This window comes from Lepidochelys olivacea, assembly GCF_965140295.1.
Source record: "Lepidochelys olivacea isolate rLepOli2 genome assembly, chromosome: 1".
Taxonomy (NCBI): Eukaryota; Metazoa; Chordata; order Testudines; family Cheloniidae; genus Lepidochelys; species Lepidochelys olivacea.
In genome coordinates, this window is record NC_140411.1 from 8,069,539 (window position 1) to 8,209,558 (window position 140,020).

The following is a 140,020-nucleotide window of genomic DNA, read 5'->3' on the forward strand; positions in this document are numbered from 1 at the left end:
CTGAGGGGTAGCTACAGTGTAGAAACAATGGAGCCCTCAGCCAGTCAGGAAATGGAAATATGCCCTAACATTTTGTGGGTGAGGAATGAAATTTGGGCATAGGAGGAAGGATTTCCAGCAATTTGCCCAAAAAAGAGGTGACCCACCTCGACAGAGTACTCCATTTTCTATTCTTTCTTATTCTATTTCTACTCTATCTCTCTCTATTTAGTCTATCGATCTGCAATGCCTGCTACTATTAGTAGGCTATACTTGTTCTTCTTAAACTTTAAGTTTCAAAGGAAATAGGCGAAGCTTGGTTTCCCTAAGTTTTTATTCTTTGTTTATTAGGTTTTGATTTTAAGTTTAAGTTAGTCAAGTAAACCTTAAGTTCACTTCAATAGCTCGTAGCATTTGTGTCTTCTACGCACTGCATCCCTCAAGAATTCAGAAACCTGAACCGCAAGGCTGTTCCTGTGTCTCTTACCACCAGGTTATCAAGGAAGGCTGTGAGTATATTAAGCAAAGCTTTGTTGCATATAATACCATATTATCAAATGTATCTTTTGAATAGCAGTAATGCAACTGTAACTTTGAAACTCTGAGTATTTTACCATTGACTTACTATTATTGATTTTAAGAAAAAGTCTTTAAGGCTATATCTGTCTCAGCGTGAGCTTCCCGTGATACCCCGAGGGTCCTTTGTAAATTCTGTGGAGCCTGATTTGGGACAAGAACTTTTATCTTCTGATCAAACAGATTGGCAAGCCTAAAATCCATACTATTAATATTTGTAATTAATTAGTATTAATATTATTAATCAAATTAAATTAAATTACATTAAATTAAAATTGAGCAGACGTAGGGGAGGGGTTCCCAAGCTACCTAGCACTGCCTGCCCTTCAGCCTCCTCACTGAGTCACCCCGACAGCCCAGTTGAATTCTCTGCCATTGCACAGAACATCTGCCAATGGAAACAGCTTCCAGCCTCTCCCCTTCACTTCACATTTTAAAGAAAAAATGAAACCTGCCAACGTACCCAGTTTCTGCTCGGCGTGGAGCTGCCGACACCAGAGGTCTTCACCCAAAAGGACACGGAGTCATCGGAGAGGTGGCACAGGCGGCAGGCAGTCTCAGGGATGCAGGTGTCTTTATGAAGATGCCGGCACAGTCCCCTGGGGGCCACTTGGCCATCAGGGAACCTCAGCTGCTTGGTTTCATGCGCATCAGCTTTAATCCCGTCATGGCCAATGGCAAACTGTAGGAGGCCAAATCACAGGGGATTTGTGGAGATGCTACCCAACTGGACTGCAGGCCAGCCCTGCTGCAGGCTCTGCTCCTGGACTCCGGGCTTGTCATCACTGTTTATGGTTCCAATTAGTCTCAAGGCTACCTCAAGGGCAGCTGAGCGGTAACGATGATCATAGAATCATAGAATCACAGAAGATTCAGGTGGAAGGGACCTCTGAACTTCATCTAGTCCTATCCCCTGCTCAAAGCAGGACCAACACCAACTAAATCATCCAAGCCAGGGCTTTGTTAAGACGGGCTTTAAAAACCTCCAAGGACGGAGATTCCACCACCTCCCTAGGTAACCCATTCCAGTGCTTCACCTCCCTCCTAGTAAACCAGTGTTTCCCAATATCCAACCTAGACCTCCCCCACTGCAATTTGAGACCATTGCTCCTTGTTCTGTCATCTGCCACCACTGAGAACAGCCGAGCTCCATCCTCTTTGGAACCCCCCTTCAGGTAGTTGAAAGGTGGTATAAAATCCCCCTTCTGCAGGTATCATAGAATCATAGAATATCAGGGTTGGAAGGGACCCCAGAAGGTCATCTAGTCCAACCCCCTGCTCGAAGCAGGACTAATTCCCAGTTAAATCATCCCAGCCAGGGCTTTGTCAAGCCTGACCTTAAAAACCTCTAAGGAAGGAGATTCTACCACCTCCCTAGGTAACGCATTCCAGTGTTTCACCACCCTCTTAGTGAAAAAGTTTTTCCTAATATCCAATCTAAACCTCCCCCACTGCAACTTGAGACCATTACTCCTCGTTCTGTCATCTGCTACCATTGAGAACAGTCTAGAGCCATCCTCTTTGGAACCCCCTTTCAGGTAGTTGAAAGCAGCTATCAAATCCCCCCTCATTCTTCTCTTCTGCAGGCTAAACAATCCCAGCTCCCTCAGCCTCTCCTCATAACTCATGTGTTCTAGACCCCTAATCATTCTTGTTGCCCTCCGCTGGACTCTCTCCAATTTATCCACATCCTTCTTGTAGTGTGGGGCCCAAAACTGGACACAGTAGTCCAGATGAGGCCTCACCAATGTCGAATAGAGGGGAACAATCACGTCCCTCGATCTGCTCACTATGCCCCTACTTATACATCACAAAATGCCATTGGCCTTCTTGGCAACAAGGGCACACTGCTGACTCATATCCAGCTTCTCGTCCACTGTCACCCCTAGGTCCTTTTCCACAGAACTGCTGCCTAGCCATTTGGTCCCTGGTCTGTAGCGGTGCATTGGATTCTTCCGTCCTAAGTGCAGGACTCTGCACTTATCCTTGAACCTCATCAGATTTCTTTTGTCCCAATCCTCCAATTTGTCTAGGTCCTTCTGTATCCTATCCCTCCCCTCCAGCGTATCTACCACTCCTCCCAGTTTAGTATCATCCGCAAATTTGCTGAGAGTGCAATCCACACCATCCTCCAGATCATTTATGAAGATATTGAACAAAACCGGCCCCAGGACCAACCCTTGGGGCACTCCACTTGATACTGGCTGCCAACTAGACATGGAGCCATTGATCACTACCCGTTGAGCCCGACACTCTAGCCAGCTTTCTACCCACCTTATAGTGCATTCATCCAGCCCATACTTCCTTAACTTGCTGACAAGAATACTGTGGGAGACCGTGTCAAAAGCTTTGCTAAAGTCAAGAAACAATACATCCACTGCTTTCCCTTCATCCACAGAACCAGTAATCTCATCATAAAAGGCAATTAGATTAGTCAGGCATGACCTTCCCTTGGTGAATCCATGCTGGCTGTTCCTGATCACTTTCCTCTCATGCAAGTGCTTCAGGATTGATTCTTTGAGGACCTGCTCCATGATTTTTCCAGGGACTGAGGTGAGGCTGACTGGCCTGTAGTTCCCAGGATCCTCCTTCTTCCCTTTTTTAAAGATTGGCACTACATTAGCCTTTTTCCAGTCATCCGGGACTTCCCCCGTTCGCCACGAGTTTTCAAAGATAATGGCCAATGGCTCTGCAATCACAGCTGCCAATTCCTTCAGCACTCTCGGATGCAACTCGTCCAGCCCCATGGACTTGTGCACGTCCAGCTTTTCTAAATAGTCCCTAACCACCTCTATCTCCACAGAGGGCTGGCCATCTCTTCCCCATTTTGTGATGCCCAGCGCAGCAGTCTGGGAGCTGACCTTGTTCGTGAAGACAGAGGCAAAAAAAGCATTGAGTACATTAGCTTTTTCCACATCCTCTGTCACTAGGTTGCCTCCCTCATTCAGTAAGGGGCCCACACTTTCCTTGGCTTTCTTCTTGTTGCCAACATACCTGAAGAAACCCTTCTTGTTAGTCTTGACATCTCTTGCTAGCTCCAGCTCCAGGTGCGATTTGGCCCTCCTGATATCATTCCTACATGCCTGAGCAATATTTTTATACTCTTCCCTGGTCATATGTCCAACCTTCCACTTCTTGTAAGCTTCTTTTTTATGTTTAAGATCCGCTAGGATTTCACCATTAAGCCAAGCTGGTCACCTGCCATATTTACTATTCTTTCGACTCATCGGGATGGTTTGTCCCTGTAACCTCAACAGGTATTCCTTGAAATACAGCCAACTCTCCTGGACTCCTTTCCCCTTCAAGTTCGTCCCCCAGGGGATCCTGGCCATCCGTTCCCTGAGGGAGTCAAAGTCTGCTTTCCTGAAGTCCAGGGTCCGTATCCTGCTGCTTACCTTTCTTCCCTGCGTCAGGATCCTGAACTCAACCAACTCATGGTCACTGCCTCCCAGATTCCCATCCACTTTTGCTTCCCCCACTAATTCTACCCGGTTTGTGAGCAGCAGGTCAAGAAAAGCGCCCCCCCCCCAGTTGGCTCCTCTAGCACTTGTGCCAGGAAATTGTCCCCTATGCTTTCCAAAAACTTCCTGGATTGTCTATGCACCGCTGTATTGCTCTCCCAGCAGATATCAGGAAAATTAAAGTCACCCATGAGAATCAGGGCATGCGATCTAGTAGCTTCCGTGAGCTACCGGAAGAAAGCCTCATCCACCTCATCCCCCTGGTCCGGTGGTCTATAGCAGACTCCCACCACTACATCACTCTTGTTGCACACACTTCTAAACTTAATCCAGAGACACTCAGGTTTTTCTACAGTTTTGTACCGGAGCTCTGAGCAGTCATACTGCTCCCTTACATACAGTGCTACTCCCTCACCTTTTCTGCCCTGCCTGTCATTCCTGAACAGTTTATAACCATCCATGACAGTACTCCAGTCATGTGAGTTATCCCACCACGTCTCTGTTATTCCAACCACGTCATAGTTCTTTGACATCACCAGGACCTCCAGTTCTCCCTGCTTGTTACCAAGGCTTTGTGCATTTGTATATAAGCACTTGAGATAATCTGTTGATCACCCCTCATTCCCAGTATGAGGCAGGAGCCCTCCCCTCACAGACATTCCTGCCTGTGCTTCCTCCCGGTATCCCGCTTTCCCACTTACCTCAGGGCTTTGGTCTCCTTCCCCCGGTGAACCTAGTTTAAAGCCCTCCTCACTAGGTTAGCCAGCCTGCTGGCAAAGATGCTCTTCCCTCTCTTTGTAAGATGGAGCCCGTCTCTGCCCAGCACTCCTCCTTCATGGAACACCATCCCATGGTCAAAGAATCCAAAGCCTTCTCTCCGACACCACCTGCGTAGCCATTCGTTGACTTCCACGATTCGACGGTCCCTACCCAGGCCTTTTCCTTCCACGGGGAGGATGGACGAGAACACCACTTGCGCCTCCAACTCCTTTATCCTTCTTCCCAGAGCCACGTAGTCCGCAGTGATCCGCTCAAGGTCATTCTTGGCAGTATCATTGGTGCCCACGTGGAGAAGCAGGAAGGGGTAGCGATCCGAGGGCTTGATGAGTCTCGGCAGTCTCTCCGTCACATCGCGAATCTTAGCCCCTGGCAAGCAGCAGACTTCTCGGTTTTCCCGGTCAGGGTGGCAGATAGATGACTCAGTCCCCCGGAGGAGAGAGTCCCCGACCAACACCACCCGCCTTCTCCTCTTGGGAGTGGTGGTCGTGGAACCCCCAACCTCAGGACTTCGCATCTCATGCCTTCCAACCAGCGGAGTCTCCTTCTGCTTTCTCGCCCCAGACATATCATCTGGTCCACTCTCCGCAACGGTACCTGTGGAGAGAACATGAAAGCGGTTAGTTACCTGTGTCTGTGTTACTGGAACCCGGACATTCCGCTTACCTCTTCTGTAGGTCACATGTTGCCAAGCTTCTTCACTGGCCTCTTGGCTCCTCTGTGCAACCTGCTCTATATCTTTAGAGCTTTGTGCCCCTAGAAGCCTATCCTGAGTTTTGTCCAGAAAATCCTCAGTTTCTCGTATGCAACGCAGGGTCATTATCTGTTGCTCCAGACCTTCAATCTTCTCTTCCAATATGGAGACCAGCTTGCACTTTGTACAGACAAAGTCGCTTCTGTCCTGTGGAAGAAAGACAAACATGGCACATCCAGTGCAGGTCACAACAGCTGAACCCCCCCCCTTCCATATCACCTTCCTACTATGAGCTTCCTCAGAGCAGTTTGCAAGACGTAAGCCTCACTGGGCTCACTCCAGGCGAACTCCCAGGCAAACTCCTGCTGTGTGCTGCTCTGCTGTCCCCCACTGCTCAGCTGGTTCGCCGCCGCTCAGCTGGTTTGCGAAGCTCTGGCTATTTTTAAACAGAGATAAGTCCAATAAGTCCAATAAGTCCAGTTCATTTGGCCTCTCCTCAGAAGTCATGTGCCCCAGACCACCTAATCATTTTCGTTGCTCTCCACTGGAGTATCTCTAATTTGTTCACTTCTGTAGTGGGGGGAACCAAAACTGGACACAATACTCCAGACGTGGCCTGACCAGTAATGAATAGAGAGGAATAATCACCTCCATCTGCTGGCAATGCTCCTACTAATACAGCCCAATATGCCGTTGGCCTTCTTGGCAACAAGGCACACTGCTGACTCATATCCAGCTTCTCGTCCGCTGTAACCCCTATGTCCTTTTCTGCAGAATTGCTGCTTAGCCAGTCGGTCCCCAGCCTGTAGCAGTGCATGGGATTCTCCCTTACTAAGTACAGGATTCTGCACTTGTCCTTGTTTAGCCTCATCAGATTTCTTTTGGCCTAATCCTCCAATTTGTCTAGGTCACTATGGGCCCTATCCCTATCCTCCAGCTTATCTACTGCTCCCGAAGCTTATTGTCATCTGCAAACTTGCTGAGGGTGCAATTTATCCCATCATCCAGATCTTTAATAAAGATGTTGAACAAAACCTGCCCCAGGACCAACTCTTGGAGCATTCCGCTTCCTACTGGCTGCCAACTAGACATCGAGCCGTTGATCACTATTCATTGAGCCGGACAATCTAGCCACCTTATAGTTCATTCATCCAATCCTTACTTCTTTAACTTGCTGACAAGAATACTGTGGGAGAACGCATCAAAAGTTTTGCTAAAGTCAAGGATAACACGTCCACTGCTTTCCCCATATCCACAGAGCCAGTTATCTCATCATGAAGGCAATCAAAATGGATTCCTGCAGGACCTGCTCCATGATTTTGCCAGGGACTGAAGTGATGCTGACCAGTCTGTAGTTCCCCGGATTCTCTTTCTACCCTTTTTTCAATACGGGCACTATATTTGCCTTTTTCCAATCATCCGGGACCTCCCCCAGTCGCCACGAATTTTCAGAGATAATGGCTAATGGCCATTTCATGGGGTCAACAAGCTGGTGAACAAGGGGCATTCAGTGGATATAGTGTCCTGAGTTTTATCAGGGTCCCTCAACAAAGGTTCTTAAGCAAATTAAGATGTCAGGGGATAAGAGAAAAAACAATGAGGAGTCCTTGTGGCACCTTAGAGACTAACAAATTTATTTGGGCATAAGCTTTTATGGGCTAAAACCCACTTCATCAGATGCCTGGAGTGAAAAATACAGTAAGCAGAATATATATCAAAGCACATGAAAAGATGGGAGCTGCCTTACCCAGTGGGGGTGGGTCAGTGCTAATGAACCAATTCCATTAAGGTGGAAGTGTTCTATTCTCAACAGTTGACAAGAAGGGGTGAATACCAAGGGAAGAAAAATGCTAATGAGGCCAGTGGAATCAGTTTGGCCCATTTCCAACAGTTGACAGGAAGGAAAATTACTTTGTGTAGGGAATTTCTTCTCATGGATTTGTAACTGGTTAAAAGATAGGAAACAAAGGGTAGGGATAAATAGTCAGTTTCAGAATGGAGAGAGGTAAATAGTGGTGTCCCCCGGGGTGTCTGTCCTGGGACCAGTCCTATTCAACATATTCATAAATGATCTGGAAAAAGGGGTAAAGGGTGAGGTGGTAAAATTTGCAGATGATAGAAAACAGCTCAACATAGTTAAGTCCCAAGCAGACTGCAAAGCACTTCTGAATGATTTCACAAAATTGCATAACTAGGCAACAAAATGGCAGATGAAATTCAATGGTGATAAATGCAAAGTAATGCACACTGGAAAACATAATCTCAACTACACATATAAGATGTTGGAGTCTAAATTAGCTGTTACCACTAAAGAAAGAGATCCTGGAGTAATTGTGAAGAGTTCCCTGAAAACATCCACTCAATGTGCAGCGGCAGTCAAAAAAAAAAATACCAAAATGTTGACAATCATGAAGAAAAGGAGAGATAATAAGACAGAAAATATAAATCCATGGTATGCCCACATCTTGAATACTTGTGCAGATGTGGTTACCCTATCTCAAAAAAGATATATTGGAATTGGAAAAGGTTCAGAAAAGGGCAAGAAAAAGGAATAGGTGAATGGAACGGCTGCCATGTGAGGAGAGATTAATAAGACTGGGACTTTTCAGCTGGAAAAGAGACGACTAAGGGGGGTATGACAGAGGTCTATGAAATCATGACTGGCATGGAAAAAGTAGATAAGGAAGTGTTATTTACTCCTCCTCATAACACAAGATCTAGGTGGCAGCAAATGAAATCAATAGGCAGAAGGTTTAAAACAAACAAAAGGAAGTATTTTTTTCACATAACACACAGTCAACCTGTGGAACTCCTTGCCAGAGGATGTCATGAAGGCCAGAACAATAACAGGGTTCAAAAAAGAACTAGATAAATTCATGGAGGATAGGTCTATCAATCTATATTGACCAGGATTGGTAGGGATGGTGTCCCTAGCCTCCTTTTGCCAGAGGCTGGGAATTGGGAGACAGGAGATGGGTCACTTGATGATTATCTGTTCCATGCACCGCTACAGGCTGAGGACCGACTGGCTAAGCATCAGTTCTGCAGAAAAGGATCTGGGGATTACAGTGCATGAGAAGCTGGACATGAGTCAACATTGTGCCCTTGTAGCCAAGAAGGCCAACTGACTATTGGACTTTATTAGTCGGAGCATTGCGAGGAGATCGAGGGAAGTGATTATTCTCCTCTACTCAGCACTGGTGAGGCCACACCTGGAGTACGGCCTCCAGTTTTGGTCCCCCCACTACAGAAGGGATGTGGACAAATTGGAGAGTGTCCAGAGGAGGGCAATGAAAATGATTAGGGGGCTGGGGCACATGACTTATGAGGAGAAGCTGAGGGAACTGGGATTATTTAGTCTGCAGAAGAGAAGAGTGACGGGGGGATATGATAGCAGCCTTCAACTACCTGAAGGGGGGTTCCAAAGAGGATGCAGCTAGGTTGTTCTCAGTGGTTGCAGCTGACAGAACAAGAAGCAATGGTCTCAAGTTGCAGTTGGGGAGGTCTAGGTTGGATATTAGTAAACACTATTTCACTCGGAGGGAGGTGAAGCACTGGCATGGGTTATCTAGGGAGGTGGTGGAATCTCCATCCTTGGAGGTTTTTAAGACTTGGCTTGACAAAGCCCTGGCTGGAATGATTTAGTTGGTGTTGATCCAGCTTTGAGCAGGGGATTGTCTAGACAATCTCCTGAGTCTCTTCCAACCCTAATATTCTAGGATTCTATGATCATTCTCGTAGATTGGTGAGGCATGATTTCCCTTTACAAAAAACATGTTTACTCTCCCCCCCGCCCCCCCCCAAATTATATTCAACTATATGTCTGACAATTTTGTTCTTTACTATAGTTTCAACCAGTTTGCCCACGACTGAAATTAGTCTTACCAGCCTGTAATTGCTGGGATCATCTCTGCAGCCCTTTTTAAAAATTGGCTTCAAAATTAGCTACCCTCCAGTCTTTTGGTACAGAAGCTAAGTGATAGGTTCCAAACCATAGTTAGTAGTTCTGCAATTTCACATCTGAGTGTGTGGTAGGGTGCCCATTGGTCCCGTTTTGGCTTGTACAGTCCCTTAGTTAAGTCCTCTCACAGCTGACCTGACATTTTTTTCCAAAAGAGGCTTTTGTCCCATATGCTCTTGCTGACTTCGAAAGTGCTAACAGGAGAAACGTCTGTTCCTGTCAAAACGGTGGGGAGCAGAGGAATGTTCGTTGGAGACGAATGGAGACGCCAGCTCCCTGTATGGGGTAGGCAGAGCTGGAGGCAGGGAGGCAGGTTCCAGCCACAGGAGACAGCCTTGCACAGGAGGGGACAGGGGTGGCCTCTGGCGAGCAGCTGGGTGTCTCCTGTTTTCTCTTTGGAAATATGGTCACCATAAAGGACTGCCCAGTGTGGGAGTGCTGCCACCCAGGGCTGTGGTCCTATAGCACAAGGGAGAGAGGCTGATGCTGGGCTGGAAAACACCGTAAATAACTGAGATTCAAACTGAAATGTTCCCCTTTCACCCATTTATTCAGGAGGAGTTTTCATAGGAAACGGATCATTTTTCTCTGAAAGCTCAGCTGTCATGGTGCTGCCGAGCTGCAGCTGCCTGGATCCCCAAGAGAAATTGAAGGCTTTTCATCTGCCTGGTCCTTATAACATCAATGAAGGTTGCACTGACGGAGTCTATGGCTGCACAGTGGGTATGGAAATGTCAGAACCTCCTGACCAGTCTGTGGCTGGGGTACTGTGCCCCTCAACTACTCTACCCAGCCCTCCCATCTCTGTGCAGTCCCCTCCACCCTGTACCATACCACTTCAGCAGATCCTGTGGGCAGTGGCTGCTGTGACAGGCCTGGTAGCAGATCTCTGATGAACCTGTGCTAGCAGGGAGCTGGAGAGGGTCCTAGAGCAGTTGTGGAGGCCCAGAGACTGGGGTGGTTGGGCCTTTCTACCAGTGGATCACTGAGATCTGTGCCGAACTCTGGTGATCCCTGGAGGCTGGGTCCTCCTTTTCATTCCTCAGGGAAAAGGTAAGGAAAGCTCTCCACAGAACAATCCCAGGGAAATTTCCCTGTACGGAGCCTTGTGGAAGCTCCCTTCCATGGCCTGCACCCTGGGTTTGTAATGCAGGAAAGGGGGCTGACGGGGAGAAATCAGGTCCCATATTATTATTCTATTTTAGTTTATTTCAGCACCATCACACCTCTGGCAGCATCCCCGAGGTAGCCATGTGACTAATCGGAACCATATGAAGAGTGATGACCAGGAGTGGATTAACCATGAAACAAACCGTGTGGTGACATGGGTCCCCCAACAACAGGAGGGGCTCACAACATGCAGGAGAAATCTCATCTGACAACCTGTCCCCGAGTCCTGGCTGGAGGCGTAGCAGGCCTCAGGCAGGCAGCCTGCTTGCATGCTGTGGCTGGTGGCCCCATGCCACGTCCAGTAGCAACCAACTGCTGGCACGTCTCTGTGCACCCCTGGAATGGGGTGGGAGGTGTGACGGTGCCCCCCATAAGGCTTTATGGAAATATGCTTATAAATATATATGATATAACTTGAATATGTTCTAGGCAACATATGCCATGTAATATATCTATGTAAAGGTTATGATCTACTGAATCTATTAATCCTATTTGTATGCATGTCTCCTTTCTGTATTCAAAGTTATCAATATTGGCCATATACTGGCTTGATTTCTAAATAACCTCAGTAGAGCATTTGGTCAGTCCCTGGAGAAAGGAATTCACAAAGTTAAGTGCCCAATCAAGAAGCACTTAAGGAACAATGCATCTTGAAAGGCTCCAGTCCACAAAAGAAATCTTCCTGGAGACATTCAAGATGCCACGTGGGCAATGGCTTCTGTCTGTCAAAACAGTGAGTCATGCTTGGACATGTGACTGGCCCAGGTGACTCCAGAACTCCATCTTGGAGCTGGACTGTATTCAGTTTGATTCAACATAGACTTTTGCCATTGGTCACGACAGGGGTTAAAGCTGGTGCGTGCAAAGCCAGGCAGCTGACATTCCCTGATGGCCAAGTGGCCCCCGAGGGACTGTGCCGGCAGGCTTCATAAAGACAGTTGCCTCCCTATGCGAACAGAGACTGCCTGCTGCTGATGCAAATGCTCCGATGACTCCTTGTCCTTTAGGGTGAAGACCTCTGGTGTCAGCGGCTCCCTTCTAGCAGAAATTGGGTATGTTGGCAGGTTTCACTGTCTTTAAAACGTGAAGTGGAGGGGAAAGGCTGGAAGCTGTTTCCATTTGCAGATGTTCTGTGCAGTGGCAGAGGACACAGCAGGGCTGTCGGGTGACTCAGTGAGGGGTTTCGAAGATAGGCAGCGCGAGGCAGCTTGGGAACCGTGCTCCACGGTGGGTTCTTCAAGCTACACAGAAATCTGACATTCAAAGTGAGCTCAGACTATGAAAATTCCCATTCCCTGCATCAGGATTTCTCCATGGGTCCTATGTCTAGATGCCATGTTCTCTGGTTTCAATCCTGCCAGTGGCTGAGCGAGAGGAGATCCCACGGATTATCAGTGACTAGTCCCCAAATCGCCTCAGGTTTATTTGCTTCTGGAATTGTATTCAGTAAATGCATTTTGAAAGGTTTTATTGTCTGGCTCGATTGTGAAGTCAGGAATTCAGAGTTGCGTTGCTCTGTGGTAACAGGTCCGATAGGGTGTATGTCTGTTTCCTGAATGGCTGAGGGCTATAGAATCTCTGCCCTGTAGAAACCCCTCAGAGTTACAGGGCTCGCAGCATCTCCGTCCTCTCTCTGATTTCCTAGTGCCATTTTCAAAGATTTTACTCTCTGGCTCAATTGTGAATGCAGGAATTCAGAGCTGCAGATTCTCCATGTACAGGCTGCAGACTGACAGAACAGAACCTGAAGAGACCCAGTCAGCTGTGAACCCAGGGACAGGGCAGCTACTAGACTTTTGTTTGCTGACAAGCGACTGAATGAGGGTTGAGACACTGCAATCTTTTCAGATTCTGAAGAAATCTAGATGACAGACGCTCCATTTTAAGTCCCACTGTATCCTGAGAAATCATAGAATATTAAGGTTGGAAGAGACCTCAGGAGGTCATCTAGTCCAATCCCCTGCTCAAAGCAAGACCAATCCCCAACTAAATCATCTCCACCAGGGCTTTGTCAAGCCGGGCCTTAAAAACCTCAAAGGATGGAGATTCCACCACCTCCCCAGGTAACCCATGCCAGTGCTTCACCACCCTCCTCATGAAATAATGTGTGTATTAAAGTACAGATGTGTAAATGTTATGTCAAAACTTCGCATTGTAATACAAATATTACAAATCAAACTTTCATGATATTCCTGTACATTGAAAGCCAGCAGTAGCATTGTTGGAATCTCTACAAGAAAGAGTAGTGGAATCTTTACTGCTTAATGGCTTTTGCTTTAGAAAGTATTTCGGAATTACTCCACATACTGGTTGCAATGGGTTTCTGCTACTGACTCTTTGTTCAGTGAGCAGTTGTATGATACTGTCTCCTGGTAACTGACCAGAAGTTGTTTCTAACACTTACATTCAGGGTCATGTACACACTCCCTCTGCAAATCTCTCTTTCAGTAGTATAGTGTATATATCACCTCTTACACGAGCATGGCAGAAGTAATTGGACACTGGACTGGATATTAGGGAAATCCTAGTGTTTACACACGTCACCCATGTCTGATGCCAACCCCTCCCACATCCAGCTGAAGTAACTGTCCATGTTAGCTTATAACTTGCCAGATAACTATAATCCCTTGCATGGGGAGAGGATGCAGGTCCTATGAGGATGAAGAGAAGGCTGTAGGATGATCCACATCTCCGGATTCAGACAACACTATTCAGGCAAAGCACTTCAACTTCTCTTGGAGGGATTCCTGGGGCTCAGATTGTATCACCGGGAGCATTTGGTAAGGGAAAGTTCATAGTTCCAAGTTCTGATCAAATTTACACATTTAAATAGAGAGTGATACAGTTGAAGTCACTATTATTGAATTAAGATCGTGGCCCTACAAATTTATCCCATGTACCTTAAGAGACAGTGGCATAATTTGTGCTCTAAGAAGGTGAAAAAATTATATATAATGTAACCCTGCTGCCAGTCAGAGTTGGCAGCAACAAGGGCCGGGTTCAGTATCTAGGGGTTCCATTCCAATAACACAATGCAAAACCAGCTCGAGCCCCCACCCAGTGACCTGGGACAAATATATACCACCCCCCTGGGCATGTCCAAGAGGCAATACTTCCCCTCTCGCAAGCACAGAGTCTGAGTGTAGCAAAGAGCCTTTTAATAACAAAGGGAAATAATGTGGCATTATTTTGGGGAAACACCACCAACCGGATTCATAACACAACCCATGAGCAAAAAACCCACCCCAAGCAAACTGGGACGTGTTCTTTCCCTTTTGTTCTTGAGTCCAGCAACCCAAAATCACTCAAAGTCCCAAAAGTCCAACAACCCAAAAGTCTCTGTCCCTGCTCAGGGCAGCCTCAGTGTTCAAAAGTTTATCTGCAGAGTTTTACCTCCAAACCTGGGTGGAGATGTGGTGGGCAGGGGGTTAAGGGGCACCTTACGTGGTCCAAAGCTGATTGCCCCACCTCTCCATGGGGCTCCGCTCTGCCAGCCACCCCCATGAGCTGCTCCAGGCATCCGACAAACTGCTCTGCTCTACCAGCCGCTCTCCTCTGCCAGCCATCCCACAAACTGCTTTGCAATATATCTTCAGGCTCCCCCACTGTTTAACACGACACTCAGTTATTTCAGCTCTCAGTAAGTTTAGCTCTTTTGTGATTTTACCTTGTAGTAGGGGAGCCTCAGTACTACTGCACCATTAACCCAAAGTGAATTCAGCTCAGCAGCCTATAACAAAACTCCAAAGAGAATCAAAATTAGCTCTGACCGTCCCCAGTGAACAGAGAAGGAAATGCAAATAGCATGTAATACCTTCACTAGAGGACCCATACCACCAAGTATTAATATCTGTCCCTATCCCCTCTCCAGTCACTGGGTTTTGGAACCCATGACCCTTGCCTAGCGAGTGCTGCTTAGTTGATGGTGAGTCCCTCCATTATAACAAAAGGCCAAGTACAGTTCCACTGTCCTTGATTCACATAATCAGGAAAATAACAGTTTATTCCTGCCCCAAAAACAGAGAAACTGGGGCTCTTAGAGCAGCCAAAGTGACCACTAGGCAGGGTGGGTGTGCCTATGCAAATGAGATCAGCCACTGAAGTTCTTTTCCACAACCCACCATGACTTGCCACCAGATGTCAGGGTAGAGCTCATCCTGACTCTGCTTACATATATATATAAAGAGGCAATGAAACACGTTTATAAATAGCTTCAATGCAGGGCAGATAAATACAATGACCATTTTCACCATGCACTTGCCATGTGTTTCCACACATGTCATGATACAATGGGCCATACTCAGAAGTTAAGAGCCAGAAAGAGTGTCTCTGCGAAGGTCACAATTGTAAAATAACAGCGTTCAAGTAGGCTGCAGAACTCAAAGCCACAAGATATCAATGGGGCCAAGAGCTTGGAACCTTTCAAAGAGTGACTGGGTGTGTATACGGGTAACCAGAAAATACAATTCCAGTACTGAGGATTGTTTTAAAAAGTCTAGGAAGGGCCCACAACCTTCCTGATTTATACCACAAAATATTTCTTACTAGTGGGCGTCGAGGGACCCTTTTCCTGGGAGCAGGTCATCTCATAGCTGCCTATTATAGGGCTTCTTCCACCTTCCACTGAAGCATTGAGAACTGGCTACTGGATACTGAGCTAGATGGACTGCAGGTCCAGTCTGGCAGAGCCTATCTTCTTAACCATGGTGTAAATCCAAGACTATGTTTTTGCTGATCTTCCTTGAGCTCCTGGGAGACTCTAGGTTTGCACAGAGAGCAGAATGATGTCCAATTAAATATCACCTTGTCACCTGTTCTTTTTCCTTTCAGGAAGGAAAGTCCAAAACTCTTGGGACCTGCTATGTACATTATGTCAGCTGTCAATGACACCAAACTCAACTCTGCAATGTTCCTTCTCACTGGCATAACTGGGCAGGAAGACATCCATCTCTGGATCTCTATCCCCTTCTGCTTCATTTATGTTTTTTCAATATTGGGAAATTCAACCATTCTGTTCATTATAAAAATAGATCCAAGCCTCCATGAGCCCATGTACATTTTCCTTTCTATGTTGGCCGTCACAGATCTTGGCTTATTGATATCCACCATACCAACAATACTGGGTATGTACTTGTTTAACTCTAGGGAGATCAGCCTCGATACCTGTTTTGCCCAGCTGTTCTTCATCCACTCATTTGCAATCATTGAATCCTCCATACTCTTGTTGATGGCATTTGACCGCTTTGTAGCAATCTCTAACCCACTGAGATATGCTTCCATCTTAACCCTGCCGAGAATATTCAAGATGGGACTGGTATGTGTGCTAAGAGGGGTGGCCGTATCATTCCCATTCCCCTTCCTCCTGAAACGGTTCCAATATTGTCGAGTCAATGTCCTCTCCCATTCCTACTGCCTGCACCAGGATGTCATGAAGCTGGCTTGTTCGGATATCACAGTCAACTACATCTATGGCTTGTTTCTTACAGCCTCCACAGTGGGGTTTGATTTACTGCCCATCTTCCTCTCTTATGTGATGATCCTCAAAACGGTGCTGAGTGTTGCATCCCACACGGAGTGCCTCAGGGCCCTGAACACCTGCGTCTCCCACCTCTGTGCCGTCCTGCTCTTCTACACACCGGATATCGGCTTGGCTTTGATACACAGATTGGGGAAGGGCTCTTCTCCCTTACTACAGATTGTCCTGGGCTACATCTACCTGCTCGTCCCGCCCCTGATGAACCCAATCGTGTACAGTGTGAATAGCAAACATCTTCGTGGGAGGATAATCAGAGTGTTCGTCAAGTGAAAGGTCAATGCTGGCTCCAGTGCTGCTGACCTGGGAGATGAAAAACATGGGCCACCTATTCCTTGTTGGACCCTTACATCTGAGAAGACATGAGCTACTGATCTCCAGTCTGTAGAGAGAGGTTCAGACAGTGTTTAAGGTCTGGAGCAATGGGAGAGGGGCAGTGAGGGAGGACAGCTCACTGCGGGATGGAGACCAAGGCAGTCAGCATTATTTACAAAGGGCTTATCTACACTACCAAGTTTTGTCAATGAAACTTATGTCGATACAAAAAAATTGACAAAAGCAAAGTCGCCAAAGCGAGTCTACATTTGCTCCCTCTGTCAACAGATTGTGTCCACATTCAGGGCACCATTCTCGGGGGCAATGCATTGTGAGTATGTATCCCACAGTGCCTGGTGACACCATTCTGATGTTGCACCCTATAATGCTTTCTGGAAATGTGCTCATGAATGTAAATATGACATAACTGGAATATGTTTGATTCTGCCTATGCCATGTAACATATCCCTGTGAAGGTTCTGATCTACTGAATATATTCATCCTATGTGTATGCATGTGTCATTATTGTGTTTGAAGTTATGAATAGTGGCTGTGTACTTGTTTGATTTTAAGTAGCCTTCGTAAGGCATTTGGTCAGCTTCTTAAGAAAGGAATTTGCAAGTTAAGTGTCCAATCAAGAAACATTTAAATTGACAATGGAACCTTGGAAGACTCCAATCCACATAAAAAGCCTACTTGTGATGTTCAAGGTAGCATGTGAAGAATGGCTGCCACCTGTAAAGTTCTGAGTCATGCAGGGACATGTGACATGCCCATGTGACTCGAAAACTGCAGCTTGTAACTGGATTCTGCATAGGAGAGAGAAGGGGTTTCCACCCACAAGAGAAAATCAATTTAAGCCTGAGGGAGACCCCTCCATTTTATCTTCAGCTAACTCAAGAGATAGCCTTTCCACCCCCAAAGGATACCTGAAAGAAACTGGAACAAAGAACAATAACCACAGGGGTGTGAGTGATTGCTGGACCCTGACTAGAAGGAGACTAGTCTGTCAAAGAAACTTACTGTAACATCTCTGAGGGTGAGATTTCATCTGTAATCATTTTCTTACTGTACTCGGTTTCAACTTGTGTGCTTTATTTTATTTTGCTTGGTAATTCACTTTGTTCTGTCTGTTATTACTTGGAACCACTTAAATCCTACTGTTTGTACTTCTGTTAACTTATTAATTAATGCAGAGTTTGTATTAATACCTGTGGTGGGTATTAATACAGCCGACTGTCAGGTCCCTACTGGTGCCACTTGCCACTCTGCTGTGACCTCTGCAGGTCAGTCACTTAGGGATTGCTGACTCATATTTTCAGCTTTTAAGAGGTTAGTCACAAATGCTGGACCCCCACAAGTGATTTCATCTCTCATTTGAGTATTTAAAAGAAAAGGAGGCTCTTAATGGAGCCTATTCAGCTCTATCGTTGAATAGTGGGAAGGAACAAGTTAAACCAGACTGGGGACCCTATGTTAAACCTGTCCCCATCCCTCTCACAGGACTCTGGCATTTGAGTCCCTGGCTTAGCGAGGTCCTTTCAGCTGAGCGTAACCCCCTCATTTGGGAGACATTAAGCACAGTTTCTCTCCCCTTTGTTCATACAATAAAGACAATAACATTGACAACATTTCATTACCCCTGCATTCAGTACTGCAGTGATTTGTAATCTAAGACCAACCAAAGTTGATCACTTTGAGCAGTAGTGCTCTATCTGCTGGATATCTAGGCAAACCAAGAGTGTTCATGTAAATACTGTTTGAAGACTCTCTCATTCCCAGCTAGCTGTCAGGGGAGAACTCATTCAGACCCTGCTTACAGAGGCTTATGCACCGAACACTATGTTGGGGTCACATGTCATAAAAGGGGACTGGGCTCATGGACCCAGGAGGTCCCTTAGAGGCCTATGTCCCTACGGGCCACATTCACCCATTTTGGGTCACACTGGGAGCTCATGTGGAGTTGCTTGCCCACTATAACCCCCCTGCTCCATGCCCTGGCCAATGGATTTGTCCCTCAGTAGATTCAGAAGAAAGCATAACTTAGCATTATCGTCTGGAAAAGGAATTGTTCTTGGGTTCCTGTTTAGTGATGTCACAGGAGTTTAATTCCCTGAGTCTCTGGTAATCTCAGCATGTTGAGCTGCCAGCTGCCCCCTCCCCAGCCTCTAGCCCCAGAGAGGAAGGATGGTTCAGGGTTGAAGTGCTGGCCTGGGAGTCAGAGGAACTAGCTTCAGTTCCAGGCTCTTCCACAGACTTCTTCTGCGACCTTGGGCAACTCACTTAATCCCTATGGGCTGCAGCCACAGGTGTTTTGGTATGGCTCAATGTGAAGGTGTACAGTAGAAACAAGAGATGCAGGCCATCCTTACTAGATGGAGGACCCAATGCTGGGAAGCAGTGACTCTGAAAAAGACTTGGGGTCTGAAGTGGGGTGGCTGCCCCACTCCAGTAAGCAGGGGATAAAAGCAGCCAAGCTAGGCTGATTGGGGAAGCAGCCACAGCGGTGGCCAGCTCAATTAGGGCCCAGCTGGCCCTGATAAGAGGGCTGTGGGCCAAAAGCTGGAGGAGTCTCACTCTAGCCCTGGAATGGGAAGGGCTAGCTGCCTGGGAGCAAGGTACCTGAAGAGGAGCAGTGCTAGGGAAGGGAAAGGGAGCTTAGGAGCTCCAGACTCGTAAACCCTCAGGCTGCAGGCCTTGTTGATGGCCTACAAAAGGTACTGGGGCTGCACAGGGGATAGGTAAAGGCAGCAGGTCCTAACCCCTTGCCAATGATGAGTGGCCATTACACACTTCAGTCTGCCCCAGTGAGCAGGAACTAGATGATGACTGGCAGTAGCCACTGAGGCAAGGTGGGCATAGAGGTATAACCATGCTGGTTCTGGTGGGACCCAACTGAGAGTGCCAATTCAGGATAAATTGCTTCAAGCAGGGCGGTTACAGCCCAACACTGGAGTTTTCCACCTCTAAGGCAAACCAAACAAGCCAGACAGAGAGGACTTTGGTTTGGTTTGGTTTGCTAGCGGAGGGCAACAAAAATGATTAGGGGACTGGAACACATGAGTTATGAGGAGAGGCTGAGGGAACTGGGGATGTTTAGTCTACAGAAGAGAAGAATGAGGGGGGATTTGATAGCTGCTTTCAACTACCTGAAAGGGGGTTCCAAAGAGGATGGCTTTCTAGACTGTTCTCAGTGGTAGCAGATGACAGAACAAGGAGTAATGGTCTCAAGTTGCAGTGGGGGAGATTTTGGTTGGATATTAGGAAAAACTTTTTCACTAAGAGGGTGGTGAAACACTGGAATGTGTTACCTAGGGAGGTGGTGGAATCTTCTTCCTTGGAAGTTTTTAAGGTCAGGCTTGACAAAGCCCTGGCTGGGATGATTTAATTGGGGATCGGTCCTGCTTTGAGCAGGGGGTTGGACTAGATGACCTCCTGAGGTCCTTTCTGACCCTGATATTCTATGATTCTATTCTATGATTTACCCCACTGCCTATGCACAAGTCTCACAAGCAATTCCCTTGGACACTCCAGTTTCCCAGTATCACCGCCAGTGCCACTCGTTAAGGGGATAAATGGTTATGGAAACCAATACCCCAATAAAAGAAAAAAAGTTCTCTCTATCCCAAAGGACCAAGCCCCAGACCCAGGTCAAATAATAACTTAGATCTTACCCCAAATACACATTTATAGTCAATTCTTTTATTAACTAAACTAAAATTTATTGAAAAAGAAAAGAGAGAGAGAGCGTTGGTTAAAAGATCAATATACATACAGACTTGAGTTCAATTCTTGAGGTTCAGCTATATAGCAGAACTGAGCTTGCAGTTGCCAAAAGTTCTTTTAGAAATAGTCGATAGGTTATAGTCTAGTGTCCATATTCACTGTGACTTCAGTCAGTGACGGGGGATCTCAATCCTTATGGCTTACGGTTTCCCCCTCTTGAAACCCAAAACAGATCTGAGGTGAAGAAAGATCGTGTCCCAAGGTTTTTGTACATTTTCCAGCCATTTGGCCTGAGAAAACAATAGGCTTAACTTTTCTTCTTCCAAACATCCTGGCAATTAGCACAGAATAAATTATCCATTAAACAGTTCAGACACAGGTTATCACAACCTCAAAGAGACATAGACAATAATACTATTTCACTCAAGTATCTTCCTAAATGTTAATATTCCTTTTTTGATCTTTGAATCAAAACTATAGCAATAGACAAGACTTGTTTGCTTACATCACAAGATCTGAGCAAACATCTACTCTTCTATCTCTAAAAATACAGGCTGCATTTCAAAGCTCTATTCATTTACAGATCTTTCTAACCAGTCGTTAAAGTTCGGCCATAGGTCAGGTCAGTCTGAGAGTTAATTAACACTTTCTGGCCCTGTCACCTTTCAATGAGATATATTACACTCATAACGTCACAAGAGGGCTGAGGGTTCCCCTGGAAGGGGAGACCCAGAACATGGGGGTACTGCTGGGGCAGAACCCCAAGATAAAGGGGTACTGGGGTCCAGGAGGGACACGGGGCCTGAGGCAGGCGAGCCACCAGCCTGCAGAGGGCTCTCCAGGCTCTAATTGAGCTAATTCCCAGGAAGATCAGCAGGAGGCGCCGCACCAGTGAGTCTTCACATCGCTACAGGGTCATAGTAGATAAGCAGCTGAACATTAGCTCCCAATGCAAAACTATGGTTGAAAAAGCTAGTGCAATCAGTGATGTATAACCAGGGGAGTCATGAGTAGGAGCAATGAGTTAATTTGACCTCTATCTTTGGCACTAGTGCAACTACTTCTGGGATATTATGCCCAGTTCTGGTGTCTAAAATTCAAGGATGTTGATAAATTAAAGAGAATTCAGAGAAGAGCCACAAGAATGATTAAAGGATTAGAAAACCTGCTTCCCAGTGAGAGACTGAAGGAGTTCAGTCTGTTTAGTTTAACAAAGATAAGGTGAAGGGGTTACTTGATCACAGGCTGTAAGTATCTGCCTGGGGAACAGAGGCTTAACCATGGGCTTTTCAATCTAGCAGAGAAAGTTATAACAGGATCCAATGGCAGGAAGTTGAAGCTAGACACATTCAGACTGGAACTAAGACATAATTTTTTAAACAATGAGGGCAATTAACCATTGGAACAATTTACCAAGGAATGTGGCAGATTCTCCATCACTGACAATTGTTAAATCTACACAGGATGTGGTACTAACAGCACTGCTCTTGTTGTCCTGGGTTTGTGGGGTGTGTACCCCAGAATGTGATCAACTCAATTGTAACCATATTGTGCGCATTCAGCCACCATGAATTAATGATCTAGAATACCACATCGTGAAGGGTTCATTTGAAAACAGGCTTTCAGAAGCAAGGTCATATCTAGCTGGCAGGTTTTACTAATCAGAATGGGAGGAGGGGACAGACAAGTAAACAACTGAGACTGAAACCTTGGTGCTTGGAAAACCTTTTATCTAGATGCTCTTACATTAAAAGTTTATTGAAAGTTAGAAAAGAGATGCTTTAGCAGGGGCCATTATGAACTATGTGTTTTGCAGAAGTTAGTTATAAAAGATTAGCTAATATAGTGTATTCTTGAGCTATCCTGGGGGACACGTTTTTCTGGACATCTTTACTCCCCAGCAGGGAGGCGTTTGGTCAGTGCTGCCTGTTAGAGGGCTTATTCCTTCACCCACTTACTTCCCTGGTCCTTCTCGCATGAACAGAGAGCAACAATACCCGAAGTCCAAAGGTGCAAACAATTCAATGTTTATTGGGGTGAACTTCCAGCAAGCATGATTCCAGTTTCCTTCCTTAGTATCCTCCTTCCCAGCTCTGACACCACTTACACCTGTGTCCCTGTTCCCATTCCTGCCCTTAGCCAAACAGGATTCCAACTTCCTTACTCCCATTCCCTGTTCCCATTTCCCCCTTTAGCAAAACATGATTCCAATTTTCTTACCCCCATTCCCTGTTCCCATCTCCCCCCCCCCCACACACACACACACACCCTCCTACCCACACCCAGTCACTTCCTCATTGACTACAGATTATATAGTAAAACTTGAGTTCTGCTTAGCTATACCTTAACCAATCATTTTCCTGAAATTTAACTAACCAATCCTAACATATTGTAACATGATTATGTAACCAATTATATCCCACCACCTGAATTAGTTTACACCCAGCAAAATTAATTATACAGCAGACAGGAACAATCACAGAACCAGACAGAGATTATACAGACAAACAATAGCAAAGTGGGAACTATAACGACAAGACAATACAGAAGTGAGGATTTCACATCCCAGTATTGATAAGTGAGTTCTTGCCAGACAGGATGCTGTCAAACTAAGTTTCCTTTTACATTTTCTAGGCACTTCCCTTTCTCTGGAGGTGATAGGAATACAATCCTGTCCTGATAGTGCCTAACAGCCCAATAGCACCTTATTTCAATGTGACTAGTTTGGAATGTGAGGATGTGACTGTTCGCTTCCTAGCTTATGGCTGCCTCTGCTGCTTAGCCAAAGGCCTTAGCCTAAGAACAGGGCCTCAGACTGTCACAGTAAGAGAAGGAAGGCCCTTACACCAGCAGACAGTGATTTTGATTCTTTCTTTCTTTTATACCTCTATAACTAGCCAAGCGATAAGAATACACCTAAATTCTTAAAGTACAGGCCTTTGCAGACAGGCCTGAATATCTATATCCTAACACTGACCCATAGTAGATTATCAATATCATCTCAGAATGTAGGCAAATATCTGGGATGTTCTATAACTTTTGCTTATGTCTGTGTTTGCTTAAATCTAATAAACTGCAGTGTTTGACAAGACCATGGGTGAGATGGTGCCAGAGCATGGACAGGACCAGTTGGTTAAGCACCAGCACTCTCCCTTGGAGGGAGAGGCACCAGAGCAGTCCTGTCCAGCCCCGCAACCACCCAGTCACCCTGCTCTCTAAACCGTGCCTGTAGTCCTGAAGAGATGGATAAGTGGCAGAAAGGTGTGAGTGATTGCTGGACCCAGGCCATAAACCACAACGTTGGTCTGAAAAGGATTGGGCCCAGACTAGGAAGGAGTCTAGTCTGTGAAAGAAGCTTATTGGAACATCTCTGAGGGTGAGATTTACCTGTATTCAGTTTCCTAGAATCCCAAGAGTTGAAGGGCTATTAAGCATGAGCACTTCCAAGCAGTCTTAGAAGAAAAGCTCCCATCAAAGTTTCCAGAATAAATTGAGGAATACTGGAGCCAGATGAAAGCAGTAATCATCAATGCCTGTGAGGTAACCATATGCTACCAAACCAGAAAACATCAGGGCTAATTTGACGAGAATGATGCTGAAATTGAGCAACTATGATAAGAGAATGGCATTTTGTGCTTGGCAGAACAACATAAATTGCAATATAAAGAGAGACGCTCATGCCAAGGTGAGGGCGGAAGTCCAAAGTAAAACCCAGAGAACTCAAGAACAAATGGTGGACTGAGAAAGCACAAGAACTCCAACATCTTCCGGACATCCACAATACATGTGGTTTCTTTAGTGCCACCAACGCTGTTTATGTGCCAGTTTGTCATGGTATGAATCCTCTTCACTCTAAGGACGGAACTACACTTCTGAAAGACAACAAAGCTATCAATTCTTGCTGGAAAGAACATTTTGAAGATCTCCTTAACCATAATTCTATGTTTGCAGATCAAGTCCTTCCGCAAATCCCTCAACAACCATTTAGGGATGAGCTCGGAGACCCTCCCAATTTGTATGAGGTACACAATGCTACCAAACAGATGAAGAACAACAAGGCAGCAGGTTTAGATGGGATCCCTGCTGAAATCTTTAAAGATGGTGGACCAGAGCTAATGTGGCAGTTTTATCTGCATATCCTTAAAATCTGGATAAAGGAGGAGATACCCAGTGAAATGAGGGATGTCTTGATTGTCACCCTCTTCAAGAAAGGGGATAAACAGATTGTGGAAATTATCACGGTGTCTCCCTCCTAGCCATTGCAGGCAAAGTTGTGGCGTGGAACCTTGCAACCCGCCTTCTGCCCCTGTCAGAAGAAATTTTACCAGAGTCACAGAGTGGTTTCCAACCATGTTATAGAACAGCAGGTACGATCTTCACAGCACAGCAGCTGCAAGAAAAGTGCTGGGAGCAAAACCAACCACTGTACATGGTTTATTGATCTAACTAAGGCCTTTGACTCGGTGAATCGCCAGGCCCTCTGGACTGTACTCTCTAAGACTGGATGTCCTGACAAATACATCAATGTCCTAAAATTGCTTCATGATAACATGAAAGTGACTGTTCTGGCTCCCAGAGTGAACCTTTCAAAGTACAAACAGGAGTCAAACAGGGCTGTATCATTGCTCCAGCTGTGTTTGCAGTTTTTATTGCCATCATTCTTTACCTAATTGCTGGGAAGTTTACAGCTGGCGTTGAAATCATTTATGGAATGGATGGAAAGCAGTTCAGGCTTAGCAGGCTGAAAGACAAGAGTAAGATCTCCACAACATCTATTGTGGAACTTCAGTATGCTGATGACAATGCAATTTTTGCCCACTCTGAGAAATATCTTCAAACTATCTTGAATGTGTTTGCCAATGCTTACGCATGTCTTGGTTTCACTCTTAACATCAAGAAGACTAAAGTGCTCTATCAGCCCTCTCCAAATGAGGTAACCCATGCCCTATCTATCAGAATCAACAGAGTGGCACTGGAGAATGTTGATCGTTTCCTCTACCTTGGAAGTCATCTCTCATCCAAGGCAGATGTTGATACAGAAATTCAACACCGCCTGAGCTGTGCCAGCATAGCTTTTTCTCGTTTATGGCACAGGGTCTGTGAAGGTCACAACATTCGAACAGACACCGAGCTTCTCGTTTATCAAGCCATTAGTCTCCCAACACTGTTGTATGGGTCTGAAACTTAGACAACCAATAGTCACCACTTGAAAGTCCTTGAGAGGCACCATCAATGCTTCCTTCGAAAGATTCTGAAGATCAAATGGGAAGACAGGCACAGTGTCTACTGAGACAATATTACTGTCCTGGAAGAGGCAAAGACCACCAGTATTGAGGCAATGACCATCCATCAGCAATTCCTCTGGACTGGTCATGTTGTCCGGATGCCAGACCATCGCCTCTCAAAACAGGTCCTGTTCTCTCAGCTGAGAGAAGGGTTCTGTAACGTGGGTGGACAACGGAAGCATTACAGGGACTTGCGGAAGGACAACCGAAAAAAGTGTAATATTGACACTTGGGAGACACTTGCCCAGGATCGCTTAAAAGGGAGTGAAGTATTACGTGATGGTCCCCTGCATTTTGAACTTGCTCACCGACAAGCTGAAGAGGACAAGAGGCACAGGAGGAAGGAGAGACTGGCTTCCAGTCATGGTCAACAGCCTCCCGCTGAGCCTGAAAACATCTGCCCTCATTGTAATAGAACTTGTGGTTCAAGGATTGGCCTTATTAGCCACCTGAGGACCCATAATTTCCATGGAAGATGATCATACTCGGTAACGAGTGATCGGCCATCATCATCATCATCATGCTTAAGTGAGCTGTAGCTCACGAAAGCTCATGCTCAAATAAATTGGTTAGTCTCTAAGGTGCCACAAGTACTCCTTTTCTTTTTGCGAATACAGACTAACACGGCTGTTACTCTGAAACCATGCTTAGACTTGTGTGTTTTGTTTTATTTTGCTTGGTAACTTACTTTGTTCTGTCTGTTATTACTTGGAACCCCTTAAATCCTACTTTTTATACTTAATAGTATCACTTTTGCTTATTAATTAACCCAGAGTAAGTGAATAGTACCTGGCAGGGAAGGACCGGGGGGACAGCTGTGCATATCTCTCTATTACTGTTAGAGAGGGCGGACTATGGAGGGAAGCCTTCTCTGGCAGGGGGTTTGTTCTCAGTGAACTCCCAGCACACCTAGTGAGAGTCTTGAGGGAGTTTCTGTGAATGTATCATCGTTATGTTATAACCATGTTATAATAATGTCACAATGAAGAATATGGCGTTCAGTGTCACGCAAAGATCAATGGTTCTTTCCACTGGTGAAAGGCCTGAAATTACATAACAACAACAGTTGGAAACAAACCTGAGTGAAGGTTGGGACACCCATGCTGCAGTTCTGTGGCTTGCCAGGGCAAAGAGACCCTGAGACCTGCCCGCACGGACTCAGTGCCAGGAAAAGTCCCACCGCTGGCCTTGGACCAACAATCAGAACGAAAAATGTAATTTCAGCAGCGCTGCCTGCCTGTCTGTGTACATGCCACTCCGGGCCCCCACCCCCAGTGCTGCCCACCTGTCCATGTACCCCTGCCTGCCCCAGAATCCCCAGCGCTGCCTGCTTGTCCATCCGTATACACCCCCTGTCTGCCCCCACCACTCCCAGCACTGCCCACCTGTCCATGTACATGCTGCTCCCTGCCCCCACCACCCCCAGCACTGCTTGCCTATACCTATACACGCCCTGCCTGTCCCCGCAACCATCAGCACTGCCTGCTTCCCTGTGTACACATCCCTCCCTGCCCCAAACCCCCCAGCACTGCCCACCTGTCCATGTACACCCCGCTCCCTGCCTTCATAACTTTCAGTGCTGGCCACTTGTCGATGTAGGTCCCCCACCCACACAACTTCCAGCCCTGCCACACAGTTATACCCCTCACCCAGGACCAAAACCAGGTGCCAGACCCCACAGCAACTGCTCACAGAAATGTCTCCTCAGACTAGATTAAACTCAGTGTCTGCCTGCACTGGGGAAAAGGGGGAGATCAGCCTGAACTGCCCCTCCAGGGATGAGAGGAACCCCAGGAGCAGCTCAGCCTGTGCAGGGAAGCAGAGAGGGAGAGACTCGGTGGGAGAGAGAGAGGACATGGAGACTAAAAGGAGCCAGCGTGAATAACTGTTCCTCAAAACGACACAAAGCTTTAAAGTATTGCAGCCCATTAGAAACCCAGACACCCCTTCCTGAGGCTGCTTTTCTGTGTTGGCAATTGCTGATGTTACCACAAGCTGTAGTGGGGTTTCTCACAACAAGAGGGATGGTCCAGAGAGGGGAAGGTGTCAGAGACAAACTGCTACAGTGTGGTCCACATTACGTTACAGTCTGAGACACCCCCCTGCCCAGGAGGTCTTGTTACACCTCTTTGGTCTGTGCATTAGGCAGGATACGCATTCCCTACTTCACCCAGTTTCAGGACTCTGCACCACTGTGATCTGGATATTGCACGTCACTCGCCCCCCTCCACACACACACACTGTGCATTGCTTGACCTCCCCTTGTGAGATTTCCAACACCACCAGGTTTCCTCTAAGCCAGAAACATGCTTTTATATACTTTTATTTTTATTGCATTTTGGTGCTTCTCACCCTCTCCAGATTCAGAGATGCAGGAGCATGGAGAGAGCAGACCCTTCTTCCTCCCTGAAAAAAATTGTTATCCTGATTGTTCTGAACCGCTAAGCCTGTGAGTTTGAGATTTCAGCAACTCTCTTGCCAGGTCTTCTTTGGTCCAAATGAGATGACCCACAGGACAACTCCAGTTGAAATCACTGGAGGCTCATGGTGAATGTAAATAAGTCCATTTTATTTTTGTCTCTACATGTGGATTTACAGTGAATGCTTGGCCATGTTGGGAGTTTTGCCATTGGTCTCAGTGGGTCCAAGATTTCACCCTTAGTGTTTAACTTTCAGCTTCTAGCTGCAAAAATCATGCCTTCGGGTCCTGCTACAGAGATGGCTATTCTGTTAGGGTGTTGAACTAGTCTGAAGGCAGACCTGCAGTTCATGTGTCGTTCTAAGTCTCGGTATGAAAGATGGGGATTTCAAAACACAGGGCCCCTGATTTTGTTCTCAGGGAAGCCAGTGTCAATCTGGAGTGATCAAGTGAAGGCAGAATATGAGAGCAGAATCTGGCCAGTGTACAACCCATTCTTGTTGTGAGCCCTCTGGTAACACAGATACGCACTGCAGAGGCTTTGGCTGCACTACCTAACAGGGCAGTGAAGGTGTTGAATTGGAAAATTCCTCGAGCAAACCAGAGGAAAAAACACACCGCCCAAAAAAAAGGAAGGTACTGAGACAGCTAGAAGGACACACTAAGAGACAAGGAACTGATCTTAAAACCAAATATTTGTCTAAACTATTTCCAATATAATTGTAGTTACAATTTTACCAGGTAAATCCCTTGGTATTTCTCACGATACGAAAGAGCTCAAGTCACTGTGCTGGTGAATTCCTGCACAGATGGTTCTTGACTTGAACCTTGAACTCTGAACACTTACCACTAACTTTAATGAAGAAAGAGGCAACTCACTGAAATCCCACTCAGCAGTCTCCTTACCACGAAAGGGAGGTGGAGCCATGAGAATCAGTGTATGAATCTCACATATCTGACACTCAGCGTGCTGGACAGCGACCTTTATGATTCCCCTGTATAGTCCCTTTGGACTCTCAGATTCACCAGAAGTCCCAGACCATTCCCTCGGCTTTGTGATCAGCGGGAAGAGCAGAAAACTGACCCTGGAGATCTTCATCTTGAGAACCTTCCCCTGGGAGTGAAGAAATGATTCGCTGATACCAGAGGCTCAGATTGTCAGGCCAAACTGAGTTTTGCAGTGTCTTTAGCCTAGGAATTGACAATTTTTTTTTCTGGGTGTAATGTGCTGCCATCTGCACTCTGTGTGGGAATGCTGCCACAAGATACAGGACCAAAAAACCATTTTCAATTGATCGTAGTAGCGTGGCACTGCATACCACCCATGCAATTGTAATAGCCATTCCATTAGCCTCTGAAAAGTCACTGCCATGCTGTGGAGGCCGAATGATGTGTTCCTGAATTGATTCAAGTTGAAGGGTGTGGAAAAGGCTTTCTTCTCCCAGGCTTGTGGCATCAATGGAATTTGTCAGAATCCCTTTGTGAGATCTAAATTGGATATGTATCTGGCAGCTCAAATTGTTCTTATGGTTCATCTACTCTCTGCATTGGGTAAGCATCACATTTCAATACTGTGCTGACCTTTCAGAAATCGATGCGGAAACGTGATGTGCTATCCTGCGGCAGAAGTGGGAGAATGGGACTTCTCCACTCACTGTGTGATTCCTTCACCGCTCCCAGGGCCAAAATGACCTGCAGTTAATCTCCCATGTTATCCCACATTTAGGGAACAGCCACAGATTTTCCCTAATCTGTTGCCCTGGGGCCATTTCAGTGTAGTGGTATTTTAGGTAGGTGTACCCTGCTGGGGTGAGAACAGGGTGGTAAAGGAATCAAACAATGGCTACATCTGGATCATTTGTTTGAGCTATAGTCCCTCCCAAGTGCTTGCATGACAGGTGCCTGGGGGCCTTATTTGGGCTCCAGAGGGTATGAGTGTGACAGGCTGTCACCCTTAGGGTGTAGCCTGGGAACCGTGGGAACTGCTGTTCCCCTGTAACCACCCAGCTGGGCTGGCCCTTTTCACCCTGCTTTGCTGGTGATTCCACCTTCCCAGGCCCTGTGATCACCCAACACATCAGCAGATGGCGCCACACACCCAAACTGAGCTTCCTGAGGGCTTTCCTAAACCACCCAGCTACAAATAGCAGACATCACCCAATTTCCCAGCTTCCCAGGCTCACCTCCTCCCGGAGTATAAACCTAAAATTATTCTCTCTTGCCCTGCATAGGGATCTATACAACGTAAGCTTATTAATAGAGTGAATGGAAACTAAAATGGAACCAGATTGTTGGCACTTAACATTAAAAAGGTCGTAAAGCAGTTTGTAAACTAAGGGCTGGGGGAAAGCAGACAGGTGCAGAGAAGCACCTGACTTATGAGGAGAGGCTGAGGGAGCTGGGATTGTTTAGCCTGCAGAAGAGAAGAATGAGGGGGGATTTGATAGCTGCTTTCAACTACCTGAAAGGGGTTCCAAAGAGGATGGCTCTAGACTGTTCTCAATGGTAGCAGATGACAGAACGAGGAGTAATGGTCTCAAGTTGCAGTGGGGGAGGTTTAGATTGGATATTAGGAAAAACTTTTTCACTAAGAGGGTGGTGAAACACTGGAATGCGTTACCTAGGGAGGTGGTAGAATCTCCTTCCTTAGAGGTTTTAAAGGTCAGGCTTGACAAAGCCCTGGCTGGGATGATTTAACTGGGAATTGGTCCTGCTTCGAGCAGGGGGTTGGACTAGATGACCTTCAGGGGTCCCTTCCAACCCTGATATTCTATGATTCTATGATTCTAAGCACGTGGTTTGGACAGAGACATCCCTTAGGGGAGGATCTATTAATGGAGATTCTTTGTGTTCTAGTAAGAAGAGGATAAAAGATGATAAAATACAAGCAGGATCTGATGAGAAACAGTCAAATGAAAAAAAGTCTCATTCAAGTACATCATGTAATGGGAGACAGCCAAAAAGAGACAGGCTTTTAAAGTGCTTATATACCAATGCTAGAAGTCTAAATAATAAGATAGGTGAACTAGAGTATTAAATGATTGCATTGTATTAAATGAGGATATTGATATAACAGGCATCACAGAAACCTGGTGGAATGAAGATAATAAATTGGACACAGTAATACCAGGGTACAAAAATCTATCAGAAGGACAGAACGGGTCATACTGGTGGGAGAATGGCACTGTATGTGAAAGAAAATGTAGAATCAAATGAAGTAAAAATCTTAAATGAACTAAACTGTACCAAAGAATCTCTATGGAGAGTGATTCCAGGCTCTAATAATAATATAGCAGTAGGGATCTATTACCGATCACCTGACCAGGATGGTGATAGTGACTGTGAAATCCTCAGGGAGATTAGAGAGGCTATTAAAATAAAAACCTCAATAATAATGGGGGATTTCAATTATCCCCATATTGGTACATGTTGGGTACATGTTTCTTCAGGACGGGATGCAGAGATAAAGTTTCTTGACACCTTAAATGGCTGCTTTTAGGAGCAGCTAGTCCTGGAACCCACAAGAGAAGAGGCAATTCTTGATTTAGTCCTAAGTGGAGCACAGGATCCTGTCCAAGAGGTGAATATAGCTGGACCGCTTGTTAATAGTGACTATAATATAATTAAATTTAACATCCCTATGACAGGGAAAACACCACAGCTGTCCAACATTGTAGCATTTCATTTCAGAAAGGGGGACTACACAAAAATGAGGAGGTTAGTGAAACAGACATTAAAAGGTTCAGCACCAAAAGTAAAATCCCTGCCAGCTGCATAGAAACTACTAAAAGACACCACAATAGAGGATCAATGTATATGTACACACCAAATTAAAAAACATAGTAAGAGAACTAAAAAAAGAGCCACCATGGCTAAACAACAAAGTAAAAGAAGCAGTGAGAGACAAAAAGGCATCCTTTTAAAAGGGACAGTTAAATCCTAGTGAGGAAAATAGAAAGGAGCATAAACTCTGGCAAATGAAGTGTAAAAATATCATTAGGAAGGCCAAAAAAAAAAAATTTGAAGTACAGCTCGACACAGACTGAAAAAGTAACAGCAAAAAAAGAATTAAGTACATAAGAAGCAGGAAGCCTGCTAACCAACCAGTGGGGCCACTGGACAATCGAGGTGCTAAAGGAGCACTCAAGGATGATAAGGCCATTGCAGAGAAACTAAATGAATTTTTTGCCTTGGTCTTCACGGTTGAGGATGTGAGGGAGATTCCCAAACCTGAGCAACTCTTTTTGGGTGAGAAATCTGAGGAACTGTCCCAGATTGAGGTGTCATTAGAAGAGGTTTTGAAACAAATTGATAAACTAAACAGCAATAAGTCACCAGGACCAGATGGTATTCACCCAAGAATTCTGAAGAACTCAAATGTGAAATTTCATTACTACTAACTGTAGTCTGTAACCTGTAATTTAAATCAGCTTCTGTGCCAAATACGGGAGGGTAGCTAATTTGATGCCAATTTTTAAAAAGGGCTCCAGAGGTGACCCCGGGAATTACAGGCTGGTAATCCAAACTTCAGTACCAGGAAAACTGGTTGAAACTATAGAAAAGAACAAAATTGTCAGACAAAGAGATGAACACAATTCGTTGGGGAATAGTCAACATGGTTTTTCTAAAGGGAAATCATGCCTCACCGATCTATAGAATTCTTTGAGGGGGTCAACAAGAATGTGGACAAAGGGGATCCAGGGAATGAAGTGTACTTAGATTTTAAAAATCCTTTGACAAGGTCCCTCACCAAAGACTCTTAAGCAAAGAAAGCAGTCATGGGATAAGAGGGAAGGTTCTCTTATGGACTGGTGACTGGTTAAAAGATAGGAAACAAAGGGTAGGAATAAATGATCAGTTTTCAGAACGGACAGAAGTACATAGTGGTGTCCCCAGGGGTCTGTAATTGGCATAGTACTATTCAACATATTCGTAAATGATCAGGAAAAAGGAGTTGTCATAAATATAAAGGGAAGGGTAAACCCCTTTAAAATCCCTCCTGGCCAGAGGAAAAATCCTCTCACCTGTAAAGGGTAAAGAAGCTAAAGGTAACCTTGCTGGCACCTGACCAAAATGACCAATGAGAAGACAAGATACTTTCAAAAGCTGGGAGGAGGGAGAAAAACAAAGGGTCTGTGTCTGTCTGTGTCAAGGTTCCTTCCCCTCTCTGAACTCTAGGGTACAGATGTGGGGACCTGCAGGAAAGCCTCCTAAGCTTACTTTTACCAGCTTAGGTTAAAACTTCCCCAAGGTACGAATTATTTTACCCTTTGCACTTGGATTTCCACTGCCACCAGCAAACTTTATCTGGGTTTACTGGGAAAAGTTGTTTGGACACGTCTTTCCCCCCAAAATCCTCCCAACCCTTGCACCGCACTTCCTGGGGAAGGTTTGGTAAAAATCCTCACCAATTTGCATAGGTGACCACAGTCCCAAACCCCTGGATCTTAGAACAAAGAAAAAGCATTCAGTTTTCTTACAAGAAGACTTTTCATAGAAGTAAAGGAATCACCTCTATAAAATCAGGATGGGGATCCAGGGAATGAAGTGTACTTAGATTTTAAAAATCCTTTGACAAGGTCCTTACAGGGTAATTAGATTCAAAACATAGAGAATCCCTCTGGGCAAAACCTTAAGTTACCAAAAAGACACACAGACAGGAATAGTCATTCTATTCAGCACAGCTCTTTTCTCAGCCATTTCAAGAAATCATAATCTAACACGTACCTAGCTAGATTACTTACTAAGTTCTAAGTCTCCATTCCTGTTCTGTCCCTGGCCAAAGCATCATACAGACAGACACAGACCCTTTGATTTTCTCCCTCCTCCCAGCTTTTGAAAGTATCTTGTCTCCTCATTGGTCATTTTGGTCAGGTGCCAGCGAGGTTACCTTTAGCCTCTTAACCCTTTACAGGTGAGAGGATTTTTCCTCTGGCCAGGAGGGATTTTAAAGGGGTTTACCCTTCCCTTTATATTTATGACAGTCTGTATGATGCTTTTGCCAGGGACAGAACAGGAATGGAGTCTTCGAAATTAATAAGTAATCTAGCTAGGTATGTGTTAGATTATGATTTCTTTAAATGGCTGAGAAAAGAGTTGTGCTGAATAGAATGAATATTTCTGTCTGTGTGTCTTTTTTATAACTTAAGGTTTTGCCTAGAGGGATTTTCTATGTTTTGAATCTAATTATCCTGTAAGGTATCTACTATCCTTATTTTACAGAGGTGATTCTTTTTTACTTCTATGAAAAGTCTTCTTGTAAGAAAACTGAATGCTTTTTCATTGTTCTAAGATCCAAGAGTTTGGGTCTGTGGTCACCTATGCAAATTGGTGAGGATTTTTACCAAACCTTCCCCAGGAAGTCGGGTGCAAGGGTTGGGAGGATTTTGCGGGGAAAGACGTGTCCAAACTACATTTTTTCAGGAACCCAGATAAAGTTTGCTGGTGGCAGTGGAAATCCAAGGGTAAAATAGTTTGTACCTTGGGGAAGTTTTAACCTAAACTGGTAAAAGTAAGCTTAGGAGGTTTTCATGCAGGTCCCCACATCTGTACCCTAGAGTTCAGAGTGGGGAAGGATCCTTGACAGGAGTAAACAGTGAGGTTGCAAAAACTTGCAAATGATAGAAAACTACTCAAGATAATTAAGCCCCAGGCAGACTGGGAAGAGCTAGAAAAGGATCGCTCAAAACTATGTGACTGGGCAAAAAAATGGCAACTGAAATTCAATGCTGATAAATGCAAAGTAATGCACATTGGAAACCATAATCCCGACTATATGTATAAAATGATGGGGTCTTAATTAGCGGTTACCACTCAAGAAAGAGATCTTGGAGTCATTGTGAAGAGTTCTCTGAAAACATCCACTCAGTGTGCAGCTGCAGTCAAAAAAGTGAACAGAATGCAGGGAATAAATAAGAAAGGGATAGATAATAAAATATCATATTGCCCCTATATAAATCCATTGTACACACGCATCTTGAATACTGCATGCAGATGTGGTCGCCCCATCTCAGAAAAGAAATATTGGAATTGGAAAAGGTTCAGAAAAGGGCAACAAAAATTATTAGGGGTATGGCACATCTGCCAGATGAGAAAAGATTAATAAAACTGGGACTTTTCAGCATGGAAAAAAGATGACTAAGGGGGGATATGATAGAGGTCTATAAAATCATGACTGGTGTGGAGAAAGTAAATCAGGAAGTGTTATTTACTTCTTCTCAAAATACAAGAACTAGGGGTCTCCAAATGAAATTAATAGGCAGCAGGTTTAAAACAAATAAAAGGAAGTATTTTTTCACACAATGCACAGTCAATCTGTGGAACTCCCTGCCAGAGGATGTTGTGAAGGCCAAGACTATAACAGTGTTCAAAAAAGAACTAGATAAATTCATGAAGGATAGGTCCATCAATAACTATTAGCCAGAATCGGCAGGAATGGTGTCCATGGCCTCTGTTTGCCAGAAGCTGGGAATGGGCGACAGGGGATGGATCACTTGGTGATTCCCTGTTCTGTTCATTCCCCCTGGGGCACCTGGCACTGGCCACTGTTGAAAGATAGGATACTGGGATAGATGGACCTTTGGTCCGAACCTGTATGGCTGTTCTTCTGTTCTTATCAGTACGCCCACCCCTCGATGTGGGAAGAATATGCCACAAGCATGTGTTAACCAAGCTGAGATATTCCCCAACATTTCACTCAAATGCACACTGATTTAGGTAAAGCAAAAAACAAGTTTAACTACAGAAAGATAGATTTTAAGCAATTATGATACCAAACAGATCAAAGCAGATTACCTAGCAAATCAACAAAAACGCAAACTAAGCCTAAAATACTGGTTAGTATTTAGCAGATGACACCACAAACCCAAACGGAGCTACCTGAGGGTATACCTAGGCCACTCAAATACAAACAGCAGACACCAGCCAATTTCCCAGCGTCCCAGGCTCACCACTCCCAACCCGATTGAGTATAAACCCAAAAGTATACTGTGTTGCACTACACAGGGACCTGTACAGAACTTCACCAAAGTGGTTCCAGTCCCTGCGCGATATGACCGGAAAGGTGAGATATTGGAAATAATTTCCCTACTAAGTATATTCAGGTTTAGCACAACTAAGTTTCCACACAAGAATTCCATTATTAGTGCAAAGGGAAAGGGAACTTGGTGCTGATTACGTCCAAAATACAATTACAAGCAGATACACACTTATGTGTAAAAAGAAAAGGAGGACTTGTGGCACCTTAGAGACTAACAAATTTATTTGAGCATAAGCTTTCCTGAGCTACAGCTCACTTCATCAGATGCATCTCTGAAACACTTATGTGTTACATTCTTGCAACCACACAGTGATATGCATTAGCTAAATATTCACCTCAGGATCAGAAAATACCTTCCCATCATGGCATGACTCCAGAGGCGTAAGGAAAACCTCTGACAAAGGAACCCTTAAAAAAATTACTCTTTATAAGAACAGCCATCCTGTGTCAGACCAATGGTCCATCTAGCCCAGTATCCTGTCCTGTGACAGTGGCCAGTGCCAGGTGCTTCAGAGGGAATGAACAAAACAGGTCATCATCAAGTGATCCATCCTCTGTCACCCATTCCCAGGTTCTGGAAAACAGAGGCTAGGGACACTTGAGAGCATGATTTTGTATCCCAGCCCATCCTGACTAATAGCCACTTATGGACCTATCCTCTGTGAACATATCTAGTTCCTTTTTGAACCCTATTGTAGTCTTGGCCTTCACAACATCCTCTGGCAAAGAGTTTCACAGGTTGACTGTGCGTTGTGTGAAGAAATACTTCCTTTTGTTCATTTTAAACCTGCTACCTATTAATTTAGTTTGGTGACCCCTAGTTCTTGTTATGAGAAAGAATAATTAACAGTTTCTTATTTACCTTCTCCACATCAGTCATAATTTTATAGACCTCTATTGTATCCCCCCTTAGTCATATCTTTTCCAAGCTGAAAAATCCCAGTCTTATTCATTTCTCCTCATATGGTATGTTCTATACCCCTAATAATTTCTGTTGCCCTTCTCTGTACCTTTTCCAATTCCAATCTATCTTTTTTGACATGGGGCGCCCACATCTGCATGCAGTATTCAAGATGTGGGCATACTATTGTTTTATATAGAGGCAATATGCTATTTTCTATTTCATTACCTATCCTTGTCCTAATGATTCCCAACATTCTGTTAGCTTTTTTGAGTGCTGTTAGACATTTTGTGGATGTTTTCAGAGAACTGTCCACAATGACTCCGAGAACTCTTTTTTGAGTGGTAACAGCTAATTTCAACCTCATCATTATATATGTATAGTTGAGATTATGTTTTCCAATGTGCATTACTTTGTATTTCTCAACGTTGAATTTCCTCTGCCATTTTATTGCCCAGTCACCCAGTTTTGCGGGATACCTTTGTAACTCTTCACAGTCTACTAAGGACTTAACCATCTTGAGTAATTTTGTATCATCTGCAAATCTTGCCACCTCACTTTTAACTCCTTTCTCCAGATCATTTAACAATATGTTGAACAGTAGTTGCCCCGGTATACCATCTGGTCCTGGTGACTTATTGCTGTTTAATTTATCAATTTGTTCCAAAACCTCTTTTAATGACACCTCAATCTGGGACAGTTCCTCAGATTTGTCATCTAAAAAGATTGGCTCAGGTTTGGGAATCTCCCTCACATTCCAAGCTGTGAAGATCGATGCAAAGAATTCATTAATTTTCTACGCAATGACCTTTTTTGGTCTTCTTACTGTGTTTTTTTAATGTGTGGTATACATTTCAATTGAGCATCTATTATGATGTCTTTAAAAAGTTTCCATGCAGCTTGCAGGGATTTCACTTTTGGCACTGTACCTTTTCATTTCTGTTTAACTACCTTCCTCAATTTTGTGTAGGCCCCCTTTCTGAAATTAAATGCTACAGTGGTGGGCTGCTGGGATGTTCTCCTCAAATAGGATGTAAAATTTTACAATGTTATGGTCACTATTATGAAGTGCTTCAGCTATATTCATCCCTTAGACCAGATCCTGTACTCCACTTAGGGCTAAATAGAGAATTGCCTCTCCGCTTGTGGATTCCAGGACTAGATGCTCCAATAAGCAGTCATTTAAGGTATCAGGAAACTTTGTCCTTGCATCCTGCGCTGAGGTGACATGTGCCCTGTCAATATAGGGATAGCTGAACCCCCCCCCCCCCCCCACACACACACACACTATTACTGAGTTTTTTATTTTTAGAGCCTCTGTAAGCTCCATGAGCTTTTCTCAGTCAGTATCACCGTCCTGGTCAGGTGATATCCACACTGCTAAATTCTTATTATTATTCTATGGTACAGTTTGGTTCATTTAAGATTTTTTTCTTCAGTTGATTCTATGCATTCTTTCAAATATAGTGCCACTCCCCTCAAGGACGACCAGTTCTCTCCTCATCGGGTAAGTCTCAAATTTCAATACTGTGTTCATCTTTCAGAAATTGATGCACAAGTGGGTTGTACTATCCTGCATCAGAACTAGTACCATGGGACTTCTTTACTCACTGTGTGATTCCCTCACCACTCCCAGGGCCAAAATGACCTGCAGGCAGATTGTATACGTTTCTGAAGTTTTTTTCCTATATTTTTTCCTGTATTTTACTCCATTTTCAGTGAACACAGCGTCTCTCAAACCACTGGAAAACTATCTGTAAGTAAAGGAGAAAACTGCATCTGCCAGTTCACTGTATTGTAAAAATGACCATGTCTTGGAATATTCCAATGTCAATGAGAAAGACGAAGACATAAATTTGCTGACTCTAGTGTCCCTAGTTCATTTTCACTCCTTCTTTGGACTTTGCGCCACTTACTCACCTATGACATTTGCATGCCTCTGCTCTTGGTTGATCTCTGGCTCCTATACCTGGCCCAGCTTTGGGACTCCTCGTACTGTGATGCCTGCTGATGCTGGAGCAACTCAGCTAAGGGGGCTGGAACACGGAGGGCCAGGAGGCCAGGGCCCACTTTTTAATGTGGTTCGGTTTTTCACTGACTAACAGCAGGTGGTAGGGACTTCAGGGGTTGGGAGGTCGGTCTGTAGGAGAGGATGGACTCAGTAGGTGGTTGGCAAAGGGCCATGGGGAAAGGAGAGTGGAGGAGAGGAAGGATTCAATGACCAGTAAGCAGGAGAGTGGAGGAGAGGAAGGACTCAGCTAATGGCAGGTGTGGGAAGGAATGGGGGAGCAGGATGGAGGACAGGAGGGACTAAGCAAGCTGCGGGTAGTGGGGCCACAGAGGAGGGGGTGGAGGAGAGGATGGATTCTGGATTAGATGCAACACCGTGGGGAAAGGAGGGCCCCATGGGGCAGTGGAGGAGGGGAGAGGCTCGGTGAGTGGTTGGTTGTGGGGTCCTCTCAGGGAAGGAGAGGAAGGATTCAGCGATAAGCAAAGAGGACCCCGGCAGAGGGGGAGAGCAGGGATAAGAGGAGGTGGAGTGTGAGTGGGACCATGGAGAAAAAGCAGGAGGGGGAATCAGGGTGGAGTGCAGGCTGGGACACCACAGCCCAGGTGACCCCTCTCTCAAAGGTGGCAGGTTGGGGGCTGCACAGCCGAGGGAGGTTTAGCCTCCCCTGGCCTATTATACCTGCTGCCTAACTGGGCCACTTCCTACCACCTCCCTGCGAATGTCCCAAGGTCTCCGTCTGGGGCAAAGCAGCATGAAGGGTGTCTGCTCACCGCAAGGAACCTTCTGGTGGTGGCATGTAACAAGGTCTTACTCCTTTCTTCTCAGGCAGCAATGGCCTCTTCCTGTGGTGTGGCCCAACCTCCAAGGGCCAGCTCAGTCCCAGGGCTCTCCCCTGCTGGGATAGTCCAAAGAGCAAATAAAGGGGATCAATCAAGTCCAGCATTCATATGAGAGATGAATGCTTCCCTCTCAGGCTGTGCCTGCAGCAGGCCCTCTCTTCCCTTACAGAGGGACCTTTGGGCAATTGTTCAGAGGGAGATTCTGCCTTCCCTCTGATCCTCTCCCCTGGAGCTGCCAGTAGCGGGTCTGCTCTCCTCCCTGGTCTGCCATAAAACAAGCTGCTCCCCTGCCTTTTTGCCTTTCTCAAGCACTTCTCTTCAGACTTGTTTTCTCTTCCCCATTTTCCTGTTAATTTACTTGCTGAATGTTTGGCTTCTTTTAACTCAATTTGAAATGTAGCGACAAACTCATTGGCTTTGGGAAGTAATCTTGCTGCTTCGTATAGGTCTGTGTCTTTAGATTGTATCCGTTTTGAATGAACATTTCCCGTTTCCAGAATTTTTCAATGAGAAAAACAAAACTAAATTTTTCTATTAATTTCTTTAATGTTGGAGGCTCATAAACTTCATCGGCATTTTTGCTCAGGAGAATTATTTCTGTGGGTGCCTTCATTGTTTCTAAATACTGAATCTGAGAGGAAGGAGTGATTCATACTGGTTGTTGATCAATTGTGTAGTCAATTGCTTAACCAAGCTTTCATTTGTTATGAAATAGGTTCAAGAGGCCAAATAAACGTCAGGTTTACTGTTCTAACCTCAAAATAGTACAGGAAAATATCAGTCTTGGGGAAGCCGTCTCTTGCAGTGATGTTACATTCACCTTACTCAGCAAGTGTGCCCCCTAAAGTTACACATTTCAGCTTTTATCATTCATATGAAGATTTCACAACTTACATATCTCTTTACACATCACTAAAATCCAACCCACCCATTTGTCCCAGTTCCCTAATGTAAGTGGGGAACTATTGTGGGGAACTTTCCTGGTTTCTGCATTACCCCAGGGGAATTCGCTGAGGAAAGGGTCTGAATCCCCACTCCCTTTTCCCACAGACCTGCCTGACCTCAAGGACTCCCCTTCCACTCTCCTGTGTGGCAAAATCCTCATAATGGTGACACGGCTGGGTCCAGGATTCCTGGGAGGCTGAACCCCCAGTCTCATCATGGTCAGTTAGGGACAGGGGCTAGGGTGTCCCCACTCCAAGGTACTCTCTTCACACTGGACACTTCCCTGACCCCCGATCACTAAATTAAGTTCAAACCAAATATAATTTATTAAACAGCAACTGTAAGAACAATAAACAAAAACATGGGAAAGGTTCACGGAAACAAGAAACCCCGCTCTGTGGGCACGGGTACATCACAAAGAACCCTCTCTGGGATGCAAGGAAAGATCATAGTCTGGTCCACTCCAAAATCAACTGCGCAAAGCAGAAAGTTATTTTTACTCAAAGGTGATATCGTAGTTAAATACAGCAGTCCAGTTCTCAAAAACACATAGGTTTCAGAGTAACAGCCATGTTAGTCTGTCTTTGCAAAAAGAAAAGGAGTACTTGTGGCACCTTAGAGACTAACCAATTTATTTGAGCATGAGCTTTCGTGAGCTACAGCTCACTTCATCGGATGCATACCGTGGAAACTGCAGTAGACATTATATACACACAGAGACCATGAAACAATACCCCCTCCCACCCCACTGTCCTGCTGGTAATAGCTCATCTAAAGTGATCATCAAGTTGGGCCATTTCCAGCACAAATCCAGGTTTTCTCACCCTCCGCCCACCCCCCACACACAAACTCACTCTCCTGCTGGTAATAGCCCATCCAAAGTGACCACTCTCTTCACAATGTGTATGATAATCAAGGTGGGTCATTTCCAGCACAAATCCAGGTTCTCTCACTCCCTCACCCACCTCCAAAAAACCACACACACAAACTCACTCTCCTGCTGGTAATGGCTATTACCAGCAGGAGAGTGAGTTTGTGGTGGGGGGGGCGGAGGGTGAGAAAACCTGGATTTGTGCTGGAAATGGCCCAACTTGATGATCACTTTAGAAAAGCTATTACCAGCAGGACAGTGGGGTGGGAGGAGGTATTGTTTCATGGTCTCTGTGTGTATATAATGTCTACTGCAGTTTCCACGGTATGCATCCGATGAAGTGAGCTGTAGCTCACGAAAGCTCATGCTCAAATAAATTGGTTAGTGTCTAAGGTGCCACAAGTACTCCTTTTCTTTTTGCAAAAACACACAGTTTCACAACTCTCCCCAGTAAGCTCTAGTAGAATGTCCTCAATTCCTACAGCAGCTTTCCTGTATTAGGACTTTCCAGCTGAAACATTAGGATTATCCTCCAGGTTTCCTGATGGATTCAACGTAGAAAAATCAGGTAAATTTTGCTCATCAGATCACTGTACATATGATAAAGAAGTTCAGCTTTGCCATTTCTTTCTTTTTCTCTTTGGCTATCTGAAAGTGTAGCTTCTCTTTGTAAAACTGAACAAGAACCATGACCGCACAGGGACTAATGGAAGACCACTTTGCATCAAAATGCTACAGTATTTTATGGTAGTCTTAGGGCAGGTCAACACTACAGCTGGGATCGACGCTCATAAATCAATCCACCGACGGTCAATTTAGCGGGTCTAGTAAAGACCGGCCAAATTGACTGCAGATGGCTCTGCAGTCGACTCCCGATGAGAAGAGTAAGATAAGTCGATGGGAGATTTTCCCTCCTCAACTGCCCCGTGGTGTAGACTACATGGTAACTTGACCTAAGGTATGTCGACTCGAGCTACATTATTCACATAGCTGGAGTTGTGTAGAGTAGGTTCACTTACCGTGGTAGTATAGACATAGCCTTAGAGTCACAGAAAGGCTGAGTAACAGGGTGTGTGGGGAGGTAGGCTGATGGGTGACAATGAAAGAGGTCAGGTGATGGTCAGAGAGATGGAACTCAGCAATAGAAAGAGCAGTGCTTAATGATGGAGTGACAAGATATTGGGTGGGAGGAACTTCTCAGACTGTGAACTTCCATAATGGTTAGCTCAACCAAACTGGGACAGGGTGCCCTTGATTAATGAAGAGATATGCTTTCCCCCTCTAGTCACCCAGTTTAAAGTCAGTGACCACAGGCGATCACCTTCTGCAGGTGTATTTGCCTACTTTGTCACGAAGCTCTTTGGTTTTGACCCCATAAATGATAGGATTGAGCATCGGAGGGATAAGGAGATAGATGTTGGCCAAGATGATGTGAATGTAGGGAGAGATGCCTTGCCTGAACTGGTGTGTGATATTGGAGAAGAGGCCAGGGGTATAATATGTCAGCATCACACAGATGTGGGTTGTGCAAGTGTTGAGGGCTTTCTGGTGGGCTCTCTTAGAGGAGATTCTGAGGACGGCCCTGATGATCAGACCGTAAGACAGGGCAATGAGCGTCAAGTCTAACCCATTGATTACAAACATTAGCACCAAGCCATATATCCTGGTGACGGTGATGTCCCCACACACCATCTTTGCCACAGCTATGTACTCGCATTGCGTGTGGGGGATAATGCGGTTGGCACAGAATGGCTGCTGACTCACGAGCAAGGGTAGAGGCAGAATGAAGAGAACAGCTCTTATCAAACCTGCAAGCCCTAGCTTAGCTAGTCGTGCATTGGTGAAGATGGTGGCATATCTCAGAGGGTTACATATGGCAATGTAGCGATCGAAGGCCATTGTCACGAGGACGGCTGAGTGCATAACAGAAACCATGTGGAGGAAGAACATCTGGGTGAGGCAGCCAGCCACAGTAATACCTTTCAAACTGAACCAAAATATACACAGTGCCTTTGGTACGACAAAGGTAGGTGTTGCGATATCTGTAAGCGCCAGCATGCAGAGCAGCAGGTACATCGGCTTGTGCAGGGTCTCCTCCTTACCTACAACAGACAGAAGTGTGAAATTTCCCAACAGGCTGATAATGTAGAATGTAGTGAAAGGGATGGAAATCCAGATATGGGCAGCCTCCAACCCAGGGATGCCCATTAGGATGAATGTTGAAGGGTCAGAGGAGGTGAGGTTGAAAGCTGCCATGAGGTGGTTGATGCGTCGATACAACTCAGAAATGCTCAAGGTGCCTGTGAAGGGACAGAAGCACAGCAAAGGGGGTTACATACTTTATAACAAATAGTAGGGTAAATATTTTATAGTTATTAACAATCCTTGTGAGTGGGGACTGAAGAACCACTGATAATGTAACTCCCTGCCTTATATAGCTTTAACATATGGCGGGAACCCTTTGTTTCAAAACTTGGTTCCCAGATCAGTTTGTGGGAAAATTACAGACTCCCCAGGCTGGAGTCCAGAGTTATGTGGCCTGGTCACATGCCCTTGTAGAGTCATAACATCCATTACTTATAAGCTGTCTGACGCATTCTCAGGGAGGCTCACAAGGTGGGAGATAAGTTTCTCTTAAGGCCTGTTGTTTCCCCCAATGGCTAATTGCCCTGAATAGGCCTTTCTCAACCAGCTATCTAGACTGAAAACATCTTGCCTAGTGGGCGTTACCCAGGTGTAACTACATTTGAAAAACAGATAAGTATTCAATATTCATAACTTCAGGCAAAAATCATACATGCATACAAATAGGATAATCATATTCAGAAAGTCATAACTTTTCCAATGGCATATTATAGAATCATAGACTTTATGGTCAGAAGGGACCATTATGATTGTCTAGTCCGACCTCCTGCACAACACAAGTCACAGAATCTCACCCACCCACTCCTGTAACAAACCCCTAACCTATGTCTGAGCTATTGAAGTCCTCAAATCGTGGTTTAAAGACTTCAAGGTGCAGAGAATCCTCCAGCAAGTGACCCATGCCCCACACTGCAGAGGAAGGTGAAAAGTCCCCAGGGCTTCTGCCAATCTGCCCTGGAGGAAAATTTCTTCCCGACCCCAAATATGGCAATCAGCTAAACTCTGAGCATGTGGGCAAAATTCACCAGCCAGACACCCAGGAAAGAATTCTCTGTAGTAACTCAGATCCCACCCCATCTAACATCCCATCACAGGCCATTGGGCATATTTACCACTAAAAGTCAAAGATCATTTAATTACCAAAACCATGTTATCCCAACATACCATCCCCTCCATCAACTTATCAAGCTTAGTCTTCAAGCCAGATAGGTCTTTTTCCCCCCACTGCTCCCCTTGGAAGGCTGTTCCGGAAATTCACTCCTCTGACGGTTAGAAACCTTCATCTAATTTCAAGTCTAAACTTCCTGATGGCCAGTTAATATCCATTTGTTCTTGTGTCCACATTGGTACTGAGCTTAAATAATTCCTCTCACTCTCTGGTATTTATCCCTCTGATATATTTATAGAGAGGAATCATATCTCCTCTCAGCCTTCTTTTGGTTAGGCTAAACAAGCCAAGCTCCTTGAGTCTCCTTTCATAAGACAGGTTTTCCATTCCTCGGATCATCCTAGTAGCCCTTCTCTGTACCTGTTCCAGTTTGAATTCATCCTTCTTAAACATGGGAAACCAGAACTGCATACAATATTCCACCTCCTTATCTCTACTGGAAATACCTCGCCTGATGCATCCCAAGACCGCATTAGCTTTTTTCAAGGCCATATCATATTGGCGGCTCATAGTCATCCTGTGATCAACCAATACTCCGAGGTTCTTCTCATCCTCTGTTACTTCCAGCTGATACGTCCCCAGCTTATAACAAAAATTCTTGTTATTACTCCCTAAATGCACGACCTTGCACTTTTCACTATTAAATTTCATCCTATTACTATTACTCCAGTTTACAAGGTCATCTAATGTTCCTGTATGATATCCCAGTCCTTCTCTGTATTGGCAATACCTTCCAGCTTTGTGTCATCCACAAACTTTATTAGCACATTCCCATTTTTTGTGCCAAGGTCAGTAATAAAAAGATTAAATAAGATTGATCCCCAAACCGATCCCTGAGGAACTCCACTAGTAACCTCCCTCCAGCCTGACAGTTCACCTTTCAGTGTGACCCGCTGTAGTCTCCCCTTTAACCAGTTCCTTATCCACCTTTCAATTTTCATATTGATCCCTATCTTTTCCAATTTAGCTAATAGTTCCCCATGTGGAACCGTATCAAATGCCTTACTGAAATCAAGGTAAATTAGATCCACTACGTTTCCTTTGTCTAAAAAATGTGTTACTTTCTCAAAGAAGGAGATCAGGTTGGTTTGGCACGATCTACCATTTCTAAAACCATGTTGTATTTTGTCCCATTTGCCATTGACCTCAATGTCCTTAACTACTTTCTCCTTCAAATTTTTTCCAAGACCTTGCATACTACAGATGTCAAACTAACAGGCCTGTAGTTACCCGGATCACTTTTTTTCCTTTCTTAAAAATAGAACTATGTTAGCAATTCTCCAGTCATCCAGTACAAACCCTGAGTTTACAGATTCATTAAAAATCCCTGCTAATGGCTTGCAATTTCATGTGCCAGTTCCTTTAATATTCTTGGATGAAGATTATCTGGGCCCCCTGATTTAGTCCCATTAAGCTGTTCGATTTTGGCTTCTACCTCGGATGCGGTAATATCTACCTCCTTGTCCTCATTCCCATTTGTCATCCTACCATTATCCCTAAGCTCCTCATTAAAGATTGAGGCAAAGTATTTGTTTAGATATTGGGCCATGCCTAGATTATCCTTAACCTCCACTCCATCCTTAGTGTTTAGCGGTCCCACTTCTTCTTTCTTTGTTTTCTTCTTATTTATATGGCTATAGAACCTTTTACTATTGGTTTTAATTCCCTTTGCAAGGTCCAACTCTACATGGCTTTTGGCCTTTCTCACTTTATCCCTACATGTTCTGACCTCAATAAGGTAGCTTTCCTTGCTGATCCCTCCCATCTTCCACTCCCTGTAGGCTTTCTGCTTTTTCTTAATCACCTCTCTGAGATGCTTGCTCATCCAGCTTGGTCTACAACTCCTGCCTATGAATTTTTTCTCCTTTCTTGGGATGCAGGCTTCTGATAGTTTCTGCAACTTTGACTTGAAGTAATTCCAGGCCTCCTTGGCCTTTAGATCCACAAGTTCTTCAGTCCAATCCACTTCCCTAAATAATTTTCTTAATTTTTTAAAGGCATCCCTTTTGAAATCAAAAACCCTAGTCACAAATCTATTTTTGTTTATCCTTCCATTTAGTTTGAACTGAATTAGCTCATGATCGCTCAAACCAAGGTTGTCCCCTACAACCATTTCTTCTATGAGGTCCTTATAGTACATGACTCATCTTGCATAAAATGTATCATAATTATGCTATAAACTATAATCATATCTTAATAATATCCCTATGAACAATATGGGGTACAGTGTCACAAAAATATCAATGGTTATTTCTACCAGTGAAATGTCTGAAGTTACATAACAAAAACAATTGGAAGCAAAACTGAGTAAAGTTTGTGACACCCAGACAGCAGTTCTGTGGCTTGCCAGGGCAAAGAGACCCTGAAACTCCCCAAACGCACGCTGTACCAGGAAAGGTCCCAAAGCTGGCCTTGGACCAACAATCACAATGAAAAAAAATTATTTCAGCAGCACTGCCCACCCGTCTGTCTACATGCTGCTCTGCAACGCTGTGATGTTCCCCTCTGGTGTTATCCAGACCAGTGATCTGCTAGGTCACTCCTATCCTTGACTCCTGGAGCCAGCCTTACCCTGCTCACCTGTGAGATCCCCCACTCCTGGGCTGTTTACGTACAGTCTCTGGCATGTAAGCAGTTCCTTGGATTGTGCAGCTGAATGACAGTAGCCAATATATCCAGTCCAAGACACAACCCTAGGAACCTCCGTCTTGCAGTGTCCAGTTATGCCCATGGGACGCTGCAAGCTTATATGAGTTTGTCAGTTTAACAAAAGAATTGATATGCACCAGGCTTTTTATCCCAAGGGGAGTCTCTAACACACTTCAAACCAAACACACTGCTTCAGGTAGACTAAACAAACAAATTTATTAACTACAAAGATAGATTTTAGGTGATATTAAGTGATAGGCAAAAAGAGTGGTTACCAAAAATAAACTATAAGGACTCAGTCTAAACTCTCAACCCTATTAGACTGGGCAATATCTAGATTAAGCAGTTTTTCTCACCCCACTGGATGTTGCAGTCCTTAATATACAGATTTGTTCCTTAAACCTGGGTCTTGTCTTCTTCTCGGTGTCTTAGCTGCTTACAGCGAAGGTGGGGGCAGAAGAATGGCACAGTCTGTTTTATACCCTCAGTCCATGTTCTTGGGGAGCACAAGTCCAGGCATTTCTGGGGGGTATTGCTGAGTCTCTCCAAGCAAGGTTAAGCAATTCCCTTTGCGGGGCCTCATGCAGGTGAGTCATTGCATTGGAGCTCCCTTGCTGGACAATGGCTGTTGATGGATTGTTTGACACCCTGCCCGGGCTTTGGTTACTTTCCTTGCTGTTGCCTCTGGGGGTCTAATATCTGGCTGATTCCCCAATTTACAGCATGTTTTAGTGATCATCATACAACACAATTCTCATATCTCCATATGCATTAATGATACACATGTATGGATAGAGACATGACTTTCAGCAGATCATAACCTTTCCCCGATACCTTACAATGTATGCTTTATATGTAAGATCATGATCATATGAAAATGAGGCATATGGGGGTTACAGTACTGTCCCTGAAGGTATAGAATGTCACACCTCCCCCAACAAATCTTTCATTTTGTTTACATATTCCCCATTACTCATCCCAATATCACGCTTAAGTTTCCTTAATTTAACTCTATATGTTTCAGGGGTAATATGAAAACTTCACAAAACAGTATCTTTAAATTTACAATAGTCTAAAGCATCTTCAATAGCCATTCCATTGAATACATTTCGAGCTTTACCAGTTAATTTTGCAATCAGGGTAGGAACTCTCTTATCATGTATCACACACAGCCTGTCGAAGGCAGTCAGATATTCAGCAATATCATCATCTTCACTGTCTGCAGGACATGAGTGTTCCCATTTGTGGATTTTGGGAGTGATGGGAGTCATTGGGGGCTAGGGCCTCTGGTTCTGCTTCTCTATCAAGTCCAGTTGGTGTTTTTGCACTCTCTCTCTCTCTCTTCCATAGCCCTTCTGTGTGCAGCCTCCTCCCTGGCTGCCTCTGCCTCCATAGCCCTTTGGAGTGCAGCCTCCTCTTCTTTGAGCCTCATTTCTGCCTGCCACGTTTGAAAATCACAGTACTTTTCCTTCTCTGCTGCTGCCAGTCTGGCCCACTCTAGTTTTGTAGCTGCCTCACTGGTAGTCATTTTTCTGCATTCTTGTGCTTATTTCCCTCACCTGAAATAAGCAAACATAAAATAACAAAACTGTGACCTCCTCCTGACTTTTCTTAGCCACTGCACTGAAGACTCACTTAAAATCAGAAATATCAGTGCTTAAAGTGTGAACTTCACTTGGAGTAACAAGCTGCACATACACCCTGTTCGCTGCGCCACTGTGACGTTCCCCTCATGTTATCTGGACTGGTGATCTGCTAGGTTTCCTTTCTGTTGCCTCTGGAGAGCTAATATCTGGCTGATTCCCCAACTTATAGCATGTTTTAGTGACCACCGTACAACACAATTCTCATAACTTCATATGCATTAATGATGCACAAATATGGATAGAGAAATGACTTTCAGCAGATCATAACCTTTACCCTGATACTTTACCAGGTATGCTCTATATGTAAGATCTGGAATATGGGGGTTACAGTACACTCCCCCAAGGTATAGAATGTCACAGCACCCACAAAGACTCAGTGCTACTCGCCTGTCACTGTACACACCCTGCCTGCCTCCACAACCCTCAGCAGTGCCCACTTCTCTGTGTACACCCCCTGCCTGCCCCCACCGCCTCTAGCACTTCCAGCCTGACTCTGTACACCCCGCTTCCTGCCTCACAACCCCTGATGCTGGCAGGGGCGGCCCATCCATATAGGCGAACTAGGTGGTCTCCTCGGGTGCCAAATTAAATGGGGCACCAAATTCTAGGGGGGGAAAAATCAAATTAAAAAAAAAGATGAAAAAATACAAATAAAATAATGAAGATGTCATTATTTCAATTCCCATGTGCGTATGGACGGAATATGAGTTATAATTCATTTCTCTACATTTCTGAGAATGCATTAATACGTCAAATCTTTTATTTACTGCAAAAATAAATAATATTTAGCCAATTTCTTTTTCAATTTGTGAGGCAGGGTCAAGATGACCCACTCCACAATTTTGATAAGCAATAACTCAGCCACAATGAAACACGTCTGCGAGAGGCAAAAGCTGCAACGCTAGTGACTCCTAACTCGAATATACATCAAGGTCGCATAGCTGGAAATTCATGTAGAGTGGAGATATCACAAGTTGATATCAAATGGTCATTTTAACACACGTTGCAGGTAGATGGTTAAGAATCGAGTGAATACTGTGGAAAATTGTGTTTCTTGGTGCCAAAGAATAAAGAATAACATCTTTCAGCATTATAAATCCAAAATGTGAGTATCTTTAAGCGTTATTAAACCTTAGCATTATTATTGGGCTGTATAATTATGAACTTTTCTTTGTTATAACTGGTTCACATGCAATAAAGTCCATAAAAGAAAAATATTAATGCTTAATAGACTATGAAAGTGATGACATCACACTCCAAGTGGGTAACCGTGAGGAAGGGGATTACTTTCCAAACAACAGGTGTGGGGTTATAACATCAAAAAAGATCATTGTGTTTCTGTGTAAATGCTGTAACTAACCGTTTTAATAGGGAAGTGAGTGTATGTTACTAATCACTGAACCTTTAAGCAGTGAAAAGAAGTGTTGGGATGGCTGCAATGTGGTTTAAATCGCCAACCATGTGGTGGGTGTGTCAGCCATCCTTAACGCGATCATGCTTGCAGTCGGGAGCACAGTATATAACAATATTGAAATGCCCCATGGCAGAAAGAGGAAAAAGAAAATCCTGAGGAGCTGAGTATCGTAAACAAAAGGCTGAGAAGGAAAAGGACCAAGCAAAACAGGAAGGATCTTTCCTGAAATATCTTCTCTTTAATCCAAATAAAGATGGAAGCAGTTCACAGCATCCAGATGAAGGAATTTTACTTGGAGAGGAGGAAGTTAGCTCACATCCGAATGGAAGCAGTTTGGAACATCAAGATGAAGGTATATTACTTTGAGATGAGGGTAGCTCACATCCACAAAAAAGCAGTTTGGAAACTCAAGATGATGGAAACTTACTTCTAGATGAAAGCAGCTCACAGCATCAGATGGATATGGAAGTGGAGAAAATTTATTCACCTTCAGAGACACATGCAGAAATTGAAGTAAATGAAGTAGAAAGAAGAAAGGATGAGGAAGTTACAAATAAGTTACAGTATGGGGACCCAACTTCATGGCCCAGATGTGATGACAGTGTGCGGCAAATTCTTGTGGAACATGGACCTGAACAAGTTCATGAATTTCCCTTCCCTAAGGATGGAAATAAAAGAAAATTATCTGCTGAGCATTATGAGAGGAAACTCATTAATGGGGAAGAAATTCATGGAAACTGGTTACAATATTCAGTGTTGAAGGACTCTGTGTTTTGCTTTTGCTGCAAGTTGTTTAGAAATCAAGCAATTAGTACATCATTTACTGAAAATGGTTCAAAGGACTGGAAAAACATATCTTCAATTCTCTCTTCACATGAAAGAAGTACAGAACATTCGGAATGTTTTCAAAATTGGAAAGAACTTTTGAATTACTATTGAAAAAAGGAAAAACTCATAGACTCATAGATATTAAGGTCAGAAGGGACCATTATGATCATCTAGTCTGACCTCCTGCACAATGCAGGCCACAGAATCTCACCCACCCACTCCTGCAATAAACCTCTCACCTATAATAAAACTATCTATGAAGAAAATTTACATGTGATCAAGGAAAAAAAAGAATATTGGCAACAAATATTAGAGCGTCTGATTGCTTTAGTGAAAGTTCTTGGTGGACAAAATTTAGTATTCCATGGCTGCGGTAGAAATGAAAAATTATACACTCCAAGTAATGGAAACTTTTTAAAATTTGTTGCATACCTAGCTTTGTTTGATCCAGTCATGAAGAAGCATCTACGTAAAATAACTGATCATGAAACACAGGTTCATTACTTAGGGAAAAATATGCAGAATGAAGTGATTCAAATCCTAGCAAAAGCCATTAAAAAGAAAATTGTAGAAGCTGCCCATTCTGAAAAATATTTTTCAATAACACTGGACTGTACACCAGATGTGCGTCATGTTGAACAAATGACGATGATCATTCATTTTGTGGATACGGAAAAGCCTGCAGATGAAGATAATGTTGAAGTGCTGATAAAGGAACATTTTTGGGGTTTCGTACCACTGAAGGAGATGACTGGAGCATTTATGACTGAAACTGTTCCACAAGAGCTTGAAACAATGTCATTATCTGTTGAAAACTTACGTGGCCAAGGCTATGATAATGGGAGTAATATGAAGGGTAAAGACAATGGTGTGCAAAGGAGAATGATGGAAATCAATCCCTAGGGCCTTTTTCGTTCCTTGCAGTGCGCATTCTCTGAATTTGGTTGTCAATGATGCTGCTAGATGCTGTTTGGAGGCAAGCAGTTTCTTTGACCTGGTGCAACATGTTTCTGTTTTTTTCTCAGACTCAACACGTCGTTGGGAGATTCTGACTCACCATGTGAATTCTCTAACTGTGAAACTACTTAGTCAGACAAGATGGGAGAGTCGCATTGATGCTTTGAAGCCTCTTCACTATGAACTTGGAAACATTTATGATGCCCTAATTGAAATTTCTGATGATACTACCTTTACTGTATCATATGGCAATACAGCACGTTCAGATGCAGAAGCTCTTGCAAATGGCCTTTCCAAGTTCAAATGGGTGACTTCACTCTTTTTGTGGTATAATATCCTTTTTGAGATTAACCTCACTAGTAAGCAGCTTCAGAAAAATAAACTTGAACATACATTCTGCTATTAAAAAATTGCAGCAAACTAAAAATTTTCTGGAGGAATTCAGAAGTGATGAAAAAAGAAAAGGAGGACTTGTAGCACCTTAGAGATTAACAAATTTATTTGAGCATAAGCTTTCATGAGCTACAGCTCACTTAATCGGATGCATGTAGTGGAAAATACAGTGGGGAGATTTTATACACACAGAGAATATGAAACAATGGGTGGTGTTACCATACACACTGTAACCAGAGTGATCACTTAAGGTGAGCTATTACCAGCAGGAGAGCTGGGCGCGGGGAACACATTTTGTAGTGATAATCAAGGTGGGCCATTTCCAGCAGTTGACAAGAATGTCTGAGGAACAGTGTGGTGGGGGGGAGAATAAACATGGGGAAATAGTTTTACTTTGTGTAATGACCCATCCACTCCCAGTCTTTATTAAAGACTAAGTTAATTGTATCCAGTTTGCAAATTAATTCCAATTCAGCGGTCTCTCGTTGGAGTCTGTTTCTGAAGTTTTTTTGTTGAAGAATTGCCACTTTTAGTTCTGTAATCGAGTGACCAAAGAGATTAAAGTGTTCTCTGACTGGTTTTTGAATGTTATAATTCTTGACATCTGATTTGTGTCCATTTATTCTTTTACGTAGAGACTGTCCAGTTTGCCAATGTACATGGCAGAGGGGCATTGCTGGCACATGATGGCATATATCACATTGGTAGATGTGCAGGGGAAGGAGCCTCTGATAGTGTGGCTGATGTAATTAGGCCCTATAATGGTGTCCCCTGAATAGATATGTGGACACAGTTGGCAACGGGCTTTGTTGCAAGGATAAGTTCCTGGGTTAGTGTTTTTGTTGTGTGGTGTGTGGTTGCTGGTGAGTATTTGCTTCAGGTTGGGGGGCTGTCTGTAAGCACTGACTAGTCTGTCTCCCAAGATCTGTGAGAGTGATGGGCCGTCCTTCAGAATAGGTTGTAGATCCTTGATGATGCATTGGAGAGGTTTTAGTTGGGGGCTGAAGGTGATGGCTAGTGGCGTTGTTATTTTCTTGGTTGGGCCTGTACTAGGTAACTTCTGGGTACTCTTCTGGCTCTGTCAATCTGTTTCTTCACTTCAGCAGGTGGGTACTGTAGTTGTAAGAATGCTTGATAGAGATCTTGTAGGTGTTTGTCTCTGTCTGAGGGGTTGGAGCAAATGCAGTTGTATTGTAGAGCTTGGCTGTAGACAATGGATCGTGTGGTGTGGTCTGGATGAAAGCTGGAGGCATGTAGGTAGGAATAGCGGTCAGTAGGTTTCCGGTATAGGGTGGTGTTTATGTGACCATCGCTTATTAGAACTGTAGTGTCCAGGAAGTGGATCTCTTGCGTGTACTGCTCCAGGCTGAGGTTGATGGTGGGATGGAAATTGTTAATTCATGGTGGAATTCCTCAAGGGCTTCTTTTCCATGGGTCCAGATGATGAAGATGTCATCAATGTAGCGCAAGTAGAGTAGGGGCATTAGGGGACGAGAGCTGAGGAAGCGTTGTTCTAAGTCAGCCATAAAAATGTTGGCATGCTGTGGGGCCATGCGGGTACCCATAGCAGTGCTGATTTGAAGGTATACATCGTCCCCAAATGAGAAATAGTTATGGGTAAGGACAAAGTCACAAAGTTCAGCCACCAGGTTTGCTGGTGATGAAGGGTTCGAAAGAACACTGGTAGATTCTCTCGAGCTTGTTGCAGAAATAGACTTTCCGATAGAATTTGAACCAGATCCAGTTTGCATTTGGTAAAAGAAGCAGCAGTTTTCATATAAAGGATGAGAAACACTCAATCAGAACCCAAAACAAAGGTTCAAAGTGAATTTCTACTTTGCAGTTCTTGATACTGCTATTCACTCGGTTGATGAAAGATTTCAACAGATGTAGCACCTAGAGTCAGTATTTGGCTTTCTATACGATATCCACAGCTTGCAAAAGAAAACAGCAAAACAGATAAGAGAATTTTGTATAAAACTGGAGTCGGCATTGACTCATGAAAATTCAAAAGACATTGATGCTACAGATTTGTTTAGCGAGCTTCAGGCTTTTTCAAGACAACTCAAGAAACATTCCACTCCTGAAGAAGTACTGAAGTTTGTTTGTGAAAATAAACTCACAGACAGTTTTCCAAACATTGTTATAGCTCTACACATTCTTTTAACTTTGCCAGTTTCCGTAGCTAGTGGGGAAAGTAGCTTCTCAAAATTAAAATTGATAAAAACATCTCTGCATTCAACAAGGGTGCAAGGGAGACTCGTTGGACTTGCCACAATGTCAGTAGAGCATGAAATACCTGGAAAACTGGATCTAAAATAACTAGTGACTGAATTTTCAAAATTTAAGGCAAGAAAAGTCATGTTTTAAGAGAACAGAGGGGTTTTTTTTATTCAGAGTGTTTTGTAAATACAGGTTAAAGTTCATTGAAGAGTTTTCTTATTTCTTTCTGTATTGGAAGTGGTGGTAATGGCCGTTAAAGCAGGATAGCATAATGGATGTTTTGGGATTTATAATAATAAAATTATAATTAACAATTTAATGTATTTTTATTTGAAATTGAACTGAAATATCATCTAGCTGTCATGTGCAAATCTATTCTGAAAATGTTGTGTCTCTGTTTTATCTGATCTCAGAAACATTGGTTGGACAGACGGACAGACAAACTGAATAATTAAGCCTCTGTTTAAAAAAAACGCTTAAAAAACATTAAAAGGAAAAAAGGGGCACAATGTTTCCCAGTTTACCAAAAACTTCAGCCTAGATCTGCCTTGGGGTTTGGGGGTGGAGATGCCGATTGCATGGTTCACCTAGGGCGCCAGTTGCTGGCAGCTAGTCTAGGGCTGCCCCTGGGTGCTGGTCACTGGTCCATGTAGATCCCCCGTCCCCAGAACTTCCATCCCTGCCACATAGGGATACCCCTCACTCAGGACCAAAACCAGGTGCCACACACCACAGTGACGGCTCACAGAAATATCTCCTCAGACTAGGTTAGACTTAGTGTCTGCCTGCCCCAGGGAAAGGGGGAGATGAGACTGAACAGCCTTTCTGGGGGCAAAGAGAACCCCTGTAGCAGCTCAGCCTGTGCAGGGAAGGAGAGGGGGACAGACCCAGTGGGAGGGAGAGAGTATGTGGAGACTAAAAGGAGCCAGCATGAGTAACTCTTCCTCAAAACGACACAAAGATTTGACGTACTGCAGCCAGTTAGAAACCCAGACATACCTTTCTGAGGCTGCTTTTCCATGTTGGCAATGGCTGACGTTGCCACGAAACTGTAGTGTGCTTTCTTATGGGAGGAAGGATGGTCCGGATAAGGCACAGTGTCAGAGACGATCTGCTGCAGTGTGGTCCACTTTACATTCCAGTCTGAGACACCTCCCGGACCTAGGAGGGCTCATGGCACCTATTTGGTCTGTGCATTGGGGAGGACGTCCATTCCCCATTTTGCATAGTTTCAGGACTCCGAGGACACTGCATGTCCCGCTGTCCCACTCCTGTGTGTGTTTCTGGACCTCCCCCGGTGACATTTGCAACACCACCTCTAAGCCAGAAACATGCTTTTAATTTTATTGCCTTTTGTGCTTCTCATCCTCTCCAGAAACAGAGATGCAGGGGCTCAGAGAGAGCAGACCCCTCTTCCCCCTTGAAAAAAAATTGTTATCCTAATTGTTTTGAAGGTTTAAGCCTGTGAGTTTGAGATTTCAGCAACTCTCCTGTCAGTTCTTCTTGAGTCCAAAGAGGATCACCCATCCTTAGAGGCCATGGGATGACTCCAGATGAAGTCACTGGAGACTCATGGCTGATGTAAATCAGGGCATTTATTTAAGTCACTACATGTGGATTTAGGGGGAACTCCTGGCTCTGTTGAGAATTTGGCCTTTGATCTCAAGGGGGCCAGATTCACCCTCAGTGTTTAACTTTCGGCTCCTGGCTGTGAAAATCACGGCTTTGGGTCCTGCTGCAGAGAGTGCTATTCTGTTAGGGTGCTGAAAGTGTCTGAGGGAAACCACCAGTTCATGTGGTGTTCTGAGACTGGGAATGAAAGTTGGGAATTTCAAAACACAGGGGCCCTGATTTTGCTCTCAGAGAGGCCAGTGTCAATCTGGAGTGACCCAGTGAAGACAGAATGTGAGAGCAGAATATAGCCAGTGTGTGGTTCATTCTTGTTGTGAACCTCCTGGTAACACACATACCCACCGCAGAGGCTTTGGCTGCACTTCCTTACAGGTCAGTGAAGTTGCTGAATTGGAAAACTTGAGCGAACCAGAGGAAAAACTACACCACCCAAAAAAGGAAGCTACTGAGAGTGAAGGACACAGGAAGAGAAAGGGAACTGAACTTAAAAACAAATATTTGTCTAAAGTATTTCCAATACATTTGTCGTTCCAATTTTACCAGGTAAATCCCTTGGTGTTTCTGAGAGTACTAAACAATTCAAGTCACTGTGCTGGTGAATTCCTGCCCAGATGGTTCTTGACTTGAACCCTGGAACCCTTCCTGATCCCTCAGCACTAACTTTAATGCAAAAATAGGCAACTCACCGCAATCTCACTCAGCAGAGAAAGGAAATCTCCTTACTGCTACTGCAAGGCAGAGTCTTGAGAATCAGTGTATGAATGTCACATGTCTGACACTTTACATGCTGCACAGTGACCTTTATGATTCCCCCCGAACAGTCCCTGTGGACTCTCAGGTTGGCCAGGACTCCCAGACAATTCCCTGGACTCTGTGAGCAGTGGGAAGAGCAGAAAATAGACCCTAGAGAACTTCAGCCTGAGAGCCACCCTTGGGAGTGAAGAAATGATTCCCCGATAACAGGGGCTCAGATTTTCAGGGAAAACTGCATCTTGCAAACTATTCAGACTAGCAATTGATGCTGCCTTTCTTTTCTGGGTGTAATGCACTGCCCCTGCACTCTGTGTGGGAATGCTGCCACACGATACGGGACCAAAACCAATTTTCAGTTGATGGTAGCGGTGAACCGCTGCATACTGCCCATGCAATTGTAATGTCCCATCCATTAGCCCCTGAAAAATCAGTGCCACCCTGTCGAGGCCAAATTACGTGATCCTGAATTTATGCAAGCCATAATTTTATGTAAAAGGTTTTCTTCTCCCAGGACTCTGGCATCAACTGTATTTGCCAGTGTGCCTTTGTGAGGTCTGAAGTTCAGTATATATCTGACAGCTACCAACTGTTTTAATGGTTAATCTACTCTCTGTATCAGGGTGGCATCAAACTTCAATACTGTGTTGATCTTGCACAAATTGGTGCAGAAACGGGTTATGATATCCTGGGTCAGAACAAGTACAATGGGATTTCTCCACTCACTGTGTGCATAGGCGCTGACTCCATGGGTGCTCCAGGCTGGAGCACCTACGGGGGAAAATTGGTGGGTGCTCTGCACCCACCGGCAGCTCCCTGTCCCACCCTCCCACCTCCGCCTTCTCCCCTGAGCGTGCCTTCCCCGCTTCTCCTCCCAGCGCTTGCTGCCGCGAAACAGCTGTTTTGTGGTGTAACAAGCTGTGGGAGGGAGCGGAAGGAGCGGGAACACGGCATGCTCAGAGGAGGAGGCGGGGAAGAGGCGGGGCCAGGGCGGGGATTTGGGGAAGGAGTCCAATAGGGGCAAGGAGGGGGTAGAGTTGGGGTGGAGACTTTGGGGAAGGGGTTGGAATGGGGGCGTGGCAGGGGTGGAGTTGGGGCGGGGCTGGGAGCGGGGGGACATGAGCACCCACTGGCACCAGGAGAAGCTGGTGTCTATGACTGTGTGATTCCTTCAGCTCTCCCCATGGTGAAATGACCTGGAATTCATCTCACATGGTGTCCCACATTCTTTGAAGGAACAACCATGGAATTTTCCTGATCTGTTGCCCTGGGGCCATTTCAGTATGCTGGTATTTTAGGTAGTGTGCCCTGCTCAGGTAAGAACATGGTGGTAAAGGAATCAAACAACTGCTCCTAGACAAATTGGAGGATTGGGCCAAAAGAAATCTGATGAGGTTCAATAAGGATAAGTGCAGGGTCCTGCACTTAGGACGGAAGAACCCAATGCACCGCTACAGACTAGGGACCGAATGGCTAGGCAGCAGTTCTGCGGAAAAGGACCTAGGGGTAACAGTGGATGAGAAGCTGGATATGAGTCAGCAGTGTGCCCTTGTTGCCAAGAAGGCCAACGGCATTTTGGGATGTATAAGAAGGGGCATAGCGAGCAGATCGAGGGATGTGATCGTTCCCCTCTATTCGACATTGGTGAGGCCTCATCTGGAGTACTGTGTCCAGTTTTGGGCCCCACACTTCAAGAAGGATGTGGATAAATTGGAGAGAGTCCAGCGAAGGGCAACAAAAATGATTAGGGGACTGGAACACATGACTTATGAGGAAAGGCTGAGGGAGCTGGGATTGTTTAGCCTGCAGAAGAGAAGAATGAGGGGGGATTTGATAGCTGCTTTCAACTACCTGAAAGGGGGTTCCAAAGAGGATGGCTCTAGACTGTTCTCAATGGTAGCAGATGACAGAACGAGGAGTAATGGTCTCAAGTTGCAGTGGGGGAGGTTTAGATTGCATATTAGGAAAAACTTTTTCACTAAGAGGGTGGTGAAACACTGGAATGCGTTACCTAGGGAGGTGGTAGAATCTCCTTCCTTAGAGGTTTTTAAGGTCAGGCTTGACAAAGCCCTGGCTGGGATGATTTAACTGGGAATTGGTCCTGCTTTGAGCAGGGGGTTGGACTAGATGAACTTCTGGGGTCCCTTCCAACCCTGATATTCTATGATTCTATGATTCTACATCTGGATCTCCTGTTTGGGCTACCATCCCTACCCCCACACTTGCATCATAGGTGCCTTGCGGCCAAATTTGGGCTCCAGAGGGTATGAGTCTGATGGGTTGTCACACCTGGGGTGCAGTCTGGGAGCCATGAGAACTGCTGCACCCCTCTAACCACCCAGCTGGACTGGCCCTGTTTCACACTGCTTTGCTGGTGATTCAGCCTCTTCAGGCCCTGTGATCACCCAACACGACAGCAGATGGTGCTGCATACCCAAACTGAGCTACCTGAGGGTTTACCTAAGCCTCGCAAGTATAAGGAGCAGACACCAGCTGATTTCTCAGCTCTGAAGGCTCAGACCCCTCCCTCCCCGGAGTATAAACCCAAAATTATACTGTTTTACGCTGCACAGGGATCTGTACAATGTAAGCTCATTAGTACAGTTCATCCTCCAGTTCTTGGGGGAAGGAAATGCCATAAGCCTGTGTTAACCAAGCTGAGATTTTCCCCAGACACTTCATTCAAAGGCACACTGGTTTAGATCAAGCAAAAAAAAAAACAAGTTTAACTAGAAAAAGATAAATTTTAAGTGATTATGATAGCAAATAGATCAAAGCAGATTACCTAGCAGATAAACAAAACTGAAAACTAACCTAAAATCCTAGTTAGACTGCATGTGAATTAGCAATTGCTTACCCTGGCTGGGCATACAAGCAGTACACCAGGTTTCCATACAGAGCTAAAAATCCTTTTAACCTGGGATCAGCACTTCCCCCAGTTCACTCTTTGTTCCTCTTGTGTTTCCAGAAGTTCTCTTGCGTGGGGTGTGAAGCCACAATATGGTGTCACATCCCTCCTTCTACAGCTTTAACATATAGCAGGAATGCTTTGTTCCAAAAAGAGTTCCCAGTCCAATTTGTGGAAAAGTACAGATACTCAAAATGGAGTTCAGTGTCATGTGGTCTGGTCACATGCCCTTGCATGTCCTCCTGAGTCATAGCATCCATTATCCATAGGCTGTCTGGAACATTCTCAGGAAGGCTCACCAGGTGGGGGATAAGCTGCTTCTCAGGCTCATTGTTTCCCCTAACGGCCCATTACCCTTTATAGGCCCTTCACAACCAGCTGTCTAGCCTGGAAGCATTTTGCCTAGTGAGTATCACCCCATTGTAACTACATTTGAAATACAGCTATATAATCAATATTCATAACCTCAGATAAAAAAATGATACACGCACACAAACTGGAAAAGTTATGATTTCCTGAAAAGGGTTATCCTATGACACCTGACAAGACATAACTTGTACAAAATGTATCATGATTATGCCATAATCATACAACTCTGAAGAATATGTGGCACAGTGTAACAATGAGATTATGAGGAGAATATACTCCTAGGCTTTTAAAAGATTCAAATGATAGAAGTAAAGCACATTAGAAAACATGATCCCAACTATACATATGAAATGATGGACTCTGAAATAGCTTTTAATCAAGAAAGAGATCTTGGAGTCATCGTAGATAATGCTCACAAAATATCTGCTCAGTGTGCTGCAGCAGTAAAAAAAAAAAAAAAAAAGCTACCAGAATGTTAGGAACCATTAGGAAAGGGATAGATAGGAAGAAAGAAAGTATAATAATGCCACGATTTAATCCCCTAGTATGGGTACTGTGTTCAGTTCTGGTTGCCTCATCTCAAAACAGATATATTAGAAATGGAAAAGGTACATAGAAGTGTGGAACAGTTTCCATCTGAGGAGATATTAAAAAAGACTGGGACTTTTCAGGTCGGAAAATAGACGACAAAGAGGGGATATGATAGAGAGCTATAAAATCAGGAATGGTGTGGAGAAAATACAGAAGTCTTGTTTACTCCTTCACATAACACAAGAACCAGAGATTACCAAAGGAAATTAATAAGCAGCAGGTTGAAAACAAAGAAAAGGAAGCACTATACACAACACAAAGTCAACCTGTGGAACTCATTGCCAGGGGATGTTGTGAAGGCCAAAAGTATAATGGGGTTCAAAAAGAACTAGAAAAATTAATGGAGGATAGAGAATCATAGAAGATTAGGATTGGAAGAGACCTCAGGAGGTCATCTTGTCCAACCCCCTGCTCAAGGCAGGACCAACACCAACCAAATCATCCCAGCCAGGGCTTTGTCAAGCCAGGCCTTAAAAACCTCTAAGGATGGAGATTCCACCACCTCCCTAGGTAACCCATTCCAGTGCTTCACCACTTCCTAGTGAAATAGTGTTTCCTAATATACAACCTAGACCTCCCCCACTGCAACTTGAGACCATTGCTTCTTGTTCCGTCATCTACCACCTCTGAGAACAGCCAAGCTCCAGCCTCTTTGGAACCCTCCTTCAGGTATTTGAAGGCTGCTATCAAATCCCCCCTCACTCTTCTCTTCTGCAGACTAAACAAGCCCACTTCCCTCAGCCTCTCCTCATAAGGCATGTGCCTCAGCCCCCTAATCATTTCCATTGCCCTCCACCAGACTCTCTCCAATTTGTCCACATCCTTTCTGTAGTGGGGGGGACCAAAACTGGATGCAATACTCCAGATGTGGCCTCCCCAGTGTGGAATAGAGGAGAATAATCACTTCCCTCAATCTCTGGCAATGCTCGTACTATTACATCCCAATATGTCGTTGGACTTCTTGGCAACAAGGGCACACTGTGGACTCATATCCAGCTTCTTGTCCACTGTAATCCCCAGGTCCTTTCCCGCAGAACTGCTGCCTAGCCAGTCAATCCCCAGCCGGTAGCGGTGCATGGGATTCTTCCATCCTAAGAACAGGACTCTGCACTTGTCCTTGTTGAATCTGATCAGATTTCTTTTGGCCCAATCCTCCAATTTGTCTAGGTCACTCTGGACCCTATCCCTGCCCTCCAGCGTATCTACCTTTCCCCCCAGCTTAGTGTCATCTGTGAACTTGCTGAGGGTGCAATCCATCCCATCATCCAGATCATTAATAAAGATGTTGAACAAAACTCGCCCCAGGACCGACCCCTGGGGAACTCCGCTTGATACTGGCTGCCAACTGGACATCGCATCATTGATTACTACTCGTTGAGCCCGACAATCTAGCCAGCTTTCTATCCACCTTATAGTCCATTCATCCAATCAATGTTTTTTTAACTTGCTGGCAAGAATACTGTGGGAGACCATCTCAAAAGCTTTGCTAAAGTCAAGATATATCACGTCCACTGCTTTCCCCATATTCACAGAGCCAGTTATCTCATCATAGAAGGCAATCAGGATGGTCAGGCATGACTTCCCCTTGGGGAATCCATGTTGACTGTTCTGATCACCTTCCTTTCCTCCCAGTGCTTCAGAATGGTTTTCTTGAGGACCTGCTCCATGATTTTTCCAGGGACTGGGGTGAGACTGACCAGTCTGTAGTTCCCCAGGGTCTGTAGTACCTCTGCCCCTCTTCTTCCTCCTTTAGGACCCACCCTCTGCTCCCCCTTGTTACCCAAGGTTCCACCCACTCTCCAGGACAAAATCCAGAGCTTTGCCGTGGTAAGAGCTGCCCAGGGAGCCAGAGCCTCTGTCAGGAGCCCCAGACCCTCCACCTGCCCTGGCCAGGGGGCTCGAGAGAAGCCCCCAGCCTGTGTTCCCATCCCCCAGGATGCACCTCCCAGGGAAGGTAGAGAGTACGGGGCTCCCCACAGCATCCTGGGTTCCCAGGGCAGCTCTTACCATGGCTCACTTCCACCTTTCGGGGGGGGGGGCAGAGCCTCATGGGAAGTGGAGGAGCAGGAGCCAGGCCCTAGTGGGAAAAGATGGGGTAGGGGTCGGGGCTCTGGGGAAAAGGAGGAGCAGGGGGTGCGGCAAGCTTGAATCAATGCTGACCCTAGCAAGCAGAATGGTAGTGGGTTCCTGAGTAAAGAAGGAGGGTAGGAGAGCATCTACTGAAGGACATAAATCCACACTGTGTAGAGGTCAAGCACAGGAGTTTATTACGTACAGCGCTGACAGAGTGTCACCTCGCTTATTAGGCTCAGAGACATTGTCAATCAGTTGATTACAATGCAATATATGGATTTTCCATGGGCGGGGGAAAGTGGACAACCCTGGATAGGTCTAGCAGCAAGACATGATAGCACAGTAGCCAATGGTCAAAGGTTACATAATGTCTCCACCCATGGTCTCAAGTTAACAAATTAACATTTAACATTTAATTAGTACTTTAATAAATGTATTAGTATAAAATATATATGTTGAATTCTGATTTGGGGTCCATAGGAATGAAGTAGCTCCTTTGATTGTCCAACATATACATATATAGGGGTAAAAGCAAAGAAACAGTGAATGTATATGGCAATAAAGATTACCTTTCAAGTTGTTCATCTGTGTTTTAAGACAGACATTGGTCCCTGGGCAAGGGAGATGGGAGGAGGCCATATCTTATACTGGCATGCTTGAACCTTTCATAAACTCAAGGTGGGATGAGTGGGAAGAAACTTTTCTCCCTACAGAAGAAACTAACACAACAGAAACAGGACTTCTTTGTTCTATTTGCAACTTTGAATAAGACACAATTATTGCCCCCAGTATCTGGTGTTTTGCTGACCAGGCATATCTTAGCAAAAGGGAGGTTATATTTGGTTATTCTGCTTTCTCTTAGCTATTGCTAGGCCTCTGAACTCTTGACCAAACTCTGGACTTTGGGCCTGTACACAAATCCATTTACCAGGTTATTACATCAGCAATGGATTTTAACCCTTCATCTACTTTAGGGAAGACTGAATTAATGTGACCCCACAAAGGGGGGGAGGGGGCTTGTTTTAAGTATCCCAAGCTGAGAGTAAGTCATTGCAAGGCCTTTAGAGGGAAGGGCAGGGCACCTGCAGGGCTACCTCAGGCCACAAGGGGGCTCTCTGGGGTGGCCCCGCAGGGACTTGGTCAGAGTGGGATGTGCTCTTGGAAGCTGTTACAATGGACAGAGGTCAGCTCAGCCCCCAGGCTGCTCTAAACTCTGCTGAGGCAGGGGGAGAATAGGCCAGTGAATCAAACCCCTGTAACTGGCTCCTTTCCATCCCTGCTCTCTACAGCACAGGGGGAGCTCTGTTGGCACTGCAGAGAATCCAGCTGGGCCTGTCACTGTTCAGATGGCTGGTCCTGTAGTTTTCTATCTTTTAACCAGTTACTGATCCAGAAGAGAACCTTCCTCCTTATCCCACGACTGCTTACTTTGCTTAAGAGCCTTTAGTGAGGGACCTTCTCAAAGACTTTCTGAAAGTCCAAGTACACTACATGCATCTCCCCTGTAAGGCAGCAAAATGTCATAGCAGTAATAAACAGTAAACAAGGGTAGAGAATTTAGCTGTGTAATTAAGAGACAAATATTGGGCCAAGACCACAACCAGAAATGCTCACTTGGGTAGGAGGAGGACTAAAGTTTACAATAAAGGGGAAATGCAAACAAACCTTGGTGCTCACTCCTCAGGGTTAGGGAGAAGGGAAGTGAGCGGTACAGCTTGCAAACTTGAAACAACTCTGATGCAATGAATGGCAATCTAGACTGAATGGTCCTGCCTCTGGAGTTGATCCTTCCCTCTCTCTCAGTTTCTACCCCCCAACACATACCACAGCTAGTAGTTCTGCAATTTGATGTTTGAGTTCCTTCAGAACTTGTGCGTGAATATCATCTGGTCCTGGAGACTTTCACTGTTTAAATTATCAGTTTGTTTTAAAACGTCTGTGATGGGTTGTCAACCCCGGGTTGCAGGCTGGGAACCAGTGGAACCACAGAGCCCCATAACCATTCAGCTGGGCTGGCCTCTCTCACACTGCTCTGGGGGTGATACACAGCCAGCCTCTCCAGGCCCTGTTATCACCCTACATGACAGCACACCGAACTGAGCTACCTGAGTGCTTTACCTAAGCCACTCAAGGACAAACAGGCGACAACAACCAATTTCCCAGCTCTACAGCCTTGCACCACTGCTGGAGTGTAGACCCAGAATTCTACCATCTTGCACTGCACAGGTGTCTGAACAGCATTAGCTCATTAATACAGGTCGCTTTCCCCTTGATGTGGGAAAGATATGCAACAGCCTTTGTACACAGAGCTGAGATTCTCCTCATACACTTTACTCAAAACACGCTGGTTATGATTAAACATAAAACAAGTTTATTAACTACAGAAAGACAGGTTTTATGTGATTATAAGTGAAAGCAAAAAGATCAAAGCAGATTACATAGCAAATAAACAAAACTACAAACCAAGGCTACCACACGAGACAGACTGGGTATGAATTAGCAATTCTTCACCCTGACTGATGATACAAGCCATCCACCAAGTTTTCACACACAGGCTAGAAATCCCTTTAGCCTGGCAGCTCTTCCCCGAGTTCAGTCTTTGTTCCTAAGGTGTTTCCAGGAATTCTCTTGTGTGGAGAATGAGGCCAAGAGATGATGTCTCTCCCCACATTATACAGTTTTTCCATATGGCAGAAACCCTTTGTTTCAAGACAAGTCCCCAGCCCAGTTTGTGAAAAAAATACAGGTACCGATATGGAGTTCAGTGTCATGTGGTCTTATCCCCTGCCTTTGCCTGCCCTGCTGAGTCATAGCAGGCATTACTGATAGGCTGGTTGAAACATATACAGGAAGGCTAAGCTCTTCCATGGTCTATTGTCTTTGTTGATGAGCCATCAGCCCTGTCCAGCTTCTTCACTGTTGTAACTGAAAGGCTGGTTGAGGCTGTTACCCAGAGTAAACACATTTGAAATAGAGATTGTCAAGGTTCCTTCCCCACTCTGAACTCTAGGGTACAGATGTATGTACAGATGCATCTTCCCACCTGTTTGCCCCTTTCTTGTAGAAGCAGCCTTTGCTCCCCCTAGTGCAGCAGAAAGCGGGGATGGCAAGCAGCCAGTTACAGGGGTTTGATTCTCTGGCTTGCTCCCTCCTGCATCAGTGGAGTTTAGAGCAGCCTGGGGGCTCGGCTGACCTCTGCCCGATGATAATGGCTTCCAAGAGCACTGTCCACTATGGCCACATCCCTGTGGCTTGGGGACACCCCAGAGTGCCCCTTGTGGCCTGAGGTATCCCTGCACACACCCTACCCTTCCTTCTAAGGTCACAGTGTTGCCGGCACCCAGTGCCGAGAGGCTGAACAACAGCTTGAGTGGTTCGTTACCTGGTGTGCTACACCCAATAATCACAACGGGGTGGAGAAGCAGAAAAGTTTATTTGAAGCTTCAAATAGGTACAGGGAGATTTGAATCTCAAATCCTGTACACAGAGCAGGAAGTTACACAGGCTTTTATACATCCTTTTTCCCAGCATACTTATCCAATAGCAAGCTGCCCCAAGTATCCATATAGCCAGCCAATCCAGTTCCCAGCTAGTTCCCTGGTTCTCTGTATCATTTGTTAAACTATACATAAAGCTACTTTATTCAGCATTGTTCTTCCATATCTCCCCTGTTTGGCCTTGCTTAGTTTCAGGCAGTCTGACTCTGCAGCATATTGTTGCAGATTCTCAGCATAACTGCTGTGTGTGTGCCTCCAGGTGGGGGGCCCAGGACACTTGGGCCTAGTACGCAGAGCTGCTGCAAGTGCCTCCCGGCGGGAGAGGGGGCCAAGGACACCTGGGCCTAGTGCGAGGGGGCTTCATCGACACTCATGGTCTTTCATCCCCTCAAGTTACCTAGTGGCCGTGCCCCAGTGTCCCCAACAACAGCAATGACTTACGCTCATTCTGAATACTTAAGAGCCCCCTTTGTGGGGTCACACTAATTCAGTCTTGTCCAAAACACAGGTTCTCTGTCCCTCGAGCCCCATCCTCCTCCTTTACTCAGGAAACCCCCCACCATCCTCCTTGTTAAGATTTATGGCATCCCCTGCTCCTACTTTTCCCCTGAGGTCCAGCCCCCTGCTTCTCCACTTCCCCCCAGGCTCCACCCCCAGCCAGGCCAGGGTCCAGCCATAGTAAAAGTGGCCCTGGGACCCCAGGCTGCTGTGGGGATTCTCGGACTCTCCATCTTCCCTGGGTTCTACATCCAGAGGGTGGTAAAAAGTGGAGGATCCTCAAAGTGTCTCTGATACACTAGGCAGCTCTCATCATGGCCTGGCCCTGGATTTCATCCAGGAGAGGGGGTGATGCCTCAGGTAAAGAGGAGGAGCACGGGGTGGGGTTTGAGGAGAAGAGACGGAGCAGAGGGAGGGACCTCGGAGGAAGAGGATCCAGGATGGAATAGGTGGCTGTGTCCATGGCCTGTGTTTTTCATCTCTGGTGGCACAGCACTGGAGCTGGGTGGTGAACTGACCCTTCACTTCATGAACGCCCTGATTATCCTCGCACGGAGGTGCTTGCTTTTCACGCTGTACACAATTGGGTTCATCAGTGGTGGGACCAGCAGGGAGATGTACCCTAGGAGAATCTGAAGCAAGGGAGGCGAGTTCTTCCCAAATCTGTGTATCACAGTCAGGCCAATCTCTGGTGTGTAGAAGAGCAGAACAGCACAGAGGTGGGAGACGCAGGTGTTCAGGGCCCTGAGGCACTCCGTGTGGGATGCGATGCTCAGCACTGTTTTGAGGATCATCACATAAGAAAGGAGGATGAACAGCGAGTCCAACCCTACAGTTAAGAGTGTAACAGACAAGTCATAGATGTTGTTGACTGTGATATCCAAACAAGCCATCTTCATGACCTCCTGGTGCAGGCAGTAGGAATGGGAGAGGACATTGTCTCTACAGTATTGGAACCGTTTCAGGAGAAAGGGGAATGGGAATACTACGGCCACTCCTCTTAGTACAAACACCAGTCCCATCATGGCTGTTCTTAGCAGGGTTAAGGTGGAAGCATATCTCAGCGGGTCCCGGATTGCGACAAAGCGGTCAAAGGCCATCAGCAAGAGTATTGAGGATTCAGTGAATTGAAACGCATGGATGAAGAACAGCTGGGCAAAACAGGCATCCAGGCTGATCTCCCTGTACTTAAACAAGTATACACCCAGTATCGTCGGCATGGTGGATATTGATAAGCCAAGGTCTGTGACGGCCAACATGGAAAGGAAAATGTACATGGGCTCATGGAGGCTTGGATCTGTTTTTATAATGAACAGAATGACCGAATTTCCTACTATCAAAATGACATACATTAAGCAGAAGGGGATAGAGATCCAGAGATGGACGTCTTCCTGCCCAGGTATCCCAGTGAGAAGGAACACTGCAGATATGAATTTGGTGTCATTGACAACTGACATAATGGACTAGGCAGTTCTCAGGAGTTTTGAGCTTTCCCTTCTGAAAGGAAAAAGAACAGGAGACTAGATTATATTTAGCTAGACATCTTTCTGCTCTCAGCACAAGTCTAGAGATGCCCATGAGCTCAAAGAAAATCAGCAAAAACATAGGCTTGGATTTACACCACCAATAGGAAGATAGGCACTGCCAGACTGGATCAGACCTGCAGTCCATTTAGCTCAGTATCCAATGGCCAGTTCCAGATGCTTCAGCGGAAGGTGGAAGAAGCCCTGCAATAGACTGCTATGAATAACCTGCTCCCTGGAAAAGTTTCTGCCTGACACCCACTAGTTAGACATATTTTGTGGTATAAATCAGAAAGGTTTAGAGCCCTTCCAAGAGGTTTTTTTTTTAAATACTGTATTTGGATTTTCTGGTTCCCCATCCAAATATCCAGTCACTTTTTCAATCCTGCTAAGCTCTTGTCCCATTGATATCTTGTGGCTGGGAGTTCGGCAGCCTATTTGAGCACTGTGTGATTTTACAATTGTGACATTCCCACAGACACGCTTTCTGGCCCTGCAGTTCTGAGTGTGGCCCATTGTATCATGACATGCGTGTAAACACATGGCAAGTGCATGGTGAAAATGGTCATTGCATTTATCTGCCCTGCATTAAAGCTATTTATAAACGTGCTTCATTGCCTCATATATATACTTTTTTTCTCCACCCCTAAGAGCTCAAATCAAGCTACTGTCTCTTTTCAGCACATGGCATAAATTCTTGGGGCCAGGTTCTAAATTCAATATCTGATTTCAATAGCATCACTCCAGATTTACATGTGTAAATTCGATCAGAACTGGGCTATATTAAGTTTCCCTTATCAAATGCTCCCGCTGATCACCCCCACCATCAGGGGCTCATTCACCTGCACATCTACCAATAGGATATATGCCATTATGTGCCAGCAATCCCCTCTGCCATGTACATTGGCCAAACCGGACAGTCTCTACGCAAAAGTGTAAATGAACACAAATCTGACATCAGGAATCCTAACATTCAAAAATCAGTAGGAGAACACTTCAATCTCCCTGATCACTCAAGAAAAGACTTAAAAGTGGCAATTCTTCAACAACAAAACTTCAAAAACAGACTCCAATGTGAAACTGCAGAACTGGAATTAATTTGTAAACTGGACACCATCAAATTAGGCCTGAATAAAGACTGGGAGTGGTTGGGTCATTACAAAACCTAAACCTCATTTCCCCCATACTAATTTTCCCCTACTGTTACTCACACCTTCTTGTCAACTGTTTGAAATGGGTCACTCTCATTACCACTACAAAAGTTATTTTTCCTCCCTTGGTATCCTGTTGTTAATTGAATTGTCTCATTAGACTTACCACACACTTGGTAAGGTGACTCCCGTCTTTTCATGTATTTATACCTGCTCCTGTATTTTCCACTCCATGCATCTGATGAAGTGGGTTCTAGCCCACGAAAGCTTATGCCCAAATAAATTTGTTAGTCTCTAAGGTGCCACAAGGACTCCTTGTTGTTTTTTCTAACCCCCAAGAATCCCTCCAACAGGAGCTGAAGTGTGTTGCCTACCCAGAGTTGACTGAATCCAGAGTGTTTCATCATCCTACAGGCTTCTCTTCATCCTCACAGGACCTGCATCCTCTCCCCATGCAACAGTCTGTGGGTATCTGGCAATTTTCAAGCTAACACAGATGGTTACTTCAGCTGGGCAGGGGAGGGGTTGGCATCACAAATGGGTGAATAGTGCAAACACTAGGTTTCCACTCATATCCAGGTGAGCGTGCAAATTACTTCAGCCATGCTCATGTCAAAGTTGATGGGCGGAAATTACATACAACCACTATCCCATTCCCCTTTCTGGCACCTCAGCGCTACTCTTTGTTGAAACACAAACCAGAGGTTCTATTCCCTCAGGACTTTTTGGAAAGTCTTGCACAAGTCTTGCAAAGTGGTTGGATGCATGACCCTGAATGTAACTATGAGCAACAGCTTCTGGTCAGTTACCAGAAGACAGTATCTTACAACTGTTCACTGAACAAAGAGTTAATAATACAAACCCATTGCAATCAGTATTTTCAGTACTTCTATAATACTTTATAAAGCAAAAGACATTAAGCAATTCAATGACCACTGCCCCTTTCTGTAGCAATTCCAGCAACTATGCGGCTGGCTTTCAATATACATGGCTGTCATGAAAGTTTGGTTTGTAATATTTGCATTTCAGAGGTTTGGGCATAATATTTACACATCTGTACTTTAGAACATGTGAACCCATTATTTCCCCTCTGATCTGCTTTCAAAGGTGATTTCTCTAGTTCAGGCCCGACAATGGGGGTTAGGGGGCAATTGCCAGGGGTCAGAGTGGGACTTAAAAGGTAGTGTCTGTTATCTGGATTTCTTCAGAACCTGAAAAGGTTGCAGCATCTCAGCCTTCATGCGGTTGCTTGTCATCAAATAAAGGTCTAGTAGCTCCCCTGTCCCTGAGTTAATAGCTGACTGGATCTCCTCAGGTTCTGTTCTGTCAGTCTGTAGCCCATATCCGGAGTGGTAACGGGCCTTGGGGTCAGTATAGAAAATATTAATTCCCTGAGCTGTCACTCTCTAGTACAGAGTAACCCCAGCACCTGTTATTCAGGCACGACGAGGGTTTGCAGGAAATGGATTTCAAAGGCAAGTGCAGGAGTGTTCATGGAAATGGAACCTCATTTCACACACAAAAGTAGTCTATTGCTCTCGCTTTCTCTGACTGTCTCTGTCCTGTATTCATAAAGTCTGTAGTACCCGGGAATGGCATTGGGATAGACATGGATCGGAGCATACCACTCGGACCTGCTCAGCAAGCACAGTCGACCCGCAGTGTGATGTACTCCAGGGCCCAGTCTGAGGGTGGGAGGATCATGGGATTCCACCCCATGAGTGGTCAAGGTAGGAGGCCTGACACTTGACACTCAGAGACCTAAGAGGGGCCGGAGATGCAGGTAGCCCTGTAACTCAGAGGGGTGTCTACGGGGCAGAAGTGCTGGAGCCCTCAGCCAGTCAGAAAACAGAAATATTGGACCTGTTGGCACATAAACCTGAGACGAGTGGGGAACTAGTCACTGACATTCCGTGGTATCTCCTCTCACTCAGCCCCTGGCAGGGTCGGGCCCCGAGCACTTTGAATGTCAGAGTTTTGCACAACTTTAATAACCCAGTGTGGAGCATGGGCAGATGTAGGGGAGGGGTTCCCAAGCCACCTAACCCTGCCTGCCTTCAAATGAAAACAGCTTGCAGCCTTTCCCCTTCACTTTGCATTTTAAAGGTAGTGAAACCTGCCAACATACCCAGTTCCTGCTAGAAGGGGAGCAGCTGACATCAGAGATCTTTGCTGTAAAGGAGAAGGGGGTCATTGGAGAGGATACTACATGGGCAGCAGGCAGTATCTGTTCCGATGGGGAGGCAACTGTCTTTATGAAGCATGTTCACACATTCCCTTGGGGGCCACTTGGGCATCAGGGAACGGCAGCTGCTTGGCTTAGTGTGCACCAACTTTAACCCCATCACGGCCAATGGCAAACGGCAGGAGGCCAAATCACAGGGGATGTTGGTGGTTCTGCCCAACTGGACGGCAGCACCAGCCCTGCTGCAGGCTCTATTCCTGGACTCCGGGCTTGTTGTCACTGTTCATATGGTTCTGATTAGTCACAGGGCTATGTGGGGGTGGCCGAGTGGTAACGATGAGGCTGTCACAGGTGTGAGCTGAAATAAAATTTAAAACATAGAATAATAATAATATAGGTCAAGATTTCTCCTCAGCAGCTCCCTTTCCTGAATTACAAACCCAGGTTGCAGGCCAGAGACGGGAGATTCCACAAGGCTCCCGACAGGGAAATTTCCCTCTGATCGTTCCAGAGGGGAGGTCCCGTCCCTTCTCCCTGAGGAATGAAAAGGGGACGCAGGATCCTGGGATCCCCAAAGTTATGCACAGATCTCAGTGATCCACTGGTAGCTACCCTCCCCCACCCACAATCTCTGGGCCTCCACAACTGCTCTAGGACCCTTTCCAGCTCCCTGCTAGCACAGGTTCATCAGAGATGTGCTGCCAGGACCTGTCACAGTAGCCACTGCCCGCAGGATCTGCTGAAGGGGTGTTGTACAGGGTGGAGGGGGCTGCACAGAGATGGGAGGGCTGGTCAGAGTAGCTGAGGGGCACAGTACCCCAGCCATAGACTGGTGGAGATGTTTTGACATTTCCATGCCCAGAGTGCAGCCAGAGACTCCGTAGTGCAACCTTCCTTTATGTTCTGAGGACCAGGCAGATGAAAAGCCTCCAATTTCTTTTGGGGACCCAGGCAGCTGCAGCTGGGCAGTATCATGGCAGCTGAGCTTTCAGAGAAATGATCCATTTTCTATGAAAACTCACCCCCAAAAATGGATGGAAAAGAAACAATTTATTTTGGGTCAAAATTTTTTGTAGGGGGAAAAACTGTTTTCCAGCCCAGCTCTCACTCAAACCATGAGCCTCTGTCCCTTGTGCTACAGGACCATGTACCTAGGTGACAGCACTCATCCCCCATTGGCCTCCCATATAGAGTGTCCTCTTAGGGTGTCCATATTTCCCAAAGAGAAAACAGGAGACCCCCAGCTGCGTTACTGAGTCCCCTCCCCGCTGACCCCGTGCGAGGTTGTCGCACATCACTGGAATCCTATAGGGCCCCCGTCAGGTCTCAGAAGTCTGTCATGTGTGGCTGGAATCTGCCCCCCCCCGGTTTGCCTCACCCCATACAGGGGGGCTGGTGTCTCCACTCACCTCCCCCGAACATTCCTCTGTTCACCACTTCCCCGCTTTTGTGGCAGAAATGGGCATTAGTCTCGTTGGCTCTTGCCAACTGATCAAGTCAGGAAGAGAAAATGGGACAAATGCCTCCTTTTGACAAAAAAAGTAGGGGCAGCTGAGAGAGGGCTTAAAAAGGGGACTGTCCCAGCCAAAAGTGGATGTATGGTCACTCTACCGTGGACGTTTGCTAGGGTGGCTATAACACCCCTATAACAGAGGGAGCCCCTGGAAATGGCTTGTCTGCAACAGCCCAGCTTAACAATGGCCATATGGATTCAGACCAATGGTCCATTTAGCCCAGAGTCCCATCTTCTGACAGTGGGCAGTGCAGATGCTTCAGAGGGAATGAAGAAAACTATGGAATTATTGAGTGATCCAACCTCTCTCCTCTGCTCCCATCTTCTGGCAGTCAGATGTTTACAGACACGCAGAGCATGGGCCGCATCCCTGACCATCTTGGCTTACAGCCATTGATGGACCAGTTCTCCATGAACTTCACTAGTTCTTCTTTGGACCCAGTTATACGTTTGGCCTTCACAACATCCCCTGGCAATGAGTTCCACAGGCTGACTGTGCATTGTGTGAATTCTCAGTAAGCTCATGGGTGACTCCTAGTTGCTGTGTTATCTGAAGGGGTAAATAACACTTCTCTATTTACTTTCTCCACACCAGTCATAATTTTATAGATGCTATCATATTTCCCCTCAGTCGTCTCTTTTCCAAGCAGAAAAGTCCCGGTCTTTTTAATCTCTCCTCATATGGAAGCTATTCCACACCCCTAAACATTTTGTTTCCCTTCTCTGTACTTTTTCCAATTCTAATTTATTTTTTTAAATGTGGTGACCAAAACTGCACAAAGTATTAAGGTGTGGGTATACCATGAATTATGTCTTATTATTGTGATACAGTGAGCAGGGCCACAGAGCAGCAGGAGCGTGGTCAAGGGGAGCTATATAAGCCCTAGGCTAGGTAAGGTGTAGTACCTTACCTGACCGCTATTTCTACCTACATGCCTCCAGCTTTCACCCTGACCACACCACACGATCCATTGTCTACAGCCAAGCTCTGCGATACAACCGCATTTGCTCCAACCCCTCAAACAGAGACAAACACCTACAAGATCTCTATCAAGCATTCTTACAACTACAATACCCACCTGCGGAAGTGAAGAAACAGATTGATAGAGCCAGAAAAGTTCCCAGAAGTCACCTACTACAGGACAGGCCTAACAAAGAAAATAACAGAACGTTACTAGCCGTCACCTTCAGCCCCCACTAAAACCCCTCCAACACTTTATCAAGGACCTACAACCTATCCTTAAGGATGACCCAACACTCTCACAAATCTTGGGAGACAGGCCAGTCCTTGCCTACAGACAGCCCCCCAACCTGAAGCAAATACTCACCAGCAACCACACACCACACAACAGAACCATTAACCCAGGAACCTATCCTTGCAACAAAGCCCGTTGCCAACTGTGCCCACATATCTATCCAGGGGACACCATCACAGGGCCTAATCACATCAGCCACACTATCAGAGGCTCGTTCACCTGCACATCCACCAATGTGATATATGCCATCATGTGCCAGCAATGCCCCTCTGCCATGTACATTGGTCAAACTGGACAGTCTCTATGTAAAAGAATAAATGGACACAAATCAGATGTCAAGAATTATAACATTCATAAACCAGTCAGAGAACACTTCAATCTCTCTGGTCACGCGATTACAGACATGAAAGTTGCGATATTACAACAGAAAAACTTCAAAACCAGACTCCAGCGAGAGACTGCTGAATCGGAATTCATTTGCAAATTGGATACAATTAACTTAGGCTTGAATAGAGACTGGGAGGGGCTAAGTCATTATGCAAGGTAACCTATTTCCCCTTGTTTTTTCCTAACCCCTCCTCAGACGTTCTTGTTAAACCCTGGATTTGTGCTGGAAATGTCCCACCTTGATTATCACACACATTGTAAGGAGAGTGATCACTCTAGATAAGCTATTACCAACAGGAGAGTGGGTTTGTTGGGGAGGGTGGGGAGAAAACCTGGATTTGTGCTGGAAATGGCCCACCTTGATTATCATACACATTGTAAGGACAGTGATCACTTTAGTTAAGCTATTACCAGCAGGAGAGTGGGGTGGGGGGAGAGAAAACCTTTTATAGTGATAATCACCCATTTTTTCATGATTTGTGTGTATAAAAACGTCTTCTGTATTTTCCACAGTATGCATCCGATGAAGTGAGCTGTAGCTCACGAAAGCTCATGCTCAAATAAATTGGTTAGTCTCTAAGGTGCCACAAGTCCTCCTTTTCTTCTTGTAAACTAGGGAAGGCTACTACAGGCTAATTGAAGTACCTGATGCCAATTAAGGCCCTGTCAGGAACCTAAAAAAAGTCCCTTACTTCAGGCAGAGAGGGTGGAGTGAGGAAGGAGAGAGTACTGGAGCGTGAACGTGAACGTGAACGTGGACGCAGACGCGGACGCGCACCAGCGTTGTGATTTGAAGGCCAGAGAACTGGAGGAAGGGAGGCTCTGCCCCAGCATCAAGAAATGAGGTTAACCCTACACAAGGGGGGGAAGAGGGTCAGAAACCTGCAGAGGTTGAGAGGGGTAGGGGCTCAGACCCAGATCTTTTCCCCACTCCCACCTCTCTCCCACTGGGGCACAAGCAGAGTGCATAACACACAAGAATAGGGGCAAGGAGCAACACCCTGACCCACCTCACCAAGGAGAAGTGTGGGACCCGCCACAGTAAGACTGGCCATTTGCCACATTATCTATCCCTTTCCTAATGGTTCCTAACATTCTGTTTTCTTTCTGTTTACTGCTTCTGTACATTGAGTGGGTGTTTTCAGAGAACTATCCACAATGACTCCAAGATCTCTTTCTTCAGTGGTAACAGCCAATTTAGACCCCATCATTTTGAGTGTACAGCTGGGATTATGTTTTCCAACGTGTGTTACTTGGCATTTATCAACATTAAATGTCATCTGTCATTTTGTTGCCCAGTCACCCAGTTTTGTGAGATCCCTTTGTCACTCTTCATAATCTTCTTTGGATTGAAATATATTGAATAATTGTGTTTCATCTGCAAATTTGGCTGCCTCGCTGTTTACCCCTTGATCTAGATAATTTATGGATATGTGAACAGCACTGGTCCCAGTACAGACCTGAGGAGGACACCATTATTTAGATCTCTTTTCTGAAAACTCACCCTTTACTGCTACCTTTGTTTCCTGTCTTGTAACCAGTTACTGATCCAAGAAAGGACCTTTCTTCTTCTCCCATGACTCCTCAGTTTTCTTAAGAGTCTTGGGAGAGGGACCTTGTCAAAGACTTTCTGAAAGTCCAAGTACACTATATGCCATGGATGACCATTGACCACATGTTTGACCGGCTCAAAGAATTTCAATAGATTGGTGAGGGATGATTTCCCTTTGAAAAGCTGTATTGATTCTTCCCCAACAAAGTGTATTCATCTATGTGTCTGTCTTTACTATAGTGTCAATGAATTTGCCTAGTACTGAAATTAGGCTTACTGGTCTGAATTGCTTGCCACTGGAGTCTTGTTTAAAAATCAGCGTCACATTAGCTATCTGCCAGTCATCTGGTTTAAGTGACAGGTCACATACCACAGTTAGTAGCTCTGCAATTTGGTATTTGAGTTCCTTCAGAATTCCTGGGTGAATCCCATCTGGTCCTGGTGACTTATTCCTGTTTAATTGATCAGTTTGTTCCAAAACCTCCTCTACTGATACCTCAATGTTGGACATTTCCTCAGATTTATCACCTAAATAGAATGGCGTAGGAATCTCTCTCTCTTCCTCTACAGTGAAGACCAGTGCAAAGAATTCATTTAGCCTCTCTGCAGCAGCCTCATCTTCCTTGAGTGAGCCTTTAACACCTGACACCACTCATTGTTTGGCAGGCTTCCGGCTTCTGACGTACTTTTTAAAAAATTGCTCTTAATTTTTGTGTCTTTTGCTACTTGCTCTTCCGATCTCTTGAAGTAGGTAGCCAGCACTGCTGAGCCCAATTAAAAAATTATGAGTCACGTCCCCCCCCACCCCCAAAGTCATGAGTTACTTTAAAAATAATGAGATTTAAAAATATACTAAAGTGGAGTTCGTTTTCATTTGCCCGTGGTGTCTGAGCCATTGGTTGCACTTGCTTCTGGTTTTCTAGCTTTTCTGCAAAGCACTTTCCTAAATAATCTTTCTTAGGAAAACTGAGAGCTGAGATTCCTGTGCAGTGTCTTGATCTCAGAAGTTGGGGCTTTAAGAAAGACAGGAAACAGTGCGAGACTCCCAATAAAATCCCAAGAGCGGGCACTACTGGGGGTATCTCAAGGGCAGCACCCACAAATGAAGGTACTGAGTGTGGGTTAGTGGACATTTCTGGTCACACAGTCCATCAGTGGCAGAGACCATTTTCCCTCTGCATGGGACTACTGAGCCCCCAGTTGTAAGGAACATGGTTATGCTACAGACATCCGGACATAACAATGAGGGATTGCAGAATCACGGGTACCTCAGTCACAGCTCAGAGGGTCTCCTTCCCTTACTCAGGCATGAGACATGCACACGCTGTGTAAGCAAGGCCTTACATTTTCTTAACAGAAAGGAGCATGACCCAAGCCCAGCTCCAAATGCCTGCTGCTCACTCACTATTGGATCCAAACAACCCTCTGCCAGATCCAGCTACCCCTAAATCTGGTGATGATGAAACTTTGGATGCAGGGTGTGAGGTCTATCTCCAGCGCTAGAGTGCCTCTCAGTGCTCATGCAGAGGGTGGGGGTCAGGATAACACCGAGGGACAGCCCAGCAGGGCTCTGTTTGGCCAGGAAACGCTCTCCAGATCCTTCGCTTTCTGAAAGCACCTCCTGATTCCCCCTCTTACTGCCGAGCTGCAGGAGGGGCCCGGAACTCCCTCATCACAGGGGGCTGTGCTGATGACAGGCCTCATCACCAAGGGGTGTTGGGAAGAGTTCAGGTTCTCCACCCACTGCCCCAAATCACCCGTATGGGGCACACCGAGATGAAATCTCTCTAAGGCACTTAGCTCTGGCCCCAATTATTGTAAGTGTCCAAGCCCTGCGCAATCTGTAACATATTTATGAATACAATAGCAGGTCCATGCTACTAAACACCACTGGGCAGATCCCAAGGCCAGAAGCCACCATTGTGATCACTGAGTCTGACCCCTGCCTAGCACAGCCAGAGACCTGCCCCACAATAACTCCTAGGGCAGAGCCATTAAAACAACCTCCTGCCGTGATTTAATAATTGTCAGTGATGGAGAATCTACCACAGTCCCTTGGTAAATTGTTCCAATCGTTAATTACCCTCTTTGTTGAAAAAAATTACACCTTAGTTCCAGTCTGAATGTGTCTAGCTTCAGCTTCCAGCCATTGGATCCTGTTATAACTGTCTCTGCTAGAATGAAGGGCCCATTGTTAAACATGTGTTCCTCATGCAGGTACTTACAGACTGTGATCAAGTCACCCCTTCACCTTCTCTTCGTTAAGCTAAATAGATAGACTCATGGGTCTGTTCGCCGACGGCCAAGGATGTTTGGTGAGGTGCCAGCTATGCCCGTTTATACCATCCGTGACTTTAACCGCTAGGACGCACTGTCCCTTCGCGGCGGGCAGCCCAGGCTAGGCTGACGGATGCCCCAAGGTCCTAACCACCCGTGACTTTAACTGCTAGAGCTCAGAGCTCCTTCGCAGCGGGCAGTCAATACTGACTGACAGGTGCCCCAATGGCAGCACTAAGAGCCTCTCCACACCCGTGACTTTAACTGCTAGAGCTCAGAGCTCCTTCGCAGCGGGCAGCCAGGATTGACTGACAGGTGCCCCAAGAGTTTGCCCCGTGGAGGCGGCACAATTCAACGCTGGGCTCTAAGTACTCTCACCTAATGGCCAGGCTTTAGAGCCAAAACGGCTGAGGTTCTTTAATTGTGTTGGCTGCTTTACAGTAAACCAGAGAAAACAAGTCAGGCTTATGCATAAATGGTTACCAAAATTTATTAAGCTAGATTCTAATCATGTGGTTACAAAATTGCTAGTGCCTACTTATTTAAATGTAGAGATGTTACACATACAAACAAGTTACAAAACTGAAGCCACAATCCCAAAGAAAGAAAACAAAGTATAGAGCTCTATTTCAAAATATGTGTACACTAAAGATAGGAGATCAGGTGTGGGTGCTTCTTACCCTCCTTGCATCTCTCGATTCCAGCGGTGCCAAGCCAGGATCGGTCACTCAATTCCGCGGAAAGACGAATAAGGGACAAGGCGTAGGGACCCTCTTAGCTGCAGAAGCCTTGGGAGGCTGTCACTTATCTGACCAGCAGATAGATAGTGAAAAGCACTCAAAAATCATGGTGCTGTAGGTCCCCTACTTATACCTCTGTACTCCTTTATTCTCTTTCTCCTTTCTTATGCCAAATTGAGGCTGGTCTGTCTGGGCGACGCCAGCTTTCGCAAGAGTAGTTTACACTTGCAAAGGAGAGAAACAATAAGTTTCGACTACTGGACATTTCTTTTATCGGGGTAAATATTTTCCCACCTAGGATGTTGGTGTGTGTGCATCACGCTATTTAGTAGGGGCTAAGAGCCATGTCTGTCACAGGGCCTCTGCCTGCTGTGAGCTTAATCGTGGTATCTGCTCCCAGAGGCACATTGTAGCAGCACACCTGTGCTTTCACAGCTTCAAAGGCTGTGCTGGAATATATGTTAAGTGCCCTGTTCCTGCTTCCTCCTGTGTTTCCAGCAATGCTGGTCTGAGGGGGGGGGGGGGGCTGGCTGTCTGGCTACAGGGTCTCAATCACTATGAGGCAGGTTTTCTAATCTTTTCATCATTCTTGTGGCTCTTCTCTGACCCCTCTCAAGTTTATCAACATCCTCTTGAACTGTAGACACCATAATTGGACACAGGATTCCTGCAGAGCTCGCACCAGTGTCAAATTCAGAGGTAGAATAACCAATAACCTCTCTGGTCCTATTTGAGATTCCCCCGGTTGTACATCCTGGATTGCACTAGCTTTATCGTGTTGCACTGGGAGCTCATGTTCAGCTGATTATCTAGTATGACCCCCAAGTCTTTTTCCGGGTTACTGCTTCCCAAGATTGGGTCCCCCATCCAGTAAGGATGGCCTGCGTGCCTTTTTCCTAGATGTAAACCTCTACATTGAGCTGCATTAAACCACATGTAGCTGAGGCACAGACGGACTAAGTGAGTTGCCCAAGGTCACAGAAGAAGTCGGTGGAAGTGCCTGGAACTGAAGCCAGTTCTTCTGAGTCCCAGGCTAGAACTTTAACCCCTGAACCATCCTTCTTCTCTGGGGCTAGTGACTGGAGAGAGGGCAGCTGGCAGCTCAGCATGATGAAATTACCAGAAACTCAGGGGATTAAACTCCTGTGACATCACTAAACAGGAGCCCAAGAACAATTCTTTTTCCAGATGATAACGCTGAGTCATGCTTTCTCCTGAATCTATTGAGGGACAGATCCATCGGCCAGGGCCCAGAGCAGGGTCATAGTGGACAGTTCACCACCAGATGTCAGGGGAGAGCTCATTAAGACTACTTACAGGCACATAGGTCAATGAGCCCAGTCCCCTGCTATGGGAGGCGACTGTGACTGCAGGATATCATCCGGTATGTAAGCCTGTGTATGCTCCAATTTAAAATGAGCGGGGTTGTTTGCCCGGCCCCGCACTGCTCCTCTTGGGAGGCTGTTCAAGAACCTTCCTTCTTGGATGGTCAGAAGCCTCCTTCTCCTTTCCAGCCTTAGTTTACTACTGGACTGTTTCTCCCCATTTGTTCTTGTCCCAACACTGTCATTCAGCTTCAGGACCTCGTCTCCTTCCCTGGTGTTTACCCTCCCCATGATGTATTCAGACAGCAATCTGACCCCACTCAGACTGCCTTATATTAGGATAAACTAGCCAAGTTCTTTCAGCCTCCTTGTCAGCAGACCCTCCACTGCCCTGAACATCCTAGCAGCCCTTCTCTGCATCTGTTCCAGCCTGAATTCTTCTTTCTGGAATATGCATGACCAGAATTTTACACAGTTTGCCAGAGGAGGTCTCACCAGTGCCTCTTATAAGGATATTAACAACCTCCCTATCTCTCCCGAGATGTTTTAGGATCTCATCTGCCTTGTTCACAGCAGCATCACATCAGTGGTTCACAGCCATCATGGGACTGACTAATACACCCAGGTCTTTCTCCTCCTCTGTCATTTAGAGCTTACCCTTGGCTCTACAAATAGAGGTGTAGTGGGTAGAAGTGAGGAAGATTGAGAGCTGACTTGATGACAGTGTACAAGCACTTTCTCAGGGACAAAATACCAGCTACTGATGGGCTCTTTAATTTATCTGGGAAAGGTATAACAAGAACATTTGGCTGGAAATTGAAATGAGGCACACATTTTTAACAGCAAGGGTGCTTAACCAGTGGAAAAATTTCAATATGGAGGTAAATGAATGTATTTCTGCAGCCTGTGATATACAGGAGGTCAGACTAGATCAATGATTCTCAAACTTATTTGATCACTCCCTCTCCTCTTTGTGTCTGTGAGAGTTTATGTCCACATTTCCCACCCTCCACTACTCCCAGCCATACAAATGCATATACTGATATATGCCGTGATGATGCTTCACTTCATTCGGTGTGGTTGGGTTTTTCCTGTTGCATGAATGAGCCAACGATCCATTGGAATAACAGCAAAAGCAGAAATGCATTTGGGATCCTTGCTTACACTGAAATGTGCACACCGTGCCGTAGCAAATGGCGCCACGTACAGATGGCAAAAACTTTGTATAATGCCGTTCAAGCTTAACAGAAATCCATGAAAATGCACAGTGCCACCTAAAGTCAAATCCACAGCACCATCTGATGACTGGATCTGTCTGGAGCAACCAGATTTGCTATTTGTTTGTTGCTGTGGGGAAAATGTGCACAGTAAAGTTTTTTCCCTAAAGATTCTCACACACCTCCACGAATACATTTCTCACCCCCTCAGAGGGAACCCGCTCCCCCCACCCCCCCAGTGTGAGAACCTCTGGACTAGATTATGTAATGGCTCTTTCTGGCCTTAAATTGTTATCTTTGCTTCAATTTGAACAAGTTGCTCCTCTGAATGTTGATAGATAGTCAACAAGGATAGACGCTGGACAAAAAGAATCAGGATTGTCACAGTAAAACCAGGATATATGGTCTCTCTACCCTCTAAACCAGATCCGTTCTTGTCTTCGGGCGAATCTCACAATTGTCCCACTCTTTGTGCTGTGAACAACACCCCATCTATGCTAAAAGCTTATCACCAAGCAGGTCTGACAGGATGCAACAGTCTCTTCCCTTTGGGTGCTTGTGACCAGTCCTCCTTAAAACCAAGTTCATTAGCAAACAGCACAAAGCATTAGAGAAAATGTTTTTTAAGTACCAAGCAGTTGTCACATGTCTGCACTCATCCATCTCATGTATCACTATAAGCTAAGTTAGACAGGCTTTGCTCTGGAGATAGAGGAACAGAACTAGCCCAACTTACATTCTTTTAGGAAGCCAAGGAGCATTGTCCCATCTGTTTGCCCCTTTCCTGTGGAAGCAGCCTTTGCTGAAACCTGTGTGAGCCTCGGCCCAGTCACCACAGTGCTCAGCCATGTCCATGTTACAGGGTCAATGCGTGAAGCTGACCTTTGCCCTCAGACTGCTTTCTCCCAGACAGACCATCTAAGATGAGGCCCCCATGGCCGTTGATCCATAGTTTGGCAGTTAGACTCATTCAGACTCAATGGCTGGCAAACACTGGTCCCGTGACTGTGCTGAAACTCCCAGCGATCCTGTGATGCTCCAACACTCCCTCAGAAATTCACTACCTACCCCTCACTGTCACCCCTGAGCATCCCCACATTAGCCACAGACACCAAGGGGCCGGAGTCATGGGGCTTCCCAGAAGCCAGCTGTCACAGGGGGCTGTGGTCAAAGGCCTTTCATAGACAAACGTCAGGGATGTTGCTCTATGGAAGCCTGACACAACCCTGATCTTAGGGTCTCAGAGTATCTCAGCACCTTGAATGTATTTATCCTCCCACCACCACTGTGAGGCAGGGCAAGACTATTATTGACCTGTGCAGAGGCTCAGAGAGACCCTGCCCTTCCCTGTATGGCACTTGCAAAGACTTACTCTCAGCCTGGGATACTTAAAACAAAAGCCATCTTTGTGGGGCCGCATTTATTCAGTCTTCTCCAAATCACAGGCTTTCCTACTCTCTGACCCCATCCTCATCCCTTACTCAGGAACCCGCCACTGCCCTGATTCCTGCAGTCACGGTTGGGCTTCCCACCTGGAGAGGGGGTGGAGCCTTGGATAAAGGGAAGTAGTAGAGGTAGGGATTCGGGGAAGAGACAGGGAAGAGGGAGAGGCCTCAGGGGAATAGGATCCAGGAAGGAATAAGTGGCTGTTGCCATTCCTTGTGTTTTTCGTCTTCCATATCACCAGCGCTGGAGCCAGGTGATGAACTGATCCATCACTGGATGAAGGCCCTGATTATCCTCGCACGAAGGTGCTTGCTTTTCATGCTGTACACGATTGGATTAATCAGGGGTGGGAACAGCATGTAGACGTAGCCCACGAAAATCTGAAGCAAGTGAGAAGAGCTATTCCCAAACCTGTGTATCACAGCCAGGCTGATCAATGATGTATAGAAGACCAGGACAGCGCAGAGGTGGGAGACGCAGGTGTTCAGTGCCCTGAGGCGCTCTGCGCGGGACGCGATGCTCAGCACTGTTTTGAGGATCATCACATATGAGAGAAAAATAAACATTGAGTCCAACCCCACTGTGAAGACTATTGTGAACAAGCCATAGATACTGTTCACTGTGATGTCTGAACAAGCCATCTTCATGACCTCCTGGTGCAGGCAGTAGGAATGGGAGAGGACATTGGCTTGACAGTATTGGAACTGTTTCAGGAGAAAAGGGAGTGGGAATATTTGGGCCACTGATCTTAGCATAAAAACCAGTCCTATCTTAGCTATTCTCGGTGGAGTTAAGATGGAAGCATATCTCAGCGGGTCACGGATCGCGACAAAGCGGTCAAAGGCCATCAGCAAGAGCACAGAGGATTCAATGAATGAAAGTGAGTGGATGAAGAACAGCTGGGCAAAACAGGCACTGAAGCTGATCTCCCTAGAGTTAAACAAGTATATGCCCAGTATCGTCGGCATGGTGGCTATCAATAAGGCAAGGTCTGTGACGGCCAACATGGAAAGGAAAATGTACATGGGCTCATGGAGGCTTGGATCTGTTTTTATAATGAACAGAATGACTGAATTTCCTACCATTGAAATAACATACATTAAGCAGAAGGGGATAGAGATCCACAGATAGACGTCTTCCCACCCAGGTATCCCAGAGAGAAGGAACACTGCAGAGTCAAAGTTGGTGTCATTGACAGCTGACATAATGTACTGGGCAGGTCCGAGGAGTTTGGAACTTTCATTCCTGAAAGGAAAAAGAACAAGAGATTAGACGATATTTAACGAGACATCTTTCTGCTCTCAGTGCAAGTCTAGAGACTCCAGGAGCTCAAGGAAAATGAGCAAAAACAGTCTTGGATTTACATCACCGATAGGATGATAGGCACTGCCAGACTGGATCAGAGCTATAGTCCATCTAGCCCAGTAACCAGTGGCCAGTTCAAAGTTTCCCCCTGAAACCCACTACTTAGACATATTTTGTGCTGTAAATCAGGAAGGTTTACACCCCTTCCAAGACGTTTTCAAAAATATCCTCACTACTATAATTGTATTATCCAGTCCCTCTTTGAATCCTGCTAAGCTCTTGCCCCCTGGCTACCTGGTGGCTGGGAGTTCCACAGCCTATTTGAGTACTGTGTGATTTTACAATTGAGACATTCCCTTTCTGGCCCTCCACTTCTGAGTTTGGCCCACTGTATCATGACCTGTGGGTAATCACATTGCAAGTGCATGGTGAAAACAGTCATTGTATTTATCTTTCCTCCATTGAAGCTATTTATAAACGTGTTTCATTGCCTCATTAGATAGATAATTATTTTCTCCACTCCTGAGAGTTATAAAATTGACTTCAGTGGTGTCACTCCAGATTTAAATGTGTAAATTCGATCAGAACCAGGCTCTATTAAGTTTCCCTTACCAAATGCTCCTGGTGATACACTCTGACCTCCAAGAATCCCTCCAAGACAAGCTGAAGTGCTTTGCCTGCCCAGCATTGACTGAATCCAAAGAGTTCAGTCATTCTACAGGGTTCTCTTCATCCTCACAGGACTCGTATCCTCTCCCCATGGAAGGGTCTGTAGATATTTGGCAATTTACAAGCTAACAGAGACAGTTACTACAGCTGGGCAGGGGAGGAGTTGGTGTGAAAAATGGGTGAATAGTGCAAACAGTATTTTTGAACTAATATCTAGTTGAGTGTGCAAGTTACTACAACCATTCCCATGTAACAGGTGATGAGTGTAAATTATATATATCCACTGTATCACTCCCCTTTGCTGCACCTCAGCTCTTCTCTTTGCTGAAACACAGACCAGCACTTCTGTTCTCTCAAGACTTTTTGGTAAATCTTGCACATGTATTGAAGATTTACTGAATACACGGCCCTGAATGTAAATTTTCAAAACAGCTTTTAGTCAGTTACCAGGAGACAGTATCATACTATCCACTGAAGAAAGAGTTAATAGCACAAACCCATTGTACACAGTATTTTGAGTACTTCTGAAATACTTTCTAAAAGCAAAAGCTATTAAGAAGTAAATAGCTCTGTAAACTGCTCCTTCCTGAAGAGATTCCAACAACTCTGCTGCTGGCTTTTGATATCCAAACAATTCATGAAAGTTTGGTTTGTAATATTTGTATTACAATGAACAGTTCCAGCATAACATTTACACATCTGAATTCTAGTGCACGCATGTGAACCCATTTGTTTGCCTCATCTTTCAGAGGTGATTTCTCAGGCTAGAGTGGGACTCAAAATCTGTCATCTGGATTTCTTCAGAACCTGAAAAGATCCCAGCATCTCAGCCCTCATTCAGTCTCTTGTCAACAAACAAAAGTCTAATAGCTCCTCTGTCCCTGGGTTAATAGCTGACTGGTTTCCCTCAGGTTCTGTTCTGTCAGTCTGTAGCCTGTATCTGGAGTGGCTGCAGACATTGGGGTCGGTATAGAAAATATTCATTCACTGAGCTCTCACTCCAAAGTACGTAGTGACCTCAGCACCTGTTATTCAGGCACGATGAGGGTTTGCAGGAAGTGGATTTCAAAGTCAAATACAGGAGTATTCATGGAAATGGAACTTTCCATTTCCCACAGGAAAGAAGTCTATTGCTCTCTCTCTCTCGCTCGCTCGCTCTCTCTCTCTCTCTCTGACAGTCTAGGACGGTATTTATCAAATACTTAGCCCCCGATAATGGCATTGGGTCAGACATGGAGTGGAGCTGCCATAATGAATGTGGATGTTAAACCCAGTTCTTGGGATGTTTGCTGTATAGAGACATTGGGTTAACTATGGGGACATTTATGCTATGGCTATAGTGTGTGAAACCAGTCTGGCTCATCTTAGTTTAACAGCCGGCTGGTGGGGGAAAAAGCAGGAAGGGAAGCAAGAGCTGAAGAAAAGCTATCGTTCAGTCAGCACTTCAGGCAAGCTCAGAGACAACTCTGGAGCTACAAGCTGGGAAGAGCCTATTTGTGGGCTCCAGCCACGTTACACAGCTTGTTTTGCCAGCACTGGGAGTCTGTCCAGAGGTGGGGCAGCTGTTGCTGAGAAGCTCTTCAGACTGACAGGCGCAGACAGCGCTGGGGAAGTCTGAAGACCCTCGGCCTGCCTGGGTCCCCGTCAGAGTGAGAGGGCTTGGGGTCAGAGACGTCTATAGACTGTTGTTTGAAAACCCTCTTATTCACAGAATCACAGAATCATAGGTCTGGAAGGAACCTCGAGAGCTCATCAAGTCCAGTGCCCTAAACTCATAGCAGGACCAGCAACATCTAGACCATCCCTGACAGATGTTTGTTCAACTTGCTCTTAAAAACCTCCAGTGATGGAGATTCCACAGCCTCCCTAGACAATTTATTCAAGTGCCTAACCACCCTGACAGTGAGGAAGATTTTCCCTAATGTCCAACCTAAACCTCCTTTGCTGCAGTTTAAGCCCATTGCTTCTTGTCCTACCCTCAGAGGTTAAGGAGAATAATTTTTCTCCCTCCTCCTTGTAACATCCTTTTAGGTACTTGAAAACTTTTATCATATCCCATCTCTGTGTTCCTTTTTCCAGACTAAACAAATCCAATGCTTTCCATCTTCCCTCATCAGTCTTTTTTTCTAGAACTTTAATCATTTTTGTTGCTCTTCTCTGGATTTTTTCCAATTTTGTCCAAATCTTTCCTGGAATGTGGTGCCCAGAACAGGACACAATACTCCAGCTGAGCGTGGAGTAGAGCAGAAGAATTACTTCTCGTGTCTTGCTTACAACATTCCTGCTAATACATCCCAGAATAATGTTTGCTTTTTTTGCAACAGTGTTACACTGTTGACTCATATTTAGCTTGTGGTCCACTATGATCCCTAGATCCCTTTCCACAGTACTCCTTCCCAGGCAGTCATTTCCCATTTTATACGTGTGCAACTGATTGTTTCTTCCTAAGTGGAGTACTTTGCATTTGTCCTTATTGAATTTCATCCTATTTACTTCAGATCATTTCTGCAGTTTGTCTGAATCATTTTCAATTATAATCCTATCCTCCAAAGCATTTGCAACCCCTCCCATCTTGGTGTAATCTGCAAACTTTATAAGTGTATTCTCTATGCCATCAACTAAATCATCAATGAAGATATTGAACAGAACAGAACCTAGAACTGATCCCTGCGGAACCCCGCTCATTATGCCCTTCCATCTTGATTGTGAACCATTGATAACTACTCTCTGGGAATGGTTATCCACCCCCCACCCTTATAGTAGCTCCAGCTAGGTTGTATTTCCCTAGTTTGTAAATTATTATTCTCCCATGTTACGCTTTATTCCGACTGTTCAGATTAAACAGAATTTTGGCTCAAGAAGGCTGGCTGGTCACTCCTCTCACCGCTAGTCACGGACTCCCAAAGGGAAGAACCACAGGAGCTGAGCCCACTCAGACCTGCTCGGCAAGCCCAGTCCCCCCACAGTGTGCTGTAGCCCAGAGCCCAGTGTGAGGGTGAGCAGATCGATTGATTCCACCCCGTGGGAGGGAAGGCTACGACACTCGACCTGGCACTGGGAAACCAGAGAGGGGGCAGAGATGCTAGAAGCCCTGGAACGCTGAGGAGTATCTTCAGGGCAGAAATGCTGAAGCCCTCAGCCAGTCTGGACACAGAAATTTGCCCTATGGGACCTGTTACCAGAGAGAACCGTAGCTCTGGATTCCTGTGTTCACAATCGAGCCAGAGAATAAGACCCTTGAAAATGCATTTGTTCATTAAATTTTCAGGAGCAAATAAACCTGAGGCGATTTGGGAACTTGTCACTGACTTTCTACGGAGTCTCCGCTCACTCATCACCTGGCAGGATCGGGCCCACAGCACACGGCACCTCTCGAAATGGGAGCCCTGGAGAAATCCTGGCTTGGGGCATCAGGGTTTTAACACTCCAAGTTCACTTTGAATGTCAGGTTTCTGTGGAGTTTGAATAACCCACCATGAAGCATGGGCAGATGTAAGGGCGGGGTTCCTGAGCTACCGTGCAGTGACTGCCCTCCAGCCCCATCACTGCGTCACCCCGACGGTCCAGATGAGTCCTCTGCCACTGCACAGAAAATCTGCAAAAGAAACAGCTTCCAGCCTTTCCCCTTCACTTTGCATTTTAAAGAGAGTGAAACCTGCCAACGCACCCAATTCCTGCTAGAAGGGGAGCCGCTGACACCAGAGGTCTTCGCCCTAAAGGACCAGGAGCCATTGGAGAGGTAGCACTGGCCGCAGGCAGTATCTGTTCAGACAGGGCGCCAGGTGCCTTTATGAAGCATGCCTGAATATTCCCTTGGGGCCACCTGGCCATCAGGGAACCTCAGCTGCTTGGCTTAGTGTGCACCAGCTTTAACCGCCATCACATCCAATGGCAAACAGCAGGAGGCCAAATCACAGGGGACGTGTGGGGATGCTGCCCAAATGGACTGTAGCACAAGCCCTGCTAAAGGCTCTGCTCCTGGAATCTGGGCTTTTCATCACTGTTCCTATCGTTCTGATTAATCCCACAGCTACCTCGAGAGTCACTGAGTGGTAACAATGATTATGTCATAACTGTGATCTTGCTGAAATAATAATAATAATAATAATAGTAGTAATAATAATAATAATAACAACATAGGGCTAGATTTCTCCCCAGCAACCCCCTTTTCTGCATTACAAACCCAGGGTGCAGGCCAGGGAAGGGAGATTCTAGAAGGCTCCCAACAGGGAAATTTCCCTCAGATTGTTTTTTTGGGGGGAGGGGTGCCCTTCCCTTCTCCCTGAGGAATGAAAAGGGGGACCCAATATCCAGGGATGCCCAAAGTTAGGCATAGATCTCAGTGATCCACTGATAGCTAGGTCTCCCACCCACAATCTCTGGGCCTCCACAACTGCTCCAGGACCCTCTCCAGCTCTCTGCTAGCACAGGCTAATCAGAGATGTGCTGCCAGGGCCTGTCACAGTAACCACTGCCCACACGATCTACTTGGGGTGTTGTACAGGGTGGAGGGGGTTGTACAGGGTGGAGGGGGCTGTACAGAGATGGGAGGGCTGGTTAGAGTAGCTGCTGGGCACAGTACCCCAGCCATAGACTGGTCGGGAGGTTTTGACATTTCCATACCCAGAGCGCAGCCAGAGACTCCATCAGTGCAACCTTCATCTACGTTATGAGGAAGAGGCAGATGAAAAGCCTCCAATTTCTCTTGGGGATCCAGGCACCTGCAGATGGGCAGCATCTTGGGAGCTGAGCTTACAAAGAAAATTGATCATCCATTTTCTATGAAGACTCACCCCAAAACATGGATGAAAAGCAAACATGTGAGTTTGTGTCATAATTTTGCATGAGGGAAAACACTCTGTCTTCCAGCTCAGCTCTAGCTCAAACCATGAGCTTCTGTGCCAGGTGCTACAGGACCACACCCCTACGTGGAATCATTAGCCCCTCATTGGTCTCCCACACTCAGCAGCCCCTGGACATCTCGTAGCATGGCTATGCTAGCAACATAACAGAGGGTGGCCCTGGAAATGGTTTGTCTGCAGCAGCTCATGCATCAGTGGCACAAATGCAGAACATAACAAAGGCCATATTGGGTCAGACCAAATGTCCACAAACGAAGGCACTGAGGGTTGTTTAGCGGACATTGCTGGTCACACAGTCCAGCACTGACAGAGACGCTCTTTCCCTCGGCACTGGGATACAGAGTCCCCTGTTGTAAGGAACAGTAGTATACCACAGAGAGCCGGACATAACAGCGATGGGCTCGCATGGTCACTGGGTACCTGAGGCACAGCTCAGAGGGGCTCTCCTCATATTTAGGCATAAGACATGCACATGCAGTTAAGCAAGGCCATCAACATTTTTAATAGAAAGGGGCATGATCAAAGCTCACCTTCAAATGCCTGCTCCGAGCTTTCTCTTGGACCCAAACAACCCCCTCCCCTACATTCAGCTCCCCCCAAACTTTGTGATGTTGGAAATTTGGACGCAGGGTGTGAAGTCTATCACCAGCACTAGAGAGGCGCTCAGTGCTCATAGAGTGGGTGAGGGTCAGGATCAGACTGAGGAGTAGCCCAGCAGGGCTCTGTTCGGCTAGGTACCACTCTCCAGATCCTTCGCTCTCTGAAATCACATCCTGATTCCCCCTCTTGCTGCCAAAGAATGCTGTGCTATCTCAGGTCTCATCACCAAGGAGTGTTGGGAAGGTTCAGGGTCTCCACCCAGTACCCCATAGCACCTCTATGAGGCATACATGCTGATTAGGCCTCAACTGGAGTATTGTGTCCAGTTCTGGGTGCCACATTTCAGGAAAGAGGTGGACAGATTGGAGAAAGTCCAGAGAAGAGCAACAAAAATTATTAAAGATCTAGAAAACCTCTGAAGGAAGATGAAAAGAAGTGGGTTTGTTTAGTCAGGAAAGGAGAAGACTGAGAGGGGACATAACAGTTTTGAAGTACCTAAAAGATTGTTACAAGGAGGGGGGTGAAAAATTGTCCTCTTCAACCTGTGATAATAGGACAAGAAGCAATGGGCTTAAATTGCAGCAAGGGAGATTTAGGTTGCACATTAGGAAAAACTTCCTAACTGTCGGAGTGGTCAACTACTGGAATAAATTGCCTAGGGAGGTTGTGGAATCTCCATCGTTGGAGATTTTTAAGAGCATGTTGGACAAACACCTGTCAGGGATGGTCCAGATGGTGCTTGGTCTTGCCATGAGTGCAGGGGACTGGACTCGACGACCTCTCGAGGTCCCTTCCAGTCCTATGATTCTGTGAAAATGGGTGAATGTGATCCAGAGGGATATAGGTCTGGAAGTGACCTCATGGCTCCATGAGCCCGGTCTCTGCTATGGCAGGTGACCCTGGCATATTGCCTACTTTATGCACCTGTCAAGCTCCATGTTAAAACCATCTGGGTTGTTGGCCCCACACTGCCATTTTTGGGCAGCTGTTCCAGAACCTCCCTCTACGCATGGTCAAAACCTCCTTCTCCTCTCCAGCCTCAGTTTGCTCCTGGCCAGTTTCTCCCCATTTCTTCTTGGGCAAACACTGTCCTTTAGCTTCAGGAGCTCGGCTCCCCCCTTGGTTTTTACTCCCCTGGTGTATTTATAGAGCAATCCGATCCCTTCTCAGCCTGCCTTGTGTTAGGCTAAAGCAGCCAAGCTCTTTCAGTTTCCTCATCAGCCAGGCCCTCCATTGCCCTGATGATCCTAGCAGCCATTCTCTGTCCCTGTTCCAGCCTGAATTCTTCTTTCTAGCATAGGAGTGAGCAGAATTTTACACAGTTTGCCAGAGAAGGTCTCACCAGTGCCTTGTATAGTGATATTCATAATTCTCTATCTTGCCTAACACATTCTAGGACCTCATGCCTCTTCTTCAAAGCAGCATCACACCTGTGGCTCACAGTCATCCTGGCACTGACTAATACACCCACGTCTTTCTTCTCCTCTCTCGTTTCCAACATACCCTTCGCTGTATAAACAAGTGTGTAGTGACTAGAACTAGGGAGGTGATCTCAGGTCTCTATATGACATTGTTGAGACCAGTGCTGGAATACTGCACACCGGTCTGGTGCCTAGATTGAAAAATTGGAGTGGGTGGAGAAAAGAGCCACAAAAATGACTGAAGGCTGGAGCAAATGCCGGACAGTGGAGACTTCAAGGGCTGACTCTGCTTAGCTTACTAAAAGTAAGGCGGAGAGCTGACTTGATAACCGTGTACAAGCACCTTCACAGGGTCAAAATACCAGCTACTAAGGGGATCGTTTATCAAGCATGGAAAGTTATAATAAGAGCCAATGGCTTGAAGCTGAAACCAGACAAACTAAATGTGGACATGAGGCACACCTTTTTAATATCAAGGGTGTTTAACCACTGGAACAAACTCCGCAGGGAGATGGTGGATTCTCCTGCTATCTCCAAACCAAGACTGGATGCCTTCCTGGAAGATACACTTTAGATAAACGCAAGTGATGAGTTAGTCAGACAAGGTCACTGGGTTCAAGACAGGGGTAAATGGGTGAAATTCTGCAGCCTGTGATATAGAGGAGGTCAGACTAGATCAGTGGTTCTCAAACTTTTTGATTGCGCCCCCATGTCTTTGTGTCTGTAAGAGGGTAGCGTCCCCCCTCCCCGCCGACCACCACCACACAAATACATATAGTGATACATGTGGGGACGGGGCTCCACTTGAATCAGTTGTGGGTTTTTTCTGCTGCATGAATGATCCAAAGATCCACTGTAATAAGACCAAAACAAAACTGTGATTGTGGTCCCTGCTTACAGTGAAATACGCACACTGTGCCATAGCAAACGGATTCACATACAGATGGCACCGACTTTCTATCATGCTCTGCAAACCTAACAGAAATCTGTCAAAATACACAGCACCGCGTAGAATCAAACGCACAGTGCCATCTGAGGACTGGATCTGTCTGGAGGAATTAGCGTGGCTAGTTACTCATTGCTGTGGGTAAAATGTGCAGTCAGGTTTTTCCCCGAAAGCTTCTCATGCCCCCCACACTGGAATACATTCTGCACACCCCAGAGGGGCCCAGCCCCCAGTGTGAGAACCTCCGGACTAGATGATCTAACAGCTCTTTCTGGCCTTACATTCTATGACTTTATGAATCATTGTCTTGAGTGGATAGTTATGTTGGATCCAATTTGAACAAGTTGCTACTTTGAATGCTGACAGGCACTCAGTCAGGAGAGACGCTGGCCAAGAAGAATCTGAATTGTCAAAGTAAAACCAGGAGATATGGTCTTTGTTCTCTAAACCAGGTCCTTTCCTGTCTTGGGGGGAACTCACAACTGTACCACTCTTCCAGCTGGGAACAACACCCCACCTATATAAAATGCTTATCACCAAGCAGGTCCAATTGGACACCTCAGTCTCTTCCCTTCGGGTGTTTGTGACCAGAGCTACACAGTCACCTCCAGCTTCTTTAAAAGTAGTAGTTTTATTGGCAAATCTCACAAAGCATTGGAGAAAATGGTTTGAAAATACCAGGCAACTGTCACACGTCTACACTCATCTATCTCATAGAATCATAGAATATCAGGGTTGGAAGGGACCCCAGAAGGTCATCTAGTCCAACCCCCTGCTCGAAGCAGGACCAATTCCCAGTTAAATCATCCCAGCCAGGGCTTTGTCAAGCCTGACCTTAAAAACCTCTGAGGAAGGAGATTCTACCACCTCCCTAGGTAACGCATTCCAGTGTTTCACCACCCTCTTAGTGAAAAAGTTTTTCCTAATATCCAATCTAAACCTCCCCCACTGCAACTTGAGACCATTACTCCTCGTTCTGTCATCTGCTACCATTGAGAACAGTCTAGAGCCATCCTCTTTGGAACCCCCTTTCAGGTAGTTGAAAGCAGCTATCAAATCCCCCCTCATTCTTCTCTTCTGCAGGCTAAACAATCCCAGCTCCCTCAGCCTCTCCTCATAACTCATGTGTTCCAGTCCCCTAATCATTTTTGTTGCCCTTCGCTGGACTCTCTCCAATTTATCCACATCCTTCTTGAAGTGTGGGGCCCAAAACTGGACACAGTACTCCAGATGAGGCCTCACCAATGTCAAATAGAGGGGAACGATCACGTCCCTCGATCTGCTGGCAATGCCCCTACTTATACATCCCAAAATGCCATTGGCCTTCTTGGCAACAAGGGCACACTGCTGACTCATACCCAGCTTCTCGTCCACTGTCACCCCTAGGTCCTTTTCCGCAGAACTGCTGCCTAGCCATTCGGTCCCTAGTCTGTAGCTGTGCATTGGGTTCTTCCGTCCTAAGTGCAGGACCCTGCACTTATCCTTATTGAACCTCATCAGATTTCTTTTGGCCCAATCCTCCAATTTGTCTAGGTCCTTCTGTATCCTATCCCTCCCCTCCAGCGTATCTACCACTCCTCCCAGTTTAGTATCATCCGCAATCCACAATCATCTCACGTCTGACTGCAAGCTAAGTTAGACAGGCTTTTCTCTGGAGATAGAGGATCAGACCTGGCCCAACTTACCTTCTTTTGGAATGCCAAGGAGCTCTTGGGACCCAGCCTAGTTTTCCTGTGTCCCTGAGAGCATCTTCCCATCTGTTTACCCCTTTCTTGTGGAAGCAGCCTTTGCTGAAACCTGTGTGAGCCTGGGTCCATTCACTGCAGTGCTCAGCCATGTCCATATTACAGGGCCTAGGTGTGAAGCTCACCTTTGCCCTCAGATTGCTGCCACAGACATCAAGGGGCTAAACTCATGGGGCTTCCCAAAAACCCGCTGTCAAAGGAGGCTGTGATAAGAAGCCTTTTATAGACCAGTGTCAGAGGTGGAACCCTGACCTAGCCCTGATCTTAGGGTCTCTGAGTATCTGAGCCCTTTGAATGTATTTATGCTCCCGTCACTGCTGTGAGGCAGGGCAGGGCTATTATCCACCTGTGCAGAGGCTCAGAGACAGCCAATGGCTTGCCCACGGTCACACATGTCAGGGAATCAAACCCAACTCTCTTGAGTCACAGAACCGTGCCCAGATCACAGGACCAGCCTTCCAGCCATCTGAGCAGTGACAGGCCTGGCTGGATTGTCTGCTGTGCCAGAAGAGCTCCCCGCTGTGCTGCAGGGAGCACGGAGAGCAAGGAGCCAGGTACAGTGGTTTGACTTGCTGGCCTGTTCTCCCCCTGAGCGGAGTTCAGGGCAGCCTGGGGCCTCGGCTGGCCTCCACCCATTAGTATCGGCTTCCAAGATCACAGCCCACTCTGGCCAAGTCCCTGTAGACAGGGGCCACCCCAGAGTGTCCCCTTGGGGCCTGAGGTAGCCCTGCTCTACCTTTCCCTCTAAGATCCTTGAAATGACTTATGCTCAGCCTAGAATACTTAAAAAAGGAGCCCCTTTCTGGGGTTGCATTAATTCAGTCTTCTCCAAAACACAAGGTCTCCTAACCCCCAGATCCTTAGCTCAGGAGCCCCCCCACCACCTTGCTAGCTGGGTCCAGCATTGGTTCAAACTTCCCACATCCCTATTCCTCTTTTTCCCCTGAAGCCCCGCCCCCTGTCCCATCTCTTCCACTAAGCCCTGCCCCCTGCTCCTCCACTTCCCCTGATGCTCCGCCTCCCAGCCAGCCCAGAGTCGGGCCATGGTAAGAGCTGCCCCAGGAGCACAGGATGTTGTGGGGAACCCTGGACTCTCCACTTTCCCTGGGTTGTACATCCTAGTGGGGGGAGGCATCAAATGTGGAGGGTCTGGGGCTCCTCACAGTGGGTGTGGCTCTCTGGGCAGCTCTTACCACAGCCTGGCTCTGGCTTCCAGCCTGGAGACAGGGCAGAGGGAGGGACCTCCAGGGAAGAGGATCCAGGATGAAATAGGTGGCTGTGTTTTTTGTCTCCCGTGCCTCCAGCCCTGGAGACGGGTGATGAACTGACCCTTCACTTGACAAATGCCCTGATTATCCTCTCACGAAGATGTTTGCTTTTCACGCTGTACACAATTGGATTTATCAGAGGTGGGACCAGCAAGTAGACATAGCCCAGGACCGTTTGAAGCAAGTGAGAAGAGCTATTCCCGAATCTGTGTGTCACAGCCAGGCCAATGTCTGGCGTATAGAAGACCAGGACGGCACAGAGGTGGGAGACGCAAGTGTTCAGGGCCCTGAGGCACTCCGTGTGGGATGCGATGCTCAGCACTGTTTTGAGGATCATTGCATAAGAGAGGAAGATGAGCAGCGAGTCCAACCCCACTGTTAAGAGTGTAGTACACAAGCCATAGATGTAGTTGACTGTGATATCCGAACAAGCCATCCTCATGACCTCCTGATGCACACAGTAGGAATGGGAGAGGACGTTGTCTCGACAGTAATGGAACCGTTTAAGGAGAAAGGGAAGTGGGAATATTACAACCACCCCTCTTAACATAAAAGCCAGTCCCATTTTGGCTATTCTTGGTGGAGTTAGGATGGCAGCATATCTCAGTGGGTTACAGATTGCGATGAAGCGGTCAAAGGCCATCAATAAGAGAATGGAGGATTCAAATTTTGCAAGCGAGTGGATGAAGAAGAGCTGGGCAAAGCAGGCATCGAAGCTGATCTCCCTGGATTTGAACAAATATATGCCCAGTATTGTCGGTATGGTGACTATCGATAAGCCAAGGTCTGTGATGGCCAACATGGAAAGGAAAATGTACATGGGCTCATGGAGACTTTGATCTGTTTTTATAATGAACAGAATAACTGAATTTCCTGCTATGGAAATAACGTACATGAAACAGAAGGGGATAGAGATCCACAGATAGACGTCTTCCTGCCCAGGTATCCCGGTGAGAAAGAACACTGCAGAGTTCAAGTTGGTGTCATTGACAGCTGACATAATGTACTGGGCAGGTCTGAGGAGTTCTGAACTTTTCTTCCTGAAAGGAAAAAGAACAGGAAACTAGATAATATTTAGTGAGACATCTTTCTGCTCTCAGTGCAAGTCTAGAGACCCCCAGGAGCTCAATGAAGATCAGCAAAAGCATATCCATGGATCCAAGGATAGGAAGATAGGCACTGCCAGACTGGATCAGACCTGTAGTCCATCTAGCGCCCTATCCAGTGGCCAGTTCCAGACGCTGCAGAGGAAGGTGGTAGAAGCTCTGCAATAGGCAGCTATGAATGACTTGCTCCTCAGGAAAGTTTTCCCCTGACACCCACTAGTTAGACATAGTTTGTGGTGTGAATCACAAAAGTGTATAGCCCTTCCAAGACTCTTCTTTAAAAAATCCTCAAGACTGTAATTGGATTTTCTGGTTACACATATAAACATCCCCTACCTCTTTGAATCCTGCTAAGCTCTTGGCCCCTTTGATATCTTGTGGCAGGGAGTTCCGCAAGCTATGTGAGCACTGTGTGATTTTACAATTGTGACCTTTCCACAGACACCCTTTCTGGCCCTCCACTTCTGAGCGTGGCCCATAGTACCATGACAGGTGTATAAACACATGGCAAGTGCATGGTGAAAACAGTCATTGCATTTATCTGTCCTGCACTGAAGCTATTTATAAATGTGTTTCTTTGCAGCATTATATATATATATATATATATATATATATATATATATATATATATATATATAGTCTTTATTTGTTCCACTCCTAAGAGTTCAAATTATGCCACTGCATGTTTGCAGTACATGGGATAAATTCCTAGGTCCAGGTTCTTAATTCAATAAAATTGACTTCAATCGCATTACTCCAGATTTACATGTGTAATTATGATCAGAACTGGGCTCTATTAACTTTCCCTTAACTAAGGTTCACATTAATACACTCTGACCCCCAAGAATCCCTCCATGGGAAGCTGGAGTGCGTGGCCTGGCCAATGTTGCCTGACTCCAGAGAGTTTGATCATCCTACAAGCTTCCCTTCATCCTCACGGGACCGGCATCCTCTCTCCATCCAAATGTCTGTACATATTTTTTGGTAAGTTACAAGTTAACACAGACAGTTACTTCAGCGGGGCAGAGGAGGGGATGGTGTCCGAAATGGGTGAATATGCAAACACTAGGTTTACACTAATATCCGGTTCAGTGTGTATATACTTAAGCCATGGTCTGTAAGAGATAATGGCATAAATTGCATATAACCACTATTACACTCCCCTTTCAGCTCTCGTCTTTGCCTAAACACAGACCAGCAGTTCTCTTCTCTCAGTCCTTTTTGGAAAATCTTGCAGAGTGATTGAATGCACGACCCTGAATATAAGTGTTAGAAACAACTTCTGCTCAGTTACCAGGAGACAGTGTCATAGAATTGTTCACTGAACAAAGAATCAAGAGCACAAACCCATTCCACACAGTATTTAGAATACTTTTGACATACTTTCTAAAGAAAAAAACATTAAGCAGTAAAGTTTCCATTGCTCCTTCCTGTAGAGTTTCCAGCAACTCTGCTGCTGGCTTTCAATCTTCATTCATATAATGAAAGTTTGGTTTGTAATATTTGTATTACAATGAAAAGTTTGGGCACAATATTTCATAGAATCATAGAATATCAGGGTTGGAAGGGACCCCAGAAGGTCATCTAGTCCAACCCCCTGCTCAAAGCAGGACCAATTCCCAGTTAAATAATCCCAGCCAGGGCTTTGTCAAGCCTGACCTTAAAAACCTCTAGGGAAGGAGATTCTACCACCTCCCTAGGTAACGCATTCCAGTGTTTCACCACCCTCTTAGTGAAAAAGTTTTTCCTAATATCCAATCTAAACCTCCCCCACTGCAACTTGAGACCATTTCTCCTCGTTCTGTCATCTGCTACCATTGAGAACAGTCTAGAGCCATCCTCTTTGGAACCCCCTTTCAGGTAGTTGAAAGCAGCTATCAAATCCCCCCTCATTCTTCTCTTCTGCAGGCTAAACAATCCCAGCTCCCTCAGCCTATCCTCATAAGTCATGTGTTCCAGTCCCCTAATCATTTTTGTTGCCCTTCGCTGGACTCTCTCCAATTTATCCACATCCTTCTTGAAGTGTGGGGCCCAAAACTGGACACAGTACTCCAGATGAGGCCTCACCAATGTCGAATAGAGGGGAACGATCACGTCCCTCGATCTGCTCGCTATGCCCCTACTTATACATCCCAAAATGCCATTGGCCTTCTTGGCAACAAGGGCACACTGCTGACTCATATCCAGCTTCTCGTCCACTGTCACCCCTAGGTCCTTTTCCGCAGAACTGCTGCCTAGCCATTCGGTCCCTAGTCTGTAGCTGTGCATTGGGTTCTTCCGTCCTAAGTGCAGGACCCTGCACTTATCCTTATTGAACCTCATCAGATTCCTTTTGGCCCAATCTTCCAATTGGTCTAGGTCCTTCTGTATCCTATCCCTCCCCTCCAGCGTATCTACCACTCCTCCCAGTTTAGTACAGTTTACACATCTGTACTTTTGCACACATGTCAACCCATTCTTTCCCCTCTGATCTTCTCTCAGAGGCGACTTCTCAGGTTAGAGAGCAGCATAAAATGTTGCATCCGTTATCTGGATTTCTTCAGAACCTGAACAGACTGAACATTTCAGCCCCCACTCAGTCACTCGTCAGCAACCAAAAATCTAGTAGCTCCCCTGTCCATGGGTTAATGTCTGACGGGTTCTCCACAGGTTCTGTTCTGTCAGTCTGTAGCCTGTCTCCGGAGTGGTAACCAGCAATGGGATCAGAATAGAAAATATTCCTTCCCTGAGCTCTCACTCTCTAGTACAGAGTAACCTCAGCACCTCTTATTCACCCACGATGAGGGTTTGCAAGAAGTGGATTTCAAAGTCAAACACATGAGTATTCATGGAAATGCAACTTCATTTCCCACAGGTAAATTCTCAATCTCTCTCTCTCTCTCTCTCTCTCTCTCTCACTGTGTCTATATTCTGCATTCATAAAATCCGTAGCACCCGGGAACGGCATTGTGACAGACATGGAGCTGAGCGGCCATAATCAATGCGTATGTTGAACCCAGTTCTTAGGATATGTGCTGTAGAGTTATATTGGGTTAACTATTGGGATGTTTATGTTTTGGCTGTGTCATAAATATAAAGGGAACTGTAACTATCTTTCTGTATACAGTGCTATAAAATCCCTCCTGGCCAGAGGCAAAGTCCTTTTACCTGTAAAGGGTTAAGAAGCTCAGGTAACCTGGCTGGCACCTGACCCAAAATGACCAATGATGGGACAAGATACTTTCAAATCTGGAGCGGGGGGGGGGGGCAGGGGGAAAGGCTTTGGTCTGTCTGTGTGATACCTTTGCCGGGCACAGATCAAGGATGCAAGCCCTCCAACTCCTGTAAAGTTAGTAAGTAATCTAGCTAGAAAATGTGTTAGGTTTTCTTTGTTTTGGCTTGTGAAATTTGCTGTGCTGGAAGAAATGTGTATTCATGTTTTTGTGTCTTTTTGTAACTTAAGGTTTTGCCTAGAGGGATTCTCTATGTTTTGAATCTGACTGTCTGTAAGATTATCTTCCATTCTGATCTTATAGAGTTGTTCTCTTATCTTTTTTTGTTCTTCTAATAAAGTTCTGTTTTTTAGGAATCTGATTAGGTTTTTTGGGTCTTAAAAATCCAAGGCTGGTTTGTGATCATCTTGTTTATTCTCAAGCCTCCCCAGGAAAGGGGGTGTAAGGGCTTGGGGGGGATATTTTGGGGAAATAGGAACTCCAAGTGGTCCTTTCCCAGTTCTTTGCTGCCACGATGAAGTGATTTAGACATACTGTTCAAGGACAAGGCGAAATTTGTGCCTTGGGAAAGTTTTTAACCTAAGTTGGTAAAAATAATCTTAGGAGGTCTTTCATGCGGGTCCCCACATCTGAACCCTAGAGTTCAGAGTGGGGAGGGAACCCTGACAGGCTGTATGGGGAGAAACCAGTCTGGCTTATCTTCGTTTAATAGCAGGCTGTTGGAAAACAAGCAGGAAGGGAAGCAACAACTCAAGAAAAAGAAAGCACTTCAGGGAGGTGCAGAGACAACACTGGGGCTACAAGCTGAGAAGAGCCTGTTTCTGGGCTCCAGCCACGTTGCCGAGTTCACAATGCTGAGACTCTCTTCAGACTGACAGGCACAGATACCAGTGGGGAAGTCTCAAGGCCCTTGGCCTGCCTGGGTCCCCCTCAGAGCAGGAGGGCTTGGGGTCAGAAGACTGTTGTTTGAAAACCCTCTTATTTTCCCCTGTTAGGCTTTAGTCCTGCTGTTTAGATTAAACAGTATGTTGGTTTGGGAAGGCTGGCCGGTCACTCGTCCCACCACTAGTCACGGACTTCCAAAGGAAAGAGTCACAGGTGCCGAACCCACTGGGACCTGCTCGGCAAGCATAGTCGACCTGCAGTGAACTGTAGCCCAGGGCCCAGTCTGAGGGGGGGAGGATCACGGGATTCCAGCCCATGAGAGGGCAGGGTCTGAGGCCTGACATCTGTCACTCAGAGACCAGAGAGGGGGCAGACATGCAGGTAGCCCTGTAACTCAGAGGGGTATCTAGAGGGCAGAAATGCGGAAGCCCTCAGCCAGTCAGGAAACAGAAATATGCCCTATTAGATCTGTTACCACAGAGCAAAGCAACTCTGAATTCCCGCCTTCACAATCGAGCCAGAGAATAAAAGCTTTGAAAATACATTTGCTGATAAAATTTCCAGGAGCAAATAAACCTGAGGCCATTTGGGACCGAGTCACTGATAATCTGTGCGGTGTCATCTTGCTCAGCCCCTGGCAGGATCGGACCCAGAGCACACGGAACCTGTAGAAATGGGACCCCTGGAGAAATCCTGACTTGGGGCATCGGGGTTTGAACACTTTGAGGTTGCTTTCAATGTAAGACTACTGTGCTGCTTGAACAGATCACCATGGAGTATGTGCAGATGTGGGGGAGGGGTTCCCAAGCTGCCTAGCGCTGCCTGCCCTCCAGCCCCGTCACTGAGTCACCCCGACAGCTCAGCTGAGTCCTGTGCTGCTGCACAGAACATCTGCCCATGGAAACGGCTTCCAGCCTTTCCCCTCCACTTTGCATTTTAAAGATAGTGAAACCTGCCAACGTACCCAGTTCCTGCTAGGCGTGGAGCTGCTGACACCAGAGGTCTTCACCCTAAAGGACAAGGAGTCATCGGAGGGGTTGCACGGGCACCAGGCAGTATCTGTTCAGCTAGGAAGGCATCTGTCTTTATGAAGTATGATTGCACATTTCCTTGGGGACCACTTGGCCATCAGGGAACCTCAGCTGCCTGGCATAATGTACATCAGCTGTAACCCTCGTCATGGCCAATGGCAAACTGCAGGAGGCCAAATCACAGGGGACGTGCGGTGATGCTGCCCAACTGGAGTGCAGCTCCAGCCCTGCTGCAGGATCTACTCCTGGAATCTGAGCTTCTAGTCACAGGGCTACCTCGGGGGAGGCCGAGTTGTAACAATGATGCTGTCACAGCTGTGAGCTTTCCATAATAAAATTAATAAATAAGTAAATTAATAATAATAATTAACAATAACATAGGACCAGATTTCTCCCCGGTGGCCCCCTTTCCTGCATTACAAACCCAGCGTACTGGCCAGGGAAGGGAGATTTCACAAGGCTCCCTACAGGGAAATTTCCTTCGGATCATTCCAGAAGGGGAGGTCGCTTCACTTCTCCCTGAGGAATAAATAGTGGGCCACAGGATCCAGGGATCCCCAAAGTGAGGCACAGATCTCAGTGATCCACTGGCAGCTCGGCCCATCCACAATCTCTGGGCTTCCACAACTGCTCTAGGACCCTCTCCAGCTCCCTGCTAGCACAGGCTCATCAGAGATGTGCTACCAGGACCTGTCACAGTAGCCACTGCCCACAGCATCTGCTGAAGGGGCATTGTACAGGATGGAGGGGGCTGCACAGAGATAGGGAGGCTGGGTAGAGTAGCTGAGGGGCACAATAACCCAGCCCTAGACTGGTCGGGAGCTTTTGACCTTTCCATGCCCAGAGCGCAGCCAGAGACTCTGTCAGTGCAACCTCCATTTATGTTCTGAGGGAGAAGCAGATGAAAAGCCTCCAGTTTCTCTTGGGGACCCAGGCAGCTGCAGCTGGTTAGCATCATGGCAGCTGAGCTTTCAGAGAAAAATGATCCGTTTTCTATGAAAACTCAGCCCAAAAAATGGAGAAAAAGGAAACATTTTAGTTTGTGTCAAAATTTTTCATGGGGGAAAAATCCTCTCTGTTTTCCAGACCAGCACTAGCTCACCCCAAGCGCCTCTGTCTCGTGCTACAGGACCACACCCCTAGGTGGCAGCACTCGCCCCCCATCAGCCTCCCGCACTCAGCACCCCCTGGATGTCTGCTAGGGTGGCTACACCAGCTCTCTAGCAGAGGGAGCCCCGGGAAATGGCTTGTCTCCAGCAGCCCATCCATCGGTGGAACAATTTGTGAACATAAGAACGGCCACATTGGGTCAGACCAATGGCCCATCTAGCCCAGTGTCCTGTCTTCTGACAATGGCCCATGCAGATACTTCAGAGGGAATGAACCAAACAGGGAAATTATCGAGTTATCCATCCCCTGACGTCTGCTCCCAGCTTCTGGCAGTCCAAGGTTTAGAGATACCCAGAGCATGGAACTGCATCCCTGACCATCCTGGCTACTAGGAACTCATTTAGTCCTTTTTTTTTTTTTTGGTCCAGTTATACTTTTGGGCTTCACAAAATCCTTTGGCAGTGAGTTCCACAGGTTGACTGTATGTTGTGTGAAAAAATACTTTCTTTTTTGTTTTGAACCTGCTGCCTCTTAATTTCACCAGTGACCCCTGCCTCTTATGAAGGGGTAAATAACACTTCCTTATAGACTTCCTCCACATTACTCATGATTTTATACACCTCTATCATTCCCCCCCCCCAAGTTGTCTCTTTTCCAAACTGAATAATCCCAATCTTTTTAATCTCTCTTCATATGGAAGCAGTTCCATACCCCTAAACATTTTTGTCACCCTTCTCTGCAGTTCTTCAAATTCAAACGTATCTTTTATGTGATGGGGCGACAGGAACTGCGATCAGTATTCAAGATGTGGGCTGCAGTACATTGAGTGCATGCTTTCAGAGAACTATCCACAATGACTCCAAGATCTCTCTCGAGTGGTAACAGCTAATTTAGACCCCATCATTTTATATGTATAGTTGGGTTTATGTTTTCCAATGTGCATTACTCAGCACTGAATTTCATCTACCATTTTGTTGCCTGCTTAACCCATTTTGTGAGGTCTCTTTGTAACTCTTCATAATCTGTTTTGTACTTATGTATATTGAGTAGTTTTGTACCATCTGTACATTTGGCATCTCTCTGTTTACCCCCTTTTTCCAGATCATTTATGAATATGTTGAACAGCGCTGGTCCCAATACAGACCCCCTGGGGGACACCACTAGTTACTTCTCTCCCTTCTGAAAAATGGCTATTTATTGCTGAGCTTTGTTTCCTATCTTTTAACCAGTTACTGATTTAGGAGAGGACCTTCCTTCTTGCCCCATGAGCTGCCCGAGGGCCCAGCAATTTAAAAGGGCCTGGGGCTCCTGGCTCCCGCTACCGCAGTAGCCCCAGGCCCTTTAAATTGCTGCCAGAGCCCCAGATGGCACAGGCCAGGCAGCACCGAAGGGCTGGCTGGAGGAGGCTGACCCCAACCCCGCCCCTTCTGCCCAAGGCCCCACCCCGATCACCATATCGCACATGTTTGTTGACCCCCTTAAAGAACTCTAAGAGATGGGTGAGGCAGGATTTCCCTTTGGAAAGCTGTATTGATTCTTCCCCAACAAACTGTGTTCAACTATGTGTCTCATCATTCTGGTCTTTACTATTGTTTCAACCAGTTTGACCGGTACTGGCCTGTATTCCCTCGGAAGCCTTTTATAAACATCAACATCACATTAGCTATGTGCCAGTCATCGGATACAGAGGCTGATTTAAGCCATAGTTTACATACCACAGTTAGTAGTCTGATTTGATCATTTGTTATCTGAGTTCCATCAGAATGCTTCCATCTGGTCCTGGTGACTTATTACTGTTTAATTTATCTCTTTTTCCAAAACCTCCTCTATTCACACCTCAGTGTGAGACAGTTCCTCAGATTTGTCACCTAAACAGAATGGCTCAGGTATGGAAAGCTCCGTCACATCCTCTGCAGTGAAGACTGATGCAAAGAATTCATTTAGCCTCCTGGCCACAGCCTCATCTTCCTTGAGTGCTCCTTTAACCCCTCGATCTTTCAGTTGTTGTTTGGCAGGCTGACCGCTTCTGCTGTACTTTGTCATGTTATTGACATAAACTGGGACCGTATAGATCATTGTTGTTACCAAGGTCCTGTAATGGCACCAAATCTTGTATAAAGGAGGTCAAATAAGGTGTCTAAGACAAGGTTATGATTTGGTCATTATGATTATGCTGTCTGAATGTGTGTTTCATTTTTGTATTTGAAGTTATGAATATTGGCTATGTACTTGTATCTCAATGTGTTTGATTCTAAGTAGCACCAGTGAAGCATTTGGCCAGCTTATTGAGAAGGGACTCTTCAGATTAAGTGCCCAATCAAGAAACACTTAACTGACAATGGACCTTGGGAGACTCCAATCCACATGAGAAGTCTTCCTGGGAACATTCAAAGTAGCATGTGAGCAATGGCTGCTCTCCCTGTAAGGAACTGAGTCATGCATGGACATGTGATTGCCCATGCTCCATCTTGCTGCTGTGATTTTCCACAGTAAGAACAAAGGGGTGTCCTTCCACATGGCAGAGATTATAAAAGGCCCTGGAAACCCATCCATTTTGTCTTCAATCCAGCTTCTTACCTCTGGAGGAATGTTGCTACACTGAAGCTCTGAACAAAGGACTGAATGACCCATCCAAGCTGTGGATGGACTCCAGAGACTTGATTTGAACCTTCAGTTTATTCCATCACTGCTGCAAGCCTGAACCCAGAACTTTGCCATCACTGTATGTAATTAACTCCATTTAACCAATTTTAGCTCTCATCTATATTTCTTTCTTTTTATGAATAAACCTTTAGATTTTAGATTCTAAAGGACTGGCAACAGCGTGATTTGTGGATATGATCTGATTTGTATATTGACCTGGGTCTGGGGCTTGATCCTTTGGGATTGAGAGAACCTTTTTTCTTTCAATGGGGTATTGGTTTTCTTAACCATTCATCCCCATAAGTCTGCGGAAGAGAAGAATGAGGGGGGATTTGATAGCTGCTTTCAACTACCTGAAAGGGGGGTCCAAGGAGGATGGATCTAGACTGTTCTCAGTGGTAGCTGGTGACAGAACGAGGAGTAATGGTCTCAAGTTGCAGTGGGGGAGGTTTAGGTTGGATATTAGGAAAAACTTTTTCTCTAGGAGGGTGGTGAAACACTGGAATGCGTTACCTAGGGAGGTGGTGAAATCTCCTTCCTTAGATATTTTTAAGGTCAGGCTTGACAGAGCCCTGGCTGGGATGATTTAGTTGGGGATTGGTCCTGCTTTGAGCAGGGGGTGGGACTAGATGACCTCCTGAGGTCCTTTCCAATCCTGATATTCTATGAGTCTATGATTCTATGATAAGGAGTGGCTGCTGATGGTGGTACTGGGAAACTGGAATGTCTAAGGGAATTGCTTGTATGACTTCTGGTTAGCAAATGGGGTGAGACTGAAGTCGTCTCTGTTTGGCTGGTTTGGCGTGCCCTAATAGTAAAGGACCCCCAGCCTTGGGCTGTGACTGCCCTGCTCTAAGCAATTTGTCCTGAATTGATACTCTCAGTAGCGTCCCACCAGAGGCAGCATCGTTACACCCCACTCATTGTTTGGCAGGCTGACTGCTTCAGCTGTACTTTAAAAAAAAATCGCTGTTAATTTTTGTGTCATTTGCTTGTTGGTTTTCAGATCTTCTGAACTTGGTTCACAGTGTCACCAAAGTCCATTAAACAAGTCTGAGTCACACTCCCCCCAAAATCATGAGATTGGCTTAAAAATAATGGGATTTAAAAAAACACTAATGTGCGGGTTCGTTTTAAAGTGCCTTTGGTTTCTCACCCTTTGGGGTCACCTGCTTCAGGTTTTCTAGCTTCTCTGCAACTCACTTTTTTAAATAAACTTTTTAAAGAAAACTGAAAGTTGAGATTCCCGAGCAGTCTTGTGATCCCAGAATCTGGGGCTTTCAGACAGACAGGAACTAGTGCAAGACTCCCAATAAAATCCCAAGAGGGGGCGCTGCTGGCCGTCTCTCAGGCAGAGCACCCACAAACGAAGGCACTAGGGTTGGTTAGCAGACATTTCTGGGCACACAGTCCAGCAGTGGCAGACACACTGTTTCCCTCTGCACTGGGCTACAGAGCCTCCTGTTGTAAGGAACAGGGTTATGCCACAGACAGCCGGACATAACAGTGACGGGCTCGGAGAGTCACTGGTTCCTCAGGCACAGCTCAGAGGGTCTCCTCCTCTTGCTCAGGCATGAGACATGCACACACCGGCTAAGCAAGGCCATGCACGTTCTTAACAGAAAGGGACGTGACCCAAGCCCAGTTCCAAATGCCTGCTGCTAGCTCTCTATTGGACCCAAACAACCCCCTCCCCCAGATCCAGCTACCCCCAAATCTGGTGATAATGGAAATTTGGACGCAGGGTGTGAGGTCTATCTCCAGCCCTAGAGCAGCTCTCAGTGCTCATGGAGGGGGTGAGGGTCAGGATCAGAGTGAGGGGCAGCCCAGCAGGGCTCTATTCAGCCAGACAACACTCTCCAGACCCTTCACTCTCTGAAAGCACGTCCTGATTCCCCCTCTTACTGCCGAGCTGCAGGAGGGGCCCGGACTCCCTCGTCAAAGGGGGCTGTGCTGATGACAGGCCTCATCACCAAGGGGTGTTGGGAAGAGTTCAGGTTCTCCACCCACTGCCCCAAATTGTCCCTATGGGGCACACCGAGCTGAAATCTCTCTAAGGCACTTAGCTCTGGCCCCAATTATAGTAGCATCTGAGCACCTCACACTCTGTAACATGTTTATCAGCACCACACCCCATGCGGTAGGGGTGTGCTATTAACACCACTGGGCAGATCCCAAGGCCAGAAGCCACCATTGTGATCCTTTAGTCTGACCCCTGCCTAGCACAGGCCAGAGACCTGCCCCCAAAATAATTCCTGGAGGAGTGCTGTTAGAATAACACCCTGCCTTGATGTAACAATTTTCAGTGATGGAGAATCTACCACGGCCGTTCATAGATTGTTCCAAAGGTTAATTACCCTCATTGTTTAAAAAATTACCCCTTAGTTACAGTTTGAATTTGTCTAGCTTCAGCTTCCATCCATTGGATCCTGTTACAACTTTCTCTGATAGACTGAAGAGCCACATGCAGCTGCTTACAGACCGTGATCAAGTCACCCCTTCCCCTTCTCTTTGTTAAACTAAATAGATTGAGCTTCGTGAGTCTCTCATTAGGAGGCAGGTTTTCTAATCCTTTCATCATTCTCTGATCTCTCTGGACCCCTCTCTAATATATCACCCTCCTTCTTGAACTGTAGACACCAGAACGGGACACAGGATCCCAGCAGTGCTCACACCAGGGCCCAACACAGAGGTAAAACAATCCCTCTGCCCCTACTCGAGATTCCCGTCTTTGTTCATCCCGGGTGGCACTCGCCTTTTCATCTATAGCACCACACTGTGAGCTCGTGTTCAGCTGATTATGACCCCCAAGTCTTTTTCAGAGTCACTGCATCCCAGGATTGGGTCCCGCATTCGGTAAGGATGGCCTGTGTCCCTTCTTCCTAGATGTAAACCTCTACATTGAGCCATATTAAAACACATGTTGCTGAGGCACGGAGGGACTAAGTGCGTTGCCCGAGGTCACAGAAGAAATCAGTGGAAGAGACTCTCCACCTTCCCTACGTCCTGAGGGGTGGTGACACAGGCTGGGGGCTGCTTTTGGGCCCCCCACCCAGGGCAGGTGGAGGGTCTGGGGCTCCTCACAGTGTCTCTGGCTCCCTGGATGGCTCTTACCATGGCTCAACTTTGAGTCCCAGCCTGGCCGAGGCAGGGCCTTGGGGGAAGAGGAGGTAGGGTTGCCAGTTTTCTACTCACAGAAAACCACACACCCTTGTCCCACCCTCTGCCCGGCCTCTCCTCTGAGGCCCCATCCCTGCCTCACCCCTTCTCCAAGGCCCTGCCCCCCACTTGCTCCATCCCCCCCTTGCTCTGTCGCTCACTCTTCCCACCCTCACTCACTCACTCATTTTCACCTGCCTGGGGCAGGGGGTTGGAATGAGGGAGTGGGTTAGAGCTTCTGCTTTGGGTGCAGGCTCTGGGGTGGGGCAAGAAATGAATATTTCAATATGCAGGAGGGGGCTCAGGGCTGAGTGTCACGGAGTCCCGGGCTATGCTCTGGAACTGCTCCCTACGGAGCCAGGCAGGACTCGGGTGAAGTCTTCTCTCTGGGAGCAGACTGTCTGCAGGACACACAGCTCACACAACTTCCACCTTCCTGGGTCTGACCTCGGAGCATTCAGCATCCTCTGCCCCTCCGTGTGCTTCCCCCAGCGAGTCCGCTGAGGCGGGGTCCTGGGGAAGCCAGAGGGTTCTGCCCCCCAACTCCGCAGTCAAACGTGACTCTCAGCCAGCCAGTAAAACAGAGGTTTATTAGATGATAGGAATACAGTCTAAAACAGAGCTTGTAAGTAAAGAGAACAGGACCCCACAGCTGGGTCCATTTTGGGGGGGCAATGAGCCAGACAACCACGTCTGCACTTCACGCCTCGTCCCCAGCCAGCCCAAACTGACCTACCCTTCAGCCCCTCCTCCTCTTGGCTTTGTTCCTTTCCTGGGCCAGGAGGTCACCTCATTCCTTTGGTCTCCAATCCTTTAGCTCTCACCTTGCAGGGGGGAAGGGCCCAGGCCAGCAGTTGCCAGGAGACAGAGTGTCGGCCATTTATCCTCATCTCTGGCCCTTTGCTCTGCAACAATCCCACCCCCTTAACCCACCACCTAGAGACTTAAGAAATGTATTGGGGAAACTGAGGCACCCCTACAGTATTCAGAGGAAACATTAAGAACAGTCCCACTTTGTCACACTGAGGCAGTGTGTTGGGATGTTGTATCAGGTCAGGGCTCTGGCTGGGGTGGGGCCAGAGATGAGGGGTTCAGGGTGCAGGGTGGCCTGTAGGCCTGGGGGTGGAGCCAATGGGTTCGGAGTATGGCAGGGGGTTCTGGGCTGAGGCAGGAGGTTGGGGTGTGGGAGGAGTCAGGAATTCAGGCTCCAGGCGGCACTTACCTCAAGCAGCTCCTGGAAGCAGCAGCATGTCCCCCCTCTGGCTCCTATGGGAGGTGCGGCCAGGTGGCTCTGCATGCTGCCCTGTCTGCAGACTCCACCCCCGCGACTCCCATTGGCCATGGTTCCTGGAAAATGGGAGCTGCAGAGCTGGTGCTTGGGGCAGGAGCAGTGCACAGAGCCTCCTGGATGCCCCTATGCCTAGGAGCTGGAGGAAGGACATGCCACGGCTGCTGGGAGCCACATGGCACCAAGCAGGCAGGGAGCCTGCCGTAGCACCACTGTGCTGCCAACTGGACTTTTAATGGCCTGGTCAGTAGTGCTGACTAGAGCCACCAGGGTCCCTTTTTCACCAGGCATTCTGCTCGAAAACCGGACCCCTGGCAAACCTAAGAGGAGGAGAAGGGGGTAGCAATTCAGGGGAGGTCACCCTACACTGAATGGGCTGGGCTGGGATAGGAGTTAGCCATGCCTCTGTGTGGAAGCTGAGGCCCATTTCCACCCCTTTGCATTGCTGGGGCAGCACAAATGGAGCAGATGAGGAGGGAACCTGGGCCTGAGTCTCTTGCCAGGACTCCTGTTTGTCAAACCCTCACTCACACATGCAGCTCTGCCCTGCCTCGATAGGGAGTGGACTCAGCAAGCGTGTGGTGTGCAGAGCCATCAACAGGGGTGGTGGGGGTGGGCTGCCTGAGCGGCCTTTCCTGGCATGGCCTCTGACATGACTCAGTCACAAACACCTGGCTGAGGGCGTGGGGGAAGGGTGGGTGTCCGTGCCCCTTGAATAGCCCCTGTCCACAGCTGGTGCAGGAATCATGGATCACACAGCTCCCAGAGCTCAGCTTTTCTCATGGCCCCTGGATGTTTAACCAGAGACGGGAGAGTGACAGGCCAGGAGTAATGGGAAACAACATCTACGTCCCTTCTCTTTATTGACTGTATCAACAGGAATTCTGAGGTTGGAACAGGCACCGATATGGCTCTTTATGGGCCAATATCCCACTAGTCCCCTGGCTATTGATGAGCGCAGTCACTTTGCAAATGCTGCTGCCTGCCTTGGTCTCCTTCCCCCAGTGTCCTGTCCTCCCTCACCAGCCGCTCTCCCATTGCTCCAGACCTTAGATCCCATCTGAACCTTTCCCTATAGAGTGGAGATCAGTAGCTCTTGTCCTCCCAGATGCAAGTGTCCAGGATGGAATAGGTGGCCTTTGTTTTTTGTCTCCCATGTCACCAGTGCTGGAGCCTGGTGATGAACTGACCCTTCACTTGACAAACACCCTGATTATCCTCGCACGAAGGTGTTTGCTTTTCACGCTGTACACAATTGGGTTCATCAGGGGTGGGACTACTAGGTAGACATAGCCAATGAGAATTGGAAGCAAGGGAGAAGAGTTCTTTGCGAATCTGTGTATCACAGACAAGCCGAGCACTGGCACGTAGAAGAGAAGGACGGCGCAGAGGTGGGAGACGCAGGTGCTCAGGGCCCTGAGGCGCTCCACGTGGGATGCAATGCTCAGCACTGTTTTGAGGATCATCACATAAGAGAGGAAGATGAGCAGCGAGTCCAGCCCTACCGTGGAGACTGTAACAAACAAGCCATAGATGCTGCTGACACTGATCTCTGAGCAAGCGGCCTTCATGACCTCCTGGTTTATGCAGTAGCAATGGGAGAGGACACTGATTCGACAGTATCGGTAGCGTTTCAGGAGAAAGGGGAGTGGGAATATTACGGCCACCCCTCTTAGCACAAACACTAGCCCCATCTTGGCTATTCTTGATGGGGTTAAGATGGAAGCATATCTCAGCGGGTTATGGATTGCAACGAAGCGGTCAAAGGCCATCAGTAGGAGTATGGAGGATTCAGTGAACGAAAACGAGTGGATGAAGAACAGCTGGGCAAAACAGGCATCAAGGCTGATCTCCCTAGAGTTAAACAAGAATACGGCCAGTGTTGACGGTATGGTGGATATCGATAAACCAAGGTCTGTGACAGCCAACATGGAAAGGAGAATGTACATGGGCTCATGGAGGGTTGGATCTGTTTTTATAATGAACAGAATGACTGAATTTCCTAATATTGAAATAACATATATTAAGCAGAAGGGGATGGAAATCCAGAAATGGACGTCTTCCTGCCCAGGTATCCCAGTGAAAAGTAACACTGCAGAGTTGAAGTTGGTGTCATTGACAGCTGACATAATGTACTGGACAGGTCCGAGGAGTTTTGAACTTTCCTTCCTAAAAGGAAAAAGAACAGGAGACTAGATGATATTTAATGAGACATCATTCTGCTCTGAGTGCAAGTCTAGAGATTTAAAAGAGCTCAAGGAAGATCAGCAAAGACATAGTCTTGGATTTACACCACTGCTAGGAAGATAGGCGCTGCCAGGCTGGATTAGACCTATAGTCCATCTAGCCAATATTCAGTGGCCACCATGAGATGCTGCAGAGGAAGGTGGAAGAAGCCTTGTAGTAGGCAGCTATGAGATAACCTGCTCCCAGGGAAACTTTCCCCCTGTCACCCACTAGTTAGACATATTTTGTGGTGTAAATCAGGAAGGTTTAGAGCCCTTCCAGACTTTTTTAAAACAATCCTCATTCCTATAATTGTATTTTCTGGATACCCATATAAACATCCCGTCCCTCTTTGAATCCTGCTAAACTCTTGGTTCCATTGATATCTTGTGGCTGTGGGTTCCGCAGCATACTTGAGCATTGTATCGTGACCTTCCCACAAACACCCTTTCTGGCCCTCCACTCCTGAGTGTGGCCCATTGTATCATGCCATAGCAAATGCCTGGTGAAAACTTATCTGTGTAGCCCAGTGGACCAGCTTATCTCTATTACATACACTGCTTTTCATTATATTTTGCTTTATTATATTCAACTGTAATGGACCCTACAGGCTCGTATCCTGTAAGACATTGTCTTCAGCAGTTAGCATGAGGCCTGACGCCTATGAACTTTGGCATAAATAAACTTAGGTAACCCACAAGTTATGGGGAACTGGAAGTAAAGTGTAGGGAGGGGAATTTTATCCATAACGCTATCAGCCAACCATAGAACATGAACAGACACCAGCTTCTGGAAAGTTTTGGATGGAACATCTGACCGCAAAAGTGCCATGACAATGAATTGAGGTATATGATAATGGGGTGAAATCATAAATACACTAACCTATAGAAGAAGGACACCTTAACATTGGTAAGGGAAGGATATATGTATAAGGAACAGGGGAGAAACCCCTATTAAATATGCATTCAACATGCTAATGTAAGCGCAACATATTATAAAAGTGGCATCTCAGGGCAGCAGGGGAGAGATGTTGACCTTGGGAGGGGCCAGAATGATGGCCACTGGTGAAGATGAGAATGGTGACAGTGATGAGGAAGATAATGGCTAACATTTCAGGTTGTTCAGCAAGGGATGGTGTCAATATGGATATTCAGATGTGCATTCTGTGTTATCTCTATCTACCTTACTGTGTCTGTGACTTTGCTAAATGTATTAATAGATTATTTATTTGTAAATATAAAAAGTTCCTATAGTGTGAGTGTTGCACCTGGGCACATCAGGGTTCCCAACCCTATGATCACTTTCATAAGAATCTGACCGGGCCTGATCTTGGGACCAGAACCTGTCAACCCTCAAAGTGATAACTGAGAATTTTATTCATAATCTTTAGATCAGGCTACATCTGTCCTGCATTCAAGCAATTTATAAACATGGAGTGGTTCATTATATATATTCTTTATCTTCTCCACTCCTGAGAGTCCAAATTATGCCACTGCCTCTTTGTAGCACATGGGATAAATTCTTAGGACCAGATTCTGAATTCAGTAGTATTGACTTCAATGGTTTCACTCCAGATTTACATGTGTAAATTCGATCAGAACCGGGCTCTATTAACTTTCCCTTTCCAAATTCTCCCAGTGATGCTCTCGGACCCCCAAGAATCCCTCCAAGAGAGAAGCTGAAGTTCTTTGCCTGGCCAATGTTGACTGACTCCAGAGAGTTTGTTCATCCTATAGGCTTCTCTTTATCCTCACAGGACCTGCAGCCTCTCCCCATGCAAGGGTCTGTTGATGATTTCAGCCATGCTCGTGTAACAGGTGACGGGTGTAAATTACATACAAGCGCTATTACGCTTCCCTTTTCTGCATCTCAGCTCTATGCTTTGCTGAAACACTGATGAGCAGTTCTGGTCTCTCAGGACTTTTTGGAAAGTCAAGCATGTGTATTGCAGAGGTATTTTGTGCCTGAATGTAAGTGTGAGAAAAAGCTTCTGGTCAGTTATCAGGAGACAGTATCGTCCAACTGTTCACTGAACAAACAGTTAATAGCACAAACCCATTGCACACAGTATTTGGAGTACTTCTAAAATACTTTCTACAGCAAAAGTTATAACATTTACACATCTATGGTGTCGCTCACACATAAACCCGTTCTTTCCCCTTTGATCTTCCTTCAGAGATGATTTCTCAGGTTGGAGTGAGACTTAAAATGTAGTGTCTGTCATCTGGATTTCTTCAGACCCTGAACAAATTGCAGCGTCTCAGCCCTCATTCAATCGTTTGCCAGCAAACAAAAGTCTAGTAGCTCCCCTGTCCCTCGGTTAATAGCTGACTGGTTCTCCTCAGGTTCTGTTCTGTCAGTTTGTAGCCTGTATCCGGAGTGGTAACAGGCATTGGGATCAGTATGGAAAATATTCATGCCCTGGGCTCTCACTCTCTATTTTTCAGCGTTTTTCATTTGTGGAGCCCTAACAAATTTCAAATTTCAAATTTCAAATGTGAATACCTTTGGAAATCTTAGACATTGTCTTCAGACCCTCAGTGGCCCACAAATCACAGACTGAAAACCAGTGGTCTAGTACATAGTACATAGTAACCCCAGCACTTGTTATTCAGCCACAAAGAGGGTTTGCAGGAAGTAGATTTCAAAGCCAGGTGTATGTGAAACTTCATTTCCCACGTGAAATAGTCTACTGCTCTCTGACAGCCTATGTCCTGTATTTGTAAAATCTGTAGCACCCGGGAACGGCATAGTGACAGACATGGGGCTAAGCTGCCACAATGAATGTGTATTTAAACCCAGGTCTGGGGATGTTTGCTATAGAGCTATATTCGGTTAACTATTGGGGTGTTGATGTTATGGTTGTAGTGGGTGAAACCACTCTGGCTCACCTTAGTTTCATAGCAGGCTGCTGGAAAATAAGCTGGACGGGGAGCAACAGCTCAAGAAAAGCCATCTCTCAGTCAGCACTTCAAGGAGGTTGAGAGACCCCACAGAAGCTACAAGCTGGGAAGAGCCTAGTTCTGGGCCTCAGCCACATTACACAGCTTATTTTGCCATCACTGGGAGTCTGTCCAGAGGTGGGGCAACTGTTACTGAGAAGCTTTTCAGACTGACAGGCGCAGACAGCGCTGGAGAAGTCTGAAGGCCCTCAGCCTGCCTGAGTCCCCGTCAGAGCGGGAGGGCTTGGGGACAGAGAAGAGAACAGACTATTGTTTGAAAACTCCCTTGTTCTCCCTACTGCTGAGATTAAACAGTATTTTGGTTCTCGAAGGCTGGCTGGTCACTCGCCCCACCACTAGTCACAGACTCCCAGAGGGAAGAACCGCAGGTGCCGAGCCCACTGGGACCTGCTCGGCAAGCACAGTCGACCTGCAGTGAGCTGTAGTCCAGGGCCGAGTCTGAGGGGGGGAGAACCATGGGATTCCACCCCATGAGAGGGCAGGGTATGAGGCCTGACATGTGGACTCAGAGACCTGAGAGAGGGTAGAGATGTAGGTAGCCCTGTAACTCAGAGGGGTATCTAGAGGGAAGAATTGCTGTAGCCCTCAGCCAGTCAGGAAACAGAAATATGCCCTATTAGATCTGTTACCACAGAGCAACACAGCTCTGAATTCCCGCCTTCACAATCGAGCCAGAGAATAAAAGCTTTGAAAATACATTTGCTGATTAAATTTCCAGGAGTAAATAAACCTGAGGCCATTTGGGAACTAGCTATTGATATTCCATGGGGTCTCCTGTCACTCAGCCCCTGGCGGGATCGGGCCCAGAGCACACGAGACCCCTAGAGAAATCCTGACTCAGGCCATGAGGGTTTTAACACTCTGCTTTCTGTGTAGCTTGAATGACCCACCGAGGAACCTGGGCACATGTCGGGGAGGGGTTCCCAAGCTACCAAGTGCTGTCTGCCCTCCAGCCCCTGTCAGTGAGTCACTCTGACCGCCCCGCTGAGTCCTCTGCTGCTGCACAGAACATCTGCCAATGGAAACAGCTTCCAGCCTTTACCCTTCACTTCACATTTTAAATATAGTGAAACCTGCCAACATACCCAATTCCTGCTAGAAGAGGAGCCACCAGAGGTGTTCATCCTAGAGGACAAGGAGCCATCGGAGCGGTTGCATGGGCAGCAGGCAGTATCTGTTCAGACAGGGAGGCAGGTGTCTTTATGAAGCGTGCCGGCACATTCCCTTGGGGGCCACTTGGCCATCAGGGAACCTCAGCTGTTTGGCTTAGTGTGCACCAGCTTTAACCCTTGGATCATTCCAGTAGGAGAAAAACTTCTCACCTGTCAGGGTGGTTAAGCACTGGAAGAAATTGCCCAGGTATGTTATGAAATCTCTATAATTGGAGATTTTTAAGAACAGGTCAGACAAACACTGGTCAGGAATGGTCTATATAATACTTAGTCCTGCCACGAGTACAGGGGACTGGGCAGGACCTTTTGACCTTTCCATACCCAGAGTGAAGCCATAGACTCCGTCACTCCAAACTTCATTTATGTGACGAGGACGAAGCCAGATGAAAAGCCTCCAGTTTCTCTTGGGGATCCAGGCAGCTGCCGCTGGGCAGTATAGTCATAACTGAGCTTTCAGAGAAAAATGATCTGTTGAATGGGTGAAAAGGAAACATTTTTGTCTGAGTCAAAATTTTTCATGGGGGAAAAAACCTCTCTGATTTCCAGTCCAGCTCTAGCTCAAATAATGCACCTCTGTCCCACGTGCTACAGGACCACACCCCTAGGTGGCAGCACTCGCCCTCCAACAGCCTCTCCCACACTCAGCACCCCCCTGGACTTCTGCTAGGGTGGCTACCCCAGCTCTGTAACAGAGGGAGCCCCTGGAAATGGCTTGTCTGCAGCAGCCCATCCATCAGTACCTTTTCCAACTCCAGTATAGGGAGATGGGGCAACCAGAACAGCGAGCAGTATTCAAGGTTTGGGCATACCGTGGATTTATATGGAGGCAACATGATATTTTATGTCTTATTTTCTACCCCTTTCCTAACCGTTCTTCACATTCTGTTAGTTTGATTTGGTTTTGGTTTTGGTTTTTGACTGCTGCTGCACATTGAGTGGATGTTTTCAAAGAACTATGGGTAATGACTCCAAGATCTCTTTCTCGAGTGGTAACAGCTCATTTACACCCCATCATTTTGTACGTGTAGCTGGGATGAAGTTTTCCCACGTGCGTTACATTCCATTTGTCAACACTGACTTTCATCTGCCATTTTGTTGCCCACTCACCCAGTTTTGTGAGATCTCTTTGTAATCTGTTTGGGATTTAACTATCTTGAGTAATTTTGTCTCGACTGGAAATTTTCCCACCTCACTGTTTACCCCTTTTTCCAGATCACTTATGACTATGTTGAACAGCATGGGTCCCAGTACAGATCCATGTGGGACACCACTAGTTACTCCTCTCCATTCTTAAAAATGACCATTTATTTCTGCCCTTGGTTTCCTATTTTAACCAGTTACTGATCCATGAGAGGACCTTTCCTCTTAACTCATGACAATTTACTTTGCTTAAGAGCCTTTGGTGAGGGACCTTGTCAGAGACTTTCTGAAAGTCCAAGTACACTGTATCCACTGGATCCCCCTTTCCTACATGTACCAAGATCACTTCTGGAGCCTTTTTAAAAAATCAGCATTACATTAGCTCTCTACCAGCCACCTGGCACAGAGGTTGATTTAAGTGATATGTTACATACCATGATTAATATTTTTCAATTGAATATTTGCGTTCCTTCAGAACTCTTAGGTGAATCCCATCTGGTCCTGGTGAATTATTATGGTTTAATTTGTTCCAAAAACCTCCTCTAACGATACTGTGGGACAGTTCCTCAGATCTGTCACCTAAAAAGAATCAGGTGCGAGAATCTCCCTCATATCCTCTGCAGTGAAAACTGATGCATTTATCCTCCCTGCAATAGCTTCATCTTCCTTGTCTGCTCCTTCAGCACCTCGAGCGTCCAGGGGACCCACTCACTCTTTGGCCGGCTTCCTGCTTCTGGCGTACTTTGAAAAAAAATTGCTGACAGTTTTTGTGTCTTTTTCAAGTGGTTCTTCAAATTCTTTTTTTGGCGTGCCTAATTCTACTCTTACACTTGACCTGCCAGAGGTTATGCACCTCTCTATTTTCCTCAGGACGATTTGACTTCCAATTTTTAAAAGATGTCTTTTTGCCTCTAATCACCTCTTGTACTCTCTTGTTTAGCCACAATGGTGTTTTTTGGACATCTTCCTGGGGTTTCTTCTGTGGTGGTGGTTATTTAGTTTGAGCTTCTATTATGATGTTTTTAAATTATTTCCATGCTGCTTGCAGGCACTTTACTCTTGTTACTCTTCCTTTTAATGTCCGTTAACTAACTACCTCATTCTTACGTAGTTCCCCTTTCAGAAGTTAAATGTTACCCTGGTGAGCTTTGTTGATATTTCCCTCCCTACAAGGATGTTAAATTGAATTACATTATAGTCACTATTACCAAGTGCTGCAGATATATTCACCTCTTGGACCAGACCCTGTGCTCCACTTAGGACTAAATCAAGAATTTCCTCTCTCCTTGTGGGTTCCAAGTCTAGCTGCTCCAGGAAGCAGTCATTAGTGGTACCTAGAATTTTCTCTCTGCATCCCGTCCTGAGGTGACAAGGGGCATAGCGAGCAGATCGAGGGACGTGATCGTCCCCCTCTATTCGGCATTGGTGAGGTCGCATCTGGAGTACTGTGTCCAGTTTTGGGCTCCACACTACAAGAAGGATGTGGATAAATTGGAGAGAGTCCAGCGAAGGGCAACAAAAATTATTAGGACTCTGGAACACATGACTTATGAGGAGAGGCTGAGGGAACTGGGATTGTTTAGTCTGCAGAAGAGAAGAATGAGGGGGGATTTGATAGCTGCTTTCAATTACCTGAGAGGTGGTTCTGGAGAGGATGGTTCTAGACTATTCTCAGTGGTAGAAGAGGACAGGACAAGGAGTAATGGTCTCAAGTTGCAGTGGGGGAGGTTTAGGTTGGATATTAGGAAAAACTTTTTCACTAGGAGGGTGGTGAAACACTGGAATGCATTACCTAGGGAGGTGGTAGAATCTCCTTCCTTAGAAGTTTTTAAGGTCAGGCTGGGATGATTTAATTGGGGATTGGTCCTGCTTTGAGCAGGGGGTTGGACTAGATGACCTCCTGAGGTCCCTTCCAACCCTGATATTCTATGATTCTGCGATTCTATGACATGTACCTAATCAATACAGGGATAGTTGAAATCCCCTATTATTATTGGGATTTTTTGTTATTGTAACCTCTCTAATGTCCCTGAGCATTTCACAGTCACTGCCACCATCCTGGTCAGTAATATATTCCTATTGCTATACTCTTATCCAAGCATGGAATTTCTATCCATATTCTATGGTTCAGTTTGATTCATTTAAGATTTTTCCTATATTTGACATTCTCTTTCTTTCACACATAGTGCCACTCCCCTACCAGCACAACCTACTCTGTCATTTCTAGTCTTCATTTTGTGCCCTGGTATTACCCTGTCCCATTCATTATCATCGTTCCATCACATTTCTGTGATGCCTGCTATATCAATATCCCCAAACCAAAGGAGTGGTGGCAGATGGTGGGAGTAATGTTCATGGCTGTAAGGCGTTTTTGGTATTTATACTTGCCCACAAGCACAGATTTCAGCCCCTGGAATAAACCCACCCCACCACTTCACTTCACATTCCCAAGAATACATCCCGCAACTTCCTCCCTGCCAATGTACAATGCTCCGTCTTTGCCACCAAGGCCAATTTTTAGTGTCTTTTGCAGTTAGGAATTCTTGGATCTTGGTGGTTTCAGCAGAGCAGGCGTTCCTTCTTCTCTCTTGGAACAGTCATGGTTTTGCATTATACAGGGGAGAGGTTACTAGCACGTCACCCTATAGTGCTTTGGTTTCTTTAGCAAATACTGAATGCAGGTTAGCTCTGTTAGTGGACAAGGGAGAGGTTACTAGCACTTTACCTTGTCCTTTTCCCTGTTGTCCAAAAGGAGGAAAGAAAAAAAAAACCAGAAGGAGGGACAGGCTGATCTGTAGTCGAAGTGAAGTCATCTCGAGTTGGAGGGGTCTTTTTGCAGTAAGAAGTATGGGTCCAGGCAGTCAGTCCTTGGCACTTCACAGCAGTGTTGGTAGTTAGCAGGACTTAATAAGGGCCTTTCCAGCATGGGGCCAGAGTAGTCTTTTGTTGATGGACCTTTATTTAGACCCAGTTACCTGGTTTTAACAAATGGCAGGTTTGCTTAGGATCCTTGGAGCAGGACTTCTTTCACCTGTAAATACAGAGACCTCGCACATTTTATTAATGTTTGGCAGTGTTTTACAGATCTCACAGCTGCTTGGGCACATTTAAGCCCCCCTCTTTTTTGGCTGTTAGCCAAATTCTAGCTGTGAGTAGTGTCCTTGGGCAGGCCAGAGTCTTATCTTTGGACCGAGCCTGCCAGCTACAGCGTTGAATTAGCTTGTCCTTTGTTTTATTTTTTTTTTCTTTTTGGCTTTTATTAACCTACAAAGGAAACTTTTATTTTTTACTTATACATCTTTGTTTAAAAATGAACACATGTACATTGCCCATTATACAGCACTTTAGTTTTATTGTTTAATGTATGCTACATACACCCTTTTAGGAAAATGACTTTATTACAGAGCTTTGGAGCAACAAGCCAGGACAAGCACACCCACTTTTGAGGAGTCCACTTGGTACAACCTCTGGTGTCCAATAGCTTTCCTCCCTCCCCAGCCCTCTGGCTAGAAATGTGAGGTAGCCAGAAGGATCCCATGTATAATATGGGGAGTGGGTTAACCTTTCATGTACTTGCTTTTAAAGATTGTTGCTGTGCAAATTTTAACAACATTTTTTTTAATTAAAAGATCTGGCCAATTAATTTTTTTTTCTTACTTAAGCAAATGTATTAAACTTTGGTATATTACATTTTTTTATATTATTTAAACACTTTGTATTTCAAGTTGAATAAAACAAGTATCTGCATTTTGATTTAACCCTTCTATTTAGTTTTAAACTAAACTGTTCTATGAAAAATTAAACACAGCAATTTTGGCCACAAGACAAACATCACAAGACAGGACATAGAACACAGAACAGAATTCCTATTGTGCCAGTAAATTCATGAGATGTTGAATTGCTTTTCAGCTGGCATCAGTTTTTTTTGATTTTTTGAAAGACAAAATGAACACAGATTTACCCCTTCTGGGCAGTCAGTCATTGCTTAAAATATTTTTTTATACAAATACCCTTGTTAATTGCAGGCAAAACAGAGGAATTACCCATATTTTTTGTATTTGTTTTATAGGCAGCCAAGGTTTTAGTGGCTTCTACCTTATTAGTTAGGTAATTTACATTAAAACAAATGTTTTCTGGCTTGCTTTTGGATCCACAGCTTAAAGATTTTTACTTTAAAAAGGGCAAAATAAACTTTACCAGACTTTTGATTGCCTTTTACTTTTAACTTTTGCTGTTAAACACACAGCGACCTGAAAAGGAAGACACCACCTATTGTAGCCCCTTGGAGCCTAATAAGATATTAATTAAGTATAATTAATTATACACTGTATAATTGCATTCCTTTGGAAAAGAGCCCATTTTCCCCAAAATGGCTGCAAAGAAACCAATAATTCTTTTTTTTTTTTTTAGTATTTTACAAAGTTTAACTGCTTAATTTTTTTTAGCAACTACAGAGTTAACTTTTTACTTTCCTTTTTTAAATTACTTGCTTATCTACCAAAACGACACCCAATTAACTTAGATGTTACCATTTTAAGTATTATTTTGGGATTTACGTTTTTTATTTTTGTAATTATTTATTTCTTTTTTTTTTCACTATGACCTTCAAGTTTCCAACCTGTTTTTTAATTTTTTTATTTGTTGCCTGCCCGCTTGGGCCCGATTTTGTTTTTCTTTTTGAACTGTTCCTTTCATGAGCACCAGCCTTGTCCCACTACCAATTTAACAAGGAGGATGGGCTTTTTAACTAGCCCCCCAGAACTTCTGGTCTCTTTTTTTAAATATTTTTACTTACAAGGGCTACCCGAGTTCTCCCCCGTGAGGCTTGTCACCTTGTCAGAACGCATGGCCAATTGGCAAGCAAGGAGGTGACGGGCATAGGTCAGAAAGCCGAGGGTAAGCCGGAGGAGGAGCAGAAGCAGGCATAGCACACAACAGGGCTGGAGACCCCTGAGATGAATAAGAAAAGGAGGAGGAAAGAGGACGTCCTTTTGCACGTGCATAAGCCCAGTTGTCCCATACATACCAATAATATATCTGGGCTGGAGCTTTGTTCTCCAGCCTTTTTCTAAGTGCTGTTAATTTTTTCCCAGCAAAGGAACCATTTGGTGGCCATTTGAAAGGTGTTTGAGTTGTTAGTGCTGGCCACTTAACCTTGAACAAGATTACAGCTTTTTTTTCTTTTTTAACCTAACCCATGGGTACCAGAAATATTTTCCCAGTTTTTGAGAATTTTAGCCAAAGGGGTCCCCTTACTTACACTCTGCCCAGAAACCATAATGGGCTACCAAAAGGACACCAAATGTGCCACCTTATCGCCTAAGCGACGGCTCACACCCCCGTTCCTTGGAGTTCTTAAAAATGAACTCACCCTGTGCCGGCTGGAGCTGTCCGAGAGGAGGAGTGTAGCCTTGCTTGTTGGGGCGAGCCTAGAGTCCCTTCGTGGTCACCAAAACTGTTACGAATTATACCTAATTGGTCATGCACACAAACTGCTGCGAATTATACCTCACAGGTCACGCACACAAACTGTTACGAATTATACCTGATAGGTCACGCACAAGAACTGCTGCGAATTATACCCGATAGGTCACGCACAGTTTGAGTCTAGGCTGAGGCACACGAACAAAGTCCACAACTGCAGAGTTCCCAAAGATACTAAGTTTATTATGCTTGAGTGTGGTGCCCCCCTGCTAATCAGGAGGGGACCCCGAATGCAGGTTATACAGAGATTATACACCTTTTAGCAAAGCATGTTGCTCTCGTGCATTGGAAACCTTAGCCAATAGACAAACCCTTCCCTTATCTACCACCTATCCCTGCTAAGTGCATCCCTCGTGCTAAACCATTACTTTAACTATACAGCATGGTCCTAAAGCAATGCACCAGTAGCCTTTCTTATCAGGATGGGAGGCTCATATCAAGGCCAGGAGGCAGGGAGTTAGGAACAGACAAAGAACAGAAACTGGGAGTCGAGACAGGCTGGAAACAAGGGGGCAGGGGGTTCACAGGAATGCAGTATCTAAGGAACACTCCTCCTGGTGCATGATGTGCTTGCTTTTAGACAATGGTGGGCCCCAAACCGAAATGGAGTCACATATGCACATATGCTAACTTTTCCTTAACACCCTACTGCACTTTGTCAACGTCTATCCTCTTCTCTTGCCTAGGATATAGCGTATCCCCTTTAATAAATACTCCCCTAAGAGATTTATCCAGGCTCTTGGTGGATTCTCCATCACTTGACAATTTTTGAATCACGATTGGCTGTTTTTTCTAAAAGTTCTGCTCTAGGAATTATTGTGGGGCTGGTCTCTGGCCTGTGTTATATAGAGAGTCAAACTAGATGATCACGATGGTCCCTTCTGGACTTGGAATCCATGAATCATTCTCCTTAGATCCCCTTAAGTGGAGCCCATGGGAGCCCCAGTTCTCATTGGACAGTACCAGAGAACAGACCCCTGTGTGACTGTATCTTCCCTGCACTGCCTTGATATTCCAAGGAAGCTGGTGCATTTTTCCAGTTCAAGCCCCCCCCCCCCCCCCCCAACACACACACACACTCTGGGCCCAGTACAGCTACACAATTAACGTGCTTTGAATTCCACTGAAGTCAAGGCACTTTGCTGAAGTGGGGACCTCAGTAAATAACCAGCAGGCTGTAACCTTGGTCCTTCTTTATCCATCTCCTATGCACCACTGTTTGCCCCTGCCCCCTGCCATGTGCCATGCTGGAAATTACATTGCCAGCCCATTGGCACAAGGACCAGGGTCTAAATCTTATCACTGGGGGTTAGTGGCCTAAACACTCTTTGAAGATAAAGGCCCATGTCATTATAACTGAGCCTGGCACACTTCTCCCTGAGGCCCTGTTCCCACGCCACCCCTTTTCCCTGAGACCCTGCCCCCATGCCACCCCTTTTCCCCAAGGCCCTCCTCCCACCCTGCCCCTTCTTCCTGAACCCCTGCCCCCAAACCTTCTCCCCGAAGCCCTTCCCCCACGTAACCCCTTCTCCCCGTGGCCCTGTCCCCACGCCACCCTGAGCCCCAAGTCCCAGCCCCCACCCCACCCCTTCTCCCCAAGGCCTTGCCCCCATCCCGCCCCTTCTCCCCAAGGCCCTGCCCCCACCCCTTCTCCCTGAGCCCCACCCCACCCCACCCCCAGCTGCCAAGTTGGGAATAGAACCTTAATCCCCCATTTCCCAGCCTAGCCCCCTAACCATCAGACCATCTTTATACATCACAGCACATACAGGGTCATGGGGAAGCAAGGTCCGCCACAACATTATTCTCAGAGGGGAGAGGCTACTGCAGTGCATGTGATCAAAGGGTGCAAAGAGATCCTGGAGTCATTGTGGCTAGTTCTCTGAAAACATCCACTCAATGTGCAGCAGTGGTCAAAAAAATGAACAGAATGCTGAGAATCACTACGAAAGGGATAGATAATAGGACAGAAAATATCATGTTGCCTCTATGTAAATCCATGGTACGCCCACATCTTGAATACTGTGTACAGATGTGGTCACCTCATCTCAAAAAAGATATATTGGAATTGGAAAAGATTCAGAAAAGAGCAACAAAAATTATTAGGGGTATGGAACGGCTGCCATATGAGGAGAGATTAATAAGACTGGGACTTTTCAGCTTGGAAAAGAGACTGCTAAGGGGAGAGATGATTGATGTCTATAAAATCATGACTGGTGTAGAGAAAGTCGATAAGGAAGTGTTGTTTGGGAGGGAGATTGAAAACAAGTCTGGAGGGTAGTGAAGCACTGGAATGGGTTACCTAGGGAGGTGGTGGAATCTCCTTCCCTAGAGGTTTTTAAGATCAGGCTTGACAAAGCCCTGGCTGGGATGATTTAGCGGGGGATTGGTCCTGCTTTGAGCAGGGGGCTGGACTAGATGACCTCCTGAGGTCCCTTCCAACCCTGATATTCTATGATTCTATGAAACATTTTTTAAATGGTCCAGTTGTGTTTCTCCCAAAACGTTGTTATAAAATCACAATCAAATGGTTGTTCATGAAAGAAAAGATGTCAACACATTGTTGGATAAATTTTTAGAAAATATAATCAAATAAAACCATATTTTGGCAGGGGGATGAAGAATTTTGACAATATCAATCATTTGTTGTACAAATGTATTGGTTTTGAAAAAAAATTCAGCAAATATATTTCTTTTGAAAATTTGGACCAGCTCTCATAATAACACAGAAATGGGTGTTGCTTTAATTCCCAGATTTATCAAAAATAAAACTCAGTTTATTTTTATTTATTTAAACTCTACATGAAAAATAAAAGGGTTCTCAAGAGGTCACAAATGTGTTGTGAACAGAACAGTTTGTACTATATAATTTCAGTATTGTGAACCTCCAGAGTGCAAAATTCTTAAGTCAGATCCCCCCAGAATCAAGAGATTGGTTCCAAAACCATGATTTTTTAAAAAAAATAATAAATTTGGATTCTGTTTATTCACCTTCTGGGTTTTCAGTCTTTAGGATGCACTTGGGTCACATTTGTTTCTTTTCTGAACAACCATGAATGCCAGAAACTTACTTATTGTTGTCATGGAAGCTGAGAGTCTTGTATAATCATGTGACTCCAGCAGTTGAGGCTTTGCATCAAATACAGTGAATCTCCTGATAAAATGCAAGCATGGGCAATGCTGTGTGAATATGTACAGTAAATGGCGGTGTCCTTAGTCATACTGAGCAGAGAATTGCTTAATCAGATTTTCTTCTGAAAATTCGCCTCTCCTTGTCTCTGAATTGAACAGTGCCAGGGTGGAAGATGGTGGCACATAAGAACATAGGAAAGGCCATATTGGCTCAGACAAAAGGTCCATCTAGCCCAGTATCATGTCTTCCGACAGCGACCAGTGAATGTTGACAGACAGACACCCGGCCAGGGGACCCGTCCCATCCGGAGCCTCACAGCACCTGCCTGATTCACTGTGGTGTTAATCCAATTTAATGCCATTCTCCAAGGCGAACACCATTCCAGAAGGATGTTGTTGATGAAAGAGAAGTCAGAAAAAAGCCTCAAGAATGATTCAAAGGTTAGAAACCCTGCCTCCTAGTGAGAGACCCATGGAGCTCAATCTCTTTCGCTTGACGAAGAGAAGGTTACGGGGTGACTCGGTCACAGTCTCTAAGTACCTACATGGAGTGCTGGGGAGGGGCTGCAGGGAGGGTCTTGCCCACCTCTGATGCATGCAGTGGCTTTGTGATGTCAGGACCCACCTGGTCCTGCCCCTTTATGATGCGCCACTGGAACAAACAGCCCCTCAGGAGAGATCCAGCCGCAGCAGCAGCAAGGAGCGCAGCATCTCCACCCCAGCTCGCGTCCAGACCAGTGCCATGTTTGGCGCGGGGGTGGGGATCACGCAGAGCTGGTTCTGTGGCTGCTGGGACAGCTCCTGGGTGTTGTACACCTGTGTCCTTCTGGCCCTGGTCATCTGTGTGGCTGTGGTGACCCAGCATAGCTTCTCCTGGAGAAGCAGGATGGTAGGAGGACACCACCCCCCGCCCCCGACCACCCTGCAGCCGTCCTGCGCTCTCAGCACAACCTGCCTGGACACAGCCCCATGGAAGGGAGGGTGGGATGGGAGCGCCCGAGGCCCCCTTTTCTGACCAGGCCCCGTTGGGCTGGTGGGGCACATCCGCAGAGAGAGACAGGCCACAGACAGAGCCAGTGGCTCCATTTGTTGGTTGACCAACAAACCCTCCCAGCTCCCTCCCAAAGACACAAGCTTTCCTGGGTCCCTGGCCTCCCAGCCGGGCAGGGAAAGGGCAGTCAATGGGGGGGTGGAGAAAGGGGTAAGCAGGGACAGATCTTTGGAGAGCCGGTGGGTGTGATCGGATGGTGCTCCTGGCTCGGACGGGCAGAGTCCTGCCTCCATCCCAGATCAGGTGGGGAGCTGGGCTTTGAGGTGGGAATCATAGGAGATGGGGAGAGAAGAGGAAGCCAGAGCACAGTGCGAAGCCCAAGAAGACCGAAGGCCTGATCCCCATTCGACTCATAACACCGGGGGCAGAAATCACCCCCCAGAAGGGTCAGACCCAGGGCCCAGAGACAGCGGAGGAACCTGCTGCCCCTCCCCCCGGGTTACTCTGGGGCTGATGCCGTTTTGGCTCAGGGCAGGGTGCCCAGCCAGCTACAGTGTCTGTGTTTGATACCCAGCTCCCCAAAACAACTGGGCCTTGAACGGCTCAGCCGGCCCCATTCCCAGAACTAACGTCCCAGCACATGGCTCTGCTCTGGCTTCCTGGGCTCGGGGTGCAGGGGTCCCCAGAGCCCCAGGGGCCCCCAGAGCCCCAGGGGCGATGCGGCAGCTCCTACAGCCTCGGTTTCTTGAACAGGCGGTAATCCGCGTCTCGGCTGGGCCCAGGACAGCAGGCAGCCTGGAGTTCAAGGGACTGAGGGAGTGCCAAGGGCAGCCTGGTGCCCAGGCAATAGAAAGGGGAGCCCGGGGCATTCTCTCCAGCCTGTGTTCCCTGGCATATGGCCATGGGCTGGGTGAGGGGCATGGGTGAGCCAGGGACTCCTTGGCATGTTGTTGGAGAGGGAAGCCCAGGTTACCCAGCTGGGAGGCTGCAGAAAGAGGCCAATTCCTGCACTCCGGCTCTGTGGCTGCCCCTACCCAGAGCTAGGGGGCGATTCCCAGCTGGCAGGAGGTTCTCACCAAGTGGGCCCAGTGGTGGCACGGGCAGCGGGAGCCGTGCCACAGGCTAGCTGCCCCCATCCGTACCCACAGCATCCAGATGGGTCTGTACTAGCCTGAGCTGCCGCTGTGTACGATGCGGCGTGTACACCTCCGGCTTTAGCGTGCTAACTGGAGGGGCTATAGCGTGAATCTGCACAAGCTGGGCATCACCCTGCCAGCGTCAAGGGCAGACGGGTCCTGGCTTTTCTCCCAGGGCCCTGCTGTGAGTCCGGTGTGGCGATGGCCCGATGTTGCAGGGGGGACGGGGACACAGGATTGTTCCGATGACACTTGGGTGGGGAGCCTGGGGTGTGGCCGGAGGAGCCTGGAGTTCTCCAGCTGCAGAGGGGTGGAGGGAAGTGTGGGCAGCCCTGGCACCGGGCTGGGATGGGCGGGAGGCTGGCACTGCACAGCCTCAGTCTGGGTACCACATAACTCTGTCTCTTCCTTGTCTCCCGCAGGCCCTTCTGGTCAGCAGGCTCCGGCGGAGGGGGATGGAGGACGAGGGAGAAGGTAAGGCCCTGCCTCGCACTCCCTGCCGGCTCCGGGGCTCAGAATCCCAGGGCCTCTCCCAAGTCCTTCACCCTGGCCCAGGGATCTCACACGAGGCCCCCAGGGTTGGCCTGTCCTTGGGGATGAGAGGGGGAGCCAAGGTGCTGATTGGAGCCGGGATAAGCTGACATGGTGCCAGCGAACCGTCTTTTGGGGGGGATTTGTGGCGACGGAGGCAAACGCCCGATTGTCTGTCCCCTCTGGCTGGTTGTCCCCATGTCCTCCAGGGCTTGGTGCCGGCTGATGGTGAGCATCAGGGGGTGGGGGTGGGGGGAGGGGAGCTACCTGCCCTTCCCAGGAGCCTCCTAAACAGGGCAGCTTTGCCAGCAGGAGGCGATGCCTACTGCCCTGCATATCTTGTCTCTTTATTTCACCCCGTCTGCTCTGTCTTGGATAGGGGTGTAGCCCTCTGGCACTCTGTTGCTGTGCATCGTACCAGGGCTTGCAAGGCCAAGGCAGCTAGGTGCTGCCAGCCCCTGGCATTTGCCAGAGAGTTTTCCTGGGATCCCGCACACTGGCTAGACCCATTTCTGCAGGATGGGGCACCGGCTGGGTTATTTGCATTAGGATGATGCGCCATCTGGGTTTCTGGTACTGGGACAGTGCACTGGCCGGGTTCACAGCCCTGGCACGATGCCCTTGCCGGGTTTACAGCGCTGGGACTTTGCCCTGGACAGGTTCGCAGCACTGGGCCAGCGCACTGGCCGTGTTTGAGAGGGGGCCTGGCGTGATGCTGGCGGAGTGTTTCATCGGGCCGCGTGCTCTCACAACTCAGCATGCCAAGTCCTGGAGCAGCAGCGCAGAGCGGCCAGGGGCCAGGGCACTCAAATGAGAGGGCGGGGGGGCATGCCCTCTGACTTTTGACTGGCTGTAAGGGCGAGCAACAGGAGGCAGGGGCTTCAGAGAAGAAAGAGCAAGTGGCGGGCAGAGTCTTGGAGGGAAGCAGTGGTGGAGGAGCAGGGCTTGGTGTGGGGGCGAGGCCTCGGGGGGAATGGGTCACATGAGGGCAGGGGCGCCGGGAGAAGGAGGGGCACGGGGCGGGACCTCGGGGTTAGGGGCAGTGCAGGAGTGGGGATTCAGGGTGGGGCGGTGCGGGTGGGCGGGGTCACAGGGCAGGTGCCTATGGCCCCCGCTACATTCAGGGAGCTTCTGTGGCTCCTGGCTCAGGAGCAGCTCCACGTCCCCATCTCTCCTCAGGAGCCCTCTGTAACGATGCTGGTTCTGGTGGGACCCAACTGAGAGCCAATTCAGGACAAATTGCTTAAAGCAGGGCAGTTACAGCCTAAGGCTGTGGTTTCTATGCACACCAAGGCAAACCAAACCAGCCAAACAGAGTAGACTTTGGTCTCCACTGGTTAACCACAAGTCACACAAGCAATTCCCTTAGACACTCCAGTTTCCCAGTATCACCACCAGTGCCACTCGTTATGGGGATAAATGGTTATGAAAACCAACACCCCAGTAAAAGAAAAATGGTTCCCCCGATCCCAAAGGAACAAGCCTCAGACCCAGGTCAATATACAAGTCAGATCTTACCCACAAATCACGCTGTTGCCAATCCTTCAGAATCTAAAATCTAAAGGTTTATTCGTAAAAGGAAAAAGATATTGATGAGAGCTAGAATTGGCTAAATGGAATAAATGACATACAGTAATGGCCAAGTTCTCAGTTCAGGCTTGCAGCAGTGATGGAATAAACTGCAGGTTCAAATCCAGTCTCTGGAGAACATCCCCAGCTGGGATGGGTCTTTCAGTCCTTGGTTCAAAGCTTCAGTGTAGCAAAGTCCCTCCAGAGGTAAGAAGCAGGACTGAAAACCAGATGGAGGATATGCAGCAGCTTTTTATAGTCTCTTGTCATGTGGTCTTTCTTTCTGTGTCCCAAAGACAAGCTGCCCATCCCATGGCCTGGAAAAACCTCAGAGTTCTGTCCATAGGCAGGTCCCTGCATGCCTTGCTGAGTCCCAAGGCATGTCTGCCTTCTCTCAGTGGGTCAGGTGTATCGCTGATGGTCCTTAATGGGCCATCCAGCAGGCTAGGCAGAGCTGACACCAACTTGTCTGGGGTGTCACCCAGAAGCAGAGCACAGGTTTGAAATACAGACGGTACAGAGGCAATATTCATAACTTCAACTACAAAAATGATACACACACACAGACAGCATCATCATAATCAGCAAACCATCACCTTGTCTTAGACACCTCATTTGACCCCCTTTATACAAGATTTGGTGCCACCACAGGACCTTGGTTGCAACGATGATCTATACGGTCCCAGCTTATGTCAATAACGTCACACCCTCTCTGCTGTTCTGTTCTAGGCGCAAAGAAGCAGTGGGTGAAGCAGTCACGTGACCGGCTGTGTCGGGGACCCCCCAGCCATGCTCGCCGGGCCGCCAGGCGCCACTCCATCCGCCAGCTGCTGTGTGACAACGCAGACTGCACCCTGTGCAACAAGGCAGCCCGGCAAGCTGAGCGGCTGGTGTACGCCGACAGGGCCGGCGCATGGGTCCCTGCCGGGCCAGGGTCACCGCCCCCTCCTGCCTCTGGGCCCAAAGGAAGGAACCTGCTGGACGGCTCCATGTGGAGAGGCCTGGACGTGCTGCAGTGGTGTCGCTCTAGGACATGCCTAGGCGACCGGGTCCTCCCACCCGCGCCAGAGCCTTTCCCACCCAGCAAGTCCCGCTCCACTCCTGAGCGCCACGCAGGCAGGCGGCAGACAGAGCGCCGCCCGCCGGGGGAGGATGAGGAGGGGCTGCCCCGCCCGCAGCAGACCGAAGGCTCCTCTAGGGAGCGGGAGGAATGTCTCTGCTGCTCCTCTCTCTGGGATGAGACTCTCCTTCGCAGGCAAGAGCAGGCCCAGAGCTTCTCGTCCAGCCACCTGGAGCCGGCCCATCAAAGCTGGGAGCAGGCTCAGAGCTCCTCGTCCAGCCAGCCGGAGCCGGCCCATCACAGATGGGAGCAGGCCCAGAGCTCCTTGTCCAGCCAGCCGGAGCCGGCCCATCACAGATGGGAGCAGGCCCAGAGCTCCTCGTCCAGCCACCTGGAGCCGGCCCATCATAGCTGGGAGCAGGCTCAGAGCTCCTCGTCCAGCCAGCCGGAGCCAGCCCATCACAGATGGGAGCAGGCCGAGAGCTCCTTGTCCAGCCAGCCAGAGCCAGCCCATCACAGCTGGGAGCAGGCCCAGAGCTCCTCGTCCAGCCAGCCAGAGCCAGCCCTTCACAGCTGGGAGCAGGCCCAGAGATCTTTGTCCAGCCAGCCAGAGCCGGCCCTTCACAGCTGGGAGCAGGCCCAGAGCTCCTCGTCCGGTCAGCTGGAGCCAGCCCTTCGCAGCTGGGAGCAGCCCCAGAGCTCCTCGTCCAGCCACTACACAGCGTCCCACATCAGCTGGGATCAGGAGCAGAACGTCCCATGGAGCCAGCAGGAGCCGTTCCTGCGCAGCTGGGAGCTAGCTCCGAGCTCCTCTTCTCTCCAGCATGAGCCACCTTTATTCACTTGGGAGCTGAGAACTGGATCAAGCCAGCACAAGACGTTTCTTCCCAGGCATGAGGAGCACCCCGGCCCCTCTCCTGCCCAGCACGAGCCCTTCCCTCCAAGCCAAGGGGAACATGGCTGGGGAGGGAGTTTCCTGTGCAGAGACAGAGCAAGGAGTCCCCAGGCCGCTCCCCAGAGGCAGGCGCATCACCCCGGTTGGGTGCCGTTTCTGGCCCAGTCCCCAGGCGGGGCCAGGATGTCAAGGCGGGAGGCCAAACAGCAACGAGAGCAAGACAGCGTAGCTCCCAGGGCCCCGGGGGAAGCTCTGACGTCTCTGGCTGGGAGACCCCCAGCGCGGGGCAGCCCTGGAGCCCTGCGTTTGCCCGGCAGGATCGAACTGGCCGAAGCGGAGACCCCCTTCCTCCAGGGCGATGTCAGGGCGAGTCTCGAGCGGCACGTCCAGGTGAAGAGGCTGCAGCACACCCTGGGGCTGCCCTGCATCCTGCAGAGTGCTTTGAAGATCTTCATGCCCCCAGCACCGAAACCCGCCGCACGCAGACCCGTTGGGGCGGGCAGGGTGGTGACGATGTCACAAGCCCTGCCCTTCCTGAGCGTCGGCTCCAGGGTGGAGCTGGAGCGGCATCTGCAAAGGATGGTGCAGCTGAAGAGATGGGGGCTGCCCAGGAGGATCCAGGAGTCCTTGAAGCTGCTGATGCCGGCCACACCTCTACGCCCCCGGCTCAGCCCCCTGCCATCTGGTAGATGGTCTCCAAAGGGGCCAGGCCCAGTGACGGGGGCAGCCCAGACGCCTGGCCTCAGAACTAGAGCCCCAGCCCAGCCCTCCCGGCTCCCCACCAGAGCGTCCGAATCCACGCCTGGCTTGCCCTGCTGCAGAGACACCCGGGAACTGCAGGGCCACATTGCCAAGAAGGGCTTGGAAATCAGACTGGGCGCACTGCCCGCCGTGCTGAGGAGCTCTCAGCAAATGGCTGCCCTGGGGCGCAGAGACCTGCTCCTGCCTAAACTTATCCCCCCAGGCCACAAGGCCCCCCTGTCCCGCCTCCGGCTCGGCCCACTGCTCAGGCACAAGGCGGGCAGCGTGGAGCTGAACGTGAGGCATAAGCACATCCAGTATCTCTGGGCTCTCCCCACCCTGTACGCAGAGTCCCTTGCCAAGATGGTGCCCTGCCCGCCCGGGCCACCCGCCCCCCTGCTGCCCCTGGGAACGGCCGTTGAGTTCTGCCCTCTGGAGACCCCCTTCATGGCCCCCGAGGGCCGGGAGCTGCTGGAGAGACAGGTCCTGAGGAAGCGGCTGCAGCACGAATGGGGCCTGCCGGGCCTGGTGCGGCGATCGCTGAGGCATTTCATGCCACCCCCGCCCGCGCGCCCCAGGCCCAAGGGGAGCGTCCGGCCGGCAGCCATGGAGCTCTGTGTCAGCAGCGGGGCCCCTCCCATCCCTCTGGCCACCAAGAGGGAGCTGGAAGCCCACATCCAGCGGAGGGTGGCCAAGAGGAGGTGGGGACTCCCCAGGAGGGTGCGGGAGTCCCTGCGGGGCTTCATGCCCCCCATGACCGCAGCTCCGGGGACACGTCCAGACACGCAAGGCAGAAGGGCCAGCCGGCCTCTCAGGGGGCTGTCAGCGAGACGGGCTCCAAGGGAATCACCCTCCAGAGGGGCACCCGGGGGCCCCATGGCGGTGGCTGTCTCCTTGGCCGGGCCCCTGGGAACTGCATGGAGCCAGCACACATGCCGCCAGCTGCTGGAGAGACATGTGACCAGGAAAAACATAGAGATCCGGCTGGGCCTGATCCCCCGCAGGGCCCAACACTCGCAGGAGGCCGCCTGCCGGGCGGGAAAGCTCCCCTTGCCCCGGCTCATTCGGCCAGGCCAGAGATCCCTGGAGCTGCGGCCCCGGGAGCTGCTCTTCCTGGAGCAGGCAGCCTCGGATCGCCTGGAGCTCAACCTTCTCCACAAACACCTGAGCTACAGGTGGGGGCTGCCCACGCTCTACCGACAGTCCCTGGCCAAGCTGTTCCATGCAGGCCCCACGTCTGCCCCGCCACCCTCGAGCTACCACACAGCTGGGACCACGTTCATGGAGCAGGAGCTGCCCTTCCTCCCACTGGGAGCCCGGGAGGCCCTGGAGCTGCACGTCAGGAAGAAGAGGCTGCAGCACGAGTGGGGGCTGCCTCTCATCATCCAGAAATCCATGCGGGGCCTGATGGCAGCTGCCCCCCGCCCCAGCCAGCCCAAGGCCCCTCTGCCGGCCGCCAGGGACGTGGCCATTCTCCAGGCCGAGCTGCCCTTCCTCAGCGAGGGCAGCAGACGAGAGCTGGAGCTCAGCCTACGCAAGAGACTCATGCACCGGCGCTGGGGGCTGCCCAGGAGGATCCAGCAGTCGGTGCGGCTGCTTCAACCTGCCTCACCACGCACAGAGTTCGGGCCCCACAGCCCCGCAGAAAAGGAAGCACGGGGGCATCTCCTGCTGCCATGGCACAAGAGTGACATGCACCTGGAGCGGGGCGTGGGGAAAGCCAGGAGAGTGGTCGCTGCTCCCCGCCCGCGGCTCAGCCTGGGGCGTGACGCTCAGGAGCGGCTGCAGATCCACGTGGCAAAGAAATGTGTGGAGACCCGGCTGGGGGCCATCCCCACTGCAGTGAGACGCTCTTGGCAAAGGCTGCATCTCATCTCCCGGCTGCCCCTCCCCAAGCGGATCCCTGCTGGGGACAGAGCCCCAAAAGCCAGGAGCCCCCTGCTGCCCTTCGTGCACCTGGAGGACGTCTGCCACCTAGAGCGGAATGTGCAGCACAAACGTCTCACGGCCCTGTGGGGCCTGGGCACTCTCTACACCCAGTCCCTCAGCAGGATGGTTCCCCGGGCGCCCCGGGCGCCGGTTCCATCCCGCGAGGCCGTAGTCGAGTTCGGGGCGCGGGAGGCTCTGTTCCTGGGCCCGGAGGCCAGAGAGGCCCTGGAGCTGCACGTCAGGAAGAAGAGGCTGCAGCACGAGTGGGGGCTGCCTCTCATCATCCAGAAATCCATGCGGGGCCTGATGGCAGCTGCCCCCCGCCCCAGCCAGCCCAAGGCCCCTCTGCCGGCCACCAGGGACGTGGCCATTCTCCAGGCCGAGCTGCCCTTCCTCAGCGAGGGCAGCAGACGAGAGCTGGAGCTCAGCCTACGCAAGAGACTCATGCACCGGCGCTGGGGGCTGCCCAGGAGGATCCAGCAGTCGGTGCGGCTGCTTCAACCTGCCTCACCACGCACAGAGTTCGGGCCCCACAGCCCCGCAGAAAAGGAAGCACGGGGGCATCTCCTGCTGCCATGGCACAAGAGTGACATGCACCTGGAGCGGGGCGTGGGGAAAGCCAGGAGAGTGGTCGCTGCTCCCCGCCCGCGGCTCAGCCTGGGGCGTGACGCTCAGGAGCGGCTGCAGATCCACGTGGCAAAGAAATGTGTGGAGACCCGGCTGGGGGCCATCCCCACTGCAGTGAGACGCTCTTGGCAAAGGCTGCATCTCATCTCCCGGCTGCCCCTCCCCAAGCGGATCCCTGCTGGGGACAGAGCCCCAAAAGCCAGGAGCCCCCTGCTGCCCTTCGTGCACCTGGAGGACGTCTGCCACCTAGAGCGGAATGTGCAGCACAAACGTCTCACGGCCCTGTGGGGCCTGGGCACTCTCTACACCCAGTCCCTCAGCAGGATGGTTCCCCGGGCGCCCCGGGCGCCGGTTCCATCCCGCGAGGCCGTAGTCGAGTTCGGGGCGCGGGAGGCTCTGTTCCTGGGCCCGGAGGCCAGAGAGGCCCTGGAGCTGCATGTCAGGAAGAAGAGGCTGCAGCACGAGTGGGGCTTCCCTGCACTCATCGAACGGTCGCTCAGAGCCTTTGTGCCGGAGCCTCTGCTACCAGGGCCAACTGCGCCCCACCAGCGCACCGAGCTGCACGTCCTCATCCTGGGGCAGGAGCCTTCGCTCATGGACGAGGACACAAGAGGCCGCCTGGAGCGCCACCTCCGGAAGATGACGCTGCAGCGGAGGTGGGGCCTTCCCCGGAGGATCCAGGAGTCCTTGCGGCTGTTTGCTGCTTTTGCCCCCCCAGCTGGCCCGCAGCTTCCTGGGGCCGGCAGGGAAGGGGGCATTGGGCGAAGCCAGCTGGGGCCCAGCCAGCCGGACGTCCCCGCAGGAAGCCGCTTGGCAGGAGACGGCAGAACCGAAGGCCTTGCTGCTGAGAGAAGGGACAGGCTGCAGCGGCACCTCGCGAGGAAGTGCCTCGAGATCGGGCTGGGGGTGTGGCCTGACCTGGTGAAGAGATCCCAGAGAGCGGCCAGGGCGGGGGAGAGGATACGCCTCCCCAGGCTGATCCCCGCAGGCCAGAAGCCCCCCACGCCCAGGGCCGGCTCCCTGCTCTGCCTGTCACCCACGGCTGTGGATACACTAGACATGAACGTGAGACACAAGCAGCTGGCGTACTTCTGGGGGCTGCCCACGCTGCAGGCGGCATCCCTGCAGAGGATGATGTCGAAGGCTCCGGCTGCGCCGCTGGGGAGCGCAGCGGGGAGGGCCTGGATGCAGATGAGCCTGGCTGGGAGCATGGGGGCCAAGAAGCAGGAGAGGAATGGCTACAAGGAGCCACCTCTGGTCACGGGGCCACCTCTGCTCACAGCCGAGGCCAGGGACCAACTGGAGAGCCACATCCTAAGGAAGAAGCTCCAGCACGAGTGGGGCTTGCCGCGGGTGGTGCAGAGATCGCTGGGCGCGTTCACCCCCCCGCCACCTGGGAGGGGGCCCCCGAGGCGGGTCCAGGCCCCAGCCAGAGGGAGTGTCGCCGTGGGCAGCCTGCTCTTCCTGCGCACGGAAACCCGGGAGCGCCTGGAGTTGCACGTGAGGAGACTGGCCCTGGAGCGGAGATGGGGTCTGCCCAAGAGGATCCTGGAGTCCTTACGGATGTTCCTGCCACCTGCCCCACCAGGAGCAGAGCCCAGAGGCCAAACCCAGCTCCTGCTCCATGTCTCCCATAACTCCCCCCAAGATCCTACAGCCCCCTCCATGGAGCAATCGGGAGAGCTGCAGCCAGGCCCCAGGGAGACCCTCACCCACCAGTCCCAGCACTGGCATGAAATGGGGGTAAAGGAGGGCAAAGCCAGCTGCCCTGTAGCAGTGCCCCAACACTCCCTGGGGAGCAGCGGCAGGAGAAGCCAGGAGACCTCCCAGACGAGTGATGGGGAAGGGCCCTCCGGCTCCCCATGCCACTTCCCAGAGGACAAGACAGAGCTGAAATCCACCCTGGACTTCCCTGGGAAGAAGGTGCTGGGAATTTCCCACAGGGCCCAAGCGTCTCAGAGATGGGCCTCGTGCCCAGCAGCCCATGAGCCTCACCCACAGCAGAGAGAGCAGGGCTCTGAGGAAAGTCCCAGGCACTGGAGGACCCACGATGGAGAAGGAGCTCCGTGGCTGGCGGGGACCGGCGGGCGCTCCCGGACCTCGTCAGTGGAGACAGCCATTTGGAATGAGAAGAGGATCTCACGGAAGCTGGAATCCAGCTTCAGGAGAATGGTACGGAGCCGCAGCCGCCATGGCCCAGTGGGGAAGCAGCTTCTGTCTCTGGAAATCGCGGGCCACCTGGAAATGGACAATTACACTTGCTTGGACTGCCCATGCTGTAAGCTAGAGGGGCAGGACGGCGCCCGCACTCTGGGGGCCGGCTCTCCTGTGTGGCATACACAGTGTATCTGTGCAAGGGGGTCAGCAACTCTCCCAGGAGACACAGAAGCTCCAAGCTTTCTGCATGCTGAGCCTGCGTGGCAGGGGCAGGGTGGTCCCAGAGCGGCGAAAGATGAACCGTCTGCCTCATCTCCGTCGTCTCTGGAGGGCAGTGAGTCCAGGGTCTCTGACTGGTCTGCGGGAGAAAGCGCTCACAGTGCCTCTCACCCAGTGCCCGACGAGCCCTCGCTGGCACGGGTGCATCTCACTCCTCCGCGGACCGCAGCACACCAGTTGGACATCCACCTGGCGCAGAAGGCCCTGGGCTCCTTCATCCTGCCGCCCTGCGTCATACGCTCCCAGGCCACCTATGCTGACATGGAAGCTGAACGGCTGAGAGCCGCTGCCCAGGAACACAGGCGGGAAATGAACATCCGGCTGCAGCGCAGGAGGGCCCGGAAAAGCCAGCTGGGAGGGCCCCGTCAGGAAGCCCTGGGAGAAAGAGCCCACCCAATGGGCACAGGGCAGCCGGGATTCCCGACAGCTGGCTCCTTGGGCCAGAGACTGATCAGAGAGTCCCAGAGCCAGGCAAACCAGTACCTGTGTGAGACGTGCCACGGCCTCTTCACCGCTGGTGAGGAGGGACTCAGCCCCCCGCCCTGTCCTGCCGAGGGGGCTAGGAAGTCAGATGTGGGGAGGACTCAGCTAGACACTCGCGTGTGCCCAAGGGACAGGGAGACGTCAGGTGACGTCTGCAGAGGGGAGCAAGGTGCAGCCTACCAGCAGCCTCAGGATCTGGGCCGTGCAGCTGGCACCCCCCTGTACGGTCTCCCTGGCCCTGAGGATGGAGAGGGAGCTGGGGGCCAGACCTGGGCCCCACCAACACATCACCCCCAGCCAGTAAGCAGAGTCGATGCAGGAGACAGAGGCTCGCCCGCAGCCTCCGATGAGCTTGTGTGCACCCTGTCCAGCAGCCAGTGGCCAGCCAGCCCCTCGGAGCAGCGTCCCCGGTCTGCAGAGAGGCTGTCCCAGTTCAGCACT

General features: G+C 47.5%; 6 protein-coding genes across 10 annotated transcripts; 1 reads left to right on the forward strand and 5 right to left on the reverse strand.

Annotated features, from left to right (window-relative positions):
* Positions 1-15,488: 15,488 nt before the first annotated feature.
* LOC311513596 (olfactory receptor 51G2-like) lies at positions 15,489-16,424 on the forward strand (the record flags this gene model as incomplete). The annotated part of the gene is made up of 1 exon (XM_084615527.1): positions 15,489-16,424. The coding sequence occupies one exon, from the start codon at positions 15,489-15,491 to the stop codon at positions 16,422-16,424; it is 936 nt and encodes a 311-aa protein (XP_084471653.1).
* Positions 16,425-41,913: 25,489 nt separating this feature from the next.
* On the reverse strand, positions 41,914-60,377 carry LOC311513307 (olfactory receptor 52P1-like). 2 transcript variants are annotated; one of them, XM_084615028.1, is made up of 2 exons: positions 60,164-60,377; positions 41,914-43,801 (listed from the first exon to the last, which is right to left on the reverse strand). In XM_084615028.1, the coding sequence occupies exons 1-2, from the start codon at positions 60,198-60,200 to the stop codon at positions 42,819-42,821; spliced, it is 1,020 nt and encodes a 339-aa protein (XP_084471154.1). In that variant the 5' UTR covers positions 60,201-60,377; the 3' UTR covers positions 41,914-42,818. The 2 variants fall into 2 exon arrangements, 1 of the variants encoding a protein (XP_084471154.1); XR_014709705.1 differs by lacking the exon at positions 41,914-43,801 and adding an exon at positions 47,735-49,022.
* A 7,386-nt stretch (positions 60,378-67,763) lies between these two features.
* Positions 67,764-68,699, reverse strand: LOC311513588 (olfactory receptor 51G2-like; the record flags this gene model as incomplete). The annotated part of the gene is made up of 1 exon (XM_084615513.1): positions 67,764-68,699. The coding sequence occupies one exon, from the start codon at positions 68,697-68,699 to the stop codon at positions 67,764-67,766; it is 936 nt and encodes a 311-aa protein (XP_084471639.1).
* Positions 68,700-84,083: 15,384 nt separating this feature from the next.
* Positions 84,084-85,019, reverse strand: LOC311513844 (olfactory receptor 51G2-like; the record flags this gene model as incomplete). Its single annotated transcript, XM_084615976.1, has 1 exon — positions 84,084-85,019. One exon carries the CDS (start codon positions 85,017-85,019, stop codon positions 84,084-84,086), a length of 936 nt encoding a protein of 311 aa, XP_084472102.1.
* An 11,675-nt stretch (positions 85,020-96,694) lies between these two features.
* On the reverse strand, positions 96,695-97,630 carry LOC311513655 (olfactory receptor 51G2-like; the record flags this gene model as incomplete). Its single annotated transcript, XM_084615624.1, has 1 exon — positions 96,695-97,630. The coding sequence occupies one exon, from the start codon at positions 97,628-97,630 to the stop codon at positions 96,695-96,697; it is 936 nt and encodes a 311-aa protein (XP_084471750.1).
* A 12,769-nt stretch (positions 97,631-110,399) lies between these two features.
* LOC311513449 (olfactory receptor 51G2-like) lies at positions 110,400-124,409 on the reverse strand. 4 transcript variants are annotated; one of them, XM_084615298.1, is made up of 3 exons: positions 124,111-124,409; positions 121,291-121,596; positions 110,400-113,233 (listed from the first exon to the last, which is right to left on the reverse strand). In XM_084615298.1, the coding sequence occupies exon 3, from the start codon at positions 113,191-113,193 to the stop codon at positions 112,258-112,260; it is 936 nt and encodes a 311-aa protein (XP_084471424.1). In that variant the 5' UTR covers positions 113,194-113,233; positions 121,291-121,596; positions 124,111-124,409; the 3' UTR covers positions 110,400-112,257. The 4 variants fall into 4 exon arrangements, with proteins under 4 accessions (XP_084471424.1, XP_084471422.1, XP_084471423.1 ...); XM_084615296.1 differs by lacking the exon at positions 124,111-124,409 and adding an exon at positions 123,937-124,104; XM_084615297.1 differs by lacking the exon at positions 124,111-124,409 and adding an exon at positions 123,361-123,494.
* Between the last annotated feature and the right edge of the window lie 15,611 nt (positions 124,410-140,020).

Excerpts from the sequence above, each read along its gene's own strand:
- LOC311513307 (XM_084615028.1), bottom strand. The coding sequence starts at position 60,200 with ATGGAAACCTGGTGTACTGCTTGTATGCCCAGCCAGG. Across the intron at positions 43,802-60,163 it reads TGCTTGTATGCCCAGCCAGG|GCACCTTGAGCATTTCTGAG; the intron begins GTAAGCAATTGC and ends GTCCCTTCACAG.
- LOC311513449 (XM_084615298.1), bottom strand. The coding sequence starts at position 113,193 with ATGTCAGCTGTCAATGACACCAACTTCAACTCTGCAGTGTTACTTTTC.